Here is a 144,179-nt window from a genome sequence, read left to right as displayed (position 1 = left end):
TAATTTGGTCGCAGTGGTGACTGCCTCTCTCTAGCATAGCAAAGCTGGCACTGTAGAGCTGATACTGAAGATCTTTTGTTCCAGAAATTAAGTAGTGAGAACAGAACACAGTGTTAAAACACCCTAAAGGTAATTTTTTTTGTTCAGCAAGGCTTGAATAAATCCTGCCAAAGCAGCATCCTTTCAACTGTCCAGATTTTTGCAGAATGTCCATTTTTTTGCCTCATATTTTGGTCTATTTCCTCATAAAATTGCATTCTTCTGGCAAATCCCTGGCAAATCATTGAGGACTGAAGTTAGAAAATAATGGCAGACATTTGAGCTTTAGAGTTTATATCCTTCAGAAAGTTCATACTAATGCAAAACTTGCTGTTCTATCAACTTTCTAAGTTTATAAGAGCAATATTTAAAATGTGCCCCTAGTTTTGGGCATTTGCTCCCCCCCCCCATTATGACAGGCTTTGTCCAGACTTCTTGTGCTAAGAGGTTGAGAGGTATGGTGTGTGTGTGTGTGTGTGTGTGTGTGTGTGTGTGTGTGTGTGTGTGTGTGTGTGTGTGTGTGTGTGTGTAGGAGGGAGAAGGTGTGTGTGTGTGTGTGTGTGTGTGTGTGTGTGTGTGTGTGTGTGTGTGTGTGTGTGTGTGTGTGTGTGTGTGTGTGTGTGTGCGTGTGTGTGTGTGTGTGTGTGTAGGAGGGAGAAGGTGTGTGTGTGTGTGTGTGTGTGTGTGTGTGTGTGTGTGTGCGTGTGTGTGTGTGTGTGTGTGTGTGTGTGTGTGTGTGTGTGTGTGTGTGTGTGTGTGTGTAAGAGGAGAGAGGTAGGCATGTGTGTGTGTGTGTGTGTGTGTGTGTGTGTGTGTGTGTGTGTGTGTGTGTGTGTGTGAGTGTGTAAGAGGGAGAGTGGTAGGCATGTGTGTAAGTGTGTGCATGCGTGCATGCGTGTGTGTGTGTGTGTCTATGTGTGTAACAGGGAAGAAGGTGTGTGTGTGTGTGTGTGTGTGTGTGTGTGTGTGTGTGTGTGTGTGTGTGTGTGTGTGTGTGTGTGTGTGTAAGAGGGAAAAAGGTAGGCATGTGTGTGTGTGTGTGTGTGTAAGAGAAAGGGATGGAGGGAGGTAGGTGTGCATGTGTGTGTGTGCGTGTGCGTATGCGTGTGCAAGAGGTAGGTAGCATAACTCTCAACTGTCCAGGTTTTTGCAGAATGTCCAGATTTTTGCCTCATGTTTTTGTCTGTTCCTCACAAAATGGATTGAAGTTGCTAAATAGTGACAGACATTTGAGTTTTAGACATCATATCCTTAAAAAATGCATACTAACACAAATCCTGCTATTCTAGCAATTTTCTAAGTTCATAGAGCAATTTTTATAATCTGCCCCTATTTAGGCTTTGTCTAGATTTCTTGCACTAAGAGGTTGAGGTGTGTGAAAGTGGAATGCCCTAATTAGGGTTAATATGTGGTTAGTAATTTGCTTAGGCTGAAACCCTGTACCTTAGTTACACGAAACAAGAGCCTTAATTGTACCCCAACTTCCAAGTGGCATTTTTCAAGGAACTTACTTGCAAGTACATTTTCAAGGAATTGTGAGCTTTAAGGGAAGAGAAGTTTACTGCCATTCATGCTAAGTCTGTTTAAAATGTGCGACTGTTTTGTTTAGCAAATGAGATCACTGTTGTGGTATACAGTTTTAAAACAGTGCTAGTAGCACAACAGGTAGCCAGTTTGATGCAGAAGGCTGTGTGTTCTATTCCCACACCATGTAGATGGATTACTGATACTGTGTTGTAATTATATAATTCAAATGTTGCTTTATTTATATTCATAATTATCAGTCTAAAAACAAAATCCAAAATATAGGGATCTGCCAAAATATTTCCTTCATAAAAGCTTGCAAAGGTTGAGAACCGCTGCTCTAGAGCAACAAGAGCAGATTATATTGGTTCCTAGTAAGGGAAATGACAATGACCTGATGGAAAAGATAATAATAGGTGCAAAGCCAATGTCAGACAATGCTATAGTAAAAGTAAACATGAGGATAAACCCAGCATATGGCAATAAAAACAATGAAACATTTTGATCTTTATAATTTATATTTTTCAAAACAGTACAAACATCTCCACGTTCAATGGAAACTACTGCTAAACCTTTGTAAAGTAACCATGCACCATATTAAAGCATCAACACCATTTCTTTTATATCATTTTACAAAAGAATTTTTCTCCTTCTTTGGAATTCCATCACCACCTTTACAAGCTCCATTTCCCCTTACTGTACACTTTTATTACCTTCTCTGTTTCACTTTGCCAGCTACTAAAACTGTTTTTCTTATATATGTTTCTATCTCCTTAACCCATACCCTTTGCCATTAAGAGCTCACTTAGTTTACAGACATTACTGTTTTCCTTTCATCATTTTTCGACTGCAGAACCAAGCGTTCAAAACAACGAAACGTACCAAAGTATCAGCAAAGCTTCAAACGCCAAACATACGCTGTATACTCACAACCAAAAGTCCAACAATAAATAATGCCACGTGTATGAAGTAAAAAAATAGATTTAATCCTTAAAACAAGTTAAGCGCTTTCACCCACGGTCCGTGGGCTTCATCAGAACTAACAAATTAATGTTCAACCACATTTAAATATGCTGGTTTGGGGCCAATTTTACTTCAGCTTCTTAAAGCTATAATACATCATTTCATTATTTTGTCTGATCTAAAAACTTCCCTAAATGAAAATTCATTCCTTTAATCAGCGTCAAACAGATTACCATAAAATCTTTAAAAATATACAAAACATGTATACAATAATACACTAATAAGCAATAAACAATGTCACTTTCTTAAATCTAATATAGGTTTTACAGAAGTGTATTCATTTAACCCTGGTGGTGATGTGGCATTTGTTAATAACTGCCACCACAATTCCCTATATGCCAAGATGTTTTTAGTATTACCACCTCTTGGGTTAACTGATACAAATGGATATTCAACCTGTCAATGATCAATTTTTTCATATGCCACCCCCATAAAAAGAACATTTTCACCAAAATTTTCATCAAAATTTTCATCAGACACACAAAAAGGGGAATTTTCAGCAGGAGTACAGGACAGGAAACTACACCAAGTGGACAAAAGGAGAAAGATGGAAACAGAAGAAGTATCAGTGGTAGATGAAGTAGTAGAGCGCAATATTAATATTAATACAGTCACAACTAGTGACAGTAGGATTACACAGGAAGGCGTTATATATCAATTTAAGAACTTTAAAATTTTTAATTATAGTGAAATTGAATTAAATGTAGCACATTTTAGTCTACTTTCAAGAGGTATGAAATTTATACCCATTACTCGGTTTCACATGGTAGATTGTGTAAGTGAATTTAAACAATACATTAGGAAGTTAAATTTAGCTCTTATGTTCAAAGATAGACATGATAACCCAGCTCCATTGAAGAGCACACTTAAAAAGAAGAGCAGTTATATGCCTGCAATGAATCCTAATGTTCAGATGTATGATAAGATGGTTACAAGGGAAATTTATCAGTTTAATAAAAAGAACAATAGGAAAAAAGTTAAATCAAATTTAACAGCACAGAAAACTAAGGTTTTAGATGAATTAAGAGCCAACAAAAATATAAGAATAATGAAGCCCGATAAGGGCGGCGGGATTGTGATATATGATTCACTAGAATACAGCTCTCCTATACATGATTTATTACATAGAACAGGTAACTATTCTGTAACCTCTTTGAATGAAGCCCATATTGCGTACAGGAGAATAGATATGTTTTTAGAAGAATTTTTATTGGATTGTAGAATAACTGAGGAGTTATATAACTTTTTGAAGGTTGAATACCCATATATGGCAACTATAGTGGGTATACCTAAAGTCCACAAAAATGTTTCTGAACCTCCGTTTAGACCAATAATTTCAGGCAATAAATCAAAGACATTTCCCATCGGAGTGGCAATAGATTCTATGCTTAAACCAATATATGGTAAGATAAATCACTTAGTAAAAGATTATTGGGATTTTTTAAAGAATTTTCCTGTTAATGTGGACAACAATGAGTTGTTATTTATTTCAATTGATGTAATAGACCTTTTTACATGTATACCATCTTCCCATGGAATTGAAGCTTTCTCTAATAGCATCCAGAAATATAGCGATCTTGGATGGGATAGAACAAGTTTAATTATTGAAATGATGACAATTGTATTAGAAAATAATTTCATAGTTTATGAAGAGGAAATATTTAGACAAACTAAAGGAGTAGCTATGGGGGCAGCCTGTGCCCCCATATATGCAAATCTTGTCATGTTAAATTGGGAAGATGGTATTATATTTAACAGCGAGTATATGGAAAATATAAAGTATTATTCGCGTTTTTGGATGACATCTACATCTTATGGAAAGGAAGTCAGGAATTTTTTAACAAGTTTTTAGTATATCTCAATGGGAGTAGTGAATTTTTGAAATTCACGTCAGAAATCAACAACAAAGGAGTGGCCTATTTAGACACACGTATTACTACTGATGGAAAGAGCTTCAAGTCTAAAATACATAGGAAGGCAACTTTTTCAAATTCCTATTTGGATTACAATAGTAATCATCCCAGAAAACTAAAGTACAATATTTACAAAGGGCAATGCATCAGGGCCCTCAGAATGACCTCATGTTATGGGGATATGTTAGAAGAAATTAATTATATCTATAAGTTATTTAAAGAAAGAGGGTATAATACAGATATGATGCATGATGTAAATAAATATGTTATTAGTGAATGGGGGAAGAAATATATTCCTTTATTAGGTTTGAATACAAAATTATCTAATGAGTTAGTTGGGAATAGTATAAGTAATAGGAGAAAATGTAATAACACATGCAATAGAGCATGTATTATTGAATTTGGACCTTATAGTAAACAAGTGAAGGAGATATTAACTAGGAATTGGCACATTTTATTGACGGATCAAGAAAAGATTGATATATTAGGACCCAGTCCAACTTTTATATATAAAATGGGTAATAATTTGAAAAAATTATTAGAATTAGGTACGAAAACAATGATGAATAGGGACTTGGCACATACATCGAAATGTGGTGCCTGTAACCAATGTTTTGCTATTAATGAAAATAAGGGATTAGTTTTGGAAAATATTAATAGAACTAAACTTACATTCAAGTATGGTAATTGCAATACCAGTATGTTAGTATATTTGGCAAAATGCATGACATGTCCCTCTTACTATATAGGAAAGACTGAGAGGAAGTTTAAAAAAAGAATATATTCTCATCTTTACAGCATTAGAATGCAAGATACAAAAAATGCTTTGTATAAACATATAAATAGTAGGGGGGAAGATCACTATTTTAAATTTGCCATTTTAGAAAGTGTATCAGTTAATCCAAGAGGTGGTAATACTAAAAACATCTTGGCATATAGGGAATTGTGGTGGCAGTTATTAACAGATGCCACATCACCACCAGGGTTAAACGAATACACTTCTGTATATTAGATTTAAGAAAGTGACATTGTTTATTGCTTATTAGTGTATTATTGTATACATGTTTTAACATTTGTATATTTTTAAAGATTTTATGGTAATCTGTTTGACGCTGATTAAAGGAATGAATTTTCATTTAGGGAAGTTTTTAGATCAGACAAAATAATGAAATGATGTAATATAGCTTTAAGAAGCTGAAGTAAAATTGGCACCAAACCAGCATATTTAAATGTGGTTGAACATTAATTTGTTAGTTCTGATGAAGCCCACGGACCGTGGGTGAAAGCGCTTAACTTGTTTTAAGGATTAAATCTATTTTTTTACTTCATACACGTGGCATTATTTATTGCTGGACTTTTGGTTGTGAGTATACAGCGTATGTTTGGTGTTTGAAGCTTTGCTGATACTTTGGTACCTTTCATCATTTTTCACACTGTCTGTGTCTTCCGTTACTCTTTTTTATCTCTTCCTACAGATTTTGAATCTTCTTTACTTTCACTCCCCATTTCAAATTCCCATCTTACTCATGTATACCTTAGCTTCCTCCTTTGTATATTCCTCTACATACCCTTTTTTACACCCCTGTTATTTTTATCCTAAATCCCCCCTGCTAACTGTAACTTCAGTTGCCCTTCTTTTGGCCATTTCTTACTCATGGTTTTAACCTCAGGCAGACAGAACTGCCATGAACATGGAATCTCCTTCATAATTAGCCCCCCAATTTCTCCAACCTTTTACTAGAGCAGTATGATTTATTTACGTGACCACCACATATGTAACTCATCTGAATTTACCATATCACACCAACAGCAGCACATTGTCTGAACCCGACCCTTTTCTGAACAATTACAAGATTTTTTTTTGCTATCTACAAATTATCTTGCTTATACAGCTTTGAATCCTTGCTGGATTTCTATATCATCTCTGTACTAGTCTGGCATATACATTTAGAAACAAACCCATCATCTTTAATAGTTTCATCATCTCTAAAACTCCTTACCTCATATAGTCTTCTTCCCATTCCTGGGATTCTTTTATCCATGATTTTCAAAACCTCCACATCTCTGTCTGGACTGCTCTTTCCTCATACTATAGATCAACTGTCCTTCAGCTTTTTATTTCATACATACTTTGATCTTTGACCTTATGAGCTCCCCTCCTAACTTTATCAGCACATTTTTCTCACATTTTTGCAAGAAGACCACTACATAATAATGAATGCCTTTCCTATAATTCAGAGTGCCCCAGAAGGGGACCATCCCTTGCCTACCTTTGTTTTCATATGCTGATGCCTCTTTTCACGCATTTCCAGAGTTTTTTCTCTATTTCCTCTGGCTTTGCACTCAGAATGTGTCTAATCATATTTTCATCTTTGTACATTTTACAGGTTTTATTCCAAGTAAACTCTTCACTGTCCTGCGTATCCCTTGTTCAAATATTTGATATATTCTTACATACTTTTCTTTATAGGTTCATAGGTTCATACTAGGCTATCTGCCCGAGGGCATTTACAAGCCTAGCCCATAGTTTTGTGGCTTACGCCACCCCTTTAGTATGGGGACTATACCCATTATTTTGCTGTGCCTCTGTAGAGCAGTGACACTGAGGTAATCCCTGGGGTACTTGAACAAGGCCAGATTCCACAGCATAGGGAGTCTTTGGGTGATGAATCTATCCCTCCAGCACGCCCTATTATAATAGTGAGTCGAGGTTTAAGTCTCCGCGCCTTGTGGCTCTGACGGATCTAGATTTTTATTCATTAAATCTGGGTTTGACATGGACTGAATAGAGCTGTAGTCCTCCACCTAATTCTTTCCCTTTTTCTTGATTCCCATCCCCCTCAATTATTGAATTAGTTGTATTGCTGTAATGCACCATTTGAAATCCAAGTGCTCTATCCTCCTGCCCACTCATAACCTATCTTAATCTATTCTTCTTCTTCTCCCCCTCCAGATAAATTTGCTACACACTTGTTGGAACTCTTCTATCAATGTTTCTTGGGGTTAATTTGGAAGTGTCTCCCCACATTAGTTGTACATATTTCTCCTCCTGATCTGAAAAACTTTCAAGCCAGAATGTCCCTGCCCCCTTGTGTTTTTTTTCAGTTCCACTACCCTATCTTCCTTTTTTATTATTATTACTATTATTACTACTATTGACTTCTTGGAATGATATCCTAGCCCTGCATCCTACCCAAATGCTCTGAAAATATGTAAGATCTGTGGAAGTTTATTGTCTACATCCTCCAGTCATTTGCAAAAAACCTGCCATTGCTTCTATTGCCTCTTCACTCTTGTTCTTCCCACACCTCTTTAATACCTTGTACCAAGCATTCATTTTGCCAGAAAAATTATACTGGTGTTGACGGTGGACATCCCTGTCAAGTTCCCCTAACCACTTCTATCCTATCTAATGTTCTCCCATTTAGAATTAATTTCATACAAGTGGTCCTGCATAGAGCAGATAATATCTGGGTCCATCTTCCATTCCCCAGTACTTGCTCCATTACCATTTGCATAAATTTCTAGGACACATCAGATCTATTCCTGTCATTCCCTCACCATCCCTTTCAGCCCACCCAATGCAGTTTATTTGAACATGCCAGTAATCTGCCAAGGACAACTCCTTCACAAACCTTCCCTGCCCTTCTCTGATTAGCCCTAGTAATACCTGTTCTAGTCTGACTGTTATGATTCTTCCAAAAAGCTTTACATTTACATTACATTTTAATGTTGGTCTATAGTTTTATACATCCTCTGGGCTTCTTTTTTTCTTTTATAAAACCACATCATCAGTTCCTTCTGTCATTGCCATTACCTTCTGCCCTTCCTGTATCTCAATAAATATTTAGTATTTTTTATTTATTTATTTATTTTATATTTGTTGACCGGGCTAGTCTAACTGGATATATGTCCATTTTCAGTAGAGGCCCGGGGAGTACAAGCATGAACAATAACAAAGTTAACAATATATAACAATGACATGTATAATAACAGTACAGAGGTAGCATTGGTTAAAGAAAAAAATATAGTATTAAAAATATTGACTATAGACATTATGCTAAAAGTTAAACTAAATAAAAAAAAAAGTATACTAAACACAAGTTGGGTATGAGCAAACAGAGTCAAGTGCATATATTTTATCCTATTACTATGAGAAAAAAAAGAGAAGTAAGTAGATTTGGAGGCATAGGTTAGGGGAGAGGGGAAGGGGTATGAGCAGGAGGGGAAAAATGTTTCAGTCTGGGTTAGCACTAGGACAAATCCACTGAGTTTTAAGATGTTCTTTAATATGTTTTTTTGAATAGAGAAGTAGAAGCTAGGGTAGATAGTTCAGGAGGGAGCTGATTCCAGTTTTTACCTGTAGTGTTTGAGAAAAGTGAGTCACCAACTTTGTTGTTAGATTTAATCGAGGAGACCAGGAGTTTATTTGCAGAACGTAGTGTAGCTAGGTTTTTATATGGTGAAATCAGATTAGTGAGGATAGGAGTGTTATTGGGGTGGTATAGGATCTTTTGAGTGATAAGTAACTGTTGACAGAGTATATGGTTCTGCAATTCTAGCCATCCTAGTTGTTTGAGGTTAAGGCAATGGTGAGTTTGAAATGGAGAGCTTGTGATGAATCTAGCTATGCTATTATAACAGGTAGAAAGTTTTGAGATGTTGTTTTTAGATAGGTTAGTATATATAGCAGAGGCATAGAAAAGGGTAGAAATTAGGTGGGTCTAGGCAATAGTTTTCCTGGCTGAGGGGGTAAGGAAGGGTTTAATTCTATAGAGAGTTCCAAGTTTTTGGTTAACAGTCTTTATGGTGGAGTTAATAATCATAGTTAAGACGATTATCAATTGTAACACCTAGTAGGCAGGTTGTAGTATCTGGGGTTATGTTAGTAGCATTGTTAGAGGTTATAGAGAAGAATTGAGTGGGTGATTTATGAGTTGGAATAAAAAGCAGTAGTTTTGTTTTTTTGGGGGATTAAGGAGGAGGCAATGTTGCATAAACCAGTTTTCTACATTTTGGAAAACAGTTTGGGTGAGGGACTGGAGGGAGGCTATGTTCTTAGCAGTACAGATTAAGGTTGAGTCATCTGCATATTGAGTGCAGGTGGCTTGAGGTATGTTCATATGGAGGTCATTAATAAATAAGGAAAAAAGAAGGGGACCTAAGATAGAGCCTTGTGGGACTCCAATATTTACTGGAAGTAATGAAGACAGATTGTTATCCCAAAGTACTGCTTGCTGTCTGTTTTGAAGATAACACCTAAACCATTGTAATGCTAGTGGATCAAGAGAATGGTACTTTAGTTTGTCTAGAAGTAAGTTATGGTTAACCATATCAAAGGCTTTTGAAAGGTCTATAAATAGCGCAGAGGAAAAGGAGTTATTGTTACAGTTTTTATTTATAGAGTCAGTGAAGGATAGAAGGGCAGTTGTGCTGTGGAATGGTCTAAAGCCATGTTGGCAGTTGGCTAGTAGATTATTTTGTAGTAGGTGGTTGAGTAGTTGTTTGTGAATACATTTTCCCATTATCCTAGCTAATGGGGAGAGTAAGGCAATAGGTCGATAGTTAGAAAGCTCAATAGAAGATCCACCTTTATGTAGAGGGATGATGTGGGATGCTTTCCATATGGTAGGGATTTTACCTTCAGAGATAGTCCTGTTAATAAGGATAGATACAGGGTAGTCTATAGCTTTTGCAGCAATTTGTAGGTATTCAGATGGGAGACTGTCGGCAGATGGGGTGCAAGGTTTCAGTTTTTTAAGTAGCTTATAGAAAAGAGATGTAGGAACAGGGTGTATATGAAAGGTAGGAGATGAAGTCTTGGAGGTATTTGGTGGGGAAGCAGTAGTTGGAGGTAGAGAATTGGCTAGAGATTGAATGGCTTCTGTAAAGTAGTTATTAAAGGCATCAGGGATCAGGTTGGAATTATTATGGTTGAAGCCTAATGGGGCAGGAGTAGTAGAGTGTCCTGGCTGAAGAAGTTTGTTTATCCCTGACCAAAATTTTTGTGGAGTTTGTTGAGTGGATTGTTGGAGGTGAAGGTAGAAGTCTTTTTTGTCTCTAAGAGTGTCCTTCTTGGTGGCATTTCTTAACTGTTTAAAGAGGAGGTGATCAGATGGGCATTTGGTAGCTCTCCATTTAGCCCATATTTTGTTTCTAAGGAGCATTTTTTGCTTAGTTTGTTTAGTTAGCCATGGGACAGATTTGGTTCTTATTCTAGTGGAGCGGTAAGGTGCGTGGTAGTCTAGTATTTGAAGAAAGTTAGTGCTGAAGTAGGTCACAGCCTCATTAAGTCTGATAGGGAAGAAATTGGAAATGAGGAGAAGAACGGACGAAAGAGTGAGGAATAGAGAAACTGTGGCCTCAACCACTAAATATTTTTATGAAATCTCAGTCAGTTGTCATATGTTCATAGTTCATAGATTCATAGGTTGCCACTAGCCTAACAACCACTAGGGCCCTTACAAGCCTAACCAACCACACCAAACCAGTTATCCCACACTGCTATAAAAGTCAGTCAGGAAGCCATCTGTTCTATTTGGCCTTCCACTTCTGAGGAGTCTTGTAGCCTCCATTACTTCCCCTTTTCCTGTCCTTTTTAGATACTTCCCCGTTGATCCTCCTTTAATACTTTATTCTCCATACACTGATCCCCCATTCTCCTGGTGAACGGCACTAAATTTATGTATTTATTTTTATTTATGTATTTGATAATTGTTTACAAGAAAAGTCTGAGTGGGGTCAAAAGTGTACATTTTTAGCAGATGCCCTCTGATAACATCTAACCATGTTTTTACTGTATTCCTCATATCAAGACTTTCTTATTTTGGTCCTTAATCCTTCACATTAACAATGTTGTTTATGTTTCTTTTTTTTATCTACTACCTGACAGCCTTTCTTTTAATTTCTGCTTTGACTTTTGTCTTTTTTTCCAAGTTTTTCATTTTCATTTTTGCTCCATATCTAGCTGTTCTTTCCATTGTCTTTCTAATTCTATTTATTGCCTCCATACTGTTGTTCAAACAACAGTTTCTCTATTCCTCACTCTTTCTTCCATTCTTCTTCAAATTTCCAGTTTCTTCCCCATCAGGCTTCCTCTCTAGGTTGCTTTTATTTTATCACCACTTCCCTCTTCCTTCTGTTTGTTTGGGTCTGACATGTCTTTCACCTTCTGTTGCATCCATATTGCACATTATGGATTCTGCCATTTTTCCAGGGTTCTACCTCTACCCTCTTAAGGAGTGGGTAACCCCTTCCCAATCCATATTCACTATGGCATGGCCTGATATGCTCCTCTTTCCACATGGCACCCTATTATTTCTCCCATTATAGTCTTTCCATCCAAATAGTCAACCTTGATTACTCATCTGCCCTTTTACATTTCTCAGAAATTTAAAACTGCTTTCACATGGTTCTTGCTCCAGCCATGCACCCATATTTTCCAAGTTTTCCATGCCTTTTCTAATGTCCTTCTACTACTATTATGAAATTCTGTTTCCCCCAAAAAATGCCTATCTGTTTGTTAGTTGTGAACCACACTGACGTGACTTCCAATAATCAGCATTTCTTCTGACTTCTCACTTTCTCAATACCCAATAACCACTTTACAAATATTTCTGCCTCATATGTATTTTGGCCATAAAAGGCACTTAGTACAATCTCACACCCCTCTTTATACCATTTTGTTGTGGCTTATTTGTCTTTTTCCCTAATATCTGCCTTCTTCTACCATCCCACATCTTCTCAAAATGCAAATTCTTGTTTTTTTTTGTTTTCCTTTTGCACAACTGCACTTCATCTAGCTGTATCTTTTCTGCTCCATAATGTTAAGTTCTTGCCTGCTTAGCTGTAACTTGCTAATGGCAGCATATGTAATTCTGCTCTTTTAACACTATTTTCTTTGTATTAGTTGACTGATTCATCCTACATTCTATGTCCCCACAACCCCCCCCAATGTCTTTGTGTTTCTTGGCCACTCCACTACAGCTAGAACTTTACAGCACTTGGGTCAGCCCCATAGATGACCTATACTTTCTCCTGCCAGGTAGTAATGTTGGTCACATATAGCTGCTTCCACTGTGATAGCTGCTAGTGCCCCCTCCACTATGACTGTAGTCTAATGTCTTTATCAATCTCTCTGTCCTTTCATTCAAATATACCTTTTTTCCTTCCTTCTCTGAATTTCACCAACTGATTTCAAGATTTTTTTTACTTACTTTTCACCTAATTACTCCAGAGTAACAGCTATAACCTGCAGATTTTTCACCATGTGGTATAAAACTGTTATAGTAAAAGCACATACATAAAAACATTTCTATGTCATTCTTAGTCATTTTTAACTTTCTTCAGTTTCTATAACTTTTGGTGTATAATTCCATATCTTTGCTTTGGACATGAATTTCAGACTATCAATTTTGTTGTTAGATATTTGATGTATACATTTTTTACATTACTTGTCTTTATATTGCATAACTGTAGATGTGCTTCACTATTTTTCAGTCACACCAGTCCGTTATAATTATAGTGAACTCCCTGCTTTCTTGTCTGTTTAAATAGCATTCTTTGAACTTTGTTTATCTTGTCCTAACCCCAATCATTGTCATGTTGTTTTACTTCTTTTACTGTTCTTGCACCAAACATGTCTCTCAACAGGACATGTACACGTGAAGTATGCAAACGGTGCACATTTATTACAATGTATGTTGAGCAATATACTAACAGGGAAGAGTGATCAGTGTGTTCATAAAATACAGCACCAGTGTATAGTATGCAATTTCTTACCCATAATTACCCATTTAGACTGGGTGTTTTGCACATGTATTCTGTAAATGGAATACAGTGATTACACTAATACAGCATATGTGTTTTTGCCACATTTCATAACATTATTTGTGAATCATTAATGTTGCCAATACACAGGCATGCTGTGTACAAGCCCTGATCTACTGCTCACCATGATTATGAACAGGGTGCATTGGGTTTAAATAGGGAGCAATTCTTACCAACAATTCTGATGCTTTTTTGTTTTCCCTAATAGAATAGGAAAGTACTAAAGAGTTGGTGAGCATTTATTAGAGGTGCTATGCCTTTCCTTATTATTTATTTATTTATTTTTTCTGCCAGAATGTATTGTCATTGTAATCAAACTACACAAAACAATTAACTAAAATTGATCATGGGGGGGGGGCAGAGGTTGCTGTTACTATAACTTATTCATTTTCCATGTCATGTTTGTAGAAGTCTGATGTCAATCAAGTGCGATTTTAACTGCTATTGTTTTGTGTACTCAGCATCTACTATATATAACAGAACTTGAATGCTTACTTTAAATGCCACCCTAATGGGACTTAGTCAGATTTTTCTACTGTAAATATTGGTAGCCAACAACTGTTGCAGGGTAAGTCGTGGTTTAATGGTTAAGCACTCTGTCTGAGAAATGTGTTCTAGCCATGATTACCTGCGTCTGTCTGTTTGGAGTCTACATGTTCTGTCCATATCTGAGTACATTTTCTTTAGGTATTCTAATTTTCTCCTACTTCTCAAACATTTTTTGGCTGATTGGCTAATGCACAACGTTCTTATATGTTGTATTTACTATTGCACTTATGACCAGTTTTGTGGATGAAAAAGAATCATGTTTACTATTCACTTCATAAGTTAATGAATGAATAATTTAAATGAAGTTGAATGGACTGCAAACTGAATCAGAAAAAGTGTAATAACACACTTTATTGCCTATGGTATGAAGCATTTCTAAACTGTGTTTGCTTCTTTTCCTTAATAATAAACATTTAAGTTATTTATTCATTTGCAAGACATGAAACTGTGAATGACAATCAGCAAGCTCAGCCTTAAAAGTGGGGGATGACCAGCAGGAGATCACAGAGGTGTTTAATATATAAAAAGTTGTGATTTAATGCACATCGCAAAAAACATGGCAAAGTAAAAACTGAATATCTATGTGCTCCTATGCCCCTAATAAGTGACATCCTATTAAACTTAAGTTGGAATAATATATTATACTTAAAGGGGACTGCTTTATATTGTATCTATGTCTGTCTATACATTGTAATGATTTACTATTTAAGATGACAGGTTATAATGTTAAGAGATGTTCTTTATTTCTTATTTGAAAGTAATGAATATTCATGCAGCTTTTACTTGCAGTTGACAAGTCACCAGGACTAAATGAGGTTTGTTTGAAAATAAAGTGGTTAAACATTGTTTAGAGGCCAGCTACAATTAGTACAGAAGCTGCAGCTTACTTTTATTATAACTTTGCCAATTAAGTGTCTCCACACACTAAAGCTATTATTTGTGTGTACTAACCCTGTTGTTAGCCTTCCCTTAAACATAATGCTATACTACATTTTACATTTTTTAAATTTTTGGTACCCCATTTTGAATCACTTTTTCTTTTATTACAATTATTTCATTAGCGAGGTAACTAAAATCAAGTATTTTCATTAAAAATAAATAAATAAATAAATAATAAAAAAGTGAAACATAACCTGCCTGGGCAACATATGGGACACTGCTGTTTATTTTATTTATTTATTTATTTGTTTATTTATTTGACATTTGTTAACCAGGCTGGTCAGACTGAGCAACTGCCCTTTTTCAGTGGAGGCCCAGGGAGAAAAGATCCACAACACAAAATAAGAAAGTTATATGGAAACAGTACAATATGAAAAAATCAAGTAGTTATTAAGAATACAATATAAAATAATACACTTACATAAAGTAGTAATAGCATGAGTAGGTGATTACAAGGTTAGGGTATACCATTGTAACTGTAATCAGTGCAGAAAAAATAATATTCATTACATATTAATTAATATTAATGAGCTGAGTTTGGAGTAGATATAAAATATAGTGGCTTTATAGCCAATAGGATGGAGGTAGCTGGTTGCCTGAACAAACTATTGCAGTTAGCAGAAGAAAAGTAGCTGAATACCATGTGATGATAGAAGAAAAGAAAAGGAAAGAAAATGGGTAATTAGAAGATGGAAGGAAAAGGAGGGATAGGGACAAGTGAGGAAATGAATGGAGCAAAGAGGATAGGGATCAAATGGGAAAACAATAACATATCCTGGAGCTGAGTAAGACGTTTTTGAGAGCTTTCTTGAATACAAGGGTATGAGTATTGTTTCTAAGGGGCATGGTAGTTTGTTCCAAGATAGAGCAGGGGAATAGCTATAGCGTTTTTGCCCAAAGGATATTTTAGGTTTGTATATGTGTAAGAGACATTGGTCAGAGCTTCTAAGGGACCCAGGGGGAGTATAGTGAGAAATTATTGAGGAGATGTTAGGGCAGAAGTTGGTGTTGTTCAGGATAGAATGAATGATATGGAGTTGAGTTAATAGAAGTTTGTTGGGAAATTCAAGCCAGTTAAGAGTCCTAAGTACATTGCAGTGGTGAGATTTAGATGGTAAATTAGCAGCATAACATGCAACTTTGTTGTAGGTGGTTTCAAGTTTGCAAAGTAGAAAGGTATGCAAGTTGGTTAAGATTTGTGAGCCATAGAAAAGGTTTGGGAGATGATAAGCTTGGACAAATGAGTTTCTGGAGACAAGTGTGAGAAACATTTTATTTCTATACAGTAGACCAAGTTGTTGGTGAGTTTTTTGATACAGTACATGGTGGTCAAATTTAAGTTGGTCATCTATGATTACTCCATGGAGCTTAGTGTGGGTATCAGCAGAGACAGTGGTGGTTTTAAGGGAGGAGACAGAGAATGAGGATTTGAGGTGGTACAGAGTTTTGGGAAAAAGAGAAGAAGTTTAGTCTTTATAGGGTTTAGTATGAGTTGATGGTTGCTGATTCAAGTTTCGGTGAAGTTAAAAGATTTTTGTGTCATGTGCAGGAGGTCTGATGGGTTATCAGCAATGGCAGTTATTGTGGAGTCATCTGCATACTGTATGAGGGATGATGGAGGACAAGAGGATTGGAAATGATTAGTTACGATGTTCAAGAGGAAGGGACCAAGGATTGAGCCTTGAGGGACACCCATTTTGATGGGGAGAAAGGGAGAGAAAGCAGAAAGCCATTTAACAGATTGCTGTCTGCCTGTGAGGAAGCTTTTGAACCAAGAGATAGTAGATGAGGAGAGGTTGAGTTTAGTAAGTTTGGAGAGTAAGATGGGGTGGGAGACAGTATGAAAGGCTTTAGAGAGATCTAAGAAGAGACAGGACACTTAGCTTATTGTTGTCTCTGGCTAAGGAGATGGCATTGGTGAAGGGTATGAGTAAGTGAAGGATATGAAATGAGTGAAGGATTGGGTATTGATCTCTGATTAAAGAGGTTTCTAACAGGCTGGGAAAGGGTTGCAGGACCTTAATCAAACATACATGAGGAAGGGAGGACTCCACACAAAATATAAATAAATTGAGCCAAGGGAAAAATAAAAACATTTTACTCTGCTAAAGCCTATTTGATAAAACGTCATTTTTTTCCAATATGGTGGACAGAAATGATTATATTTTGGTAAAGTGCGTTGGCAGAAGGGAGAGTTTTGTGTGTACTATTTCAGCAAGGACAGTTTATCTCAGCAAAAGTGCTATGACCTCAGATTTGCAATACGCCCTTAATGTTGTTATGGGGAATCAGATGTTTGGAGGGTTCATTCCTCTACCTTTTGTGCTCGCGAGCGTGTGTGTGTGTGTGTGTGTGTGTGTGTGTGTGTGTGTGTGTGTGTGTGTGTGTGTATGTGTGCGTGTGTGTGTATGTGTGTATACGTGTGTGTGTGTTTGTGCTAGTACAAGTGTGTGTGTGTGTGTGTGTGTGTGTGTGTGTGTGTGTGTGTGTGTGTGTGTGTGTGTGTGTGTTTGAGTGTGTGTTTATGAATCTGTTCAGCAAGTTATGTGTTTAGGCTGCTCATTTTTTTGCTGTGATGTGATTTGGAATGATGCACTGTGGAGTAAAATAATTCATCCCACATAAAGAATTAAGTAAGCTGAAAGGCATAGGCATGAAGGTTAAAGGGCTTCCTACTGTAATTCCAAGGCCTGTAATTATGAAGAACCTTCCCAAAACAATTCAACACTAAAATTAAAAAAGAGCAAAGAATGTTAACAATGGCACCATGCACCACCTTACTGTTACCTCTGCCCCCGACTCTAGCCCTACACATTATGGTACTAAATAGCCTTCTCTAACGGTAACACAAAACAAACACAGACAACAGCACTGCACATATACATTTACATAAATAACATGTTAAAACTATTACCTTACCTACACCTCACTAACCTACAAATGCTTACACACACACACACACACACACACACACACACACACACACACACACACACACACACACACACACACACACACACACACACACACACACACACACACACACATTGAACCCCACTGCTGACACATTCATTGCAAACTTAAATTTCTGCATTTCTTCCCACTTTTACTTATTTTGCATTTCACGATCCTGCATTCTACTACTTCACTGTTCTACAAATGAAGCCATTTAACCAAATTTGCCACATAACATGTGTGTGTGTGTGTGTGTGTGTGTGTGTGTGTGTGTGTGTGTGTGTGTGTGTGTGTGTGTGTGTGTGTGTGCTTGATAGGGATAGGGGAAAAACTGAAAATACACACACACACACACACACACACACACACACACATATATGTTTGTGAGTGGGTGGAAGTATATATTCACTCCAAGGTCACAATACCTTGGAGAAAAGAGTACACTCTGAAACAGGATCTCAGATTTATTACGAATGACAAGTCATAATTTACAGACAGTCAGTCTTTCTTTTCCAGCATTCCAGTTTACACATCTTGGAATTTAAAACTATTGCTAAGAAAGGTTAAGCAGTGAACCAGAGTGTAAGTGTGCATGCATCTATGGAGATGTATTCATTATCCAAACAGAATCTAAATGTATATTCACTGTATTTCTTTACATATTAGAGCAATATGAACTTGTTTCAAAAGCAAAGCATGTATGAGTTATTTAAACACTTTCTAAAATACTTACTAGTGTTTACGTACAGTAAATTAAACCTCATTACCCCACATGTAAGGCAGTAATAGACTCATCCTAGTTATGATAAACAAATTACAATTTCACCTGGCTATTATAAGCACTTTAATTCTGGGTAGCTATTGTATGTGGGAGAGAGTCAGAGTATATAAATCAGCCATCACATTGTATATTGTTTAATATAGTTAATAATTGAGCCGACCAGGCCATTTCACATACAGGCTGAGAAACGTGACCCATGATAATTTATGGAGACTAGAATACTTTCATTTTTCACTGAATGAGAAGCAGCCCCTAGTCAAACAACTTTTTGTTCATGTTTTTTGTAAAGTGATGTATGTGACATAATTAGTGAAATGGCATTCCTCATATTAATATTCCTGTAATTGCCAAACTATAGCCTCTGAAATATGGCAGTATTTTAATAAGTGCTACTTGGTCTCTGAATATTGAAACAGTTCAATAAACCATAAGTGTAAATGACTTCATCTGCAGCATCAGGTAACTGGATAGCACTGCTGAGCCTCAGTGATGACATCATCAGAAATCATCTCAGAGTAGGGATTTGCAGCAGAAGTATGCCACAATGTTAGAGCATGCCTGTTAAGTTTTTTAAACAGTGAATCATGTTGTTTAACTTACCCCCTGTGTAGCACGCCCAGTGAGTCATATGAGCAACTATATGAACTTTGCACTAGATCAGTCATACTAAAATACTGATTCATTCACATGAAACTTAATATTAAATACCTTCAGTAAAGAATGTTTTATGTAAAGTTCAGGCTGAGGGCACCTGCACACTTGAATGCAAGAAATAATGGCTTATTAAATACATTTGTTTTAATTCAAAGGCAAATTGTAAGCAACCTCTACACTTGGGGGTGGTAACCCCATGGTGATAGTTACTTTTTCAAGTTTTGGTAAAACATTCTGTATACTTGGTGGATTTGAACAAAAGCCGTGTGTTTAAAATAATGAATTTTAAATTAAAAACAGTCTGTACTGACCTATATTTAAAACATATCCTTAACTGGGTCGAGATGGTGAAAACCTCAGAACTAGTACCTACAAATTATTTATATTCAAGTGTAACATAATACATACTTGCCTAACAGTTTCAAAACTGGTAAATGCTGTATTCAGAATTATATCTTATAAAATATTGGTTGTGCTTTATAAAAGTGTGATTAGACTTACAATTTATTATAATTCACAGTTCTGTTGCTATGCCAAAAGTGATATTTTGAAACTTGGATTTATTCAGTTGCAATTTACTAAACACTTACTCCCGGATTCACTAATCTTCCATGCAGGACTAGCGTAGTCCTACACGGAAGCGCCCGTGTAGGAGGAGGATGGCAGTGTGCCATGCATATTAATGAAGGCGCGCTGCCCGACCTCCCAGGCTTACACGGAGCATGTACGAGTGCAGGGGGTGTGACTGAGAGCAGAGCTCTCAGAATAAACATGCCCCTGCAATGTAGAACAGCAGAAAGTGGAAATAAATGAGCTAGACCGCTCATAGGTGTCCGCATATCCCCACCAACAGTCCCCCATGTATAGAACAGCAACAGTGCATATAAATAAACTGAAGAAACACCTTTATATTTATTAAAAATCCGAGTACAGCTAACCATAGGTGTGTGGGTGTGCCCATTGCTTAGCTATGGTTAAAGCAGCTTAAAAGGCTGAAGAGGATAACAAGGAAGATATATGCAAATGTAGCAGTGCAGCAATAGTGTAGTGGACAGAGCATTTGCCTAATGAGCAGGCATTCTTGGTTCGAGTCCCATGGCAGCACAATCTCTTTTGCATGGTATAACCAATATTTTTATTGCAAAATCCACTAAATAACATATATTTATGAAATGGAGTACTACCGGAAATGCACATGTGAAGAGTCAGTGTCATAATGAATAAGGCAGTAGTAAGGAGGTGTAAGCACAGATAAGCAGTAGTAAGCATATGTAAGCATTAGTAAGCATGTTTAAGTACATTTGCACTGGAGTAAGCATTGCCTACACAGATTAAGCAAAGTAGAAGCTGACTGAGTGTAAGAAACTATAACCTGAAATAAACAGTGCTTACTACCATGCAAACTCACTTACAACTGCTTTAAAGTGCCTTAATCACTCTGTATCCAATGGACCTTTGTCTGCTCAGCAACAAAATAAACAGCCATGCAGGTCTCAAAACCAGGACACTATATACCATAGTCCCAGTAGCTATCCACCAAGCCATCACAGAAGTATGGAGTAATGAGGTAGCAGTAAGTAAACATGTCCTCATCATAGTATAACCAAACTGAACCTGTGAAAGGCATCAGTATACAGTCATATGTGCCATAACCAACTACATAACATAAATATGTGAACTAGAGCACAGTAGTAAGCCCAGATGTGAGGTGTACTTGTAACAGAGTGTAGAAGTCCCCAATAAAACACAAGGACCCCAGAGAGTGTATGTACACATCAATCAAGGATACTAGGCATACATATAAGGTTTAATGAATAATAACACAATGCCAAAAAGGCATTATAATGAATGTCTACTGTAGGCAACACCAAGCATTGCACAGGCCAGCTTAGGAGGTGTGAGCAATGTGTAGACCAGCTAACTCTTTGTGCCCAGTGGTATAACCCTTTAAACACTGCCAACTTTAGGTAAGCAGGTTTGCTCATAGCTTAGCCTTTTCAAAACTGGCCAATCACGGAAAAGTGCAGAAAATCGCCCCTACTTAAACCCAAGAGGTGGGAATACAGCTTATAACTGGTTGTAGCTTCCCCTTGCAGGCACTATGGCACTAAGGCGAGAAGGAGTGCACTTCCGGGTGCAGCGCTGGTGCATCCGGGTGTCCAAGGTCATGGCTGGACTCCTAGTTGAAGATCATGCACAGAGACTGCTGCAGGGCCAGTACCAGGGCTCCCAATATAAGGCAGAGGCCTGGGCCAGTCTTGTCCACGATCTCACCAGTGCCACTGGTATACCCCAAACTGGTGAGCAGGTCAGGCACCACTATGCTGACCTGAAGTAGTGGAAAGGGGACCTCTTAGAGGAGTGGCTCCAAGAGGCTAGAGCATCAGGGGATGTCCCAGCCGTGTGTAAGTATCAGTCCACTACCTGTTTAATAATTGCCAGCTCAGGTATATCATGGATAGATATGGCTAAATATTCCTCTTATGTCCCTCACAGCTGCAATGGAGCGGGCCGCGAACCAGGAGGCCCACATCTGCCACCTGGCGCAGTTGCGATGCAAGGCAGATTAGTAATACTCATGCTTTTACTGTCATAGGAAATAAAAATAAAAGTAGTAGTAAAGTAGTTACTAATATAAAACTTGTATTGTTCAAGGCAAGTACTGCATACACTAGAGAATATGGCTGGAAGAGTCTCATATTGTTAGTATGGCAATAAAAGTGTAATACCCTGACTAAGCAGGTCTAACTGCTAGACTGTATGTGTATATTCTGGTATCATATGGTAATGTAGATTTGCAATCATGTAATAGTACTGTAGTATTAAGCACTGTTACCCACACCATGCACCATAATGTGAATGTGTAGGAATGCCTGTATATGACAGGTGTAATCCCCAGAGGCGATTTAGTACAACTGAAAGGCACACAGACAGTAAACGGGAAATGCAGACAAGAAAACCGAATAGCACATGCAACTGAGATGTGAACTTCTGTTTTATTAGCACACACAGCCACGGTTTGAATCCTGCCAGTGGTAGTAGTCTGCATACAGAATTATGCACCACAACTGTACAGATATGTCCAGACTGTCTATTAAAGTGGCCCATATCTAATGCCTATCAACCTGTCCCCCTGGGAAATCAGTGGAATGATCCCAGACGTATAGACAGCAAACAGGAAATACAACTGATTGACACACATCTATGACAACAAACCTGGCACACTAGCAACTCCCCAATACCTTATGTGACTAAGAAGCCACGTATGTCCCATTTACACCCCAACCTGTTAAGCTGTGGTCAGACTGAGTAGAGTAACAAAGTGAGATGTATGTTCATAATACTAATGTGTAATCTGGAACCTTGTGTGGCAACAGTCAGGTAGTGCTAACAAACATTGCTCCCACAGGTATATTGGATACAAACGCTGTGCTGTGAAATACAGACCAATATACCCTGTAATGGTACTGTACACCCTGGTATTGAAGGGGATTGTGAGTGTTGCAGTTTCTCTGAATAATAAAGTATCACAGGTCACTGACACCCACACTGTGCTACATAATATACCTGTGTAGGAAAGCATGTATATGTGTGTGTCAGGTCATTAAAGGTGGAAGAGGGCAATATTCCAGATATGTCCAGGCATACCAGCATATGGTCAACACATGGCCAGAGTCTGTGCAGAAAGAGTTGGATAGCATAGTGAAAAACATCAACCCAGAATCTGGCCGTATTTGTACAGTTAGTGTTAACAAACATTCCCTCCATAGGTATACCAGGTAAGAGGTATATACTGCAGGTAAAACCGGTTCATGTGTAATGATGTTGACAGCCATATCAGTGTCCAACATAGGTCTATAGGGTAGTGTAGTAAGACTTGTAAGCTACAGATAATAGCACTGACTAGGAAAGTAATGTGGAGTACAGGAATATACTACTTGTTACTTGACATCTTTCTCTCCCCCCACCTTATCTCCAACAATAATCAGCATACCTAACCCAACTGGTATGTACTGACTCTGATAATGGCAAATCATTTGATAAATATTCTAATGGTTCTCATGCATGTGCCATATTGAATTATTCCAACATTGTTGGCATGGTGCCATCAACGTACCTGAATGCTGTTCTTATTACCACTGTGGTTCCATATATGCATGTGTTCTGTTTGCTATGCAACTGTTTCATATCTGGTGTCTGGGTTAATAGGAATATCTATGTATGCTGTTATACCTAACCCTGAAATGTGTTCACTATTCCTAACCCATATATGATGTTGAAATCTAAACACTATAGCACACTTGGGAAGGCTGGTCTCAGCGGACCCACCTGTCCCACCTCAGCTGGCCAAGGCACCAGGGACCAGCATGTCTGAGGACCAACCCCACACCTCCCTGTCCGTATGTTCTGCACCACCTTCAGGTGGAACCACCACAGGGGATGGGGCTCGCCCCCCTGGGAGTTGGCGGACAGGCACCTGTCACCTGTCGCCAGGTCGTGGTGTGTAGAGCGATCAACGGCCAGGTCGGTGATCTTCTATGCCAGCTTGAGGGCTGCATGTCACAATTAGAGAGTCAGCCTGACTCTGTGGCTCAGCTCCCAGCACAGCCACCTTCGGGGCTGTGAATGTGCAGTGGTGACTGTCCATGGGTGGGGAACTCAGTCCCACTGTTACCATTATGGGGCTTGTGGGCTTCCGATATCCCAACACCCCTCCCCATCAAGGTGTTTATCTCCCACATGTGTCATATACTGCCCCTGTATGCATGTTGTGTGTCTTGTCTGTTAACCTACCAAACCTACCTCCCCAAATATACCTACTACCCCTCCCCAACATCCCACTTCCACCTGAAAAAAAGGGCAATCTATTCCCACAAAAAAAGTCGCCCCATACATAACTGTCCATTTCGCACACATGTCCACTTAACACATGTAATCTGATCTAATTAGCATCACAATGAATTGTTGTTGTCCTCATATATGCACAGCTGTTGCTGTAGAAGAAATGGACAGCTATAGACCTTCCCTATATCCTTCCTGTACATCCTTAGCTATTTTCCCTCTCTGTGCCCCTTTTTCACCACTTTCCTGTCAACCCTTTTTCTTTTAAAGAAATTAGCACCAGGTACGCGTGAGTAAGTCTGTTTGTGCAGGGTAAGCACTGCCCACACAGGTTAAGTAATGTAGAAGCCATCTGAGTATAAGAAACTGCATCCAGAAGTTAGCAGTGCTTAACTCTGCGCAAACCCACTTACAACTGCCTTAGTCACTCTGGAGTCAATGGCCCATGTCCTACCCAGCAAACAGCCTCTGTAAGGCTCAGACCCAGGACTCTGTAAATCATAGACAAAGTGATTTACCACTAAGCCATGACAGACATACATAAAGCTGATGTTATCACAAACATATCATCCAGCACAATCATTCAGCAGTACAGGAAATGTAGTAATATCATACCACACAACCCCTTAATGCAAGAATTCTGGACAAAGTGTGCCAAAATGTGGGTACAAATAGGGATATGTGCCAAATATTGTTCTCATACACTTAAAATGTTGCTAGTTAAACAGTTATATGCATTAAAACACATATTTTGAAGGAGTTGAAGTCTGAAAAGCAAAGGTGTTGTCAGTAGTTACTGACTTCAATCCTGAGATCATCCATGTCAATTACCAACAGAATGAGGTGCAGGCCAAAATTATGAGCCAAACATGCATGGGTATATGGACAAATATATATCTGTAAATGTAGACAGATAGACAGCTACATGTAAATATATGTATGACACAAATAATCATATAACATTAATTGTATATAGCTAGATAAATATGTTCATATCTATGTATATATATATATAATATATATATATATATATATAATATATATATATTATATATAATCTATATATCTATCTATTTATATATATATATATATATATATATATATATATATATATATATATATATATATATATATATATATATATACAAATATATATATATATATATATATATATATATATATATATATATCTATATACACACACACACACAAATATATATATGAGGGTTTACATATATAATTATGTAGATATACACACACACACATATATATATATATGTATATATATCTATATATATATATATATATATATATATATATATATATATATATATGTGTATATATACATATATATATATGAACTAGGAAAAGGATGCCTCCTGATTTTCTAGGTATTTATACCTCACAAAGATAGAATCTACTAAGCTTGGCATGAGTTCATTTTTGGTCAGCAAGAAGCAGTTTTTACACTGCTTTTGAGTTTGTTCCCTGTCCATGATATCCACTGTTGTTGAGTAATACAATCCTAATAGAGAATAAGGCGAGAATGATGGAGTATTAACACATTCAAAGAAAAGGTTGATGGGGGGAGTATCAAGGAGGGACTGAGGGAATGTTGCACACAACAGAAGGTTGAGGGAGGGACTAGTAGCATTTAATGGATACAAGAATTGAGGGGCAGAGTCTCTTGAACTATTTAGGGCAGCATAAAATTGTCTAGAGTGGCCAGCAACAGCTTAATTCAGATCAGTGTAAATGTGTTAGATCCTGAGCACAATTGTGTCTGGAACCTATGAAATGAAGGAATTTATTTTGGTGCTGACATGGGGGAAATTTAAATTTCGTACACTACCTCCTAATTTGGCTACACTTCACAGGGTGGTGTTTTCAATGCTGCTTGGCTTAGGGAATAGCAAGCAAGAAAACAAAAGAACCAATCAAAACAGCTCTATATTAGACCCAATAATGTTCACATACCTATAATTAACATAAATTAGTGTAGTCACTAGAATAACTACTATTCTCTCCAAGATGGCCCCTGCACCTGACCAAAATGGTTGTTTGCAGATTTGTTATAAACACACTGCAATTAGGTAAAATGCACAGAACAGTTTATAAAGTAGAATACTAGCAAGGTGGCTATAAGAGCAACACAGAATTGTACTTTCCTGAGTGCTTTGAACTGCAGTCAAATGTCCAAACACCTTTACAGATCTCACAACAAATGTGCATGGGTACAAGTCTATAAAGTCTTTGCAGCTTGAGTTAGACAGCCTCAATAAAGGGTGAGAAAACTAGTTGGGTACATACAGTTGATCTGTTATTTGATTTATCAGGTGACTGTTGTAATGCAGATACATATATAGACGGATAGCTATATTGGTGTTTTAAATGATTTATTCATTTTAATGAACTCCTGTATAATGGCAATTGTGAACAAATGCTTGAGAATGTAAACTCAATAAATTCAGTATTTAATTCTGTAGCTTCTCAATATATATGTTTAATATACAGTTTGCAATTTCAAATGTGATCACTAATAACTGGTGCATCATTCTAGCAAATAAGAAATTGGTTATAGTATTTAGAGATGCACTGTATTTTCTGAATAAGTATCTGAAAATTATTTTAAGTAACAACAATGGGTATTTGATTAATGTCTAATAAACCAAGTTGAATGCATAAATATGGAATGCGTAAATATTATAGGTATCTTTTTAAAGGGTTATATAGCAATGTAATTATTTCTGAAAAAAATTAGAAGTGACAGAATTTTTTAATGGTTCAAGTTCATTTCATTGCCCATTTCAGTTCTCCATACCATAGGAAAGATTCTGGAAAAATTACTTTATTTGCATCTCACTCAATAAATCAACCAACACCTTCTGTCTTAAAAGCAGTATGGCCTTTGGTCTGGAAGCAGTACATCCACAGCTATCTGGATGCTCAGCAATAACATTTTTCTTGGAATTTACAAAGGCCCAATTACTGGGAAAAGTTTTATTGACCTCACCAGACCCTTTAATCTTGTGATTCACTTAGATCCTAGAGCACATCACTGCTATTGGCATTAGTGATTACACACTGCCCGGATTCAAAAATGACCATTCTAACTAGGACTTCTCAGTTGATTTCAGTTCATCTACATCTACATCAGTCCTTCGGTAGAAAAGTGTCTCCGAGCATCTATTCTGGCACCACTTATTGTTTTTATTTAGATTAACAAAACTTTTTTTGACTTAACCCATCTTCCTTGGCTGCTCTGTGCTGATGATATTGTACTATTCCACTCCAACCAGTCTGTTTCTTCTCTTCAACTAGAACTTAAGGATGATTTTCATGCTCTTATTCAATGATTCAGTGATAAAAAGTACTTCTAAGCTAATCTAGGACAAAAACAATACTTTTTGGCAGAAGGCAAACGCTCACTTTTATCTCCAAGCCTCTAAAAACCCTTGATCATCTTAATAACACTATTGGAAATGTCACTTCATTGAAATACCTAGGCGTTTGGTTGGACCCTTCCTAAATTTTCAACTCCATCTTCACTACGCATATAAACAAATCAACTCTCTCCTATTCTGGGCTAATAGGCTCTTCCCATTTCTATTCAGACCCTATAGAAATGCCACAGGTAAAGATATCTTACTGGCTCATCTAGAGTATTGTCTCCTGCTACTTTCTGCAGCTTCTAAAAGAAATATATATACCATTCAGTCCATTTCAAATACCATTTGCAGATTCACTATCTCTCTCTCCAGGAAATGGACACCATTGCAAAACCATCAAAAAGGTTAACTGGCTACCTGTGAAACAGCATGCTGACATTCTACTTACCTCTCAACTATTTAAACTCTTCAAGAATTATACCTTCTCTCCAGTAGCTTACAGATTATTCCGAGATGTACCAATATACAACTTTACACACCTTAACCACTCTTGTCTTCTCCTCCAAATCCCTCCAAACTAGGCTTCACTTCACAGACCATGCTCTCTCAGTCCTTGGTCCCAAACTGTTGGAACCTCTCCTTTCTTTTCTTGAAGATTAATCCTCTTACCCCATTTTCCATTTACAAATAAAAGCAAATTTCAAACATTTAGGAAAATGCAACAGCTATCTCTTTGGTCATATAACTTAACATCTTAATATACTTCCCCTGTCTATATACATTGCTCTAATTCTAATTCTGTTTTTTATTGTGATTCTTTCAGCATGCCAACTTTGATGCCACTATATATAATGCATGTATATATTGTGTTTCTAAAGTCACTCTGTACGTAATGTCATTTATCTAATGGATTTAAACCTTCAAACCAATTATGATATTCATGTTGTATATAATATATGTGTATATTGCATTTTGTCATTCACTCTGTATATAATGCCATGTAACTATTGTGTTTCCATGATCTGAGGCTGAAATGGGTCCAGTGCTGTACCTCAGTTAACAAATTCAAAATAAAATAAATTAATACATTTGTTATTTATATATCTATTTGTATACAATGTTCCTGTTTTTATGTAGGAAATATAGACAGTTGAATAAATATATCTACAAACAATTCTATGACATGAAAAGCAAAAAGTGAGTGAATGCTGTATAAGCTATACTGGTTTCAAGATGATTGTGTTTTGTTTTTTAGATCCTGTACATTTAAATTTAGGAGGAAGTGACTCATAAGACATTACATGAAGAGAAATAACTATTTTGGCAGTTAAAATGCTAGAATACATCTAAAGTTGAATGACCATATAAGCATAAAAAGTGTATTAAAGTCATGACATTCAAGAAAAATATTTGTATTTCTTTACGTATGTGATGTTTACACATTTTTGTATTTGCATGTGCTATGTTTATAATAATATATTAATATATTTATATATAAATATTCTATTTTTTGCAATATGATTTGTCATGTGATTGAGCAGATGGCAGCTGTGACATAGATATGCATGTACTAGTGTTTTATTTGACAAAGTCCAATATAAATGTCTATTGTGAATAAAAGAGCTCAATACATTCAGTAGTTAGATTTTGTTTTGTATCCTCCCACATAGCTTCTATAACAGAATCCTAAATACTTGATCTTATCAGATCTCCATAAATATCAGTATAGCTGATCCTATTAATGTTAGTGAACACTGTTTACTGACATACTCTTTATTTTATCCTCATTTATTTTATAGCCTGAAAAAAAATGAAACTATCTCAAAATTTTCCACAATACTAAAATATCTTTTTCTGGATGTATCAAATACAAATTAATATCATCCACAGATAAGGATACTTTTCCTTGAGTACCATACCAGGTGCACCACTGAATCTGAGAGGACCTTATTTTCTTTGCCAATACCAATAAGTATAAGGCAGATTACAAAGGAGAATGTAGACACCCTGTTTATTTATCTACTTAAACCCAGCATGTCAGAGAGGAACCCTTCCATTTTGATTCTTGTTTCTATCTCTTCTTATATCTTCCTAATTAACCCAGTTGTTCTATCAAAAAGTGTGGGGTGGCCATGGTGGTGCAGCGGTTAGCATTGCTGCCTCACAGCAAGAGGTTCTCCGGTTCAATCCTCAGCTGGGATGCCTTCTGTGCAGAGTCTGCATGTCCTCCCTGTGGTCGCGTGGGTTTTCTCCGAGTGCTCCTGGTTCTTCCCACATACCAAAGACATGCTGTAGGTGGATTGGACACTCGAAATTGGCCCTAGGTGTGAGTGTGTGTGCCTTCTGTGGAAGGTTGGGCACCGGGCTGGCAACTTGACACCATAACACTCCACTGCCAATCATGAGCGGACAGGTGATCTGCCATGGCAACCCCTAACCAGGAAAAGCCGAAAGAAGAAGAAGAAGTTCTATCAAAAAGTGTAAATGCTACCATTGCCCTACTTATAAAATCCCAGCTAACTCTATCAAATGCCTTCTCTGTGTCAAAACCCACCAAAAATTATAGGGTATTCTTGCACTCTGCTTACTTTTGGATAATCTGTTAATGTTTTCAAATGTTTGTTTCCCTTCATTAAACAATATTGATCCATATCTATTATGTTCGAAAATAGTATAGACATGAATACTTTATAACCATGGCTCAAAATTGAAACTGGCCTGTATGAAGTTGGATTCAAAGGGTTTCTGCCCTCTTTGATTAGTACAGACAGCACAGCTTTATTCCAAGATGCTATCACTGTCCCTCATTTTAAAATATTATTAAACATAACTTACAGATTTTTATGATTTTTTTCCCTCCTTATTTCCAAATTTCCACAGGAATATCATCTGTTCCTGGAGCCTACCCTGTCACTTGATTATACATCACCATGTTTATCTTATTCTGTCCCACCTTAGCTATTAATTTTTGAGCCTCATCTTCATCTAACTATGCATATTAAATTTTCCATAAATGTTTCCATTTGCATTTTTTCTTGGTTCCCACATCATTCTGCTATATATGGATTTTCATAGCAGTTCTGAAATATCTCTCACCCCTCTATAGTATAGTACCTCTTGTCATTTTTCTAATCATGAGCAGCCTTAGACTGGCAGTATCCTTTTCTATTTACAGCTGCCAAAGGCATTATGTCAGTTGTTTCTGTGTTTTGGTGTTGTTCTCAAAAATACTAAGAGTGATCTTTCTAAACTCATGCATATTATCCAAATAAACTCTAATTTATCCTCTATCACTCAACAATCGCTCCTATTCTTGTTCTGTAATATTCTCCTTCATCTGCAGTACTTTAACCTTTAAATATTGATGATCCCTCTAAATAATTTCTATTACTTCTTTCCCATATCTCTTTATCTCTCATTTCTACAATATTTTTAAATTTAATTGTCATTTTAACCTACTCCTCAGCTCTCTCTAATGAAGGAATGACTGCATTTCCAAGCAACTCTTGAAACATTAATATAAAAAAGTAAGAAGTTGGAAGCTTTTAACAACTGATATTTATAGTTATAATCCCTTTAGTATTGTATATAGATCAGGCACATTTTATCAACAAAGGAGAAGCTATGGATCAGAATTAATAATGATTTGAAGAGATTTGGGAGGGCAAAAGTTAAGTGGGATAGGTTGTTTATTCCTACATAAAAAGGTGGTTTAGGATTAACAGATCTGAAGGGATACTTTAGAGAAAAACAGTTGATACTCATATACATGGACAAGTAAAGACTACACATCATTGTAGGAAGAAATTTTGTTGGGACAATGGGGGGGTCATAAAATAAGGTGAAAGAGTAGGATTTTCGATGCAATCATTTAAGGAGAACAGCAGAAACCACACAGAATATTATATGTACCAAGTTACAAAAAATGATTTCAGTACTATGCCAACACTGGGATGAAGAAAACTGTTTTTACCAGCAAGGATGAGTGCAAGTAGGACTCAGAAAACAGACAAAAGGAAGCTGAAATTTATTAGCAAAAATTACAAAAGCAACCAATGCATTAGGAGCAAATAACCAGGGAGGGAAACATCTCTGAGTGGGATGAGGCCAAGTAGACATTCAAACTGCAGATAAGAGATTGCCCCCTACCAGGGACTGATAGCATAGTATAGACAGAGAGAAAGGGATATAGGAGTATTATATGAAAGATCAGCTCTGTTTGAGTTATATTCAAGTCTAAAACAGAAACTGTAATAAAAAAGGGGGTACTTTGTAGGGCATATAGAATTAATTCAGTATTTGATTTTTGTATCTTCTCAGTGTTGGCATCCTGCCACCTATCATTCCATAAGCAGCATCTGTTCACTAAATATGTTGAATGAGGAACAAATGCCAGCCAGGTTGCTAGTAAGCACACTCATGGCTGACAGGCCTAAAAGCATATTATTTAGATAAGAGCAGACAATCAGTCGTGTGTATATTCTTATTTTATCTACTTCCACATTCATAAATATCTCAGTGCGAGAGGAGGTAGGTTTGAAGGGATCAAAATATGAATCACAGAATATGCAGATGACATTTTACAAAACCTTGAATACCCTTCATCTGTATTCTAGCCTAATAAATGCAAGGAAAGAATATTCCTCTAATATAAATTGCAATTAAATCTAGATAAATATATTTTCTGTTTGCTGGGTAACAGGTTCAATATCCTAAACCAGGCAGGCGTACGTAACATAGTAATACCCTTTGAAAATGTAAAATATCTGTGTATTATATGCATACATATATATATATAGAGAGAGAGAGAGTGAGAGAGAGAGAGAGAGGGAGAGGGAGAGAGAGAGAGATACAGGGTCACAAGTCAGTTGTAACATTTGACACTGACAGAATACTACAACAAATTAAAAGACTTAGGTAGTCAAGGTTATTTCTACCTGTGGCCTAGCATAGTGATCATCAGGGTGAATATCTTCCCAAGTCTCTTGTTCATAATTAATAATATGATCGTATGGATGCAACAACTCTCAGACAATCAAAGAATAAAATAGTACTTGACATCATCTGGAACTATAAAAGACACTGACAAAGTCAGGAAAAAACTAAAATTAAGCAAGAGCAAAAGTAGACTAAAACTCCCAGATTTTAAAATTTAATATGAAGTAATTACACTTGCAAAGTAATTAAAAGTATCAGAGTACGCTGACTACCTCAAGTATTAAAACTTCATGGATCCCTCTACTTCAAGATGAGGTAAATAACCTCAAGATAAATACCATGGCCATACCCCTTTTTTCAGCATGCCACTTGCTCTTCACCACTTCACCACAACTTCCATGCCATTTCAGCAACCTAATTGAAGATCTGCCTAAGTTATTATCAAAACTATAAATGGGCAGGAACATTTTTCTGGGCCAACCAATATGCAACAATCTCAACATCACAGTTAATTTGAATACACATGGTTCTCTAATGTCCACTAAGTCTAGAGACAAAATTCTTTTTTTTTTTCAAAACAGGTTTATTGTTTTAACATACAAGAGAAATAACATAACAATTTTATACAAGTAATTAAAAATAGATATGATTATAACATTCAACAAAACAACTAAAGTATTTACAAAGACATCCACTACAATCAGATCAATTAATTAAACTAAAATACCATGCTATTGAAATTAGGATTTTTTTAACAAATTTTGTAAATTATCCCATACAATATAATAAGATGTTTTTCTAGTTGTTCTTGACCTAATTGTGTTTATTTCCATATGGCACACTATATTCATAACATTTTTAAATTCATTGAACGAAGGAGGTGTATCTGAAATCCAATTTCTGGTTATTATTTTCCTAGCCACTGCTAGAATAGACCATAACAAGGGAAGCTTAACCTTTTTAACACTTTGAGGTGCAGGTGTGTTAAATAATATAAAAGATTTAGAAATAATGAAATTATCTGTAAAAAGAGCCTGCAAAAATTCATTAATTGACTTCCAGTATTCTTTCAATTTTATACAGTCATAAAACATATGAGCCCAGTCAGCATTAATTTCTACATTACATCTCTTACATAGATTATATTTATTATTTATTTTATTCATCATCAAAGGTGTATAAAAAGATCTATGTAAAATTTCCATGTATAAAGTCTCCAGACAATGGAAGACGTAGTTCTATAGGCAGATTCCAATATATATTGTTTATCTTGTTGATTTGGTGGGTCCCCATTAATAGAAGTGAAATAATTCCAGTATGTATCTACACTGTAAAACGTTTCTTGTCTGATCATTTTATGTATGTATGAAAGTTTACTTTTATCAGAAACTTTATGTTGTAAATTTAATATCAAGTAATCAATCAGTGTTGGAATAGATTCTTTAACTGTTATAGACATTAGATCTATTTTATTAATGAGATGTTGTCTAAAGGTCTGAACCTCTAACCAGTAAGTTTCTCTTAGATCAAATTCTTGTTTTAAGAAATCTAGATTTTTAACTTTATTATCAGATATCAACTGATACCAGTACTTTAGATCATCATCTATAGCTAAATGAGTTCCTTCAGAAGTAGATGACAAAAGCATACCCTGAGTATACATTATAGGGAATATAATAAAATTCCATTCCCTATACTTAGGGTGCATGAATATAAAGTTACTATAGCTAATAATAATATTTAATGGGTAACAAACCATATGTTTAGGTGTAATAGGTGAAGTACAAAATTCCTTTAGTAACCATAACATGGAGTTATTTACAATCATATTTTTATGTGTTAAGGAGATTTTCATGAAGTGCATACTAATTAGCTCCCAATAATCTTTCCATTTTGTGACATATGACTTATCTATTAATAAAGTAATAACTTTTACAATAGAAGAGATAGTATATAAATTAAAGTCTGGAAAAGAAATACCCCCTTGAGACCAGCTATTAGTATGTTTCTTTAATGCAATCCTAGGTCTATTAGGTGCCCATAGGAAATTTAACATTAGTGTATTCAGTTTCTTGATAATTATTTTGTAGGTGGAAGTATTATTGATTGTATTAAGTATAAAATCTTGGGGAATATTATCATTTTAACAATTGTAAGTCTCTCCTCCATAGTAAAAACATATTATTCCAGGTATTAAAAGATTTTGTATATTAAGAAAACAGGTATTATAATTATTATATATAATAGATTTAATATCTTTAGATAGTATTATACCTAAATAAGTTATCTGACCTGAATTGGGTACATATTTAGTAAAATCACTAATGAGAATATTTTTTCGGTATATATAGGTAGTATTTTAGTTTTTTTCTTCATTGAATATTAAACCAGAAATACTTTTAAAATTCATCATTTTATCAAATAGAGACTGCATAGAAGAATGAGATCCTGCTGATGTAATTAGAACATCATCTGCAAAAAGTTGAATTTTGGATGTTGTATTTTCATCTATTTCAAAACCCTCTATGTCAGTACTGTTTCTGTTCAAATTAGCCCAAGGCTCCATTACTAAAGTGAATAATAGTGGAGAAAGTGGACATCCTTGTTTTGTACCTTTAAAAATGGGTATTTTTTGTGAAACATATGTTCCTACCTTAATATAAGCCAATGTTCCTTTGTATAAATGCTCAATTAGATTTACAAATGCATCTGAGAAGTTTGTGCACATCAGTAAGGTAAACAGATAGTCCCAACTTACTGAATCAAATGCTGAACTTATATCAAGACTAATAAGTGTTAAATCTTTCTTTTTCCTATTTGCAAAATCAATTAATGTTAAAGTTCTTCTTATATTATCAAAAGTATTTCTATTTACAATGAAGCCTGTCTGATCTATATCTATAATGCCAGGGATGATTGTCTTCAATCTATCAGCAAAAATACTCATAAACATTTTATAATCAACATTAAGTAATGAGATGGGCCGATATGAAGTACATCTAGTTGGATCTTTATTAGGTTTTAAAATTGGTGAAATAAATGTATATTGCCAAGATGGGGGGTTATTAACTCAGTTTGGGCCAAAATAAAAACCTTATGTATTAATGAATATGTACTTTTAGAAAGGATTTTATATATCTCTGGTATAATACCATCATTACCCGGTGCTTTGTTTGATTTAAGCTTATTTATTTGTGTAATAACCTCTGTATATGAAATACGTTTGTCCAATAGTTTAATCTGCTGTTTATTAAGCTTTTTATTCATGTTTGTGGTTATAAACTCCTTTATTTTATCTTTAGGTTCCATGTTAATGTTATTATGGTTAATTTTGTGAAAGTGATTTCTAAATTCATCTAGTATTTCTGGTATACTAGAAACATTCTTCTTTTTCCTTAGAGAAAAGATTTCTTTGATATGGTTTTGTTTATTCAACCTTTTTGTTTTATTTTTAAGTCTATGTAAGTATTTGGGGCTTATTGAATAAGACAAAAACTTGTATTAATCTAAAGTTATTTTAACTTTATGAGTTAAAATTTCTTTGTATTTCTCATTTAGTTTGTTTATTTCTTCAATAACTTTCTTGTCCATAATATTTTCTTTATTATTATGTTTATAAGAGTCTAATTTACTTTGAATATCTAACAATTCCTTATCTCAAGATTTCATTTTATTATTATACCATCTGATACTTTGTCCATATAGATATGATTTTAAGGCATCCCAAACATAGACAATGGAGACTTCAGGAGTATTATTTATGTCTAAAAATGTTTTACTTCTGAAAGTATATATTCTTTATAGTCTTTTAGTTGAGTTAAGTATGCTGGTATCCTTTTGATCTGAACATTATGAGTATTTTTTATCATGAATTCAAAAACAATTGAATTATGATCAGATATAGGACATGAAATGATTTTGGAATTAATTAAATCTGTTACCATCTGGTTAGAAATAAAGACCCTATCTATTTTTGAATAAGTTTTGTATCTGTTAGAAAAAAAGGTGCATGGTAATGATTTTGAATCCATCTGATTATTAATATCATTCAAATGATAAGAATTAGCAAAATCATTTAAATGTTTTGCTTTAGATGTAATTCTTCTTTTTCCTATAGTGGTAGTATCACTTTCATGTAGTATACAATTAAAGTCACCAGCTAAAATAATATCTCCTATAGAGAATGATATGATCTTATCAAGATGATGTTTCACTGTATTAATACCAATTCCAGGTATCCAATATACATTAATTAAAGTGTAAGTCTTCCTATTAATTTGTATTGTAACCATACAAAACATTTCTTTGTCATCCTGATAAGACTTAATGGTTTTAGGAATGGGCATACTTTTATTCCATAAAATAGCCACTCCTCTTTTTTTCTGAGTGTGCTCTGAACTAACCAATACTGTATATTTGTTTGTGGCTAGTTTATCAATATCTTTTTTCAAGAGATGGGTTTCTTGCAGGAAGACTAAGTTGGCCTTATGTAAATTAATGTATTTTATTAGGCTTGCCCTTTCTAAACTCATGCATATTATCCAACTACTCTCTAATTTATCCTCTATCATTCAACAATTGCTCCTATTCTTGTTCTGTAATATTCTCCTTCATCTGCAATACTTTAACCTTTAAAAATTGATGATCCCTCTAAATAATTTCTATTACTTCTTTCCCATATCTCTTTATCTCTCATTTCTACAATATTTTTAAATTTAATTGTCATTTTAACCTACTCCTCAGCTCTCTCTAATGAAGAAATGACTGCATTTCCAAGCAACTCTTGAAACAATATAAAAAAGTAAGAAGTTGGAAGCTTTTGACAACTGATATTTATAGTTATAATCCCTTTAGTATTGTATATAGATCAGGCACATTTTATCAACAAAGGAGAATCTATGGATCAGAATTAATAATGATTTGAATAGATTTGGGAGGGCAAACGTTAAGTGGGATAAGTTGTTTATTCCTACATAAAAAGGTGGTTTGGGATTACTAGATCTGAAGGGATACTTTAGAGCAAAACAGTTGATACTCATATACATGGACAAGTAAAGACTACAAATCATTGTAGGAAGACATTTTGTTGAAACAATGGGGGGGTCATAAAATAAGGTGAAAGAGTAGGATTTTTGATGCAATCATTTAAGGAGAACAGCAGAAACCACATAGAATATTATATGTACCAAGTTACAAAAAATGATTTCAGTACTATGCCAACACTGGGATGAAGAAAACTGTTTTTACCAGCAAGGATGAGTGTAAGTAGGACTCAGAAAACAGACAAAAGGAAGCTGAAATTTATTAGCAAAAATTACAAAAGCAACCAATGATTAGGAGCAAATAACCAGGGAGGGAAACATCTCTGAGTGGGATGAGGCCAAGCAGACATTCAAACTGCAGATAAGAGATTGCCCCCTACCAGGGACTGATAGCATAGTATAGACAGAGAGAAAGGGATATAGGAGTATTATATGAAAGATCAGCTCTGTTTGAGTTATATTCAAGTCTAGAACAGAAACTGTAATAAAAAGGGGGTACTTTGTAGGGCATATAAAATTAATTCAGTATTTGATTTTGTATCTTCTCAGTGTTGGCATCCTGCCACCTATCATTCCATAAGCAGCATCTGTTCACTAAATATGTTGAATGAGGAACAAATGCCAGCCAGGTTGCTAGTAAGCACACTCATGGCTGACAGGCCTAAAAGCATATTATTTAGATAAGAGCAGACAATCAGTCGTGTGTATATTCTTATTTTATCTACTTCCACATTCATAAATATCTCAGTGCGAGAGGAGGTAGGTTTGAAGGGATCAAAATATGAATCACAGAATATGCAGATGACAAATAAATAAATATGCAGCCTAATAAATGCAAGAAAAGAATATTCCTCTAATATAAATTGCAATTAAATCTAGATAAATATATTTTCTGCTTGCTGGGTAACAGGTTCAATATCCTAAACCAGGCAGGCATACGTAACATAATAATACCCTTTGAAAATGTAAAATATCTGTGTATTATATGTATATATATATATATATATAGAGAGAGAGAGAGAGAGAGAGAGAGAAAGAGAGAGAGAGAGAGAGAGAAACAGGGTCACAAGTCAGTTGTAACATTTGACATTGACAGAATACTACAACAAATTAAAAGACTTAGGTAGTCAAGGTTATTTCTACCTGTGGACTAGCATAGTGATCATCAGGGTGAATATCTTCCCAAGTCTCTTGTTCATAATTAATAATATGATCGTATGGATACAACAACTCTCAGACAATCAAAGAATAAAACAGTACTTGACATCATCTGGAACTATAAAAGACACTGACAAAGTCAGGAAAAAACTAAAATTAAGCAAGAGCAAAGGTAGACTAAAACTCCCAGATTTTAAAATTTAATATGAAGAAATTAGACTTGCAAAGTAATGAAAAGGATCAGAGTACGCTGACTACCTCAAGTATTAAAACTTCGTGGATCCCTCTACTTCAAGATGAGGTAAATAACCTCAAGATAAATACCATGGCCATACCCCTTTTTTCAGCATGCCACTTGCTCTTCACCACAACTTCCATGCCATTTCAGCAACCTAATTGAAGATCTGCCTAAGTTATTATCAAAACTATAAATGGGCAGGAACATTTTTCTGGGTCAAACAATATGCAACAATCTCAACATCACAGTTAATTTGAATACACATGGTTCTCTAATGTCCACTAAGTCTAGAGACAAAATTCTGAGGGACATTCTTGATGAGACTAAATGAGGGAGCCATCTAATGCTAATAGACAATTAGGAGCTGAAGACCAATAAGCAGCTAATAGTCAGTGAAGAAATGTTATTTTAAACTCTATGATAGTAATGCATTTATTCATTTATTTACATACCTTGTTAACCATGTAAATGAACTGGTACTAAACACTGGACCTTATTCAGTCATAACCCAGACTAAATGGAAACAAGTGACATATAGCAGTACGTACATGGTCATAAACAAATGATATAAATACACACTAGTGAACTAGATACATGCATTTTATTTGATATTAACAAGTATAAATTTCCTACTAAAGAAGCAATGATTACAAGTGTCCACAATATGTGCCCTAATTAAACAAATGCTTACAGATATTTCAAAATGTTAACAACAGTACTGAAATAAATTCATGTCTATACAATGAATTTATTTAATTATTATTTATTTAATTTTGTATGTATTTATGTTTGTAGACTAGGAGAGTCCAACTGGGAAAGGAAAGACCCTTTTCAGCAGATGCTAAGGAAGAAAAGCTCCAAACAATGGGGATAAAAATGCAGAGAGTTCTAAGGAAAACATTACAATAAAAAGAGAGAGACAACATACAATACTTGTTTAATACATAGTGTTCTAATGAAACACTGCATTAAGAATACAAACAGCATGATGTATAGGTCTAATGTATAGAATTCTAAGTAAACATGGTGTTAATACAAGGATATTTGACAATGGCATTCACTTTATCCTATGTGTAACTTTATTTTACAGAATGGAAGAAAAGGAAGCAGAATATGGGACATAATCAGAAACATTGTGAAGGCAGTAGGAAGTGCTGGGCATTAGATGAGAAGGGAAAAACAGAACTTATGGAAACTGGAGGAAAAAATGGAGAAATTTGTGGAGAAATGCAGGTGAGATATTATAGCTGTGAAAGAGACTCATGATTTGCCTGTAAGGTGTCTAAATGCCAGGTGTCTTATAATCATAGTAGTCCTGGAGAGATGCTGGAGCACAATCAGGAGTCAGTCAGTTGTCATTTTAATTTGCAGTTGAAGTTCCTTAAGTTGTCTGTTTATTTTAGTGGAAGCAGTACCCTGTTCCAAAGTTTGTTAAAACAACTAGAATGCAAAAGATTGTCAATACTGCTGGAGGATGTTTTTTTATTTTTTTAGGGAAATTATGGCCTTTGACAACCTGGGAGTAGATGGAGTAGATTTGGTTTCTAACCACTGTTGTTATTCTAAGGTGAGACAATGCAGAGTCCTACATAAGAGTTTTTTAGACATTTTGCTACTTTGATATAGCATTCTTCTAACTTTGTTGGCCATGTGGTTTGCACGTTTTGTAAGTTTAGGTTCATAGGTAGCTATTTGGTAGGTACTAAGGTATCAATCTATGAGCCATTTTAAGCCTAACCTTACTCGCCTCAAATTTACCAAAATATTGCTGATATGTGTCAATACCCCAAGGAAGTTTATGGTTATGATATAGGTTTGAACACATCAAACGTTCACAGGTTGTCCCTGTCCATTAAGGCCATAAGTGCAAAACCAGAGGTAAATTTGTGATTTCCCATCTATTGATCCTAGTGAGTTTGCATTGGAGTAGGAATGAATGTTGTTTCAGATCAATATGAAGCCTGTTCCAGAGAAGGCCTAATCTTTGAGACACATACCTGTCCAGTCAACATGCCCTGTTTACTTTGCAGATGAGGTTTAAGTCTGTAAATCAGGTATTTCCAATGCTATTTATTTTGTGGATGTGCAACAGATCCATCAGTGTTGGATCAGAGAATGCCTTGAAGGCTAGGCACAGAGCACCATACAGTAGTTTGTAGGAGACTCTGTATAGGGGTAAGGCTTTCAAATGGTTCACATAAGACTTGTTGTTTACATAATAGCAATAACCCACTTCTGGGTGTGAGTAATGCTGGATTTACCCACGGTTGACTTTGTTTGGCCACTCAGGCATCGCTCTCGTGACCAAACCACACCAACCGTGGGTAAATCCAGCATTATCCACACCCAGGCGTGGGTTATTGCTATATTATCACATGTTGATACTGTGACATCATCCTTAGATAAGTTAAAATGCCGATTACTGCTAGAATCATTCATATTCCAAGAGCTCTATCTTCATATAGGTTTACAACCCCATAGACTTTGACAAAGTCATGTAGGTACTTGTAGTGCAATGATTTGAGTGCATGTGACATCTGTTGGATTCTGGCTCCTGACAGACAGCTGACCATAACTCTCTCCTGGCTCAGACTGGTAAGTGGGACATCTATGGGTAAAATACTGTGCTTTGTGGTAGTTTGCCTTATGGAATTAGATCCTGATACACCTTGTGATGGTGGTGTGTGTGTGTGTGTGTGTGTGTGTGTGTGTGTGTGTGTGTGTGTGTGTGTGTGTGTGTGTGTGTGTGTGTGTGTGTGTGTGTGTGTGTTGATTTAGCAGACTACTCTAGAGGTTGCTGATGATACTTGTTTTGTGTGTGATGTCTGTAAGGCCTTTGAGCTTTTGGAAGATTACATTTAAAAGCCTTAGCATATTTGGGTCTATATGTCTGATCCAGTGGGTGTACTTTAGCGTTGTTTCTGTCGGTACTTGACAGCCTTGCCTCCAGTGATATTATGGAGCTACATCTGTCACTTACTTTATAAGTTTGCTTTACATTTAAGCAGTTATCAGTAAGCATGGTCCAATTGCTACTTTGCCTCAGGATGCCCAAATCCTCCAAATTTGCCTTACAAATTTAATCCTTGACTGGATGCTAACTTATACACCTGATCAAATTAGTCAATCAGGCTATTTATCAGATAGCCTAAGCGATCACTCTCCAACCTTCCTAACCAGACATTGAACCAATGTACCCAAACCCACCATATACCGCAAAATTCGCAACAGAAACATTTTCAACTCCAGTAACTTTATAACAGCACTGAAAAGATGTAACTGGATCCCTTTGAAAACCTTAAACCTAGATGAGGCTGTTTCATATTTTAATTCCACCTTCCTTAAAATTCTAAACTATCATGCACCCCCCAGAGCCATCAGAATTAAAGCCAACTTTGCCCCTTGGTTAACTAAAGAGACTAAATCACAACTATGAAACAGAAACAAGGCCTGGTCAAACTGGCAAAAAAATAAATACCCCTGCTGCTAAACAAAAATACTTAGAACTTAGAAATTTGGCAAAAAAATAATCAAACAGGACAAAATAAACTACTATCATAATACTCAAATTAGACACCAAAACAATCCCAACAAGTTTTGGACACCCATCAACAAAGTATTACAACCAGGAAAAACTGGCACCCCCTCCCCTGTAACTACAAATAGCTCAACCAGTATAGCAACTGAATTCAACAAATATTTTACAGAATCCATCCTAGCCCTGGCTAACTCTCAAAGTGAGTCCACAAGCAATAAATCACCAAATAACAGCACAATGGAACAGCATTTCACACTGCAACCTGTTCCTATGCCCCAAAACCAAACAAAATAAATACCACAGATGAAGGAAAATAGTCAGCTCAATGATAGAATTCCAAAGCTGGTTTAATAGTCAATTAAAACACATAAACATAATTACACACACAGTGTTTTTGTCTAAGTTGCTAAGACTTCATCAGATGAAAAACAATAAATGAACCATCTCATTATATAATCCATTAGCTTAATTATTCTCAACAATCCTACCTTGGTTTGTGATTTACTGTGGAGTTGACTGATCACTCACATGCTTTATTGAGACAATGGACTATATTTTCATTGGTGGATTACATGAATAATTAAGCTAATGGATTATATAATAAGATGGCTCATTTATTGTTTGCATCTGATGAAGTTTAAGCAACATAGACGAAAATGCTGTGTGTGGAATTGTGTTTATGTGTTTGATTTGACTATTAAACCAACGTTGGAATTCTATCATTGAGCCAACTATTTTCCTTCATCTGTGGTACTTATTTTTTTGGTTTTGGAGTCGTTTGTGTTTAGGTAACTGTTCCAGTATTATTTCTGTTCCTACACCCACAATTAGAAAACTACTTAGTAAGCTAAAGCCAACAAACCCCTTCGTCGATAAACTACCTGCCGAATACTTAAAAATTGCTGCCGAGGCTATTGCATATCCAGTAGCAATTCTTATAACCTGCTCTATTACAGAAAACCTGTTAAATCCACAAAGCAGGACCTGAAGGAGCCAAAAGGAAATCCAACAAGCTACACCAAATGTAAAAAGTTTAATGTAGTACTTTGAAACGCTTTTCATCTGCACGATGAGCAGACTTCTTCAGAAACACAGTTAAAAGCTTTAATCATACTTTATAAAAAAGAATTCAAATATATTCAATTAACTAATTAGTAAAAGTAATCAATTTAACAAACAGTTAGATGTTTAAACCATAAGTATACGAGGATACGGCAACCATTAAACAAATTAACTCCACCTACTTCCTAAAGTGAAAGTAAGTTTCCAGTTTCAAATCCATGAATTTGTAAACTTGCAAAGTCTCACTTACAACCCCACAAAATAACATATTATTTTATAACTTACTTGATGTTAAGTGTAAAAGCAATAAAATTACTCACAAAGTGTAAAATTACACATTGTCCTAAAAACCGTACGTTACATATAAGAAACTAATACGTAAATAGTTCTACTAACAAGAAAGTACACAAATGGTAAATACATAATTGGTTAGTAAGTACTAATACTACACAGTACAATATAACTGTGTATTAAATTCTAATAGAAATTACATGACTACAGTCAGTACTAAGTGTAATACTGTAGTTTTACTATATTAAAAAAGTTTCTTAACTATGTTAAACTGTGTTGAACTATTAGACTCACAACAAGCTCATCTCTGCAAGCTTTTGAGTTTGAGAATACTGCTTATTGAACATGATTCATTCAAACCTGGAAATGTGTACGCATTTAACCTGATCTGCCATTTAAGTTCTAATTCTTCTAACAACAAGGGTAATAGAGCACCTCTCTTGCTTTCTTGTATTTGGTCAATAACTAAGAACTTAAAATTATGTTCCATGTAACTAGAAGCATGCTTGGCCAGTGCATTATCCTGTTTTTTCTTAGTAATGGCATACTGGTGCTCATAAATTCTTTCTCGTAATCTCCACTCTGTCTTACCCACGTAAAACATGGGGCATCTTTGGCACTTAGCCAAGTATACCACCATTTTTGAGTTGCAACTGGCTCTACATCTCAATTTATATTCCATACTTTGCACTACAAATCTGTTACTTTCCACTATGTGCTTACACTGATTACAATTTTGACATTTAAACATCCCAAGTATTCTCAAAAAGGTGACACAAGATTGTTCTAAAATCGCTTTTAGATTTTTACCTTTCCTAAAGGTTACTTCTGGACGCTCACCTACCTTAATATAAACCATATAGTGATTATTATTAATATAAACCATGGGGTTACTTTTAAATAAACTCCAATTTTTACAAATGATGTCATTACAGTGATAGCTATGCATGTTATACGTCATAATAAGCCTAGGTCCCAAGTTCTTTATATTGGTTGATGTACTAGGTAAACAAGTCAAGCCAGGCATATTTGTAGCATCCGTATTGACTCCACATTCTGGTAAGGCTGATTTAATATTCAGTATAGATTTGTATACACCATTCAACCTTTTGTTCTTTACTTCATTAATCAGGTTATCTATTAAAATTAACGGATAACCACTATGTAAAAACATACTCTTTAATAGTTCACACTCTTGGTGGAAATCCTCTTCCTGGCTCACTACTGAGCGTTTTTGATAATTAGGGTGACAACTAGTGAAATGTAAAAAAGAGTTAGAGTATGTGTTTTTCTGGTGAACACAAGCCACATAACTTTTAACCTCAGTGTTTTTAGCCAACCATATATCAAGGTAAGCTATACCTTCATTACTGTAAGTTGAAGTAAAACGTAAAAAATCAGTAGAAGCGTTAAACAAATCCAGTAACATTTTACCAACCATATCATCACCCTTAAGTAAAATAAAAATATCGTCTAAATAGCATGTGTAGAACGCAATATAAGACATCAGTGTATGGTTTGTAAAGACATACTCTCTCTCCCAGTGGGCCATAACCAAACTGGCTATACTGGCCCCACAAGGGGAACCCACGGCGACCCCAACCTTCTGTAAGTAAAAATTGTCGTCTAACATAAAGTGGTTGTTATATAATATTATTTCAAGGAGTTCAATCACAAGAGATATTTCTCTGACAGTAGCTCCATTTTTCTTTAACATAAGGCTCACCCATTCTATTTCTGTATCCTGGGGGATACATGTATACAAGTCTCTCACGTCTACCGTGAGAAAGTTGTAACTAGTATCAAAATCTAACTTGTCTATCCTCTCCAGGAATGACCATGAGTCTTTGCAAATTTGGTGTTCAAGTGACAAATATTTTTTTGCAGAATAGAGTCCACAATTTTGGCACAAGCATAAGTGGGAGAACCCCATCCATCCACTAGTGGTCGCATAGGGGGACTCACCAAATCCTTATGGATTTTGGGAATACCAAACAAGTACGGAAACCTAGGGTATGAAGTAGTCATAAAATTGTAGAATTCTTGGTGTATTCTACCCTCAATGAACATATCCTCTATACTGTTTCTAATAATAGTATATGCCCTACAGAAAACCTAGTCCCCCAGCTCTGGAAAATCTCATATATTACACCACTACATAAAGGGGGCAATTCCAAAGAACTTACCAATTACCGCCCAATAGCTATATTATCTCCCCTCTCCAAAATCCTTAAAAGGTGCATCCATACCCAAATCATGACCCATCTTAACTCTAATAATCTACTTACTACAACCCAACATGGTTTTATACCTTCCCACAATCATTTTACCGCTCTTATGTCTTCCACCCAGACAGTAAACAACCATAGAAACAATGGAAAATTCTTCTCAGTTATCTTTCTTGATCTTTCCAAAGCATTTGACATGGTCAATCATAATAAACTAATCAGCACTCTTTCAGAACTAAATCTTAGCTACTCCACTATCTCCTGATTCAGGAGCTACTTAACTGACAGACAGCAGGCTGTCAGATGGCATCTTCCCCTATCTACCAACAAACTTCATACAGCCACACTACAGGCCTCAGTCATCCAATATGCAGATGACTTCAAAGTTATCTGCGCCTCTTCCTCCGTCCATGAACTGCAACAACTAACACAAGCCTCCTTTCTCTGTGTAGAAAACTAGCTTACAGACTCTCAGCTAGTATTAAATCCCAACAAAACTAAGCTCCTTATCTTTCTACCCACACAGTACTAAACATATAGCCCAGCCTTTAACATCACCTCTAGTAACAATGCAGTCATATCTCCAGTCAACAACACCAAACTGCTGGGTGTAGAAATTGACAACAACATGAAATTTAACATTCCATTATCCCTAACCATTAAAAACGTACACAAAAAGCTAGGGCTCCTATATAGAAAAAATTTTAACAGATAGCACTAGAGCCACTATAGCTCATACTCGTCTCATCTCTACCCTGCTCTATGCCTCCCCAATCCTCACCAATATTAGAAGGTCAGACTTATCCAAGATGCAAGCTTGCTATACTAAAATAGCCAAATTCACAACTAATTCTCCTTTTAGAACACACCACTGCATTCCTCTCAAACAGGTTAACTGGCTTGAACTTCCCCATCTCCTACTATATAATCAACTCATACTAGCCCACACATTGCTTCACTACCCTGGCAAAACCCCTTCCCTTCAAAACATACTACACCCATGCACCAAATGAGAGTCCTGAGATCCAACCAGAACCCCCTACTACAAGTATCTAAAGCCAATAACTCTGCAGGTGCAGCCTTCTACAGCAATATTATTGCTAAACAATGGAACAGCCTTCCCCCAGTATCTTAACCATAGGTTCCTCTACCTCCTTCAAAACAGCCTTAAAATCACATCTACTGAATTCTCAACTCTAACTGCGATTACCCTGGATAACTTATTAAAACCCCTGCTATTATCTCTCTCTACCTTCTCTCCACCAACACTTACTATTCTGCTCTTGTCACCGCTCACTTCCTCAATAATCCTTCTAACTCATTCCCTCCTCCTCCCTTCTTTCTCCTCTTTACACTGCTTCTTCATGACTTTGTAATCAATCCAACTAATTTCATTTTTTCAACTTTTGATTTCTGATGAGTTGTACATAAATTCTAATTCTATGTATACTGTTTTATATTGAAATTACACCATGTAATATATGTATTACTCATTTTTAACATCACATAGCTCATGTTCAGCAACTTGACTACTGATAACTATTTTCAGTGATGCTCACCAACTTGTCTACCGCCAATGAATTTGTCAATGTTTGTAACAGATTTTGAATGAATATTGTTGTATGTGGAGCTTTTCTCCTCGAGCTTTGCTGAAAAAAGGACCTGCATCCAGTCAGACTTTCCCAGTAAACAAATGTAAATAAATAAATCAATAAATAAATGACTACAGAAAACATCAACCAAGAAAATTATTTCAGACATATATAATGTGATAATTCTAGACCTAACATGTATCTTCTACAGATATCTAAACATGGGGACAAGCACTTAATAGGAGGACATTGTTCATACATTCATAGATACTTGCTAGGCTATTGATCTGTGATGATCAATAGAAGCCTAGCCTTACAGTCCCATGATAGTTTTTTAGCCCTTATATTTTGTGTACGAATAATCCAGAGCAAGCAGACCAAGGATATGTTGGGACATTACTCGTTGCCAAAAAGAGGTAACGCATGTGTCCATTCATCTTAATATTACTTGTTGCCCCTTTCCATAAGAGGTGGGTGTTAAGATGTGAGTTTATGGTTTCCCATCCAGTCATCCAAATTTTATTCGACTAAAGTAAGAGAAGTACTTTATGTGGAGTGGAAGACTGTTCCATAGAAGTGGTATTATCTGTGATATACATCTATCCTTGCAACATGCCCTGTTTATGTTGCAAATGTGGCCGAGATCCATTCATTGTATGTTTACACCACCATTGTGTTGCAACTTTTAATAGGTCTGACATAATAGGGTCTTCTGAGGCACTATGCATGGCAAAGGTTATCTCTTAGTAGCCTGTATGATATCAAGAAGCGGGATACAGCTCCGGTTCATATGCTTACAGAGTTTATAGAGTCATTGGAGTTTACTAGGCTAAGAGCTCAAGAGCCCTTATAAGCCTAGCCAGTTTTACAAGGATTTTACCCATATTTCTATCCCTAGGGGAAACATAACATGGGTAAGCAAGTGGGGTTTTGACAATTTTTGCGGACTGCCCCTGTCCATAAGGGGTATGGGCACCACCCCAGTGAATTTGTGATTTCTCATCCACAGGTCCAGATTGCATTTGAAGATGGTCAGGGAAGGGCTGTTGAAGAGCAGGGAAAATCTCCGGGACACATATCTGTCTCTCCAGCAAAATCTATTCATGTCAAAGATCAGGTTTAGATCTTTGAAGTGGGTAACCCTTGTGCAGTTAGTTTTGGGAATATGCAACATTTCCAGCAAGGCTGGGTCAGAGACTGCCTTGTAGGCCAGGTACAGATGACCCCTCAGTAATAAGTAGGAAACTTAATACTGTGATAGGGCTTTTAATTGGTCCACATATGATATGTTGGTTACACCCTCTATTTTTTTTTGGTGAGAAACCTCTGAGAATACTCCAGCTGTTGCAAGTGCTTGGCGAGGTACATACCAAAGGGTACATTGTACTTGATTATTGGTCTGATAAGGGCCAAATACAATGGCACTATGGCATCCTTAGATCTGGCTGCCATGCCTTTACTTATAAGTTGAGCCACAAAGAAGGATTTCCTCATTACCGTAAACACATGCTGGTCAAAGTTCAGATTATTCTATATTTGCCTTGACATCTGAGAGGTATATCCCAAACAGGAGGGGGCCCAGCACTGAGGCCTGTGATACTCAACTGGTGACTGGCCTCTTGCTGGATGTGTATTCCTCCACTCTAAGAACATGTGTACTATCCATGAGCCATTTCGCTATCCATCTATTGACGTTGAGGTTTATGCCCAATTTTCTTTATCTATAATACACTAGTGGGGTATTGTGTCAAATACCTTGGACAGGTCAATGTAGGTAATATGCACTGTCTTTTCCTCATCCATGGCCTTGGTGACCTTCTCAAAGAAGTCCACCAGGCTGAGCAGGCAGGATCTGACCTTGATGAAACCGAACTGAGTTGGGTCGAAGTCTGGAGATATCCTATGTCATAGTTAATCAGGTTCATGATTATTCTTTCCATAGCCTTACATATGAGACTAGTCAGATTTATGGGTTGGTAGTTTCCTGGATCAGATGATGATCTCCCCTAATGCAGAGGGATGACTGTTGCTGTCCTCCACCCTACAGGGACAAAGCCGGTCTGCCGACTGTGGTTAAATAGAGATCTTAGGGGGTCTGCTAGGTCATGTTTCAAGCTATTTAATAGGTACCCTGTGACTCTGTCAGGGCCCAATGATGTTGTGTTTCTAGCTTTAGAGAGTGCAGTGACAATCTATTCTTTTGTGGTAATAGGCAAAGGAATGGTAGGGGGTGTTTCATGCGGAGTGACTGGAGGTGATGAGGGGGTGAAAAGTGGGCTGACCTTATCAGCCAGCAGGTTTGCTATTTCTTCCAGCTGAAAATAGGTAGTGCCGGCTACAGCCAGCTCAGCATATTGATGAGTGTTTCCCCTTAAGATTTTGGACATAACTAAAAAATGATTTGTGGTCAGCCTTTGCATGGGAGTATATTTTAGTCTCATAGTTAGCTTTCCCATCAAGAAATGGTCTGCACGGATATTATGATTTAGGCCCTTAAGTTTTTTACTGAGAAAGCATTGTCGTCATTCCAGTTGTGCCAAGTGTTTTAACAGGTACATACAGAAAGTGGCACTATATTCAATGATCAGCCTAATGAAAGCTGAGTGCAGTGGAAGGATTACATCCTTGTACATGAATGCCATACCTTTAAATATAAGCTGTGCAATGAAAAGGACTTCCTTACAATAGTGTATGTGTGATGACTGAAGGACAGTTCGTTGTCAACATAGTTTCCCAGTCTATGACTATGGGATCAACTTTCAGGGGTGTATTATCTATGTCATAGCAATAAAGAGCTGAATGATACTATGATATGTTTCTTGGCATTTAGTTATATTCCATGGCTTTGACATCAGCTATTTGTTTCAGAAATGCCCTCTTGGAAGATTTTGATATCCTCTGGAGAGTTCATGATGTATGTTTTTGGTCATTTGAAGAGTTAGTTATCATTAAACTCTTAACATTCACTTTCCCATCAAGATGTAAATGACAGAGAGGAATGATGATGACCCAAGGATTGAACTCTGGGGTACACCACTAGTGGCAGGTCTTTTGGAGAAGGTTCCCACCCTAATTTCCTGGGTTCTATGAGTGAGTCAGTTTGCTACTCAATGAGTTACATAGGTTCATAGGTTCATAGGTGTTTACTAGGCTAATGACCACAAGAGCCTCCTTAAGCCTAGCCATGCATCCCAAATCTCTGACAAGTTCTGATACCCTTGATAACTGTGTAAGCATGGGCCTGGGAGATGATCCATTTACAGGTTACCTGTGTCCATTAGTGACATAGGTGCAAACCAGGGATAAATTCCCAGTTTCCCATTCAATTGCCCAAGTTGCACTTGAATTGAGTTAGGAAGGAACTCTGCTTCACATGGATGGGGAGCCTGTTCCATAGATGGGGTAGTCTCTGGGATACATACCTATCTCTCCAGCAGGTCCTATTTATATCACAGGCAAGGTTTAATTCTTTAGAACAGGTAATTCTAGTGCTGTTTGTTTTGTGGATATGCAGGAGGCCCATCAGAGTGGGGTCTCACAATGCTATGTATGCCAGGCATAAATCTCTCCTCAAAAGCCTGTAGGAAACAGGATATAGGGATAGGGTATATAGAGCCTAAAGATGGTCTGCATAGGACATATTACTTATGCCTTGTGTTTTTTTAGTGAGGAACCTCTGTGGACATTCCAATTATTGGATATGCCTGGTTAGGTACATAACAAAGGGGGCATTGTACTCAATGATAGGTCTGATGAATGCCAGATACACTGGAGCAATGACTTCCTTGGACTTAGATGTCATACCTTTATTTTTAAGTTGTGCAACATAGAATGATTTCCTCACCACTATAGACACATGATGATCAAAGGCTAGATTACTATCTATGTGTGTCCCTAAGTCCCTGACTACTTGGCCAGCTCTAAGGGGTGTGTTTTCAGTATGATAGTTACCAGGGATGGATGACTCCCCAAAGGATACTATTATGCATTTCTTGGCATTTAGTTTTAGTCCATGCCTCTGACACCAGTTGTTTGCCTGTGTCAGCCCCTCCTGGAGAACATTTGTGTCAGTGTGAGATTCAATGACAGCTCCTAATTTGCAATCATCTGCAAATTTAATCAGCCAGAGACCACTAACATTGGCCTTCACTTCTGAGAAGTAAATGCCAAAAAGGAGCAGTCCAAGGACTGATCACTGAGGGACTCCACTTGTGACTGGCCTCTTTGGAGAGGTGGACTCTCCTATTCTAACTTCCTGGGTCCTGTCTGTGAGCCAGTTGGCTATCCACTGGGTGACATCTGGGTTTGTACCTAATCTCTTGAGTTTGTCAACAATGCCCGAGTGAGGTATTTTGTCAAATGCCTTAGCCAGGTCAAGGTATGCAGTGTGAACAATTTTGCCCTCATCCATTGTTTTGTTGACCTTCTCAAAGAAGTCCACCAGGTTGAGTAGACATTATCTGCCCTTGACAAAACTAAACTGGGTTGCTTCCAGTGTCTGGAGGTTTATTATATCTCTCTTTATTATCTCCATGATAATTCTTTCCATGGCTTTACCTATAAGACTAGTGAGACTTAAGGGTCTGTAGTTTCCAGGCCCTGTAGATGGCCCACCTTTGTGCAGAGGGATGACTGTTGCCTTTCTCCATTCATGAGGCATGAAGCCTGATTGGAGGCTACAGTTATATAGTAATTCTAGAGGCCCTGATAGGTCATGTTTCATGCTATTTAGAAGGCATCCTGGGATATTGTCTGGGCCCATTGATGCAATGTTCTTGGTCTTAGAGAGAGCATTAAGGACCTCTTCCCTAGTTTTAGTAGGGGCAGTTATATTTGATGATATTTCCTGAGGGAAGGTTGAGGGGGAGAGAGGAGAGAAAATTTGGAGCTGGATTTATCAGCCAGCAGGTTTGCTATATCTTCTGGCTCAGTATAGGTGGCTGCATTTACAATCAGCTCTGCACACAATTTTGAACAAAGCTAAAGAATGCTTTGTGGTTGTCCTTGGCCGGGGAGGCCAAACTTACCTCATATTTGGCTTTGATAGACTTTATTTGTCTTCTGAGTTGTTTGTTTAGTTTGATGAAAGTGGTTTTATCATGCTGGGTGCTGCACTTCCTAATTTTTGCCATGTTTTCTTCCTCCTGTTATATAGCCAATTGATTTTGTGATTCCAGCAAGGTGGCTTGTTTTTTGAATTAGTTCTGCACTTCATCCAGGTGGGTACAGCTGCCTCTTTGCAGCTATTAGCATGCTTGTACAGGGTTTCTGTGAACAGTTCTGCATAGGCAGAAGTGTTCTCAGGGTTTATGGGGGCTTGAAATTTTGCCAGGTTCTCACTTGATAGTAAGAGCTTAACCTTAAAATAGTTCCTCAATATTCCAGGTTTAGCTGGGGGTCCAGGTTTTATTTTTACTTCAAAGGAGACCATTTTGTGGCCTGACCTTACCAGGGAAGGCATTACAGTAGGGGGTGTGCAGCAGTCTCCCATATGTTACAACTACCTCATGTACACAGACAACCATCTCCTCCTACCACCAAACACTAATATATGCCAGAGATGCAATTATACAGCCAAATTGGAGGCAAAGCTCTCACAACCCAAGACTGGAACTGACAGTCAAGAGGAGAAGGAAAATACTTGCAAGAATACTTGCAAGACATCACCAGTCTCACATAGACCTACTAAACCAACACCGGCAAATAACACACATAAATACACGAAAACATACTCGAGGCTCTAAATAAAAATCTGCAAAAGCAACAGAGATCTCCAAAGCAGACACCCAAGTAACCTCCACACCCCATCATAAACCATGAAACACATACTTCACATAATCAGTGTGCCATGCAATCACAGCCCCTAAGGCAAAATAACATACCCAACACACTAGTAATAGGCGACTCTATAGTCAGGCACACTGATGCCCCACTGACTAGGCTGGACAAGAAGAAGGTTACAGTTAGCTGCCTGTCAGGTGCCAGAATCTGCCACATAACACAAGCACTCAGGTCACTCCAGAACAGGTACAAATACAACTCTGTCATTGTCTATGTTGGTGTGAATGATCTGAGATGTACCTCCCTGGACTACATGAAAAGAGACATAGAAGAGCTTTGTGATCATGTAGCCCAAGCCCGTATGACCCTGACCATAAGTAGCACCCTGCCCTCACCAAGAATGATGCCACAGTATAAAGGAAAAATGATCAATTTCAACACTTGGCTAAGTTTTTGGTGTCATTCAAAGGTGATCCAGTATCTGTCCACCTGGGATGACATGCTCGACAAGCCATGTTGCTTCGCAAGAGGTGGCTTGCACCTGTCACCCGCTTTTGAATACTGGCCAAGGCTTTTGCCGCACCCATAGTGCCTTTTTTAGGCAAGGCTCAAAAGACCACCACCATAAATAGCACAAGTAACCAAAAACTAAGGGTAATGCTACTCATTGCCAGCTGTCTAAATCTCAAAATGCATGCACTCGAGGCACTCTTCAGTATGGAGGACATCGATATCTGTGCAGTAACAGAAATCTGGTTTAAGGCTCCAGAGAGCACCCCAGTACTACCAGGCTATAACGCATACCATACTTTTCAGCCACAGAACCTGGACCAAAAACCAAAAGGCAGGGGTGTATCCATATTCATCAAGGATACCCACACCTCCAGGTTAGTGGTGCAGCACAGTGCCTCAGAGATCATCCATGTGCAACTAACAACAGGCTAAACTGTAATTCAAATGGTAGCTTGCTACAGATCACCCACCATGACCCAGGACCCCTAGTCCACATTTCTGGAGACACAGAAAAATATGAAGGTCCTACCAAATGCCCTAATATTGGGTGATTTCAACTACCCAAACATTAACTGGGAGAACTATCAAGTACTAACTTCCTTGCCCAACGCTTCCTAGAATTTATAAACTCAAACACCTTGGATCAACTGGTCAACACCCCCACCAGAGGTGACAACATATTGGACTTGGTCATCACCAACATGGGCGACCGGTGTTCTACACCGGAGGTCAACCCCTCGCTGGTTAGATCAGACCATAGACTAATCACTCTGGATAGCCACATTCTGCTGCCACCCCCAATCAAGGAATCCACCATGAAAAACTTTTCTAAAGAAAACTTCACATTACTTAAGACCAAGGTGGAAAGGTTCACAGCCCCCATGCTAAAGGACAATGCTGTCCAAGCTGCTGAATCCCTTACAAAGGCACTCTGTGAGCACCTGCAAGAATGCATGGATCATGCTATCCCAAGCAAAACCAATACTCACTCCTCCAAGAAAAGGAAACCAGTCTGGTGGACCCCCTGCCATAAACAAGTTATACAACTGAAGGAGGAAACTAGTACAGAAAAGAGTAAAATCCCAAGAAGGAAAGACATCCCTGATCAGTATCAGCAAGAAACTACGATCCCTCATAATATCATCCAAGGCTAGCTTTGAAAGAAAAATTTCCAAGGACTCCAAAGATAACCACAAAGCATTCTTTAGCTATGTCAAGAACCTAAGTGGAAACTCTCAGATCTGCTCTGAGTTAGTGCAGAATGGCACAAAATACACTGAACTGACTGACATTGCTAACATTCTGGCAGACAGGTTTAGTGCAAATTTCACCCCCCTCTCACCCCCTAAAGGGCCCATAACCATACCAGAAGAATGTAGAGACCCAGCAATCACTGACACACAGGTTAAAACAGCCCTATCTAAAGCCAAAAACACAGCTTCAATGGGACCGGCCAGTGTCCCAGGCTGTGTCTTACATGAACTCCAAAATGAACTAACCCCTCACCTAAATACACTGCTCAAACTCAGCCTCTCTACAGGCTATATACCCATAGAGTGGCACACAGCAACAGTTATCCTGCTCCACAAAGTTGGAGCCACAATGGACCCCGGGAACTATCATCCTATAAACCTGACTAGCCTGGTCTGCAAGGCTATGGACCGCATCATCATGGAACTCATTAACAGAGATATTGGGAACCTCCAAACATTGGACCTTACCCAGTTTGGCTTTGTTAAGGGCAGATCATGCCTCCTAAACCTGATGGACTTCTTTGAGATAGTTACCAATGCTTTAGACAATGAAAAGGAGGTACACACAGCCTACCTAGACCTCGCAAAGGCTTTCAACACCATTCCCCATTCTGGTATTATAGACAAGCACACCAGCCTAAACATAAACCCCTACATCACGAGATGGGTTGCCAATTGGCTCATGGATAGAACCCATACCGTGACAGTTGCAGGCTCTAGGTCTGACTCTAAACTGGTTACAAGTGGCGTCCCCCAGGGCTCAGTACTGGGACCCTTCCTGTTTGGTACATACTTCTCAGAGGTACAGGCAAGCACAGGAGGACTATGGCTGACCAAGTTTGCAGACGACTGCAAACTGGGGGTCATAATTGACTCTCCGGCTGATACAGACATCCTCCAGAAGAGTCTCACTGAAATGGATACCTGGTATCAAAATCATGGCCTCAAGCTAAATGCCAAAAACTGCATAGTCATCCCCTTTGGAAAAAACAAAGTACCCACGAACTACAACATACATGGTAGTCCCCTAAATACAGAAAATGAAATAAGGGATCTGGGGACCCAAGTAGATAATAATCTCTCCTTTGATAATCATATTGCCAAGGTGGTTAGAAAATCCTTCCATGTGGCCAACCTAATCACAAAAGGGTTCAAATCTAGAACAAAAGAGGTTATTGTGCCCCTCTACTCATCACTCATCAGACCCATCATAGAGTACAATGCCCCATTTGGGATGTACCTTACAAGACACCTGCAACAGCTGAAAAGACCACAGAGGTACCTCACCAAGAGGATTACTGGCCTCATACAGATGCCCTATGCAACCTGACTGAAGAAACTCCAGCTGTACTTGGTTGCATACCGCCTACTCAGAGGTGATCTCTGCCTGACATACAAGGCCATGTCCAATCCAGAATTGATGGACATGCTCCACCTAAAAAAAAAAAAAACAAATCCCTCAGAGCCACACGCTCTAGGGATCTAAACCTCACCATAACGATACATAGGACTTGCTGGAGGGATAGATTCCTGTCCCAGAGACTCCCCATATTTTGGAACAGGATTCCAATCTGCATTAGGCAGAGCCCCTCACTAACACTCTTCAAGAGAAACCTTGACAAGTGGATGGCAAACAGAAAATTTACCCCGGGGATCACTGCAGTGGCTCTGCTAGACAGAGGCACAGGGAACTAATGGCTCTGCTGGACAGAGGCACAGAGAACCAATCTAAGGGGGCAGCGAAAGCCAAAGCAGTCTGGCTAGGCTTACATATGCCCTTGGGCAGATAGCCTAGTACTTACCTATGAACCTATTAATGAGGTCCAGATCCAATATGGTTGCACCCCTGGTTGATGTATTGACTATCTGGCCCATGGAGTTTGTATTTACAAAATCCAGGGATCTCTGTGAATGTATGTTTTGCGTCATATAGGATTCCCAGTTAATAATGGGGTAATTAAAGTCACCCATGAATATGGTATTGGGTTGGCTACAGATTTACATTTAATTTGTAGAGTTTTACTGCAATACCTGAATGTGAGATGCTGTTGCCTTGGTAAGGTCTAGGTATGTGATCTGCACTGATTTACCCTCATCCATTGATTCAGTAACAGTCTTAATAACGTCAACCAGGTTAAGTAGGCAGGATCTCCCTTTGACAAATCTGAATGGATATGGTTCAAGAGTTTGTAGGTTGCCTATGCACTTACTCATAAATTCCATAATGTTGCTTACTAAAGCCTTACAGATATGACTAGTCAGGCTTATGGATCTATAATTACTGAGGTTACCTGATGTCAGACCCATGTGCAAAGAGATGACTATTGCTGTCCTCCATTCATCAGGCATGAGCCCTGTCTGGAGGGTGATATTGAATTTTCTCTGCAGGGAGTCTGACAAATCCTGTTTCATGTTGACCTGTAAGTAGCCTTGTATGTTATTCAAACCCATGGAAGTAGTGTTTTTGGCCTTGAATATTGCCTTGAGAGCTTGTTCTTGGGAGATGTCATGATGAGGGGAAGATATGAGTAAGTGATCTGAAAAAGTAGGAGGGGAGATGAGGGTGAAGTCTAAGTTAAATGTGTCCACTACCAGATTGGCTATAGCCTCTGTATCTGAGTATGTAATATAATTTACCATCAGTTCTTTACAGTGTTGTGCATTGTTTATGAGATTTCTAAAATAGTTAAAGAAAGCTTTGAGTTTATCCTTTGCCTGGGTGGCTATTTTTACCTCATATCAGGCTTTGATTGATTTGATCAGGGTTCAGAGTTCCATGTTAAGTTTAGCAAGAGTATTTTTAGCGTCTTATGAGTTACATTTATTATTGCATGCAATACATTTGTTATATTATTATTATTATTATTATTATTATTATTATTATTATTATTATTATTATTATTATTATTATTATCATGGAAACTATTTATATTTGGACCCATCAAAGAGCTTTCATTTGCATTATATTTAACTCAAATGCAGCAAATGCATCTATGCAACAGTTTACAAGTGCATAGAATATGGTGGTAAAGGATTCTGCTTTAACAGTGGGGTCATCATGTTGGATGGGAATTTTGAATTTAGTCAAGACATTACTTAGTTTTAGCAGATTAGCCTTTACGTTATCTTTGGATAGTGAGGTATTGGATGATTCTTCTCTCTTCAGTCTTACAGTAAATGTGACTGATGTGTGGTCTGATTTGACCAGCAAGGAATTTACAGTTGTTGGAGAGCAAAGTTTCACATATTGGTAAGAGCCAAGTCCAGGATTTCTGAAAATTGTGTAAAGGGATAAATCAAGCCTAATAATATGGCTATAACTCCAAAAATAGGGACATTGTGAGCATGAGTAAATCAGGCCTGAAAATTGGAATGTTCCTCCAAAATAGGTACAGTTGAAAGGCCTGCCCCTTCTTCAAATCCCACTGCACTCATTATAGTACTAAGCTAAGCTACTCTGACTCTTCGGTGAAATGAGCCTTATTTGGCTTAAATTAAAGGTAAGGTGACTAAAGGTACAGAAGATCTGGAAAAGACTGGTAAATTTACCAGAGAAAGCACAATGAATCAAGTTCTAAAATGATGAGTGTAACTACATAATGCTAGATATATAAATATGTTGACAACACATTTTATGTTAATAGCATTTCTCTTATTAATAAAGTATTATCTGGTGAAAGACATCAAAAAAGCTCTGAAAACATGTGATGATGCCAGCAAGCTGTGGAAAGTAAACCCTTCTAATACAAATAAAAAATGTATATCTTTACAACTTCAAATAACAGACACACATTACAACTAATGCAGCAAAAGCAGCTTACATAGGGCATAGACTCTTGGCATGACACTCTCGGAGGATCCTAAGATCAATGATAAATAGCCATGAACCCATAGCAAATAGATAGAGCATCCTTCCTACAGGATTACATAATAATATAACATCACATATATACACTGCCCTCATTCCTCACAAATGCCACTAAAGCAGACATAGTACTTTCCATTTGTGATCTCCCACTATTCTACTTCACGTCTGTATAATCTAAAAAGGCATTAAAGGAACTTGAAACTGCAGGCATAAATAAGTCAGTCAATACACACAACACTGCATGCACAGTTTATTCATGTAGAGGCAAACCATGTCTGCAAGATACTACAATGCATTATTAATCTCATACTTACAAAAGGAATAACTTCTTAGTCCTGGAAACATGCTATCATAGTCTCAGTGTCAGTTCTTTGTCATCTAAGTAAAATAATTGAAAACGTTTGTATATGCAACTAATGGAACAGAACTCCAATTCTGAACTCTTAACTAACAGGCAATGTGGCTTTAATGGTAACTATAGCACACAAATAACACTATTCACTGCAAATAACTTTATTTTTGAGGTTATGGAACAAGGCAAGTAATAAGTGTTCTTTTCAATTAACTAAATCATGCTTTTGAATCTGTCAAACACACCCTTCAATTAAACACTAGCCAGTTTTGGTATAAGTAATAGTGCATTATAATGGTTCCCTTCATACCTAACTAATGGAACTTTTTGTTGTCACACAGGGACTCAAAGTATCCAACAACAGAATATTCGGACATTTTTCAGTAGGAATACCCTGAGGCTCAATCTTGGGCACAGTACTCTTTCCCATATTCATTAAAAACATACATTTTGATATATCAATCTTTTATGCATACATTATGATATTACACTGTGATAAGTCACACCATAAAGTAGAATAAAAACTACAGCAAGACTTCAGCTTACTACGGAACTGGCTTTCTGATATGCAACTTGTATTAAACCATAAACAATTATATACTATATTGTTTGGAACACACAAAAAACTTAAATTGAATAGTATATTAAACATGGCCATCCCTAAAGGTACTAAGCAAAGGTACCTAGGTGTAACTTTTGACCAAAAACAAACGTTTGCTCTGCAAATATAAAACATCATAAAAGTAGCACCCAATCAACTTAGGTAGCAAAAAAATAATCTCATGTACCTCCCCAAATGAATTTAGGAAAGTCCTACCATTAATGATAATGCTCAGAATAAAATATTGTCTTTAATTGTTTCCTCTAAACCGATGCTCTCTGTGCCAAGAAAGTATCTCTGTGTCTCTCTAGAAAAATGCAGATAGCTAACAATAAGTTCTAGGATCACTCTCTTACTTGACTGTTTGGCATTTAAACTAATGCACTGTTCATACTGCCCACCTCTGGCACATATACTGCAACACAGATGGACAAACTACTTACAATGCTCCTCTACAGACAGTGCTATCTGTTTGTCAAGGCAACAGATGAAAGGGCTTTTCAAAACATTTCACTTGCAGCATGGAACATACTACCTCATGATAGCAGAAAACAACATGAATTAAGTATATCAACAATAATATACTTAGTTTTTTAGTCATTAGTGTATGCAATGTTTTGACAATGGCTAAATCAGCATAATGCAATTGACTGATATTTGTCTAGATAAACACTATTTTATTTCTAAACTGCATTAGTACAGCTTTTGATATATGTACTTAAATCCTGCTTTTTTATTCCTTCTGTAATCTCTTCTCAGTCTTTCTTCTATAAACATATATTCTCTCTTTAAACTGTAAAATTCTTCACAGTGTACCGTCACTGGTATTTAATTGTATCTTCCACATATCACTTTATTACTGCTCTGTAGGTGAACTGTCACACTCTTTGAATTGCACAATTAGCATATTCATACTGCGTCATCATCTGTAGTGATCTTCCCTTATGTTAGACTCTTTGAAATGTGCAAATACCACAGAATTGTAACAATCTTGCCAAAACTTGTGGTAGTCTGACTGATCAGGGACAGGACTACAAGTGATCTGCTGGTTAGCCCACCCAGCTGGTTAACAAATGTAATAAATAAATATCCTCCACGAGGTTTTTAATCAGCCTGAACACTCAAGGAGAATGTTGTACCACAAAGCATGCAGCTCTCTATAGGTAGTATTTAAAGCTATATGCCACATAAGAGACAACATGTACAGGTACACAACTGTGCATACATCTGTCTGAATATGGACTGTACACAACAAAATGAGTACAGTCTCTGGAGATACTTATTTTTGGGAATAGCCCTACAGCTTGATTAGATGTATACTGACACTGAACAAATAGTGTGAAATTCTTTCTCCCATAGCTCTCAACCTTCCATGTCCAAAATGAGGAACACTAGCCCTCATAATGTGGAACAAATGGGCAAAATGTGGAACACATACTAATAGCTTATTAACAACTTCAACTAGGAAGGTCATAGGATGGTTAAAATATGCTGGTTGTACATGTAAAGAAGATTTTTTAATGAATTAATATGATTCATTTCTATTTACAATGGATTTCACTTAAAAAATTCCTAACACTGAATGTGTGACAGACTCTTTCAATGTGGAACTTTCAGGAACTTCGAGGAACATGAACTTTTAAAGAACCCCAAAATGAGATACATTCCTTGGAATGAGGTACACTTGAGAGGTATGCTTTCTCCTGGTTTCAGGCCTTAAAGCCAGCTGATAGATAAATGCAAATCACAAGCTGAGAGAAAGAGGAACCAAAACAATAATAATTATTGTTAAACGTGATATTTTATTCAAATAAAGTTAATTATTATTGTTTCGGTTCCTCTTTCTCTCAGCTTGTGGATTTCACGTTTATCTGGTCTGGATCTTTATCAGTTTGGTGTTATAAATGCAAATCAGTTGTAGCACTGTGTTAGGGGGCAGCTGTGATATTCAAGAGTAGCTGACTCTGAATTGTATTATTTGGCTAATCATACACTCAGGCTAATCTCCTTACAATTTCTGTGTACCATATATAGAAAGTATGCATTGTAATATAGACTGAATGTGGACCTCATGTGTTATTATAAATAATGTTTAAGCTTTTTCTGTACAGTTCCTGGAGCAGTGGTTTTATGCACTAAGTAGCTTACATGTCAGTCCCAAGTCAAACATATTGAACTACTGAACCATTTCAATACCAAATGCCCATTTCATTTAGTAGGTCTTGCATATAAAATGCACTTTATAAAGCTTGGGCTGTGTAAACTGTATGCCAGGCAGCTAAATGTTGAGTCAGATGCTCCAGGGATGACTGAAATGCAGTATAAAATGCAATATGCAACACAGTAACATTTTGTAAATTGTTGTCAGGTAAACTAAAACTCCATGCAAAATACACAGAATTAAGAGAAGGAAGTTGTGTATAATGTAAATCAGGTGGTGTTATCCTGTTGAGCTACAGTGGATTTATAATGCCCTTCACGGAGTTATATTCCTACACATAAAGCACCAATGTTACAGTACAAAATATGCCCTTTGAGATGCTAACATATCTTTACTGAACTCACGAGCAAAACAAACATTGAATTGCATAATGCCTGAGATAACTATTGCAAATGAAACTTATTTTTTATTATTTTTTCATCAGCCATTAAATAAACAGAAGATGTAATGAAAGAAATTTCAGAATGATAAAATATGCATTGAAAAAGATGGAAATGAAAGCAAACATATAGAAATAACTGAAACAAGAGAAGTATCTTTGTAGCAGAGTGGCATTCTGATTATAAAGCAGTCAGAGAGATACCCACATTGTTTGTATAATTACTCTATAAATAACATAACTGAAACAGTATTTAACAGTCTCTCAAATAATAATGGTGTTTTCTCAACTAGGCTAATAACATTAACTGTCACTGAAGCATGAAAAATACTCAGCAACTATATTGCCCAGAAAAGTAATAGCCCATGCATCATTTGAGTCCTGGCTTGAACAAAATGCAATCGTGTTTCCATCAGCTGTTTAACAGCTCCGTGTAGGTCATTGAAGAACATTAACATTCATTCCCTTACAGATACTAAAAAACTACACAAGAACTCAAATACACTGGTTGACATATATATAATTTCCATAATCAAAAGCAAATCTTCTTGCATTAGTTATAGCAAAGACTGACTTGTTGCATTTTCTGAAATTGTTTGTCCTGACTTGGATAGCAATATCTTAGAACAAATAAATTAATTTCTATGTTTCAGAATTCTGAACTAATAAAAAAAGTATTTGTAGACATTATAGCTGCTGTTTTGTAGTTAGTACAAGGACCATAGTAGCTATTATAGGCAAATAAGATATGCTGAAGTCTTCAAAAATAAGTACACTGCATTGGTTAAAATAATATGTTACAATTTAACCACTTAGTATTGTATTAGAAATGTTTAATAACAATTTGAAAACAAATATCTGTACATACATTCCTGCACAGAATTTTTATTTGCAGCAGCAGTGAAATGTTATGTTGAGAATTAAAAAGTGTGATGGTATTACTCATACAGCTACAGTATCTTTAATGTTTATGCCCTTTGTGTGAACAGAATGGAGTCTCAGAGCCAGTTCAATATCTTTAGTATGGAATATGCCTTAAAACATTATAATAATGAAGATTTTGGCCTAAGGTTTTTAACTGGTCATTTGCAGTACATTATCTTATGTATTATACACAGTCATCATTTCCTTGTGAGATTCAAAAAATATTAATGACAACAAGATAATTTTCTTTAACATGGAGCCAGACAAGTGATATGAGATACAGAAATGTAGTTAAAGGGTAAGTGAATCATATGTAGGTGTATGAGAGTTACATGCTAAGAGAGTTATCTATGTTGCTTGTGCAATTTAAAAAAAAAATCTATATCATTATCTCTCCCTCTCTCTCTCTCTCTCTCTATATATATATATATATATATATATATATATATATATATATATGGTTCCCATTCAGAAGCCTGAAACATCATAAGCCTGAAAATCAAAATCCTGAAACCAAAAGCCTGAAAATTCAGAATCCTGAAAACTCAAAATCCTGAAAGCCCAAAATCCTGAAAGACCAAAATCCTGAAACTCAAAATCATGAAAACACAAATAATGCTAATATGTCACTATAAAGACACTAATATCTACCAACTGACCCTGACCCTAACCCTAACCCTAAGGTCCGTCACTATCGCACACTCACCTGAACCGCGCCCTAAACCTAACTCACTTAAACAGCCCCTAACCCCAATATTTGTCACTATTGCATACATGCCTAACCTGCGCCCTAACCCTAACTCACTTAAACCGCCCCTAACCCTAAAATAAAACCAACCGCACACTTACCTGACCCCAACGCATGACCTAACACCACAGGGCTAACAATAGCAAAGCCACAATGACATCAGTATGTCTATTTTGTATTTTCAGGATTTTGAGTTTCAGGATTTTGGTCTTTCAGGATTTTGGGCTTTCAGGATTTTGAGTTTTCAGGATTCTGAATTTTCAGGCTTTTGGTTTCAGGATTTTGATTTTCAGGCTTATGATGTTTCAGGCTTCTGAATGGGAACCATATATATATATATATATGTATGTGTGTGTGTGTGTGTGTGTGTGTGTGTGTGTGTGTGTGTGTGTGTGTGTGTGTGTATATATATATCTATATATATATATATATATATATATATATATATATATATCTATATCTATATATCTATATCTATATCTATATATCTATATCTATATATCTATATGTATACATATATATATATATATATATATATATATATATATAGATATATATACACACAGATATATATATATATATATATATATATATATATATATATATATATATATATATATACATACACACAAAACATGTCAGCCAGTTATCAAGATAGGCAAGAGTATGGTAAATATCTGATACTACCTGAGAGCTATCTCTGCAGCTTAAGAACTGAAAATGATCACTAAAAATGACAAAATATTATGTTGTTTAAGGTAGTCCTGAAAAGAGCAAGACAGTTGACCATCCATCATGGCATGGCATGGGCAAGACAGTGAAGATAATAAACCCATGACGGAGTTTTCCTCAAGGTCTTGGGAGAGCAGAATATCCTGCATAGGTGCAGGTTGAACAGCTGACAGTAGAGACAGTCTGCAGATTTTGTACATCGTGTATGGATTCTTGCAGCAATAATGAAATAGCCATTTCATTGGAGATTCAGCTGTCCAAAATACTTTTCATCTTGGACACAGGCATCTCCAAATGTCATCTGGTGGCACTGGAAATATCAAAAACATTATCATCCAGGATATTTAACACCTTCCTTATTGCCATGGTCATGTATGTCGATATGTATATCATCCTTCATGAAAAGCATCATGGGCAAAGTGTTAGCAGAGAGGCTTTTCATTGTGTGGCTAGTGACCTTGTAGTGCTTGGGCCATATATTCTACACTTCCATTGATTCAGGAGCCTAGCATTCCAGATAATACATTTTAGGCCACAATTACAAATCCCAATGCCCACTGTTTCTGCAAAGCTCATGAAGCATACATCAGATAGGCTAGCATCTGATGTGCTTTTATCACTGGACATATTCATAGTGAGCACTTGTCAGGAATTCCAGAAATATATATGATTATGAATATTACAGAGAAATGAGGATATTAATAAGATTACTTTTGATGTGATTGCACTTCACATGAAATGCCTGACACCATTAGCAGCCATGGATGAACACAGCTATAAGATAAATAGAAGAGAAAGAAAGAAGCATATGGCTTTGTCCATAAGAAATGTGGCATATTTTGAAGTGTATTTATGGGTAACTAAAGACATGATTCTGTTGTCTGATCTCCTCAGGTAGAACATCGCAGTGCAGTTCTAGGGACATTAGTTGCATTGTTGTGGTATGTAGTATGCTGTACAACATATTGTTGCATCAGTGACACAACTAAAACTATAGCCACACATACACTCATGTCAAGGACCATCATGCCAACCAAAGCAGGATGTTACATCATAATGGAGGATGACAGTACTTATATAGACACCAACCATAATGCTACCCATCTTGTATCATAGGTTCATAGGTTCATAGGTAGGTACTAGGCTATCTGCCCGAAGGCATTTATAAGCCTAGCCAGAATGTGTTGGCTTTCGCCACCCCTTAGATTAGTTCCCTGTGCCTCTGTCCAGCAGAGCCACTGAAGTGATCCCTGAGGTAAACTTTCTGTTTCCCATCCACTCGTTAAGATTTCGTTTGAAGAGTGTTGGCAAGGAGCTCTGCCTAGTGTAGATTGGGATCTTGTTCCAAAGCATGGGAAGTCTCTGGGACAGGAATCTATCCCTCCAGCATGTCCTATTTATTGTTGTGGTGAGGTTTAGATCCCTAGAGCATGTGGCTTGCGGGGATAAGGTTTTCTTTAGGTGGAGCATGTCCATCAATTCTGGGTTGGACATGGCCTTGTATGTCTGGCAGAGATCACCTCTGAGTAGGTGGTATGCAACCCAGTACAGCTGTAATTTCTTCAGTCGAGCTGCATAGGGCATCTGTTTCAGGCCAGTGATCCTCTTGGTGAGGTACTTCTGTGGTCTTTCCAGCTGTTGCAGATGTCTTGTAAGGTACATCCCAAATGGAGCGTTGTACTCTATGATGGGTCTGATGAGTGATGAGTCGAGGGGCACAATGACCTCTTTTGATCTGGATGCAAACCCTTTTGTGATTAGGTGGGCCACGTAGAAGGATTTTCTAACCACTTTGGCAATGTGATTATCAAAGGTGTGATTACTATCTACTTGGGTCCCCAGATCCCTTATTATGTCTTCCTTATTTAGGGGACTACCACCTATGTGGTAATTTGTGGATACTTTGTTTTTTCCAAAGGGGATGACTATGCACTTTTTGGCATTTAGCTTGAGGCCATCATTTTGACACCAGGTATCCGTCTCAGTGAGACCCTTTTGGAGGATGTCTGTGTCAGCCATAGAGTCAATTATAGCCCCTAGTTTGCAGTCATCTGCAAACTTGGTCAGCCATAGTCCACCTGTGCTTGCCTGTACCTCTGAGAAGTATATGCTGAACAGGAGGGGTCCTAGGACTGAGCCCTGGGGAACTCCACTTGTAACCAATTTAGATTCGGACCTAGCTCCCGCAACTCTCACCATGTGGGTTCTGTCTGTGAGCCAGTTGGCAACCCATCTTGTGACATAGGGGTTTATGTTCAGGCTGGTGAGCTTGTCTATAATACCAGAATGGGGAATGGTGTTGAAGGCCTTTGCGAGGTCTAGGTAGGCTGTGTGTACCACCTTTCCCTCATCTATACCCTTGGTAACTGTCTCAAAGAAGTCCACCAGGTTTAGGAGGCACGATCTGCCCTTAACAAAGCCGAACTGGGTAGGGTCCAGTGTTTGGAGGTTCCCAATGTCTCTGTTAATGAGTTCCATGATGATGCACTGCATAGCCTTGCAGACCAAGCTAGTCAGGCTTATAGGGCAATAGTTCCCAGGGTCTGTTGTGGCTCCACCTTTGTGGACTGGAATAACTGCTGCTGTGCACCACTCTATGGGTATGTAGCCTGTGGAGAGGCTGAGTTTGAACAGTGTGTTTAGGTGAGGGGTTAGTTCATCTTTGAGCTTGTGTAGGATGCAGCCTGGGACACCGTCCGGTCTCATTGATGCAGTGTTTTTGGTTTTGGAGAAGGCTGTTTTAACCTGAGTGTCTGTGATTTCAGGGACTCTATATTCTTCTGGCATGGTTATGGGCCCTCTTGGGGATGAGAGGGGGGTGAAGTTTGCGCTGAACCTGTCTGCCAGGATGTTGGCGATATCTGCCGGTTCAGTGTATTTTGTGCAATTGTGCACTAACTCTGAGCAAATCTGAGCATTGCCACTTAGATTCTTGACATAGCTAAAGAATGCCTTGTGATTATCTTTGGAGTCCTTGGCAATTTTTCTTTCAAAGCTCGCCTTGGATGATTTTATGAGGGATCATAGTTTTGTGCGGATACTGATCAGGGATGTCTTCCCTTCTTGGGATTTACTCTTTTTTGTACTAATTTCCTCCTTCTATTGTATAGCTTGTTTATGGCAGGAGTCCACCAGACTGGTTTCCTTTTCTTGGAGGAGTGAGTCTTGGTTTTGTTTGGGATGGCATGATCCATGCATTCTTATAGGTGCCTGTAGAATGCATTAGTAAAGAATTTTGCAGCTTGGACAGCGTTATCCTTCAACATGGGGGCTTTGAAACTTTCCACCTCAGTTTTAAGTAATGTGAAGTTTGCTTTTGAAATGTTTTTCATGGTGGTTTTCTTGTCCGGGGGTGGGGGCGGAATGTGGATATCCATAGTGATTTGTTTATGGTCAGATCTAACCAGCGAGGGGTTGACCTCCAGTGTGGAACACCGGTCACCCATATTGGTGATGACCAGGTCCAATATGTTGTCACCTCTGGTGGGAGTGTTGACCAGTTGAACCAGGGTGTTTGAGTTTATAAATTCTAGGAAATGTTGGGCAAGGGAGTTAGTACTTGAGTAGGACCTTTATGTTTCCCAGTGTTTCCAGGAACATGGAATGGGGTCCTGGGACATGGTGGGTGATCTGTAGCAAGCTACAATTTGAATTGCAGTTTTGCCCATTGTTAGTTGCACGTGGATGATCTCTAAAGCATCGTGCTGTGCCACTAACCTGGAGGTGTGAGTATCGTTGATGAATATGGATATGCCCCCACCTTTTGTATTTTGGTTTGGGTTCTGTGGCCAAAATGTATGGTATGAGTTGTAACCTGGTAGTGCTGGCGTGCTCTCTGGAGCCTTAAACCAGGTTTCTGTTATTGCACATATATCGATTTTCTCCATATGGAGGAGTGCCTCGAGTGCGTGCATTTTGAGGTTCAGACTTCTGGCATTGAGTAGCACTATCCTCAGTTTTTTGTTACTTGTGCTATTTACAGTGGTAGGTTTGTCTTTTGAGCCTTGCCTCTTGCTTAAAACCACTGTCCTCAAACTATAACCAGATGTGTGTAAAACCAATGTCCCCAATGCTCAGCCAGTGAAAATAAAATGATTTTGCAAAACTCAGGCCACAAAGCAAGTAGCTAACTCTGGTCAATGAATAGAGTATGGCAATATATGGCATCTGACATTACCCAGATATACAAATAGTACATGAAACATGTAATAGCACAAAGGTACAGGAGCCTTAGCATAGAACAGGTTGTGTGCTGGTACACCTCAAGTGCATATCATGAAGCAATCGAACAATTGTGTAGACATTTTTTTTGTGAAGGGGGGGTCTACAACACATGCAAAATTACAGAATTATGTGAGCAAACCAGCTACAGCACTAGCAAGTTGACACCAGATACACCTCGACTACTGTTTAGGCTAGGCCAACATATGACATGACACAAAACTCAAATATCATAATAAAACAGAACTCATAGATTGTTAACACCATTGAAAAGGATACATAACATGTATGACAAGTAGACTGCAAATGTGGTGTAACCTCTATGAAGTCAACACAGAAAATGAATTCTCTGGAACTTCTGCATAGCACAAAATATGCTAATCACAATAGCTAGCTCATTAGCATTTAATAGGATGTGTTCCTTTTCTAACATACTTTTTATTTTGATCAGTGTAAGGCAAGTTAACTTTAGCACTATACTATGCATGTCATGAGCAATGTATACCATTATTATTGTTTTAGTATATTCAAGAACATTAAAATGTTTTTAAGTCCTTTGAATCATATTAGATTCCAAATAATTCCTTTAGGCGTAGCTTCTTTAATGGTCTAGTTTATCTGGATAATTTAACAGGATCTTCTTTTCAGGTTACTTTTTGCTGCACTACAACTTCATTTGGAGACCCAGATTCAGTCAAATATCTGCCTCAGCAAATTTTAAATATTAAAGCTCTCTCAGCCTCAGTTTACACATGAAAGAACTTACTGGGACACTTCTCATTGTTTTTCTTCAACGAACTTCAGTTTTCACATCGACTTACTCGTCTAGTATATGTGTATATTATCTGTTCTGTCTGACTTACAGCTTTCTTCATGAACTAAATGAGATCATGTTCTTCTACTTTAGCAATTGATACAAACTCAGGTTTGGACTTCCCCGTAGTTTGGGATTTCACATTTCCTTCAGACTAGACATCTTGTAGCCTTCTGCAGATGCATGTCTGTCCCTGCAGATTTATGTTCAGCTTTCCTTTTACTTTATATTTTTTCTTGGACATCAGTAAAGCAGATGAAGTTGCTTCACTTCTGCCCACTAACAGCTCAGCTGGTGGGAGAGGTAGTCTCGAAAGTGCAGTATTCTTATAGTCCAAATTTGCAAGATGACAGACTTCATAGCTTTTGCTAGAGTTCTTCACATAATTCCCCTCCATTTGCCTATTAGACTGAGAAAAGCATGGACTGCACGTAATATGACTGCATTTCCCGTCATACAATAATCTTCCCTATGGCTGATACATATGCAGTGGAAAATTATCAGATATAAGAATAGCAGGTATCTCTTTTCTCACGAATATTATCTTTAAAGTACTTATCACATTTACATTTGTTGGGTTTATCAGTTTATTTCAAGAAACTTGGAAAAATAATCCATATATAGCACAAAATATGCTAATCACAATAGCTAGCTCATTAGCATTTAATAGGATGTGTTCCTTTTCTAACATACTTTTTATTTTGATCAGTGTAAGGCAAGTTAACTTTAGCACTATACTATGCATGTCATGAGCAATGTATACCATTATTATTGTTTTAGTATATTCAAGAACATTAAAATGTTTTTAAGTCCTTTGAATCATATTAGATTCCAAATAATTCCTTTAGGCGTAGCTTCTTTAATGGTCTAGTTTATCTGGATAATTTAACAGGATCTTCTTTTCAGGTTACTTTTGCTGCACTACAACTTCATTTGGAGACCCAGATTCAGTCAAATATCTGCCTCAGCAAATTTTAAATATTAAAGCTCTCTCAGCCTCAGTTTACACATGAAAGAACTTACTGGGACACTTCTCATTGTTTTTCTTCAACGAACTTCAGTTTTCACATCGACTTACTCGTCTAGTATATGTGTATATTATCTGTTCTGTCTGACTTACAGCTTTCTTCATGAACTAAATGAGATCATGTTCTTCTACTTTAGCAATTGGTACAAACTCAGGTTTGGACTTCCCCGTAGTTTGGGATTTCACATTTCCTTCAGACTAGACATCTTGTAGCCTTCTGCAGATGCATGTCTGTCCCTGCAGATTTATGTTCAGCTTTCCTTTTACTTTATATTTTTTCTTGGACATCAGTAAAGCAGATGAAGTTGCTTCACTTCTGCCCACTAACAGCTCAGCTGGTGGGAGAGGTAGTCTCGAAAGTGCAGTATTCTTATAGTCCAAATTTGCAAGATGACAGACTTCATAGCTTTTGCTAGAGTTCTTCACATAATTCCCCTCCATTTGCCTATTAGACTGAGAAAAGCATGGACTGCACGTAATATGACTGCATTTCCCGTCATACAATAATCTTCCCTATGGCTGATACATATGCAGTGGAAAATTATCAGATATAAGAATAGCAGGTATCTCTTTTCTCACGAATATTATCTTTAAAGTACTTATCACATTTACATTTGTTGGGTTTATCAGTTTATTTCAAGAAACTTGGAAAAATAATCCATATATAGCAGATACATGGCTTCTCTTAACTGGAACTCAGGTCCAATATATGCTGGAAACGTGTATAATAGTTTTTTTGTTTTTCAGAACTGTTTTTATTATATGCAATGATGATGGTATATCCCTGCACTACCAGTTTTACCTGAACTGACAGTGCAGGTCAAATATATATTTTTCTTTCTTTGCACTTTACTATTTGCCATAGTGTTTTATGTATCCTTTCAAGGATAAATCTTCTCAGTGCATTAAGGCTTGGACACAGTTTATTTCTCCCTTGAAAGAAAAATAAGACTGAAACTTTTTTCTTACCAATGACTTTTTCTTGGGACATCTTTTCATTATAAACTCATTCAGTAAATGCACCTCTATGTAAGTATCAATATACTGCTAAAATTAACTTTCTTTTTCTTCTTCTTCTTCTATTATTACCAAGCAATTTTTAGTGGGTTTTTTTGTAGTAGTTTTTCATGATTACCTGATATTCTGATACATTTGATCTACTAAACAAATTTTAGGAGTGCTAACAGCAGTTACTGATAAAGATGCAATTCAATTGGTAAAACAGCAGTTAGGCAATAAGACAAAACAAGTTACTGTGAGGGACTAAATATTCCATCAGTGGTTTCCTGTGGTTTTCCACATGGCTTTGTACCAAAGGCACTGCCTTTTAAATATTATTATGCTTGTAAGAAAAAGTTGCCTATGTGTAATTCAGTATGCTAATGACTGCAAAGTAGGTAACAAAACTACTGCAATAAACATGCTCACGTTCTTCAAGATGGTCTACAAAATTATATACCTGATGCAGCAGTAATAAACCCACCTTTTTTTCCTCAAATATTTTTTTTTTTTATTTTCAATTAAAATAACATTTACATAATATTTTTAAATATAATTTTAAACAACTATATACAATATTTACAATAGCCTGACTTTCAATTATATACACTGTATGTTATTAAATATAGAATTAACAGATCAGTTATCAGAGATACAATATTGATTATTGCAGAGTGTCCAACAAAGATATAACTTTCTTCCAAGGATTATTTACCACTGGCCTGGGATAGATTCATAGTTCTTTGATTTTTATTTCCATCAATGCAGTTGTCTTCAGTAAAGTGTAGAATTCTTCCAAGGTCGGGGGTGTATTTGAATTCCACCTTCTGGTTATGCATTTCCTAGATATAACAAGTATTGTCCATAACAAATACATATTTGTCTTATTCAGGTAGGGACCTTCATTTACATTTAGTGTTATCAATACTTTAGTTAAGGTAAAGGATTCATTAAATAAAGCTTGCAACAAATGATCGATTCCATTCTAATATGATTTAATTTTATTACATTCATAAAAAATATGAATCCAGTCTGCTTTATTTGACTTTTCACACCTCCAGCAAAAATCATTTTTAGTAGTACTGATCTTTTTAATTCTATCTGGTGTTAAAAATGCTCTATGTAAGTATTTCCAGTTAAATATTTTCCAGTACTGTGTGTTAGAGGTGTAATTAACTGATAGTAAGATGTTACTTTTAATTTCTTCTGTTAACTGCAATGACTGACCTTTTGTTAAGAACTTTCAGTATGATGGTTTGGGAATTGTTTTAAAATTTAGCATAAGTTCTTGTTTTCCTATGGTGGATTTATCTGTCACTTGTAGGTCTTTTTTCTTATTTAAAAATAGAAATTTTGATTTTGATCTATTAAAGTGTAGACCTGAAATCTTATAAAATTTCTCCATTACTTCTTCTAGCTTTCCTAATGACTCTCTGGAGTTTGATAGGGTTAATAAAATATCATCAGCAAAAAGCATTATTTTAGATATGTACTAGTGATAGACTTCTATTCCTTTTATTCTTGGATTATTCCATATTATTTCTACAAGTATTTATATAGCCAAAGCAAATAAAATAGGAGAAAGGGGGCATCCTTGTTTAGTACCTTTTATTATATGGATAGATTCTGAGATAAAATGACCTAATTTAATGTAGGCTAAATTATTAATATATATGTTTTTTGGTAATAAGATGAAGGGTGGAGGAAATTCAAATAATGCTAAAGTTTTAAATAGATATTCCCAGTTGAGGGAATCAAAGAATTTTCTATGTCTAATCTGATTACAAGTGTTTCTCTATCTTCTTTATTCACATAATCTATAAGAGTAAGTATCCTTTTAATATTATGTGTGTGCCGGTTATATAAAAATCCAGTTTGATCATTATTAATTGTCTTTGAAAGTGGGATTTTCATTCTGTTAGCTAGGATTGACATGAATATTTTGTAATCATTATTCAGTAATAATATAGGTCTGTATGAAGTGCAAAGGTCTGACAGTTTATTATCTTTTAGAATTGGTGTTAGAATATTTCCATTAGGGTGGTATTTTTGCTTCTGACTGGACTTCTAGCAAAGTTTTATGAAAAAGGGAGATTACTGTAGAAGGGAAGAGTTTGTAAATTTCTGTAATTATACCATCTGTCCCTGGAGCTTTGTTAGATTTACTTTCTTTTATCTTGTCAACAATTTCTTTGTAGGACATAGGTTTTTGTAGGTCTAGTTTTAGGTTTTCAGGAATTTTTTTATATTGATAAGGTTTGTATCTAAGTTTATTTGGTTGGTATCTAAATCTTCTTTTTTGAAGTGTTCCATATAATGGAACTGAAATGCTTCAAGGTTGTCTCCTATGTCTGATACTTTTACTCCTTTCTTTTCATGATATATACTCCTAATGTTATTTGCTTTAGATTGTATTTTCATTCTTGTAGATAACGTTCTGTAGATATCTGGGGGAGGTGGCTAATACGTTTATTTTTAATTTTTCCAAGGCTAGAAAAATTTTGTGTGTTAGAATTTCATTGTATTGTTTATTTAATTCCTCTATTTCTTTTTTGACTTCTGGACAATTCTGATTTTTTTTTAGATTTTGCTGTCAAGAGTCTGGTTTGCAAGTCTAATCATTCAGATTCCCACTCTCTAACATTGTTTTTGTACCAGCTAAGGGTCTTATCAAATAAATATGCTTTTAATGAGTCCCAAACCATGACTCTACTGATTTCTGCTGTATTATTAATTTCAAGAAATATTTGTAGTTCTGACAACATCCATGGTCTGAATTCTTTAATTTCAGTGATATCTGATGGAATTCTAGTTGAGAGGATTAAATGTTTAAACTCTATTTGGAGCTTCATTATCAGAGAGTCATGATCTGAGAAGGGGCATGGAACTATTGAGAAGCTGAGGATTTTTGTTTGTAAATCTTAAACTACAAATAATTTGTCTATTCTGGTTTGTGTATGGTCTTTATGGGAAAATAATAAGGATTTATCATCTTTTACTTTAAAAGTGTCTATTAAATGAAATGAATCAATCCATTTTTAAGTATTTTGAAACAGTTGTTGTTGTTGTCTTTCGGCTTTTTCCCGGTAAGGGGTCGCCACAGTGGAACTCCGGTCTGCTAATGTTTGGCAGCAGATTTTTATGAAACGCCGAGGTGCCAGCTCAATGCCCAACTTTCAACGAAGGCATGCCCATTTATGCATGCATGTCTTTCGAACGCTACCCAACCGTGGGAAGGACATGCAGATTCCACACAGAAGGCGCTCCCAAGCCAAGCCGAGAATCGAACGGGAGAACCTCTTACTGTGAGGTAACAATGCTACCGATGTACCACCACAGAATAAGGATTTTGAAACAGTTGCTATGCAAAAAGACTTCTTGGTGGTTTCAAAAGCTTCTAGGTACAATTAAAGTATCCTCCCAGTATAAGATTTCCTTTATAATTGTTGGAAATAAAATCTAGGTGTTTTTTAACCATTTCTTCTCCAATTCCAGGGAACCAATATAGATTAGCTAAGATCCATATTCTGTTATTAAATTTAATTATAACAAATGCTAGTAGACCTTCTTTGTCTTTATATTTATAAATATATTTTGGAGTGATTATGTTTTTCTTCCAGAGAATTAATACTCCTTTTGTCTTTGTTCTATAGGAGGATTGAGCTAAATAAAGCTATCATTAGTCTTAAAATGCATTTCCTTGAGAAATACTACTTGTGCCTTATTTAGATTTAAATAGATCTATTGGATTATCACTCATACCTTTAACCAACAATATCAACTGAGCTTCATATGTTAAATTATTATATGGAGAATTTTCTTAAAAGAGATATGAAATTCTATATTATTCTATTATTGTTCTATAGTATTTTATATATCAGGATGGAATGTTAGTAGTGTAAACAATTATTATGTTGACTTAGAAAATATCCAATATTTAGTTACCCTTAAGAGATCCCAAACATGTCCGATATGTCATTTTGGATAAATTAAATGCCACAGAGGAGCATACACTAAATAAGCTAACAACAAATAGATTATTACTAAAATAATTTGACTAAAAGGACTCTACAGGAGACAATGAGTGATTACCAATGAAATATGAATTTACTGTAGGTGTACTGTCTTCCTTTACTTTTCCACTCTTCAGCTCACCATCTTCAACTTACCCTTATGAAAAGACATGGCTTATCAGTGGTATCCTGACTCTGAGTAGAGGTGCCCTACATTCTAGTGTGCAGTGCTTTTACATATTTATAGATTTACAAAGCAGAGTCTAAGAATGAACTATGATCACCCTGACAATTCCCATCCTGCATAGGGCACCTCCTTCTTCCAGTATGGGTAATCACATCAGGTCTAGAATGAATGTGAAGGTACCTATATGGTAATCAAGACTTACCTTAGGTAAGTATTAATCAAGTCATATTTAGAGCATCTTAAAGAGTTTTTGGGGCAGTTAGAATACTCTTGAGCCTCTCCTCCCTTGACCAAAAACAGAGTTTTCCCTTCCCTTTCTTTCTCTTGTTTTAAATCAGTACTAATAAAAGAAATTCAGCAAACAGAGGTAAACAGAAATAATATTCAGTAGTCCGTCTTGTACATGACTCGCAATCCATTAAACAAGTCAGTGACTAACATCACTTTAGTAAACATTATAAAGACAAATTAGAAATAATTTCCGAGCTCTTTAAATTTTCTGATAAAGCAAAAAGTTACCAATAAGCTATTTTAACTAAAAGTATAAAGCATTTCAATTTTTCCTTGCATGTATACATTTCTACTTATATTGTAGTATCAATAGCTGTCTTTGAAATCTGTACAATACTTCACTTCTTCAAATCATTCCTTTTTCAGTTCAGGTTTTGTTTTGTCAAAATGGCAACAATATTTCAAGGGCACAATTAATATTTAGACTGATGTTTCAAATAAATAACTTGTCAGTTGCCAATTGAGTTTAGAATGTATGGTTAGTGCAAATATAGCATGTTGCAAAAATAATATGTATTTTTTGTGTGATCTAGAGACTGCCATATGCAAGTGACATATATAATGTAGCATATAAAGAGCAGATAGCTTATGCATTCATGTTGTTAAAGTAAATTATGCTTGTTAATCAGGCAGTTTCATTTAAATTCATAAGTAATTTGGGAACATTTCAGTTGAGTTTCCTAGAATGTGCAGTCCAATGTGGGTAATTGAGTCCACTTTTCCTCATAAACATATGTCACAATTCATTAAACTAAGCAGAGTCTATAATATGTCTAATAATCATTAGAAAGACAAAGAATAGTAATTTCCTAGTTCTTCAAACTTTCTGATATCACAAAATATTGACAGTAAGCTATTTTGACTGGAAGACTAAAACATTTCAATACTTCCTTTTGAATATAGATTTTTACTTTTACTGTAGTGTCAAGAACTGTCTTTGAAATCTATGCATTACTTCACTTCTTTCAAGTCATTCATTTTACAGTTCACATTATATTTTGTCAAAATATCAATAGCATTTCAAGGGCACATTTAATATTTAAACTGATATTTTAAATGAATTGCTATCAATTGCCAAGTGAGTTTGTAAAGAGTACTGCAAAAATAACATGTTGCAAAAAGTAACATGTATCTTTTCATGTGCTCTAGAGACTGTCAGTTTTGTGCAACATATAAAATGTAACTTTTACAGTGCAGACAGCTTGTTGAATCACCATGTTAAAATGAGTAATACTTTTTAATCAAGCAGCTACATTTCAGTGCACATGTAATTTGGGAACATTTCAGTTGTGTTTCCAGGAATATGTAATCCTATGAGGGTAAATCATAAAATATATACAAATAATCTTATTATGTATTTATTTTACCTTGTTTAGGCTGTTCATTTTAATAACTAAACAACATTACTTTTTTCTTATTATTTGTTATCTGTGAGGTTAACGCAAATAGAATGTGAAGAAAGCTTCACTTCTCTTAAACAACAGTACATTTTTCCTTCCTTTTTAATGTATTTGTTAATACTAAAAGGAAATAATTCAAAGGACATATGTACATAAATGGAACATTTCAGAGTTAATCACGAACATGTCCCCAATCCCAATAAGCATAACAGTGACTATCATTAATCTAATAAATATTGTAATAACAATTAAGTTCACTATTCCAATTAGTCTACCTTAAAACTAGATTATTTTAGACTATTATTTATCTATGTGTAGATAGTGAGTTATTAAATAATTACTATAGTAAATAGGAGAGAATTTAGAAAGGGAGACAAGATGCAGTTAAAATAAATAATGAGAACAGAGAGAAGAGAGAAAGAAAAGAGAAAATTAAGAGAAAATGCACATGTATAACCCTCCTTCTGGGAAATAAAAGTACACTGTTTTACATACCTGAGGTAATGTGAAAACTCTCATGTGTCATCTATTTTAAAAAATATAGATAAAGATTCCAGTAGTTAGTTACCTTTGTTTTAAAATTCCAAGCAGTAAAATCGGTCCTTTAAAGTAATGTTAAAACAATTCATATCATAGCAGATGCTCTGAGAGATTTGGCTGTAACAGTATCAGTCTTTTTCTTCTTCCTTTTGACATCTGTCCAGACATTTGTTTCTTTTGTTCTCTTGAGAGAAGGTGACATCCAATCCATATCTTCTGGTAAAGTAATAATATTATTAGTTTTAATAAATGAAGAGGCTTCCTCTAAGTCAATAAAGTCCTCATCTCATTGGCATACAGTATTCTTATCTTAGCTGGATATGCAAGTTGTGCCTTGATGTTATTTTGTTTCAAAAACTTTATCATTGGCCACACTTTTTTCTTTTGTTCCATTATTCTAGATGAATAGTCGTTATCAAATCTTATTAGGCTCTGTTTATATTTTAGAGGAGCCTTCTTCTAAGCAGATCTTAAAATCAGTTCCTTGTCCAAGTATGAAAGAAATTTGATAATTATTGACCTAGGAGGAGAGTTTGAGATAGTGGCAGGTTAACAAGAGCTCTGTGTGCCCTTTCAATGCCAAAGGACAGCCCTTCTCTTAAATTTAAAAAGTCAGGGATCCAGCTTGATAAAAAGGAAATAATATCCTCACCTTCTGTGTTTTCAGGTAATCCGAAAGTCCTGATGTTATTTCTCCTCTCCATCTTTTCCAAGTCATCTACTTTATTAACCAACCAAGTGTTTTGTTTAAGAAACAGTTCTTTCTGTGCTTCCTCTTCCTTAAGTCATTTAGAGAAACCTCTATTCCTGTTATCCTTGTCTGGTGTTGTAGCATTTCCTTGAGGGTGTCAGCCTGTTTTTGACTGCTTGTTTTAAGATTTTTCCAGCTTCTTTTTAAAATCATCCATCTTCAAAGACAACTCATGCAGGGTAGATGCCATCTGTTGTAGTTCCTTCTTTAAGGCAGCATCCTGGTGAGAATTCTTTGAGTTGCTCATTTTAACAAGTGAATATATCTCCAAGCTTTTTGACAGGAAATTATTTGTAAAACTTCACCAAAGTTTCTAATTATCTAAATTAGTATTTTATCTATAAGATTTTATACTATGAAGAAAAAAAATAATATTTTTCCTGTCTTATTTAACTAGTTATATAGCACTCTGAAATACTGCTGCTTTCAGTTAGCTATTCAGGCTCTGCCCCCAATAAACTCACCTTTGATGTCAGTAAATATAGCATTATGAGACTAGCCATTCATTATGATCACATAATTATGATTACAAAATCATACAAAATACCAATGTAGATGTAAATTATGATTATGATTACACAAATAAATGATTAAATTATAAAAGAGTATCATCATTAAAGATCCAAGAGTAAATAGTAGACGACAATTTAAACTTTGACATGTGTATGTCTACCAAACTCAGCAAAACATATCTTTTCGGCCATCTGATTCTAAAAGGTATGTCTAGTCACTCCAAGGACATCACTGTACTGGCTCCTTGTTGAAATGCTGGCACTTGAAATGCCAAGTGTCGAAAAACTGAAAAAAAAAAAAAAAAGACTGAGAACCCAGGGAAGAGTGAATCCTGAAAACTGTACTTCTCCTTAAAACTTTTGTGGGGGACAAGCCCTCCATACCCATCAAATTTATATATACCTACTCCAAGATTGCCCTACCTCACAGAAAAGGGAATATTCTGAGAAACTGCATCTCACTCTTGGTATATACAAATCTTATCTTTCAGCTGTTCATGCTCCACATTTCAGGACTCATTCTAATGGGTCCCAGCATTTCAAATGGTTACCACTGTATCACTTCATACATCACTCATTTGACCTATTATTGAATTAATACGCCATTTGGTAGTCTTTGATCAAGCAACTTGAAAGAATTAGAAAAATGACATTGATTCCTTACAAAAGAAATCAAAGGTTAGAAAACAAACTATTTAAAAAGGCTTCATGAATTGTCATTATATTCTGTTTCTTATAGGTTATTAATAGGTGGCATCTGTCTAGCCTATAAGACAATTTTTCATCTAGTTCTTCTTGAAAGTCTGTGCACATAATTCAAAGCTATAGAGAGGGTGAAATGAAGGGGTGGCTGACATTAATGAATGCTGTTGGGGGTGTGGTCAACACTGACAAACAGGTGATCACTGCAAGCAGTACTGTCAAGCATTTAATCAGCTCCAGTTGTGACTGTGGCAGGCTAAATGATATTCATTCAGTGAGTTTGAGTTAGGAATTGTAACAAGGAGCTAAGCTTTTGATAAAGTTTAACCAATACTACAATATATACATAGATATATTGTCTACCTTGAAAATCTTGATGACCAATGACAAAAGCCAGTCAGTCACTGAAACGTACTATAGCTCTTTGCTACAGGTTAGCAAAGGTATTTATACAATTATAATTTAATACTTGTTCACTTAGCCTGAAGAACTTTTTTCTTTCTGGAGGAACACCAAGTGGAGACATTGCCCTGACTGCCAACCAGACGTGGTACAGCTTCAGTGCAATGCAACACTGGGGAATTTAATACCCAACTGTGGAATTGAGGAACCAAGTACTACAACACAGATGACTCAGGTTTTACTTGATGCCCTGCCTCATGTTAAGGTAGCACAGATGGATTAAAGACAGCAGCCAGTGCTGTATTCTGCATACTAGAGGAGGATATTTTCAGATTCCTGCTCAGGTGAGACATCTAAAGGAATGGACAGAAGAGCAATGACTACACTTGGAAGTCCAGAGTGCTGGGCCTGCGGAAGAGTATATAGCAATCTAGCTGAGAATATTTGGTATCCGAATTTGTGCAACCACAATGGACATTGGAAGTATTGCATTATATTTTTCATCCAAATGAAATATTAAAGGTGCAAAAATCCTAACTACTGTGGACTGATGCTGGTTCTCCCCAGCTCCCACTCCTTCTTACAATATACTCAGATATTGGGACTAATTGGAATGAAGTGGCATATAGGTGATGGATGATGGATGGCCAAGAAGAGAAAGGAGACATAAAAATATTTTGACCATTCCCATTTGACCATGTATGCTATCCTAGCCTCCACAATGACCCATTTGTGTCCCTGTCCTGGCATGGTGTATCCTCTGCCAGTGGTGGCAACAACTGAGCAGTGGCAGGACATTATCCTATGTGAACTGTTTTTATCTAGTTGTACCCATCTACATCTTGTGCATCCCAGCAACCATTGCATGCTTTGGTGTGGAAGGAACCTTACTCCATTAAGAATCCCTAAATGATATTGAGATGGCATCCCTGTTAGGTCTCTGTTCAACAGTGAACATTATCTTAATGGAACATGTGTCCCCCAGAAGCATGTACCTTTTTCCTTCCCCTTATTCAAACCAATGATGATAACTCTTTCTACATCCCTTTGTCAATCCTACTAGTGCCCACACCACTCCAGTCACCTAATCATCCCTGGTCAACCATGTTTTGGATTCATGCATTAATGTCACAGAGCTGTTACAGGGAAAATAAGGTTTAAGGTAAAATTTAAGGTAATCCATTGTTTTTAATTCAGAAAAGTTTAATTAAAATGGAATAGCAGTAAATTATGTTACTGTATTGAGTTCTGGATTCATACATTTTAGACAAAAACATGTATTATGTTGTTTGATGTTATTTGATACTGTGTCTCAGAATTCTTTGGGACCAACCATGCCACAATAACTTTTGCTATATATTTCTAATTGGTTGATTACAGTTTCTAAATTAATGCTATTAGGTGGTCATTCAGATAAAAAGTCTAACAATGTAATAAAATGTATGCTGTCTATAACTGATAAAATGAGATAGTCTTGTACTTGAACAGATTTACTTAAGTGTTGCACCATTATTTGACTTAAATGCAGTGAATGCACTATGTTTCATACAGCACTATCAGTCTAATATTTTGATGGGCGTAGACTATAATGCTACAATGTTAACATTTCAGGGTCTTTTTTTTCAGGTTTGATGTTGTTAAGCCAACTGACAAAGAAATACCCCTAAAATGTGGCCAGTTTGTGTAGTGTTATGATGAAAGCTGAAAGGTGTTGCTCACATTGTTTCATTCACTATCCCCATGGTAAGGCACCTTTTGTAAATGTCTGCAGCAGGGTTCACACTACTACCTTTGGAACTGACTTCTAATGGTCCCTTTGGCTGACTGCATCAGGTGTAGCTGTAAGTCTAGGAAGTAGAGTGTTATAGAAGTGAAAATGAATAAGGCAAAGTCTGCATTGCAATACTGACTTCCACTGCTCAGCTTGTTCCTCCATATTCTGCAATGTAATTTGAAGTGCATTTGAAAGAAAACATTATTTTTAGAGAGTATGTTTTTTCACCCACTGCATCTGGGCACACAGCTGAAGGGTTGCATTATTAAAGTTTATTATATATTTACTGATTTAATCATAGTCTGTGGATTATTATTTTGTGCTGTGTGTTGTCAAGCTTTTTTCTGTACATGATAGCTATAAACCTGGCTGCAAATAGGTTTTTTTTTTTTTTTTTGCATTTCAAAAGCATAAGAAATGTACCTCTCAACTATCTGTACAGATTTTCACAGAATGTACAGATTTTTGCCTCATATTTTTGGTCTGTTTCTCATACAATTTGTTATTTTCTGACAAATAATTGAAGATTGAAGTAATTAAATAATATTAAATAATGACAGACATTTGAGTTTCAGACTGTATAGCGTTCAAAGAATACATAATAATGCAAAACCTGTTATTCTAGCAGCTACGATTATAGGAGCAACATTTAAATTCTGTCCTTATTTTTGAGCTTTTCTCCCCCTATTCTTTCTGAATTTCTCCAGATTTCTTGCACCGAGAGGTTGAGAAGTATAATAAGAAAGCAAACATATAGAAACTAGCAAACAATCAGATAATCTACATTTAATAAACATTCATTTAAGTCTAAAGAAACAATAAACCAAGACAGCAAGAAAATGTGCTCTATCCCTTGGAGTCACTAATCTGCCGTGCAGGACTAAACTAGTCCTGCACATAAGCAGCAGTTTAAGAGGAGGACGGCAACGCGCCATGCATAATAATGAAGGCACGCTGCCAGAGCTCCAAATCCTACACTGAGCATGGATAAGTGCAGGGGGCGTGTCTGAGAGCAGAGCTCTCAGAATAAACACGTGCCCCTGCAAAGTACAGCAGAGAAAAGTGTAAATAAATGAGCAAAACCGCTTATAGATGCCTGCATATCTGGACGAACAGTCCCCATGTGTTCAACAGCAACAGCAACAGTACATTGAAATAAAACAAAGAAACCCCCTTATATTAAATTATTTAATACCCCGAGTACAGCTAAATGTAGGTGCATGGGTTTGCCTTGCCTATGGTTAAAGCAGCTGAAAAGGCTGATGAGGATAACAAGGAATATATATGCAAATGAAGCAGCAGAGCAATCGTGGAGTGGTTAGAGCATCCGCCTAACGAACAGGCATTCCCAGTTCAAGTCCCACTGCAGCACAAATCATTTTCCATGGGCAATCTGTATATGAACATAATTTTACATCGTTTTGCCATATAACCTACATAATAACATTTAAATGTGAACTGGGGTACTGCATGAAATGCATATGTGAAGTGTTAGTGTCATAATGAATAAGGCACAAGTAAGCAGGTCTAAGCACAAATAAGCAGTGGTAAGTGTATCCAAGTACATTTGTGTGGGGGTAAGCATTGCCCACACAGATTAAACAAAGTAGAAGCTAACTGAGTGTGAGAAACTGTAGCCAGAGGTTAGCAGTGCTTACCATCACGCAAACCCGCTTACAACCACTTTAAAGTGCCTTAATCCCTCTGGATCCAACAGCCCATGTTCTGCCCAGCAACAAAATAAACTGCCTCTGCAAGGCTCAAACCCAGGACCCTGTACACTATAGTCACAATAGTTAACCACTAAGCCATCATAGCAATAGGTAAAAGAGATTAAGGTCATACATCCCATACATCCACATGGGTTTAGATATATATACAGCAAAATGTATGTGTATGTATATATATATATATATATATATATATATATATATATATATATATATATAGACATATAGACATATACACATATATATATATATATATATATATATATATATATATATATATATATATATGTGTGTGTGTGTGTGTGTGTGTGTGTAGATATACACAGATATATAGCTATGGTAGGAAACAGCACACAAGAATGACATATGTTCACAGGCTATGCCAATGGAAGTGAGGGGCCCATGTAAGAATCATGTAACACATTGCATGACCCCCCAGCCGGACAGAGGAAACATACACACAAACCCACAAACAATGTAAATAGTCCACTGCTCCCCAGACCACAGGCAGGATACAACTGGGGAGGGTAGAAAGTGGACCCGTGAAATCTAATCTTGGAACAGACAGGAGCGTCCCTTGCAGGGCGCCCTAAAAATTGACATATTATGGGAGGAAGCCAGTGCAACAACCTTTCTGAGCAGGGTGTGTACATACCCCGAATACAAGGGTGGGAAAGCCAAATGACCCATGGGTCGAGACAACGTACGACATGGGTCCCGTGAAGTGGAGAGTGGGCAGCGTGTAGTGGTGTGTTCAGACCCAACCTGCACCCAGAGTAAGGATGAGTGCTGTAGAGGAGGTGGGGGTGGGGGAACTATGGGTACCTAGTTATGGGTCTAAATGTGCAGGTGTTGGCTGAAGTGGGTCTATATGGACAGCCCCAGGGATGTAAGCAAAAGTGTTCATTGGGCAGAGGCGTCACCCAACGAGCAGCCACACCCGTTATGAGTCCTACTGCAGCAAAGACTAATCTACATGTCAAAGAATGGAATAACCAGATGTAGATGTATATATGTAGAGGTATATGTGTGTATAACTACCCATAGCTACATGGAGATATAGCTCTCCCTCTCTGTAGTACAAATGTATACATACAGAGACAGAATACATATAAATACCCACATATACCTATATACATATGCAGACACCCATACACCCATATGTCATTAGATATATATATATATGCAGCAATATATAAATATATACATGTATGCAGACATATACAGATATATCTGTATATAGTAATGTATATATATATATATATATATATATATATATATATATATATATATATATTTGTGTGTGTAAATATACACATGTATATAGCTAGGATATGATACAGCAGTTACAAATTACATATGTTCACAGGCCTTGCAAATGGGGGTGAGGGGTCCAATCAACAAATGTGTAACACGTAGCATCACTCCCCCCCAGGTAGACCGGTGAAACAAACAGACACTCAAAAAAAGTAAACACACCACTGCTTCCCGGACTACAGGCAGGATACTACCAGTGGGAGAGACCCGCCAAGTCTAATCTTGAAACAAAGACATGTATGTCCCTTGTGAGACACCCAAAAATTCAAACATTTTTGGGTTTCCTGCCATTACACCGATGTCGAATGTCAGGCCACTCATGTTACCAATGTACAAGGTAGGGGAAGCCTGATGATCCATGGGGCGAGACAACATACGTGATGGATCCCGAGAAGTGGGAATTGGGTGCAGTGTACAGGTGTGGCCAGATGACCTGCACCCGGAGTAAGGAAGAGTGCCAAAAAAGATGTGCGGATTGGGAACCATGGGTATGAAATTATGAGCCTAGCTGAGCAGGTGTTGACTGGAGTGGGTCTATGTGGACCGCCCCAGGGATGTAAGCAATAGTGTGCATTGGGCAGGGCCACCGCCCAATGGACAGCCACTCCCGCTACGAGTCCCATGGCAAAGAATGGAATAACCAGATGTAGATGTATATATGTAGAGGTATGTGTGTGTATATCTACCTATAGCTACATGAAGATATACCTCTCCCTCTCCGTAGTACAAATGTGTACATACAGAGACAGAATATAATGAAATATCCACATATAGATATATACATATGCAGACACCCATACATCCATATGTCGTTATATATACAGCAATATATATATATATATATATATATATATATATATATATATATATATATATATATATATATACACACACACATACAAATACAGATACATATATATATATATATATGTATATATATATATATATATATATATATATATATATATGTGTGTGTGTGTGTGTGTGTGTGTGTGTGTGTGTGTGTGTGTGTGTGTGTGTGTGTGTGTGTGTGTGTGTGTGTGTGTGTGTAGATATGTAGAAATACATATGCATATATGTGTGTAATCATACACATATATATAGCTAGGATATTAATTGAAATATGTATTTAAATCACATATGTTAACCGGATAAGTCTGGCTGAGCTTTTGGCTCATTTACAGTAGAGACCCTGGGGAGAACAGCTCCTCAGGACTAGAAAACAATTTGTTAAATAGTAGTATACAGCATATATATTTATATATATATATATATATATATATATATATATATATATATATATATATATATTGAAAATAAATAGGACCACTCTAAGGACAAACGCGCCTGATATGACAAAATTCAAGTAATAAATCAAGGCAAGTTTCATACAGGCACGAGACAGCTGACCATTACTTCCGATACACACTCTGCTTCTCCGTACTTGGGATATAACTGGTCTCTCAAATTCAAACGACAAACAAGTCCAATAAGTTGTAAAAACAGATTTATTTCCGGAACCAGTGAGCGCTTTCACCCGAAGGCTTTATCAAACTTCTACGTTCACTTACATTCATCACACATTTAAATATTAGTTAAAAACATCTGATAGGTTAACGTATCAGCGCGTGAACATTACACAGCACTTTCTAATTTAAAACCATCCCATATACGCTATTAGCTATAGTTCCCTTACTAAAATACATAAACTTGGGAACATCATAACTATATAAAGAACGCATTAATTCATAATCAACATACTTGGTGTGCTTATTGAAGTTTTACAAATCTTCAAATTATTTAAACTACCTAAGCTATTTAAAACTAGAATAAAACCTTATACTATAGGGCATATTAATACATCATAAATTATATACAGAGAACAAATATATGCTCATGCACATAACAACTGTGTGCTTTAAGCACTCTACTTAACCATAACTAACCTATATGTAAAATCTAGGCAGTAAACTAAAGTGCCTGTGTTTTTACTAGCTACAGGCTCAGGGTTTCTTTAACCTCCTTTTACGTAGGATAGGCTGCAAATGTACCTTATCGTTCAGGCCAGGGGATCGATCTGATCTCAGCCTGATGATCCATCTGAGCTCACACTCTTGTAGGTAGTTATCTATATCACCTCCTCTAATTGTAGGTGTGACTATCTGTACAACTCGAAAACCAAAGTAATGGTCAGCGCCCATAGCCATAACATGTTTGGCTAATGCATAACTTGTTGAGCCCAAACGTATATGATATACATGATCGCGTATGCGTTCCCTTAATGACCTAGATGTCTTGCCTATATAGAACGCATCGCACGCTGTACACCTAGCCATATAAACAACATACCCACTCTGGCAACATGTCCTAGTTTTAAATTCAAACCTAGCCTGGGTAACAGGGTGAATAAAATCTGTACCAATATCTATAAACTTACATTGGTTACAATGGCCACATGGACGTGTATTAAAACTATCCTGTATGGGATCTATTCTCTGTACTAGAGATCTAAAACATAGCCTCCTTTTCAAATTGGGTTTATTCTTATAAACAAAACTAGGACACTGTCCCACTATTTCATGGATCTCCTCATCTAAGGTCAACACATTCCAATGTCTTCCTATAATGCTTTCTATATCTTTCACGTCCCTCGTATAAAACAGAGATAATCTCAATTCATCTTCCTTCTTTACATTACTAACCTCATCTACTGGATGCCTTTCTGAATAATATGGTGTCGCTCTACCATTCCTCAATTTATCGACTATCTCTATATTGTGGTCTATATCAATCTCTGAATAGCCTCTATTCAAAAATTTCCTTTTTAAGTCAAGGACTTCTTGAGTATATCCTAAAACTGTAGGGTTTAGTCTGGACGCTCTCATTAATTGTCCCTTAAGGACATTATTAAAAATGAACCTGGGGTGCATACTATGTCTGTGTAACATAGTATTGCGGTAACACGGTTTCCTAAAGATGCACGTGTTCAAAAGTCCATTTCCCAGTCTACTCAGACTCACATCCAAAAATGCTATATTACTGTTGGAATAATTCAAAGTAAATCTAAGAAAACTGGTCATTTCATTCATACTATTTACAAATTCCTGCAATAACGATTCACTGCCCCTCCAAACCATAAAGAGGTCGTCGACAAACCTACGGTAAAAACCGACATATGTACAGAACATTTCATTGGCCAATAGCATTTCCTGCTCCCAATCAGCCATTACCAGGTTGGCGTAGCTATTGGCACAAGAAGTGCCCATAGCTACGCCATCCTTCTGCACATATAGTTCTTTGCCAAAGACAAAAATATTATTCTGGAGTATAATCTCCAGAAATAATGCAATCAGGTCCACAAGTTTATCATCCATTTCAGTTTGTGTCCTCAAATACCTCTGCACCCTAAATACCCCTTCATCGTTAGGTATAACTGTGAAGAGGCTCACTACATCAAGTGTAACTAAGATGTAGTGTTCATTTTCACTCAGGGTCATAATGTACTCATACAGACTTACTAAAAACTGCTTACTATCTCTCAATATAAACTGATTACTGTCCACCATTGGCCTTAAATAATGCTCTATAAATATAGACAAAGGCTCCGTCACCCATCCTTGCCCTGCTACAATGGGTCGCATGGGCGGATTTTCAAGTGATTTGTGGACCTTAGGAAGGCCTTGTATACTCGGAATGAGTGGATTAATGACCTTCAAATATTTGAAGAGTGTTCCTGAAATAATTCCACTCTTAAGTAAGTCATCTAATACCTCATAAATCTGGAGTACCTTGGTCTCAATATCATCCATTTTCACTTTACCATAGAAGCTACTATTACCAAGCATTTCATCCATTCTCGAGACATAATCTATGCTGTTCATTATTACTAGTGGACCACCCTTATCTGAGGGTCTAATGGCTATTGACTGGTCATCACAAAGTGCCCGAAGAGCTCTCCTCTGTAAAAAAGTGAGATTATTGCTAGATCTCGACTTATTCCAAATACTCTTATTATTACTGAATTGATGTAATTCATTTTCTACTAACTTAGAAAATGTATCCAAAAGTGGGTGAAGTATAGGATTGTAAATACTGTTAGGGCGAAACAACTCTCTCTCGCTAGCATTCGATGAATTAGTATTGTCACCATACTCCAACCTTAACTGTACCTTCCTTACAAACAGCCTAACATCTATGACTGAATCGGTGATATCACTTCCACATGTTGGAATAAAACTTAATCCCTTATTCAACACTTCTTCCTCATATTTATTAAGATTTCTATCAGAGAGATTAATTATTGGAAAATCGCTAATAATTAATCTCTCTGATAGAAATCTTAATAAATATGAGGAAGAAGTGTTGAATAAGAGATATTTTATTCAACATGTGAAGTGATATCACTGATTCAGTCATGAATTAGGCTGTTTGAAGGTGAATCTACTAAGCCCAATATAATTACATAATCTCTTCACCCACTGAATACATTTTCTAAGTTAATGAAAATGACATCAATTCGGTAATAGTAGCTTCTATGGTAAAGTGAAAATGGATGATATTGAGACCAAGGTACTCCAGATTTATGAGGTATTAGATGACTTACTTAAGAGTGGAATTATTTCAGGAACACTCTTCAAATATTTGAAGGTCATTAATCCACTCATTCCGAGTATACAAGGCCTTCCTAAGGTCCACAAATCACTTGAAAATCCGCCCATGCGACCCATTGTAGCAGGGCAAGGATGGGTGACGGAGCCTTTGTCTATATTTATAGAGCATTATTTAAGGCCAATGGTGGACAGTAATCAGTTTATATTGAGAGATAGTAAGCAGTTTTTAGTAGATCTGTATGAGTACATTATGACCCTGAGTGAAAATGAACACTACATCTTAGTTACACTTGATGTAGTGAGCCTCTTCACAGTTATACCTAACGATGAAGGGGTATTTAGGGTGCAGAGGTATTTGAGGACACAAACTGAAATGGATGATAAACTTGTGGACCTGATTGCATTATTTCTGGAGATTATACTCCAGAATAATATTTTTGTCTTTGGCAAAGAACTATATGTGCAGAAGGATGGCGTAGCTATGGGCACTTCTTGTGCCAATAGCTACGCCAACCTGGTAATGGCTGATTGGGAGCAGGAAATGTTATTGGCCAATGAAATGTTCTGTACATATGTCGGTTTTTACCGTAGGTTTGTCGACGACCTCTTTATGGTTTGGAGGGGCAGTGAATCGTTATTGCAGGAATTTGTAAATAGTATGAATGAAATGACCACTTTTCTTAGGTTTACCTTGAACTATTCCCACAGTAATATAGCATTTTTGGACGTGAGTCTAAGTAGACTAGAAAATGGACTTTTGAATACCTGTATTTTCAGGAAACCGTGTTATTGCAATACTATGTTACACAGACATAGTATGCACCCCAGGTTCATTTTTAATAATGTCCTTAAGGGACAATTAATGAGAGCGTCCAGACAAAACCCTACAGTTTTAGGATATAGTCAAGAATTCCTTGACTTAAAAAGGAAATGTTTGAATAGAGGCTATTCAGAGATTGATATAGACCACAATATAGAGATAGTCGATAAATTGAGGAATGGTAGAGCGACACCATATTATTCAGAAAGGCATCCAGTAGATGAGGTTAGTAATGTAAAGAAGGAAGATGAATTGAGATTATCTCTGTTTTATACTAGGGACGTGAAAGATATAGAAAGTATTATAGGAAGACATTGGAATGTGTTGACCTTAGATGAGGAGATCCATGAAATAGTGGGACAGTGTCCTAGTTTTGTTTATAAGAATAAACCCAATTTGAAAAGGAGGCTATGTTTTAGATCTCTAGTACAGAGAATAGATCCCATACAGGATAGTTTTAATACACGTCCATGTGGCCATTGTAACCAATGTAAGTTTATAGATATTGGTACAGATTTTATTCACCCTGTTACCCAGGCTAGGTTTGAATTTAAAACTAGGACATGTTGCCAGAGTGGGTATGTTGTTTATATGGCTAGGTGTACAGCGTGCGATGCGTTCTATATAGGCAAGACATCTAGGTCATTAAGGAGCACGCGATCATGTATATCATGCGTTTAGGCTCAACAAGTTATGCATTAGCCAAACATGTTATGGCTATGGGCTGACCATTACTTTGGTTTTCGAGTTGTACAGATAGTCACACCTACAATTAGAGGAGGTGATATAGATAACTACCTACAAGAGTGTGAGCTCAGATGGATCATCAGGCTGAGATCAGATCGATCCCCTGGCCTGAACGATAAGGTACATTTGCAGCCTATCCTACGTAAAAGGAGGTTAAAGAAACCCTGAGCCTGTAGCTAGTAAAAACACAGGCACTTTAGTTTACTGCCTAGATTTTACATATAGGTTAGTTATGGTTAAGTAGAGTGCTTAAAGCACACAGTTGTTATGTGCATGAGCATATATTTGTTCTCTGTATATAATTTATGATGTATTAATATGCCCTATAGTATAAGGTTTTATTCTAGTTTTAAATAGCTTAGGTAGTTTAAATAATTTGAAGATTTGTAAAACTTCAATAAGCACACCAAGTATGTTGATTATGAATTAATGCGTTCTTTATATAGTTATGATGTTCCCAAGTTTATGTATTTTAGTAAGGGAACTATAGCTAATAGCGTATATGGGATGGTTTTAAATTAGAAAGTGCTGTGTAATGTTCACGCGCTGATACGTTAACCTATCAGATGTTTTTAACTAATATTTAAATGTGTAATGAATGTAAGTGAACGTAGAAGTTTGATAAAGCCTTCGGGTGAAAGCGCTCACTGGTTCCGGAAATAAATCTGTTTTTACAACTTATTGGACTTGTTTGTCATTTGAATTTGAGAGACCAGTTATATCCCAAGTACGGAGAAGCAGAGTGTGTATCGGAAGTAATGGTCAGCTGTCTCGTGCCTGTATGAAACTTGCCTTGATTTATATATGTGTATATATATATATATAGCTATATATCTGTATATGTAGCTATATTTATATATATATATATATATATATATATATATATATATATATATATATATATATATATATATATAGATATATATATATATATATATATATATATATATGTATATAGATATATATAGATATGATACAGCAGTTAAGGATTACATATGTTCACAGGCCGTGCCAATGGGGGTGAGGGTTCCAATCAACAAATGTGTAACATGTCGCATCAACCTCCCCCACCTAGACAGGTGAAACATACAAACACACGATACAAGTAAACACACCACTGCTTCCCAGACCACAGGCAGGATACTACCAGTGAGAGAGACCTACCAAGTCTAATCCTGAAACAAAGACATCAATGTCCCTTGTGGGACACCCCAAAAATTAATGATCATCGGAGTCAGTCCCTGTAACGATTTATCCAACCAGGCTATATAAGTACACGGACAAGTAGGTTGTGCCAGCATGATAACCCATGGGTCGAAACAACGTACGACATGGGTCCCGACACATGGAGAGTGGGCAGTGTGTAGTGGTGTGGTTTGACCCCACCTACACCCACAGTAAGGATGAGTGCTGTAGAGGTCGGGCAGGTGGGGGAACTATGGGTATGCAATTATGGGCCTAGGCGTGCAGGTGTTGGCTGGCGCAGTTGTATTCGGACCACCCAGGGGATGTAAGTAATATTACAAATTGGGCAGAGCTTACGCCCATACCTCTGAACCTCTAAGAGCAAAACCACTGGAGAGAACCTAAACCATTGGGGGGACAAATAGGGACAGAAAGCACATATTCCACTTACAACCTTAGAAAGCTGATAGAATAATAGGTTATGCATTAGCATGACTCATCTGAAGGATGTGGAGTCTTAAACACAATTACTTGTCTGTATTTAATGGCATCAGTTCCCAGGTATTTGCCAGACAGGTGCAGATTGTAAGAGGAATACACCAATATTATGAAGCAAATTCTGGACAGGCCGCAGAGTCTGTACAGTCAACAGGCATGCTTATGCCTAATGAGCAGCCATTCCTGATATGGGTCCCACCACAGCACAGTCCAGTTTACATGGCAAAGTATGGTATAACCATATGTGTTATTGCATAACCCACTACACAACACCTACGAACACATGGTTGCAACACCCCACTGTAGGCATGTAAGCTGATGTAATAGACATCACAAGGTATTATTGTAGTCCTCACCCCCACCCAGGGGTGTGAGTGTCCAACACAAACACCAAATGCAGTGCATATGCACAGCTGTTGTTGTAGACAACATGGCCAGCTGTGGACCTTCCCTGCAGCCATCCTGCACATCCCTGGATAATCCCCCTACTAACACCCCCCTTTGTGCCCCATATACACCACATGCCTATCAGCCCCTGTTCCATTTCTATTAATGTCTACGGGTACATGTAGGTGACACCCTCTTCCCCCACTATATTACCAGTATCTGGAACCCCAACCCACATGTAGTATCACAGCTGTCCCACAGGACACATGTAACTAACACATAAAGGAACACCACAAGCACACCTGGAGCAGCACAGACTCACCACCTTGTGAAACCCTCCCCCCACCTCACACTCTATACCACTACATCAACTAGTGGTACTGATACCGCTTGTCCTGCCTCGCATAAAAAATCCCAACATCCGACATACCTTCCCATTTGCTCCCCATCCAGTTATACCTACGGGCTGCTATACAGTTACAATGTCACCCCCACTACCTACCTACCTACTTCTTAGCTATTTGCCTCTACTTTATCACACAGGTATGGAATAACTACACCTACCCTGAATATCTGCATGTAACCTATCAAAACCTGTAAAACAGGAATCCCACCTCACCTTAAACTGACCTTTGTCAACAGTCATACCTGACATGTAAACCTGACCTAAGCATGGATAATACTGACAGTTTAATGTAAACTAAGCATGATTAATGGGGGACATAGCTATGTTATGTCTGTTACCCTCTATGAATGTGAACACCCCAGTATTAATTGGGATACGTAGCTGGGGGTCAATGTGGAGCTCTACACCCTGGGCCACTGTTGACAATGGACAAGCATACACTGCGAGTGTCCCGGTTGACAGATGTGAAAAAAATGCATGACGTTGTGTGTGTGTATGCGGGAGCAAGCGGGTGTAAGCCTGTTTGGCCTCTGGTATGCTAGTACCACACTGGTGAAGCAATGTAGACGCTAACTGAGTGCAATATGCCACAACCAGAGGTCAGTAATACTGTGCTTTACGCAAACAAGCGCATACCCACCTACAAATGTTCTACAGTGCCTTAGACACTCAGTAGCCAACAGCTGTTGTTGTGGCCATTAACATAATAATCTGCACTGCCGGGTTGTAAACCTGTGACCCTGCACACTATAGTAGATGTGAGTTCCACTAAGCCATGCCGGATACACATTCAGCTGCTGTGATCACATACACATCATCCAGCACAGGCATCCAACAGTACAGGAAATGTATATAAGTGTGTAGATTAATACCAGAACACATGTGTCCATTGCTCAACCACAGTATTATGAGCAGTCTATGTGCAGCACAATTCAGTGCCTGTCCAATCCTACTGTGAGAACAGTAGTCCTGCATAATACCGAAGGGTATAATGATATACGGTGCACACCGTTGGGGCCTGTAAGCATGTGTCATGCACAGTATGTCACACCTGGGGCATTGGTTCCGTGGAACTGGGAGATGAGGCTGGCCAGGTGTGTGAGCAAACCACTGCTACACAATACCCTGGCAGAATGCTACCAGTGGGAGAAACACTGTAGACCAGCTAGGTCTACTCTTGATACAGCAACAGGTCCATCCCTGGTGGGATGAACCAGCAGTTGTGGGTCACATCGATGTCACCACCAGTATCAGAGGAGGATCAGGGGAAGGCTGGTATGTACTTGGACTAAATGGATGAAGAGCCTGCAGTGGCTTGGGTGGGGACAGTATACTGGAGGTGTACCGAGATGTGCAGAGAGGGAAATGTGTGGAGGTGTGGTATGGCAGGGCTAGCAACCAGGGAATGGATGGATGCTGTGTACGTGGAGCTCAGGGGCCGGGGGAAGGGAACATAGGTATGTCATTATGGTAGACATATGCAAATGAAGCAAAACAGCAATAGTGTAGTGGTCAGAGCATCTGCCTAACGCACACACATTCCCGGGACGAGTCCCACTGCAGCAAATCCTATTGTCCATGTGATATCAGTATGTTAACTTTGTTGTGCTGTATAACCTACTAAGTAACATGTATATTTGCACAGGAGTACTGCCTTAAATGTGCATGTGAAGTGTCATAATGACTAAGGCACTAGTAAGCATGTGTACGTGCATAACAGCAGTAGTACGCATGGATAAGCAGTTGTAAGTGTGTGTACGTGTATTTGCATGGGGTAAGCATTGCCTACATAGATTGAGCTAAGTAGATGCTAGCTGAGTGTAAGGAAATGTAACCTGAGCTTAGCATTATTTAGCTCTGCGCAAACCACACACACCCACGTACGACCGTTCAAATGTCCCTAACTCACTATGTATCCGATAACTGGTGTTCTGCCCTGAAACACAATATACAGCCTCTGGAAGGCCCACACCCGGGATGCTGCACATCATACACTACTTGATTTATCATTAAACCATGACAGATGTACATAACCACTCATTCCACATACATATCAAACAGCACAGTCAACAGCACAGGGAATGTGGTAATAACGCACCATGCAACCTCTTAATACATGAGTCCTTGACATAGTGCACTATAATGTGGGTACATATAGGGATATCTGTCCTATCCTGCTCTAATACACTTTAAACATTGCAAGTTACACAGTTATATGTGGTAGAACACATATATTGCTGGAGATGATATGTCTGAAACACGTAGGTGTCAGCACGAATGACTGACCACTGTCCTAAGGTCATCCATGTCACTTGCCAAGAGAATGAGGTACAGGCCACACACATATAGGCCGAACATGCATGGACATATAAACAGCTATACATCTGTAAATATAGAGAGATAGACAGCTATAGGTATATGTGTATATATATATATATATATATATATATATATATATATATATATATATATATTTGTATATGTATGACTCACAAATAACCATATAACAGCAATCGTACATAGATAGATTAATATGTTCAGTGTATATATCCATATATATATATATATATATATATATATATATATATATATATATATATATATATATATATATATATATATATATATATATATATATATATATCTACATACATACACATATATGTATGGATACGTATACATAGCTAGAGCTATAACAATGTCCAGTTCTATCCCTCTATATATGGGGGTGTAACATATATATTTATGCAGACATACATAAATATATATATGCCTCAGAGCGTCTTCTGTGTGTAGACATGCGTGAATGGGCGTACCTTCGTTGAAGGTTGTGCATCAGTGCCGGCAATTGGGCACGTAAAAATCGACTGCCATTCATTAGTGATATATGGGATATATGGGTACATATACATATACACAGACAAAGGGTATTAGTAGCCATACATGTGTAGCAGTAGTGTGGACGTACTGGGTGCAATGTATATCCCCAGCCACAAGCCCTGTAACCGGTACCTGTGACATGTGTGGTGTGGCAACCAGCCCCACAAAGGGGAAACTTATATTGCACATATACCCACTCACAATTCAAAGGACATGACACGACATACAGGTATGTATACACAGACAACCTTTATTTGTGTACCATACAATAATGTAGGACATTATTGACAGCACATGGATGTTGATGTATATAACCAGTGATGGATGCAAGGCCCACACAAAACAGTAGATGCAGACAGTGTGGATATATAACATACTATGGTGTCCAGACTAAGCCCTTCAATTCATACAACAGTTGACAATGGATTTGCCTGTACGATACGTAACAGTCAACAATATCAGATGTAGTTCAGCAGCCTCCAATTACACCCTATAGTGAAGCCCTAGGGGGACATTCATTACTTGTGGTAATGTCACTGTATTTGTCACATGTATGGTCCTTGGCCAACAATGTTGTGGGTGTCCACGCCATGACTGGGATGATAGTAGGAATGCTAGCAGTAGTTTATGATAGGCCATTACCTAACAACCCCTACCCGTATCACAGCAGGACAAAGGCTGCCATATATATGGAGGACAAAGGCAGGAATGCAGGGCCATACCTGCAATATTGCAGTTACACACGCTGGAACATTCTGGTGTTACAGGATGTGTTGCAACATACCCTAATGCAGGAATATGACATCAGATAAACAAATGGATATAGCCATGTACTGCTAGAATGCAATACACACACTGCCAGTGTAATATCTGACACAGGACCTGTGTGGTGGACAGACAACACATGATAGGCACACCTCTGTCCAGCTGGAGGATAGGCCCACAGATCTGAACTATGCAGACAGACTGCAGTCCAAGGTAAACTAGTATGTACACACCCACACACACACACACACACACACACACACACACACACACACACACACACACACACACACACACACACATACACACACAGCCTGTAACACCACATCTTTGCAAAGCATTACACCACTCTACTCACAGTCTGTCTGTATGTCCCGATCCTCCTACATATATGTTGCTGCCCTGAATGTGCAGGTTCTCCTGTAAGAGGTATTGCTACCTGCTGTCTGTAACATTGATGCCCACACACAGGAAGGATGTCCGTTACACAGGGAATGTACAGGGAATATGCCCACATGATGTAGGGATTCATAGAGGGTGGTTGCCATGACAGTGGTAATTGGAAGTACTACACATGTGTACTCAGATATATATATATATATATATATATATATATATATATATATATGTATATATATATGGCTATCTGGATAAGTGCATGTCCATATCGTCCCACCATATGTCCTGGACATGGAGCGTAGCCCTACTCCAGCCACTATAGTCCCAATGTAGTAGTGCAAGGGGATGTCTGGTATGTATAGCTGGTATAGTAATAGACACTTGTTACTGTCATTGGGATTTTTGTCACAGACACGGTGTGTGTGGAAGGTGACATTTGTTCATAACATGTGTGTGGCTACTGACAGACATCCTAAGGTTATCATGGTACAGTACCTGCATATATAGCAGGCTCGACAGCCATGTAACAGCACAGGGTAGGATACACTTGTGTGACAGTGCATAACCACAATTAATGTGAACGCAGCCACAACCACATATGGTACGCTAGCATAATAGCACAGTATATGGACTATCTGTCCTACACCATCCTCATATGTGCCACTCACAGGATGACCCTACATATACTGGGCTACTACACAGTCTGGTCTGATGACTGTCTGTGATATGAGACATGTGTGTGTATGACTTTACACACATGTAAGGTAAAACTGTACCATACAGTGGGGCAGCATGTAACAACAGATAGAAGGGTAGGTAGAACAATGGCATCTACCACGGTCTGTACACAGGCCATAGTACATATTAACAATACACACACTGACGACATTCACCATCACTACACAGACATCAGTAATGTACAAACATCCACAGGATTTCCAGGGTATGGCATTAAGTGTAACCCCTACTGTACATGACATGTGTAGCACTCTGACATATCACTGGAGTGTTATCAGATATGATGACACTATTTACGGTGTACAGCACATGTGCACCACTTCATGCACGACATATGTACACAGGTTGACAGAGGTGGGGCTGACAGTACATACACAGGGCCAGTATAGACATGTTGCTGTGATACCCTCATTAATCTACCATTGTAACGGGGTTTGTTGCAACACATGTACAATGAGGGATATGTAGTCAGCACCTGTCATGGCCTTCACCATCAACAGGCTGCAAACCTCACACTTCCTTCTGCATTCCACATATAGATGCATCGTGGCTAATACATAACACCAAAGGCACAACACTGCCAAGTCTGCAGATGAGCCTGCAGATGGGGATTCCTGATATACATAGAACAGACATGGCAGGTATTGCGACATGTACAACAGGCATATCCAAACACTGTCAAAACAACACTACTCCATGTGCAGTATAGCAGCACTTACAGTTCATAGTCAGGGCAGGCACATCCTCCTCCTGTTTGTTGCCCTCCTCCCACAGTGTATGTTGTTAGAAGTAAATCCCCAACCCATCTGAAATGTTGTTTGCCAAATGACAGTTCTAGCTCCTGCTCACAGTGACAGACAAGGGCCAACAAGGACTAGGTTGGGAGGGTGGCCTAATGGTTAAGGTGTTTGCATTACAAACACAAGGTGCAGGGTTCGAGTCTCACAAGGGATAATTGGCTAGGCTTAAAATGGCTCACAAGGGCAGTTAGCTTAGTACTAACCTATGAACCTATGAACCACCAGGATGTTCCCAGGTATTGGAGTGTGTTTTCATGCAATTGGCTATGGGAATGTTACCACAACTGTTCCATATGCAATCAGCTAGGGAAAGGGCTGCAATTCATGCAGAAGCCATCAGCTGATCATGAGCATCACATTAAATACACATGCTGCTGCCTAAACAATGCAGGTGTGGCCCTCCACATCCACCAGAGAGGGAGTGGGGGAGGCAGACAGAGTCAAATATATGTCAGGGAGGGGTGAGAGGGTAAAACCTATGCATATTTTTGTCACACACCTACCAGCATAGGGTATCAAATACCTGACAGCTATGTAGTGCTATCACAGTTCAATGCTGTTATTGGATGCGCCACATGGGTTATCTGGTGGGGAGCACTCAGAACATATATGTGATGGTGAGTGACATCTGCAACAGGGATATGGTAGCTATACAGTAGGTGACATACACATGCCTGTCTGCATGAACAGGTGCCAGCGTCAGCATAGGCACACTCACACAGGGACGCACATACATTAACACAGTTGGCAGGGCCAGGAGTGCAACCCATCACTAGTGGGATTGCCACAACACATTAATGTGCAGGGAACACATGCACCACACCGGTGATACAGAGGTTGTATGGGCAGTGAGTATGAGGGGGTGTCAGACATAAGGCTGCATGTTTCACTGTGCCCTGGGGAAATAGTGCATGTGGAAGTGGACATACGCACCATACAATGCACACACGAACACACAGGGTCCAGTTCGGACATGCATGGGTGCATGTCTGCACAGGGGTGTGGTGGCCAACAGTGCCAGCAGGCTGTACAAGGGTAGGCAATGGGTATACCATGGCATCAGCCCACATGACAATGGTCTGCATTGTGGCACAGGCCTGTAGCTTCTGCAATTGCCCGCACAGGTGGGTATTGCATCCATCTTCCAGTCACCTGGGTGACTATTGTGTGTGGCCAATGCTGTGCATCACTTTCCATGTCTGTGTTCACTAGTCCATGACTTGGATGGTTGTGCACACCTCCCACATGCATGTACCGTGACATGTGGAAATGTACCTGGGGTGTCTGGCCCATCCTGTGAACACAGCTTATCATCAGATGTGCCAGTCTTGCCCACGTGTAGCAGAGAGTGGTACTGGTCAGCAGATTTACCCTGCACCTACATTGATAGCATGCTAACAGCATTTCCTGATGTCAGTGTCATCTGTCCATACAGGCCACGTTGTCATGCATGGTATGTCCGTTGTGAGTCACATGTGACGTCACAGTGGGGTTGCTAACTGTGATTGGCAAGTTTAAAGTTGTTTTTGCACCTGTACTTTTAAAGTTTGTCCTGTTTGTTGCATTTACCTGTCTAGGCTGCACACTCAAGTGTGGTAGCCTGTGTTACATATTTATTGCATTTTCCTGCTGTTTGCTGCAAAAAAGAAAAAAAAATTGTCCTTGTTTCCCGTCTTTCCTGACCTAGAGTAGTCCAAATACAGGCTTTGCTGTATTCTGGACTTTTGGAAAGTTCCTGTGTTGCCCATTTCCTTTCTTGGATAAAGGGAGGCTTCTTTGTTCACCAGTGGCAATGGGGAGCTTAGAGCAGCCTATCTTTCCCTGGAGGAGTGTTCCCAGCACAAGAATCTGGTAGTCTATTGGCCGTTTTGGGCCAATTTCTAGCTCTTTCAAGTCCCCATGTATAAAACTTGCTTTGGCGCGTTTTTTGCGCTTGTTACTACTCAGCCAAGCTCCTTGTGGTCCTGCAGAGTGGTGCTAGCAGCAGAGAGGCTAAAAGAGTGACTGCTAACCTGATAAAAGTGGGTTTTTTTGATGCTACTAATTGGGCAACTGTCCGATCTAGCTAAACTGCAAGTATTTCTGCTTCTTGAACTGTTTTAAACTGTTTAAAGTTGTTTTTGCACCTGCACTTTTAAAGTTTGCCCTGTTTGTTGCATTTACCTGTTGAGGCTAAGTGCACTAGCCTGTGTTACATATTTATTGCATTTTCCTGCTGCTTGTTGCAAAAAAAAAAAAAAAAAATGATCCTTGTTTCCCATCTTTCCTGACCTAGAGTAGTCCAAATACAGGCTTTGCTGTATTCTGGACTTTTGGAAAATTCCTGTGATGCCCATTTCCTTTCTTGGATAAAGGGAGGCTTCTTTGTTCACCAGTGGCAGTGGGTAGCTTAGAGCAGCCAATCTATCCCTGGAGGAGTGTTCCCAGCACAAGAATCTGGTAGCCTATTGGCCGTTTTGGGCCAATTTCTCGCTCTTTCAAGTCCCCCCTGTATAAAACCCGCTTTAGAGTGGCTTTGTGCGATTTTGCGCATAGCGCAGCATCGGGCAATGCCGCTTAATTGGGTTTAAACCATTCTTGGCTCCACAAAGTCTGCTCTTCACTTTTTCCCTTAGAACTGATCTAGTTCTCATAATAAACACCCTATTCCTACTCAAAAGTCTGGCACTTACTCACTAAAGCAATTATATAAGTCAGCACTAAAAAATTAAAACCACTACACCCTCACAAACTCCCCTTGAGTATCTTGTTCCCCATTGGCCCTTTTTTCAATTATAAAGGAATTCCCAGTACTATTCTAGCATGTCCAAAGGTCAGTTGTCAATCTCCTCTCTGGTCCAGCTGGTCAATCTGGGAAACTTGAGGCAATGTTACAACTGCCTCATGTACACAGACAACCCTCTCTTCCTCCCAACAAATTCCAACAAATGTGAGAGATGCAACCATATAGCCAAACTGGAGGCTAAGCTCTCTCAAGTCAGTACTGGCGTAACCAGTCAGGTGGAGAAGGAAACCACACTCACTACAATTCCAGTCTCACATAGACCTACCACAACAGCAAACCAAACACATAAACACACAAAAACATACTCGGAGGCTCTAAATAAAAATCTGCCTCCAAAGCAGACACCCAAGCAACCGCTACCCAAAACAAAACACGTGCAACACATAGCTCACAAAGCCAGTGTGCCGAACAGTCACAGCCCTTAAGGCTAAACAACACACCTGATACACTTGTAATAGGTTACTCTATCGTCAGGCACACTGACATCCCTCTCACCAGGCTGAACAAGGAGAAGGTCATGGTGAGCTGCCTGTCGGGCGCTAGGATCCACCACATAACACACTCACTTAGGCCACTCCAAGGCAAGTACAAATATGACTCAGTCATTGTCCATGCTGGTGTGAATGACCTGAGATGTACCTCCCTGGACTACATGAAAAGAGACATAGAGGAGCTCTCTGAGCATGTAGCCCAGGCCGGTATGACCCTGACCTTGAGTAGCATCTTACCCTCACCAAGAATAATGCCACAATATGAAGACAAGATGATCGATTTCAACAATTGGCTTAAGTATTGGTGTCATTCAAAGGGGATCCAATGCCTGTCAGCCTGGGATGACATGCTTGACAAGCCACAATGCTTCGCTAGAGACGGCTTGCACCTGTCACCCCTGGGTTTTCAGATATTGGCAAAGGCTCTTGCCACCCCCATAGTACCTTATTTAGGCAAGGCTCAAAAGACAAATCCACCTCCATAGGTATCACAAGGCATAAGAAACTAAGAGTAATGCTACTCAATGCCAGAAGTCTAAACCTCAAGATGCACACACTCGAAACCCTCCTTAGCATGGAGAACATTGGTATCTGTGCAGTAACAGAAACCTGGTTCAAGGCTCCTGAGAGCACCCCAGCACTACCAGGTTATACCTCATACCATGTTTTTCGGCCCCAAAACTTGGACCGAACCACAAAAGGAAGGGGAGTATCAATATTCGTCAAAGATACCCACACCTCCAGGTTGGTGGCACAGCACGAAGCATCAGAGACTATCCATGTGCAACTAACAGTGGGTAAAACTGCCTTCCAGTTTATAGCCTGCTACAGTCCACCCTCCCTAACCCAGGAACCCCACTCGGCCTTCCTGAGAACACTGGAAAATATGAAGGTCTCACCAAATACCATTATATTGGGCATCTTCAACTACCCAAACATAGACTGGGAGCATTAATCTAGCTCCAACACCCTAGCCAAAAGGTTCCTAGAATTTATAAACTCAAATGCTATGGAACAGCTTGTTACCACTCCCACAAGAGGGGAAAACATACTGGACCTGATCATCACCAACATGAGGACTCTATGCTCCAGACCAGAAGTGTATCCCTCACTGGTAAGATCAGACCATAAACTAATCTCACTAGATATTCACATCCCGACCCCAGCCCCTGCCCAGAAAACCACAGTGAAAAACTTCTCTAAAGCAAATTTCACACTCCTCAAAACTGAGGTGGAATCCTTCAAAGCCCCCGGGCCTGTGGAAAATATGGTCCAGACCACAGAATCCTTTATAAACACATTCTATGAACACCTTCAGGAATGCATGGATCATGCAATCCCAAACAAAACCAAGACTCAATCCTCCAAAGGCAGGCATCCTGTCTGGTGGACCCCAGCCATAAACAAACTATACAATAGAAGGAGGAAGCTACTACATGATAGAGCAAAATCCCAAAAAGGGAAGGCATCTCTGATCAGTATTAGCAAAAAACTACTGGCACTCATAAAATCATCTAAGGCCAGCTTCGAGAGAAAAATTGCACAGGACACTAAGGATAATCACAAGGCTTTCTTTAGTTATGTTAGAAACCTGGGTGGGAATTCCCAGATATGCTCAGAATTAGTCCAAAATGACAAAAAATACACCAAACCCACAGACATTGCCAACATCCTAGCTGACAGGTTCAGCGCAAACTTCTCCCCCCCTTCCCCACCAAAAGGGCAAATATCTATCCCAGCAGAGTGCTGCCCCCTGACATCTCAGATGCTCAGGTAAGAGCCGCCCTTTCCAAAGCAAAAAACACAGCATCAATGGGACCAGACGGTGTCCCGGCTGTCCTACATGAACTCCAAGAAGAACTAAACCCAAACATAAAACTACTGTTCAATCTCAGTCTTACTACAGGATATGTACCCAAAGAGTGATGTACAGCAACAGTGGTTCCTCTCCACAAAGGTGGTGCCTCAACGGATCCTGGAAACTATCGCCCCATAAGCCTGACTAGCTTGGTCTGCAAAGCTATGGAAAGGATCATCATGGACCTCATAAATAAAGATATTGGGGACTTACAGACACTGGATCCTACCCAGTTCGGCTCTGTTAAGGGCAGATCCTGCCTCTTAAACCTGGTCAATTTCTTTGAAACAGTCACCAAGGCCATTGACGAGGGGAAGGTAGTCCACACAGCCTACCTGAACCTCGCAAAAGGCTTCGATACAATACCCTACTCGGGCATTATAGATAAGCTCACCAGCTTAAACATAAACCCCTATGTCACTAGATGGGTTGCAAACTGGCTCAAGGACAGAACCCACATGGTTAGAATTGCTGGAGCCATGTCAGACTCCAAACCAGTTACAAGTGGCATCCCACAAGGCTCAGTCCTGGGACCTCTCTTGTTCGGTATATATTTCTTGGAGGTACAGGCTAACACGGAAGGACTGTGGCTGACCAAGTTCGCAGATGACTGCAAACTGGGCGCCATAATCGACTCAGCAGCTGACACAAGCATCCTACAAAAGGGTCTCATAGAAACAGGCAACTGGTGCCAGAGCCATGACCTCAAGCTAAACGCCAAAAAGTGTATAGTCATCCCCTTTGGCAAAAACAAAGTGCCCACAAATTACCACATAGATGGTAATCCATTAAGTATGGAAGACGTAATTAGGGACCCAAGTTGATAGCAATCTCTCATTTGACAACCACGTGGCCAAAGTGCTTAGAAAATCATTTTATATAGCCCACCTAATCATGAAGGGATTCACATCTAGATCAGGGGAGGTCATCATGCCTCTTTACTCATCCCTCATCAGGCCCATAATTGAGCACAATGCCCCTTTTGGGATGTACCTCACCAGACACCTGCAGCAACTGGAAAGACCCCAAACGTACCTCACCAAAAGGATCAAAGGGCTCAGACAGATGCCATATACTGCCCGGTTAAAGAAACTCCAGCTCTACTCAGTGGCATACCGCCTGCTCAGAGGCGATCTGTGCCTGACGTATAAAGCCATGTCTAACCCGGAATTAATGGACATGCTGCACCTCAGAAAATCCAAATCCCATCGAGCTACACTCTTGAGAGACTTGAACCTCAGCACTGAAATAAATAGGACATGCTGGAGGGACAGATTCATAACCCAGAGGCTCCCTTCACTCTGGAATAAAATCCCAGTCCAGGTTAGGCAGAGTCCCTCATTGACTCTCTTCAAGAGGAATCTTGATGAGTGGATGGGAGATAATAGATTTACTCCGGGTAACACTTCTGTGTCGCTGTTAGATAGATGCACAGTATACTAACCTCGAGAAAGGGCATAGCAAAATTAATTTTAAAATGGGTGGTGAAAGCCAAACACACTCTGGCTAGGCTTGTAAATGCCCTAGGGCAGGTAGCCTAGTTTGAACCTATGAACCTATGTATGGGTATGGCTTTGCACCCCAGCCTCTAGCCATTTACATCTGTTATACTTGTATGGTTGACATTGTGATATAGTGTACAGCCACCATAAATGAAATTAGCAAAACCCCTCCACATTGCCCACAACCACCTCTACCTCTACACATGATATGAGTTACACACACACACACACACACACACACACACACACACACACACACACACCTGTCATGTCTGGGAGTAGATCCCCTACCTAACTAGTTTACTACACTACAGCACTACAGTTATATCACGCACCATGGACATTATTGAAGTACATCTTCCTCAAAGGTGTATTTCACAATTAATGACATCAGCAGGACTACCACAATAGGTCATTTGTAAAATTTACTGTGAGTGTGTAGCCTATAATGCATTGCTCTATACACAGACACTGAGACACACACATCACATCTGGAACTGGCATGGATGGAGATGGAACACTACCACCGTTCTAAATCACACTACAGCAGTACGCAGTTACAGGATGTGCCACGGCAATTACTGGGCTGTCATATTCCCAGAGGTGCACTTCTAGGTGAGTGACATCAGCAGCCTTGCCAAAGTTGACTATATGTATTGCACGGAGTGTGAGTAGCCTAACAAGCATTAAACTCTACACAGTCAGAGGCAGACAGGCATACACACAAACACACACTCACACAATTGACAGGTCTGGGGTTAGTACTACTACCTCACTATTCTGTCACTACAGCAGTACACAGTTATGGGACGCACCATGCATATTACTGAGCTATAGCTTTCCCAAAGGTGTAATTCACATTGGATGACTTCAGCAGGCTTGTCATACTACTGCTATGGGGAGGGCAGTGTGTGCATGGGCCATACCCCATTCATGTAGGGGTTGACATGCCACATGCGGGCACACACGAGGTCATATGTTACAGGTGCATGTGTGCAGCTACTTGTTGCACAGCTGGCACGTACACCACATAGTCTGTCATGCTGACAGGTACTGGTGGCTAGTATCCACAGTGGGTTACATCTGCAATGTGTTGGGAGTCCTTTGGCTGTGTGCCAGTTGGGACAGGCCTGCATGGCTCCTTGTCATGGTCACCCTCTTCCACACATCTATGCCCATGTACCTGTGGCTTATTATAGTGTGTTGTCCTTACATATTTGTCTGTATTCTTATCCACTTTGTGTGCAAGGCAGGAGTGGTGCATACTGACATGTGTCCACACTGAGAACTGCAACTTCCAGATATGTGTGGTCCACTGGTGTTTGCAGACATGCCCTTCATGTGTTTAAGTGTGTGAGCATGCCCAGTATGACCTCTCAGTATGTTGTTGACTGACATTGCCTTCATTCCTCTAAGTGTGTGAGCATGCCCAGTATGGCCATCTGTGTTGCATGTGTGGATCACGTCCAGGTTGTTTGTACTGCGGTACTGACCTTTTGTTGTACACCGACAGGTAGCATGCTGTGTCTGCAGGGTATCCATCCATCATTTGCCATGGACTGTTGCTACATTTCTGCATAGCGGGGGGGGGCACCTGACTGTTTCAAGTGTTCTACACAGGGGTGGGGGCATACCTGACTGTTATTCTATGTGTATGTTGGATGGGGGAGCACACCTGACACTTGTACACATTTGCTAAGATTGTACTGGTATGTCAGGTACTCCATTTCATGCTGTAGTCTTACCTATCCTGCTGGCTTGGGCTTAGCAGTGTACTACAGATCCTAGCTTTGTTTACCTACTTATTAGTGTCTGACTTCCTAGCCTTCACAACTTACATCTGACTGCCTTGTCTGCTGCGGTCTGTCTGTGTAGGCCTGTGGGGGGGGTTACCCATAAGGCACATTTGGAGGCCATAGTACAGCATTTGCTTGTGTTTGTCTTCATCTGTCCTGCTGGCTGAGACTGTTGCTGGGTATGTAATCCTTCCTGACTGGTATGTGTGGCTCTTATGGACACCCTTGTCACTCAAGCCACTTTGTGCAGTGAGTTTTGTCACCCTGTGTAGTACTGGCTACTATGGTGACTCCAGTATGTGCTACAGATTCCATGCTGCCACTATGGGTGTCTACTCTCTGCTGCCTTGACATCTGGCCACCCAATTCCCTTGCATGTTCACATCCATACCATAGCTACAGGTAAAAATACATTCTACTCCATTTGGCAATTGATAGGTTGATTGACTTACCTTGATTGTGTGCCAGACTTGAGGATGGTGCTGGAGGGCTGCCTATGTTGGATGCACATAGTACACTCCCTATACATGGCTGGGCACATGTAGTGTCATGCTTGGCATCCCTTTTACTATCTGCGCATGTCAGAGAGAGGCGTCATTCCCTGAGGACCTACTGTGTCAGTGCATATGCTATGTGTTGCCTCTTTGCCAAGACAAGGGCATACTGGAAACGCCCCCATCTGCCTACCGGGGGAGGCTCAGTTTGTTCCTCCTCCGAGTCACTCTGTACCTGTACAGGCCTTGGCATTGATGGGGGGGCTGTGTGGCCCTGCCCCATGCTGTTCCTGCTGCAGCTGTTTCCACAGGATTATATTGTGTAGCATAGCACATACCATTACTATTTGGGTACATGTAGCTGGTGAATACTGCAGGGCTCCACCAGATGTGTCCAGACATTGGAACCATGACCCGAGCATCCCAAACACATGCTCTATTATATGTTTGGCCTGTGCGTGTGCATCATTATGGCATTGTTGTTCAGGTGTGTGTGCATTTCTGATGGGTGTCATCAGTCACGGCTCCAGTGGGTACCCAGTATCCCCCACTAGGTGACCGTAGGGGATGTCTACATCGGCAAATCTGTGCTACCGCTGCATCAGTTGCCATATGTGTGAATCATCATAGCTTCCAGGGCAGCCAGCACACACATTCAGTATAATGCCCTGGGCATCACATATGACCTTGCAGTTGATGGAGGCGATGACCCTGCGGTTGATATAGACCCTGCCCTGCTCACCGGATGGTGCTTTGATGTGTAAGTGCATGCAGTCTATAGCATCCACTACCCCAGGGTAGTTAGCTATTTGGTGGAAGAGACACATATTGCGGGTCAACACCTCACCTGTGTTGAGGAAATATACATCCTCACTGGCATGTGCTGACATGGCATCCAGGAACTGGTGGAATACACTGGATGCTGATGCCTGTGAGATGCCCATGTTATCCCCAGTTGTAGTTTGTGAGGTACCTGTGGCTAGTATACCTTGGCCTACACATACCTTGGTATCCACCGGGACGGGTTCCCTTTGGCCAGTGTGGTGTGTCAGGTGTGGCCTGCACAGCTCAACGATTTGCTGTAGGAGGTCTCTGTACACCCTATAGTGCTCCACTATCGCCAGCTCATGTAGCCCCTGATAGGTTACCCTGGGTCTGTTCACTCTTGTCTGTCTCCTCACTGTGGGTTGTTTGGCAGCATTGACATCCTCACCACTCTCAGCCTCTTGCACATGTTGTTATATGTTGCCTGCTGCAGCCCTTCTCATTTTGTAGGTTTGGTTTTAAAATTTCCCCGCTTGTATACACCGGTGGTGTTAAGTGTGGAAAAACCAGGGGAGTAGGTGTTTGTTTGGTTTATAGCAGTGTTCTGGGTGGGCTGGTCTGCTTCCTGTGTGATTAGCCGATTCTGATACATTTTACCTGGCAGCTCAGCTAGTTCTCCTTGATTACCTTCCTACTGCTCTTTTCCCTTCCCATTGCCTCCCTGTTTAGGCCCGTGTGAGCGCCGCACAAATGGAGTGCTCAAATGTGCACAGAGCTGCTTTTTCCTGGCTTGACTTCTTTTTTCTTCCTGTAAAACCCAGTGCACGGCGCACACACCCACTTACACTTTGTAAAGAGTGCCAGGCAGGTTTAGACACAGTCCTAGCTTAGCTGTGCTAAGCTAGGAGCAATCCCAAGCCACAAGTCTGCAATCCACATACAGTATGCCTGACACACACCCCCATGATGTCACGTATATCCTAGTCTTGCACCCAGCCATTTATACTCTTGCACTCTTGGGACCTGCCTCACACCCTGGGAAATTCTGGGATTCACTAACCCTTCCCTCATTTGCATAGGATTGCCTGCTAATGCATAGTTACATGTCCCACGCTGAGCCTTCCCCCTTAGAAACCATTACTCACTGGCCAGGTTGTCTTCTGACTGCCATTGACTTGTATGGCAGAATACTGATTTCAGTTAGAATGCTTATTTTAGGTTTATTTTATTATTTCCCCCCAATCTCGTTTGTGCGTCGCTGCCCTATGCTTAACAAGGCGAGATCAGTGAAAAGAAAATAAAATGTTATTTATTTTTTTTTAACAGTTTGCAATGCCAATGGTCTTCTACTTGGACAATGGCATGCTTCCTCAATGATATTCAGTCTTTATTTGGTGCTGTCATAGCTCCGTTTTGTAGATTGCAGAACTGTACTCGGTTACTAACCGAGTACATTTCGGCACACTGCACTCGTCCTGCATGGACAGCTGCCAGCATCCTGGATCACATATTACCCTCATTTTCATGATTTTCACCTGCAAATGAGGGTGATTTGCATACAGGAGCTCGGTCCATGCAGGATTAGCCTAAGAGCTCACGTGCACTTCCAGGGAACTCGTTCCTGGATTGCACATCGGCCATATTGCCGAAAATAGCTCTTAACCTAATCCTGCATGCTATAAAGGGCTTTGTAAATCCTGGGGTATGTCTAAACATACTGAAACATACCAAAAGCACAGCTGTAAACATTGCAGAGAACGAGGTTTATTCAGAATAAGGTGACTACAGCAAATCCAAAAGGCATGCTGAATTATTTTATAGACAAATTAAATAGCTACTGTCAATCAAAGAAGTATGAGCAACTACAGACATAAACATTCGGAAGTGATGTGCCATAAGAGAATAAATGCAAATATCAAAATACTATTGTTTTTTCAGTTGACTTGTAAATTGGATGGCTGTTTTTGATGATTTTTGGGTCACCAGTAACCTTAGTAGGTGGGTTTAGGAATTTTTTTCACATATATGAAAAGTTGCACAGCCGGAGAAGCAAACCAGAAACTCTGCATGAGCCCAGCAACCAGGTAAACAACAAAGAACTCTGCACATTAAGAAAAAAAGAAACTGAAATAAGATGATGCAAATCCTTTATTATTCCACTCATTAATACAGGAACAAGGTAATTAAATTAGTTTTGATACTGACTGCATCTTCATCAGTGACATAATAAGAATTTTTTTTTTTCTTTTTGTCCATGTGAAGATTTTTTGCATTCGAACAAATGCAATTGACCATCAAATATAGCTGAATTTGCTTATAGCTGACATCTCTTTAGTCAACACAATTTGGATAGTTAAGCAGAACTTTTTTTTTTTTTGCATGCACTAAGATATGTTGTCAGTGCATGCACATTGAAATTTGTGCTCTTGGCATTTTTTTGTCTATGTTAGGGACATCAACATTTGGGTCTATTCATCTTATTTATTAGATAGATAGATAGATAGATAGATAGATAGATAGATAGATAGATAGATAGATAGATAGACAGACAGACAGACAGACAGACAGATAGATAGATAGATAGATAGATAGATAGATAGATAGATAGATAGATAGATAGATAGATAGATAGATAGATAGATAGGGGTTACTGTTCTTTCATCAAATGCTTATTTTATTCAAAGAATGGCATGTAGTTGTAAATGTTTGACTGTATATTTACTTGAATGTGTGTTTGATTGAGCGGTGAGAGTAACGGAATTATGATGATGGATCTGAGATGGTGAATGTGAGCACGTGTGTATGTCAGTTAGCAGGTTAGGGTTAGAATAAGTGTTAGGTAAGAGAATAGATTGTAGGAATGTATGTTTGTGTGCGTGTGAGTGTGTATGTCTTTGGGGTTTAGGGTTAGAGTAACCCCTGGATTTACAAAGCCCTTAATAGCGTGCAGGATTAGTTTAAGAGCTATTTTCGGCAATATGGCCAACGTGCGATCCAGGAACAAGCTCCCAGGAAGTACACGTGAGCTCTTAGGCTAATCCTGCAAGGACCAAGCTCCTGTATGCAAATCACCCTCATTTGCAGGTGAAAACCATGCAAATGAGGGTAATATGCGATCCAGGAAGCCGGCAGCTGTCAGTGCAGGACGAGTGCAGTCTGCAGAAATGTACTCAGTTAGTAACCGAGTACATTTCTGCAAACCACAAAATCGAGCTATGACAGCTCCAAATAAAGGTTGCATATTACTGAGGAAGCATGCCAATGGCCAAGTAGAAGGCCATTGGCATTGCAAACTGTTTTAAAAAAAAAAAACTTTAATTTTTTTTTGCCAATCTTGCCTCTTTAAGCATAGGGCAGCAACATGCAAATGGGATCAAGGAAAATAAGAAAATAAACCTAAAATAAGCATTCTAACTAAAATTAGTATTCTGCCATGCAAGTCAATGGCAGGCAGAAGAAAACCTGGCCAGTGAGTAATGGTTGCTAAGGGGGGAGGCTCAGTGTGGGACATGTAACTATGCATTAGCAGGCAATCCTATGCAAATGAGGGAAAGGTTAGTGAATCCCAGATTTCCCCAGGGTGTGAGGCAGATTGCAAGAGTGTAAGAGTATAAATAGCTGGGTGCAAGACTAGGATAGAGGTGACATCATGGGGGGGGGTGTCAGGCATACTGCAAGTGGATTGGAGACCTGTGGCTTGGGATTGCTCCTAGCTTAGCACAGCTAAGCTAGGGGTGTGTCTAAACCTGCCTAGCACTCTTTACAAAGTGTAAGCAGGTGTGCGCTCCATGCACCGGGTTCTACAGGAAGAAAAAAGAAGTTAAACCAGGAAAAAGCAGCTCTGTGCAAATTTGAGCACTCTGTTTGCTCGGTGCGCACACGGGCTTAAACAGGGAGGCAATGGGAAGGGAAACCAGTACTAGGAAGGTAATCAAGGAGAACTAGCTTCGCTGATGGGTGAAATGTATCAGAATTAGCCAGTTACACAGGCAACAGACCAGCCCAGCCCAGCACACCACTATAAACTATGCAAACACCTTTTCCCCTTGTTTTTCCCCAAAAACTCTGCACCACTGACCTAGACAGATGGGGAAATTTTACAAAACGAAAGCAAGAGAAAAAATGTTAGGGGCTGCTTTTGCTATCATAAACCAGCATGTGCAAGAGGCTGAGGTTGGTGAGGATGTGAATGCTGCTGAGCAACCCACAGTGAGGAGACGGAGAAGGGTGTACACACCCAGGGTAACCTACCAAGGGCTACATGAGCTGGAGATAGTGGAGCACTATAGGGTGGACAGGGACCTCCTACAGCAAATTGTTGAGCTGTGCGGGCCATGCCTGATGCACCAAACTAACAGAGGGGAACCAATCCCAGTGGATACCAAGGTATGTGTAGGCCTAAGAATACTAGCTACAGGTACCTTCCAAAGGCCAACTGGGGATATAATGGAGATTTCACAGGCATCAGCATCCAGGGTACTCCACCAGTTCCTGGATGCCATGTCAGCACGTTGGTGAGCACGTATATTTCCCCATCACCCATGGGGCATTGGCCAGCAATATGCATCTCTTCCACCAAATAGCAGAAGACCTTGAGGTAGTGAGTGCAATAGACTGCATGCACATAAGCATTAAAGCACCACAAGGTGAGCGGGGTAGGGTCTACATCAACTGCAAGGGCTTCCCCTCCATCAACTGCCAGGTCATGTGCGATGCCCAGGGCATAATAATGAATGTGTGTACTGGCTGCCCTGGAAGCTACCACGATTCCCACATCTGGCATCTGACACAGCTGTACCAGACATTTGCCAAAGGGGGCATCCCACATGGTCACCTACTGGATACGCACTGGAGCCATGGCTGATGACACCCATCAGAAATGCACACACATCCGAACAAGAATTCTATAATGAGGCACACGCACAAACATGAATCATAATAGAGCATGTGTTTGGGATGCTTAAGTCATGGTTCTGGTGCCTGGACACATCCGGTGGAGCTTTGCAATACTCACCAACTACATGTTCCAAAATTGTCCTTGTATGTGCCATGCTACACAATATGATCCTGCGGAAACAGCTGCAGCAGGAACAGCATGGGGCAGGGCCACACAGCCCCCCACTAGTGCCAAGGCCTGCACAGGTGCAGAGTGACTCAGAGGAGGAACAAACTGAGCCTGCCCCAGTAGGCAGAAGGAGGCATGCCCAGTATACCATGGCACAGAGGCAACGCATAGCACATGCACTGACACAGTAGGGACCCAGGGAATGATACCTCTCTCCGACTCGCACATACAGTAAAAGGGATACCAAACATGACACTACCTGTGTTCAACCATGTATAGGGAGTGTACTATGTGCATCTGACATAAGCAGCCCTGCAGCACCACCCTCAATACTGGGACACCCACAAGGTAAGTGACTCACACATGCCAGTTGGGGGAGGCACATACCCAACAACAGTCACAACCAGCAGGATAGGTGTAGACAAACACAAACAAATGCTGTACTATGACCTCTGAATGAGCCCTATGGGTAACTCCTACCCCAGACCTACAGAGACAGACTACAGCAGGCCAGCCAGTTGGATGTAAGTTGTGAAGGCTAGGAAGTCAGAAACTAATATGTAGGTAGTTAAAGCTAGGATCTGTAGAACACTGGTATGCCCCTAGCTAGCAGGATAGGTAGGAATACAGACTGAAATGGTGGACCTGACATACCATTACAGTCCTAGCAAATGTGTAAAAGTGTAAGGTGTGCCCCACCATCCTATGTACACTTATAGTAACAGTCAGGTGTGCCCCCTCCACCCCTGTGTAGAAATGTAGAAACAGTCAGGTGCCCCCCCCCCCCGCTATGCAGAAGTGTAGCAACAGTCAATGCCAAATGACTGATGTATACCCTGCAGACACAGCATGCTGCCTGTCGGTGGAAAACACAAAGGTCATCACCGCAGTACAAACCACCTGGACTTGATCCACACATGCAATTTAGAAGGCCATACACACAGAGGAATGAAGGCAATGTCAGTCAACAACATACTGAAAGGTCATACTGGGCATGCTCACACACTTAAACACATGAAGGCCATGTCAGCAAACACCAGTGGACAACACATATCTGGCAGTTGCAGTTCTTAGTGCAGAAACATCAGTATGCACTACTCCTGAATTGCACACACAGTGCATAGGAATACAGACATATATGTAAGGATAACACACTATAATAAGCCAAAGGTAGCTGGACATAGCTGTGCGGAAGAGGGTGACCATGACAAAGGAGCCATCTGGGCCTGTCCCACCCAGCTCACAGCCAAAGGGACCCAAACACATGAGGTGCAGGTTTCACTCACTGCAGATATTAGCCACCAGTATCTGTCAGCATGACAGTGTGTTGAACGTGCCAGCTGTGCAACATGGCTGTACAAGGAAGTAGTCACCAAGTAGCTGTATACATGTACCTGTGGCATATGACCCCATGTGTGCCTGCATGCGGCATGTCAACCCCTACATGAATGGGTTACGGCCCATGCACACACCGTACTCCTGAGAGCAGTATCAGGACAAGCCTGCTGAGGTCATCCAATGTGAAATACTCCTTTATGAGAGCTGTAGCACAGTAATCCCCATGGCGTGTCTCACAACTGCGTACTGCTGTAGTGATAAACTAGGTAGGTAGTAGTTCTAACGCCAGACTTGGCAACTGTGTGAGTGTGTGTTTGTGTGCATGTCTCTCTGTCTCTGACTGTGCAGAGAGAAATGCTTTTTAGGCTACTCACACTCTGTACAGTTCATATACACATCTTTGGCAAGGCTGCTGATGTCACTCACCTAGAAATACACCTCTGGGGAAATCACAACCCAGTAATCTCCGTAGCATGTCCTGCAACTGCGTACTACTGTCATGTGATAAAGTAGCTAGATAGGTGTTCTAACCACAGACCTGACAACTGTGTGTGAATCTGTGTGTGTTTGACTGAGTAGAGAACAATGCTTTTTAGGCCACTCACACCCCGGACAATACATATACTCAACTATGGCAAGGCTGCTGATGTCACTCACCTAGAAATACACCTCTGGGGAAATCATCACCCAGTAATCTCCTTAGTGCATCCTGTAACTGTGTACTGCTGTAGTGTGATAAAGTAGTTAGGTAGGTATTCTAACCCCAGACCTGGCAAGTGTGTGTGAATCTGTGTGTGTCTGACTGAGTAGAAAACAATACTTTTTAGACCACTCACACCCCATACAATACATATACTCAACTGTGGCAAGGCTGCTGATGTCACTCACCTAGAAATACACCTTTGGGGAAATCATAGCCCAGTAATCTCTGTAGTGTGCCCTGTAACTGTGTAGTCTGTTAAAGTAGTTAGGTAGGTATTCTAACCACAGACCTGGCAACTGTGAATCTGTGTGTGTGCCTGACTGAGTAAAGAGTAATGCTTTTTAGGCCACTCACACCCTTTACAATACATATACTCAACTTTGGCAAGGCTGCTGATGTCACTCACCTAAAAATACATCTCTGGGGAAATCATAACCCAGTAATCTCTGCAGTGTGTCCTGTAACTGCGTACCTGTGTAGTGTGATAAAGTAGTTAGGTAGGTGTTCTAACCCCATATCTGACAACTGTGTGTCTGACTGAGTAGAGAGCAATGCTTTTTAGGCCACTGACACCCCGTACAATGCATATACTCAACTTTGGCAAGGCTGCTAATGTCACTCACCTAGAAATACACCTCTGAGGAAATCATAACCCAGTAATCTCCGTAGCGTGTCCTATGACAGTATATTGCTGTAATGTGCTAAAGAAATTAGGTGTTCTAACCCCAGACTTGGCAACTGTGTGTGTCTGAATCTTTGTGTCTCTGACTGAGTGACAAACGATGCTTTTTAGGTCATACACACTCCTTAGAATGCATATACCCAATGTTGGCAAGGCTGCTAATGTCACTCACCTAGAAATACATCTCTGGGAAAATCATACCCAGTAATGTCTGTAGTGCGTCCTATAATTGTGTACTGCTGTAGTGTGATTTAGAAATGTGGTAGGGTTCCATCACCACCCATGGCAGTTCTGCATGTTTTGCGTGTGTTTCAATGTCTGTGTATGGAGCAATGCATCATAGGCTACTCACTCACAGTACATTTCAAATGCCCTACTTTGCCAATCCTGCTGATGTCATTCATTGTGAAATACAACTGTGGGGAGAAAGCATCCTGTAATCCCTGTGGTGCTCCTATAACTGCTCCATGTTGTAGTGTGGTATAGGCCTTGGTCAGGGGTTCTATACACATACATGACAGCTGTAGATGTGCTGTGTGTCACACTGCCTGTGTAGGCAGCAATGCATTTTAGGCTTGTCACTCGCAGTACAGGTGAAATGCCCTACTTTGGTAAACCTGCTGATGTCACTGAGTGTGAAATACACCTTTGGGGAAGGATGTCACTAGTAATCCCTGTGGTGTGTCCTATAACAGCTCCATGATGTAATGTAATATAGGCCTTGGTCAGGGGTTCTATGCCCACACAAGACAGTTATCGATGTTTTGTGTGTGTCTCACTGTGTCTGTAGGAAGCAATGCATTTTAGGCTAGTCACTTGCAGCACAGTTGAAATGCCCTACTTTGGTAATCCTGCTGATATCAGTCACTGTGAAATACACCTTTGGGGAAGAAGCACTCCAGTAATGTACATGGCACGCGCTATAACTGCTTAGTGCTGTAATGTAATGAACTAATTAGGTAGGGTTCAACTCCCAAACATGACAAGTGTGTATGTGTAATTTGTATTGTGTGTAGAGGTGAGTGTGTGGCACCTGTGGAGGAGGTTTTGCTTATTACTTTTATGGTGGCCCAACTATATATCACAATGTCAACCATACAGAGAAATTAGCTGGGAGGCTGGAGTCCAAAGCCATACCCATACATGTGACATTAAGGCCAGCTAATCCAAATTAGCAACCCCGCTATTACCCAAAGCACACACTCAACCCATGTGTCATACGCACACACATGCATAGGCAACAGCCAATATGTGGGTAGTACACTGCATAATGGCCACTGATAGTACCTATACAGTGATAGCAGTGGGCTACAGAGGGCATGTCACCCTGCCCATCTGTCCAATATGCACATACATGCAGACAATGCACCTCCGCCATGTTCCCCAATGGACACCTGCACCACCTGTGGTGCCTTCACATGTGACTCACAACAGACATACCATGCCTGACAACATGCCCTGTATGGACAGTTGACACTGACATCAGGGAATGCTGTTGGCATGCTATCAATGTAGGTGAAGAGTAAACCTGCTACCCATTACCAGTTCCTGCCACAGATGGGCAAGACTGGCACATCTGATGATAATCTGTGTTCACAACATGGGCCAGACACCCCAGGTACAGTTCCACATGTCACTGTACATGCATGTGGGTGGTGTGCACATCCCAGACACCATCCATGTTATGGACTAAGGAACATATACATGGCATGTGGTGTACAGCAATGGCCACACACAATAGTCACCCAGCTGACTGGATGTGGGTTGCAATACCCACCTGTGTGGGCAAATGCAGTAACTACAGGCCTGAGCCAAAAGGCAGCCCATTGTCATGTGGCCTGATGCCAAGGTATACCCATTGCCTACCCTTGTACAGCCTGCTGGCACAGTTGATCACCACACCCCCATGTAGACATGCACCCATGCATGTCAGAACTGGCACCCTGTGTGTTTGTATGTGTGTGTGTGTGTGTGTGTGTGTGTGTGTGTGTGTGTGTGTGTGTGTGTGTGTTGTATGGTGCGTATGTCCATATCCACACTCACTACAACCCCCCAGGGCTAACTAAAGCATGCTGTCTGATGTCTGACATCTCATCTTACTCTTTGGCCATACAGCCTCTGTATGACCCATGTGGTGCATGTGATACCTGCACATTGATGCGTTGTGGCAATCCCACTACTGATGAGTTGCACTCCTGGCCCTGCCAAGTGTGTCAATGTGTGTGCGTCCCTGTGTGAGTGTGCGTGTGTTGACGCTGGCACCTGTTCATGCAGACAGGCAAGTGTACAACACCTACCGTATAACTACCATATCCCTGTTGCAGATGTCACTCACCCTCACATATATGTTCTGAATGCTCCAAATCAGGTAACACATGTGGTGCATCCAATAACTGCATCGAACTGTGATAGCACTACATAGTTGTCGGGGGTTTGATATCCTGTGCTGGTAGGTGTGTGACACAAACATGTTTCAGTTTTACCCTCCCACCCCTCCCTGGCATGTATCTGCCTCTGTCTGCCTCCCCCACTCCCTCTCTGGTGGATGTGGAGACCCACAGCTGCCTTGCTTAGGCAGCAGCATTTGTATTTTACGTGATGCTCATGATCAGCTGATGGTCTCTGCATGAATTGCAGCCCTCCCCTAGCTGACTGCATGTGGAACAGCTGTGGTAACAATCCCATAGCCAATTGCATGGAAACACACTCCAATACCTAGGAACATCATGGTGGTGTTGGGCCTTTGCAGTCACTGTGAGCAGGAACTAAATCTGATGTTTGGCAAACAGCATCCCAGATATATTGGGGATTTACCTCTAACAACATACACTGTGGAAAGAGGGCAAGCAACAGGAGGGGGGTATGCCTGACCTGACTACAGACTATAAGTGCTGCTATACTGCATTTGGAGTAATGTTGGTTTAATAGTGTTTGTCTGGATATGCCTGTCATACATGTCGCAATATCTCCCATGTCAGTACCATGTATATGAGGAATCCCCATCTGCAGGGTCATCTGCAGACTGGGCAGTGTTGTGCCTATGGTTTCATGTATTAGCCACAGTGCATCAATCTGTGGAATGCAGAAGGTAGTGTGAGGATTGCAGTCTGTAGATGGTGAAGGCCATGACAGTTATTGACTTCATATCCTTCATAGGACATATGCTGCAACAAACTCTGTTACAATGGAAAATATATGAGGTTATCACAGCAACATGTCTCTACTGGCCCTGTGTATGTGCTGTCAGCCACATCTCTGTCAACCTTTGTACATATGGCGTGCATGAAGTGGTGCATATGTGCTGTACACCATAAATAATGTCATCATATCTAACAAGCCAGTGATATATCAGATTGCTACACATGTCATGTACAATAGTGGTTATATTTCATGACATAAGCTGGACATTTTGTGGATGTTTGTACAGTACTGAGGTCTGTGTAATGGTGGTAAATGTTGGCAGTGTGTGCATTGTTAATATGTACTTCAGCCTGTGTACAGACTGTGGTAGATGTCATTGTTCTAGCAGCAGTCATTATGTGTCACCTATGGTGTCAAATATCTACCAGTCATTATGTGTTATACCCATCTACATGGCTGTCTACATCTATATTGTTAGGCCTGATACACATGTGTTGCACTAAAGGATTATGTGTATATTTCTGGACTGTACAGGGTTTGTCCAAAGTTACACATATAGTGACCAATATCTCTGCTGCACTCCACAGGGGCATTACATGCTAGCAGCGGTACCTTACAATGATTTCCTTAGGATGTCTGTCAGTAGTCAATGGCACACATGGTATAAGCAGATGTCAGCATCTACACACATCATGTCTGTGAAAACAATTCCAATGACAGTAGCAACAGTCTAGTAATATACCTGCTATACATACCTGTCATCCCCTTGCACTACGACTTTGGGATTGTAGGGGCTGGTGTATGGCTACAGTCCATGTCCAGGACATATGGTGGAAATATATGTACATATACTTATCCAGATAGCCCTATATATATAATTACACATGTGTACTACTTCCAATTACCACTGTCATGGCAACCACCCACTATAAATCCATACAGCATGTGGGCGTGTTCCCTTTACATTTCCTGTGTGATGGACATCCTTCCTGTGTGTGACCATCAGTGATACAGGCAGCAGGTAGCAATACCTCTTACAGGAGAACCTGTACACTCAGAGCAGCCACATATTTGTAGGAGGATCAGGAACTACAGACAGACTGTGGGTAGAGTTGTGTAATGCTTTGCATAGTACTGGTGTTACAGGGTGTGTGTGTGTGTGTGTGTGTGTGTGTGTGTGTGTGTGTGTGTGTGTGTGTGTGTGTGTGTGTGTGTGTGTGTACATACTAGTGTACCTTGGAATGCAGTCTGTCTGCATAGCTCACTACTGTGGGCCTAACCTCTTGCTGGACAGAGGTATGCCTATCATGTGTTGTTCGTCCACCACATAGGTCCTGTGTCAGATATTACACTGGCAGTGTGTGTGTTGCATGCTATCAGTACATGGCTACATCCATTTCTGTTCCTAACCTCAATTCCCTGACTAAGGGTATGTTGCAGACTATTCTGTAACACCAGCACCTTGCTTAGTGTATGGCAACAGTATTCCACATATGTGCCTGTGTTCCAGCCTCTGTCCCCCCATCTACATACCAAGCTTTGCACATATGTCATGCTGTTGGGGGTTGTTCTGTAGTAGGTTGTGAGCATATCACACTGCTATTGCTGCCATTAGTCCACTGCTGTTATATCCATCACACATACAGTGAAGCTGGAGCCATATATGTGTGGGCGTCACCTACACAACACAAGTGCACCCGTATGCACTGCAGAGGCCAGTGCATGTAACAGTGGTATATGGGCTTGTACTACGTGGGGAGCAGCATAAATGACCTAGGCCATTACAAAATGTGGGGGTATCAGGGGTGAGCTGCCACAATGTATATGGATGTACAGTACCGTATACTCCACCTATATTGACATTACTTACATGACTTGGGGTACTGCAAGCCTACTGCCTCCTGCCATACAGACTGTTCTGTGTGTTATGCCTTGTTATGTACCGGGTACAACCCATTTGATCACAAAACATCTTTAATTCCTACGGAGTGTGTACAGAGTGTAGATAGAGGCTACTAAACTGCACACCTGCAGTACATACTGTTGATTGTATGGTACCCTGTAGCCCAGTCTGTCTGCACTATTGTACATTCTGAAGGGCTTGGCCTGGACAACAACAGTTGTGAACCTTTCCAGACTACTGTATTAGTGTAACTGTTTCACAGTTGCAGTACTCCATTTATATGGTTGTCAGTATTTGAACAGCTATATGATATGGCATATAGAACTGTTATAGTACACAATTAAAGGATTCCTATTTCTTCAAACCTGTGTGTAGTGTCTTTCCCTATGACCTTTCTATGGGTATATGTTGCAGGCAACGATTGACATTAGTATGTGTTGTCCATACAGTGTCCACTTGTTCAGGTGTGAACTGTAGGCATAGTGGCTATTCCATATTGTGTGCACCTCCTACATATGAATCTTACTGTACATATATCTGAGTGTGTATGTGTAGTCACATGTATATATATATATATATATATATATATATATATATATATATATACATACACACACACACACACACACACACACACACACACACACACACACACACACACATATATATATATATATATATATATATATGTATATCTGTATCTGCATATATGTGTCTGTGTATCTGTATCCTGGGGACGTTGATGGCTTCCACATATTACATGTCCTAAGCGAGGCAGACTGTACTTGGTAGTGTATTGCAGGGCTCATGTGTTTGGCTGTGAAGGATGCCTATTCGTACAAGACGTATAGTGTGTGGGGCCTCTCAACCCCATTAATGGTGCATGTGGACATAGGTGTATTTGTTAATTTGCAGTTGCTATCTACAGATGTATGGCCATATATACCTATACAGATATATTTATCTGCTAACAGATATATAAGTATATGTGCATAGATAGTGATATATATGTATATAGAGTTAGTAAAACAACATATATATTTATATATATGTATATCTACACATATTTGAATATGTTGTATCTTTTAAGGTTGCAATATAGTTACACACGCAGACATCTAGATGTTGGTATACATTCTCTGTACTGTTGCATGACAGGACTGGCTGATATGTTTCTGAAACATTGAATATCTGTGTATCTGTCATGGCTTAGTGGTACATCACTTTGTATAGGGTATGCAGGGTCTTTAGTTTGAGCCTTGCAAGAGCTGTTTATTTTGTTGCTGGGCAGAGCACGGCCTGTTGGATACAGAGTGATTAAAGCACCTTAAAGCAGTTGTAAGCAGGTTTGCACTGGTTTGCACAGAGCTAAGCACTGCCTGCACAGGTTAAGCAATTTAGAAGCTGAGTATATGAAAACGTAACCAGAGGTTAGCAGTGCTTACTATCGTGTAAACTCGCGCAAAGCCACTTACAACTGCTCTAAAGTGCCTTAATCGTTCTGTATCCAAACGAGGGTGCTCTGCCCAGCAACAAAATAATCAGCTCCTGCAAGGCTCGAAACCAGGACTCCGCACACCATACACAAAGTGATTTACCACTAAGCCATGGCAAATATGCAAAATTGTAATGTTTTCGCATACATATCATCAAACCCAGGTATACAACACTACAGGGAATGTATTCTGCCATGTAGATGTATTTGTGTGTATATGTATTCCTCTTTAAATGGAGCTAACATATATATATATATATATATATATATATATATATAGATAGATATATAGATAGATATATCTAGATATAGGTATAGAAATATATATATATATATATATATATATATATATATATATATATACACACACACACACACACACACACACACACACACACACACACACATATATATATATATATATACATACATACATACACACACTATATATATATATATATATATATATATATATATATATATATATATATATATATATACACACACACACACACACACACACACACACACATATATATATATATATATATATATATATATATATATATACACACACACACACACACACACACACACACACACACACACACACACACATATATATATATATATATATATATATATGTCAATAAATACATATATATACATAGATACGCATACATCCATAGATATATATGTATACATCCACATTTGTCCACACATATACAGCACTAGGAATGCATATATGTCAGCATATATATGGCTCACCTTGCAAAGGGAAAAATTCATGTGTCCGAAAAGCTGGAAGGCCAAAAGTATGTTCCCAACATTGCACAATCTTGCAATACATGCATCAAATGTGGAATGAGAGAATTTCACTATACATTCGCTCATTGCAGATTAGGCAATTTGGTTGCAAATGGCACTATAGAGGGAATGGGGAATATTTGCCTATCCCCACTGTAGTGCAAACTAGGAGTTAGTATATCACAGTAGCGGGGTTGTGGGATGCCCAGCCCCCTCCCAGATGGGGGGTGCAGGGGGGCATGCCCCCCGGAATTACGATATGTATTCCAACTTGCAGTTCGAGAGTCAGCAAAGGTGCCTTTAGAACTGCTGTGTTTTGAACTGTGGTGCAGTAAGAAATGACGGGTTTGTCCTTTCAGTTTGTAGAAAGGGCCATTCGAAGAAATGATTCTCTCCCTGTCAAAGATGAACACATATATATCAATATAGATATATATGGACATACATCTGTAGATGGAACTGGGAAAGTAACCACAACATATATGTCCACATGCACCATTGATGGGTTTGAGAGACCCAATCAACATACATCTGGCATGGATAGGTATTCCCCCCCAGCCAAACACATCTGGCCTGCAATACAATACCAACCTTAGCAGGTCCCATAAGCAGGACCCTACATGACAAGGGCAGTACATGTTAACAGTACTCCATCCAACCTGTAGGATGTCAGGTTGGCATTGCTAACATATCATGAAGTACAGTCAAGTGACATGTCATGATTGGGGGAACCCCCTGGGCAGGTGCAGTAATTAGCTGGGATCCCTCATACGATCTAGTAGGCCTACACCTGACAATGGATTCACAAATGTGGGCAAGGACGACCACAAATCCACCTTGTCAGCTGGGGACTATCACCCAGTAGCCTGATGACCCTTTTCTGCAGGGACAGGGAACATATCAACAATGAGCCCATGGCCAATGTCACTGGTAATCTTAACACATGGGACCCCACCAATGTTGGACTTGTCAAAGGCAGAGAATACAACCTGAACCTGGTATAGCTCCTTTACCCAATCATGACAGGTGTAGATGAGGATTAGGAGGTGCACAATGCCTATGTAGATCATAGCAGGCTTTTGTACACCATCCTACATGTAGGAATGTGTGTAGTCGTTAATGGATCTACCTATGTTACTTAGGTGAGGATTGCAGTAGAGTGGGGAGAGGGATATACACCCTGCTGTTAGCATGTTCAATGTCATCCACATTGCAGACTGCATATATAGCACTGTGTAGTTATGCCTAGCCTGTCTTGGTGGGAATACATGTGCAACAGATGTGTTACCTGCATGGGGACATGCCGCCATGTGTACAGTCTTGTACCTGTACTGCATCCAAACCAAAGGCTCTGTGTGTTGTACCCAGCCATGGCATGTGTACCACCCACCACACTTACTGGTGTCTATTGTAGAAGGCCTGCTGACACCACTACACCCATCAGCCATGTGGCACATTGGACAAACACAACACAATCAGAATAGATACTGGTGACAACAATACAAAATTGTTAATTACAGCTATGATTCATCATGGCTGCACAGGTACACCTTCCAAGGTATTAGCATTTCACTTTACTGCTGACAACATGCTACACATCATTCCATTGCTACACTGTTGTACAGTCACCCTGTGCATCAGCACCATGTTAGCCTGTCCCTGCATCAATGTTACGGATGTCAGGGAGTGGCACAGGTATCATCATATGCACAGGGTGTGTTGTTGGTTTGCCAGAGGCCTAGGTTGAGCCATACAATTGATAACATGTGTGTGTGTGTGTTTGTGAGGGGGCTGAGTACAGTTATGGGCCACTGGTGATGTGTGTGCAGGTATGTGGTTGCCCTTGGTTTGTTGTTTATGTGTCTGTGTCTGCATACACACAATTCCTCCATGTGGCTACCCTATACAGGGAATTGTGAGACAGCTGCAGACTGTACCTGGTAGGGTTTGCAGTTTACCATCCCCAGCCATGGACACATGACCTGTGCCTGGCAGGGGTGCTAAAGGCAGTATCAGGTACAAAGCCACATTGAGTACTATCCCCTGAGCTTGACAGATGTCCACTGGATCCAGGTCATTCCTGGGACTGACCAGGGCCACATGCAGGTGGTCTGCTATGACGGTCTGTGGACAGAACCCCCTATAGTGCTGGGGCTGGTACTGCCACTACGGGAGCGGCTGTGACTGGTTGGATGTCCACGGTGACCTCCAGCTGCTGGTGTTGCTGGCATACATCCACGTGGCCATCACAACCATCCTGCCCTGTCCTGATGCATGGACATGACATTGTGGATGAGATCCAATGTCTCACCCCAACGTCTATCCATGACCACAGTGTAATTATGGATGGCACCTGCTGGGTCATGGATGCTGTCAGTTACAGAGATGTGATGAGCCTTAGACCATGCCTGGTGTACCGTTCCGTTCATGCCTGTGCCTCCATTACAGTCTGGAACATGCGTGTGGTTGAAATAGATGTGGCATGTCTGCCAGGGGCATGATGACCAGCAGTGCTCCGATGAGCACCACTGAACATCTGCCTGTGTGATACCCTGCCAGACATCTGGCTATGGCTGCTGTGTCCTGACACACGTGCCATAGATACCACACAGTCCTGGCCAATGCCAGTCATAGACTTTCCCTCAGCTAAGGCCAATGGTGATGAGGTATGTAGAGGCAGTGTGACTGTGTGTGTGAATGGGGTGGATACGTGTGGGTTGTCAATTGGTGGCAGCCCCTGATGACCCTTCCTGTGCCTCAACACACCTGTTCTCCTGGTCACTGTCTGTATCAGTGACACCAAATTCCCTGCAGGGGGGACCCACCCCCACCTCGCCACCTGTGAGGGGAAAACAGGGAACAGACTATAAGACCTGTACATCACCACTAAACAGTACACACACACACACACACACACACACACACACACACACACACACACACACACACACACGTGTGTGTGCAGACATGGCCACACACACAGACATACACACATACAGTCGGCATACATGGCATCCCTTACACTCCACCAGACAGCACCTACAGACAGCTCCTACACCCCCATTACACAGACAATAGCAGGCGATGGTGCAGTACAGTATCACACACAAACCTTTAATTACACACATGTCAGCATGCAGGACATGTGCCGCTCAACAGCATGCAGTGCAACTGTAGTCAATCCCTGTTACCAACATTATACATGGCTGTGATGCATGGCTTCTGTTAGGAGGTGATGGCCCTCCCCCTGGAACTCACTGCACCCATGTCCACAGCATTGCTGTACATCTCGTTAACACCCTGGCATGTACTGTGCACCATACCTCACAGGTGTACACACCATTGCAGAATGTGTATCTGTGTGTCAGTTGTGTTTCCACTGCTGCTCACAGCCTCTGTGCATTTCTGGATCACATGTGGACACATGTTTAGTGAATGCTTGATGTGTATTCACAGATGTCATCATCAGTGGTGCATGTATGAGTGATAGACTACCATTAGACAGACCACAGACACAATGTACTGTACCTATGGTGAGTGTAGAGACCATTATTGATCAGGATTGAGCCCTGGCTGATGTTGTCTGTGGTACACATAGGGTCATAGGTGAGTACTGGTCTATTGGTCCTGGGGCCTACATAAGCCTAGCCACAGGGGTTCCCAGCCATGCACCACCCACTAATGTTATTCCCCTGTGCCTCTGTCAGGCTGTGGCACAGACATCCTACCCAGGGTGAATTCCCCATTTCCCATCCAATTGTCAAGTGTTTCTGTAAAGAGGGCCAATGAGTAGCACTGCCTAACATGTATGGGAAGTCCGTTCCAGAGTGTGGGGACTCCCCAGGATAGGGCCGTATCCCTCCAGTATGTTCTATGTAATGTGTTGATGAGATTTAGGACCCTGGAGCATGTGTTTGCAGAGGGAGTGGGATGTCTTTATATGTAGCATGTTTAACTGCTCTTTGTATGACATAGCTGTGTATATTGTGCAAATGTCAGCTGTGCCTGGGCAATGTGCACTGGAGTGTAGCCAAAGTTGTCTGAGATGGACTGTGTATTGCATGTGTTTGAGGCTGGTAATTCTATTAATGAGGGGGCGTGCTCTGTCAGTGCACATGTAGAGCATGCATTATGGGTAGGTGTGTTAGATGTGTACATGACCTACACCTTAGCTATGACATGCACAGTAAATTGCCAAGCATAACCTTAAACCATACTCACCGACATCCGGCCACTGCCTTGCTGTTATCCCAGAAGTACCTTCATTGAGATGGGATAGAGTTGATGTCAGTGGCCGCAGCTGTGGCATTGCTACAGGGTGGCTGCAATATTACAGTACAACAACAGCTGAAGTCCACAGTACTACAAATTATGCATTACTGCTTATCAGTACTACACAGCAACAGACCCCCACATTTCACATATGCATGATCTACCTGTACAGATGCGTATACTAGAGTAGTCTACTGATATGCCCTGGATCCTTACCTGCATGGTCCATGTCTGGTGTGTGTGTAGCACCCACCTCCATGACTGTATAAGTCTGTGGCTTTTGTGGGCGGGCAGATGCTACCAGGCTCATGAGCAGCTCCTCCACTCTGGTGAGGGTTGATGGATGTTATGGCCCCCCTAATTGCAAGGTGATCACCCCACACAGCAGCAGCACAGCAATGTACTTGGCAAAGCAGGTCACTACAATGGTGGTGGACCTGCTCATATGCATGTCTGTGCATCCCCATCTCATTCACCCAGCGGACCACATCATTCCACATGGCTGTTCTCTCCTGCTGGTCCAGGCTTGTCCATGAGAACAACAGTTGTTAGTTGTGGATGATGCTGGTGATTATAATTCCTCCTCAGCAGCACTGTATGTGGGATTCCTCAGGTGTGCCATACTCCTTGAAAGACATAATGATGAAAATATGTCTGAGCAACTCATATGTCAGGTTTACTATAATACAATACACATATCAGTCTCCCGCAACCATATCAGCTCCAACATAATGTTCACACAACGCTAATGGTATGTGTTCTGTATATGTACCATTGGGTCATATATTGTATTTTACAACAATTTCTGCTATGCTATAGACATGCTCCCTGTGGGGACACTAGAGTTGCTGGGCTGTTACAGGGTATTTCACCTGCATGCCATTTTCACTGCCACTATGTTTCCACATGTTTCCACATATGCATGTGGTAGGCCTATGTGATTGCTACACATCTGCCATTCTGTGATATTGGGGATATTGGGGATATCTATGCATGCTGTTGGACATGTTCTGGGATTGTGTGAACTATTACAGCCTACATATGTTCCATGACAGTTACACACCAGTATGTGCAGGGGTTATTTGCCAGCAGGAACACCACTCCAACCTAATGTGCACATATTACCAGTCCATCCGTGACCCACCATGGAACCTCATTATCTGCTGTTCCATCACTACCTTCATGTGGAACCACCTCAGGGGATGGTGCCACCCCCCATGGAGCACACACAGACATATGTCTGTCACCCAGTTAGGCTGAGGGTCTTGTGCATAGGGAGCTCCACAGAGGCATGGGGTATGTGCTACATCACCTGGAGGCATACAGTACACATACACAAGGTTTGACATGCATGTCCTTCCTGCCCAGTGCACAGCCCAGGCACCTTTATGTTCATGTAGATGCTGCTGTGACTGTCCATGGGTGGGCAGCATGTTCCCTTTGTTCCCATGTGGGGGTTCAATGGCCTCCACATTTCAAATGTAACTACCCGTCCACAGTGTTTAACCACCACATGTGTCATATACCGGCCCTGTATACTGTCTTGTTTGTCACCCAACCAGACCTACATACCAATATGTGCTAATACCCTTCACCAACATATATATCCCGTCTTCTCATACAAATTCGATGTGTTCCCAACATGGGTTACACATCACACTCCACACTCCATCTTGCAGCCATGTACTGGTGTGTAGGTATGCTGTGTATTGATGTGTGATGTTCTCTCACACATTTCATGGCAGAGGACATGTATTGACATATGTGTGTGTGTGTGTGTGTGTGTGTGTGTGTGTGTGTGTGTATATATATATATATATATATATATATATATATATATATACATATATATATATATATATATATATATATATATATATATATATATATATATATACACACACACACACACACACACACACACACACACACACACACACACACACACACACACATATATATATATATATGTCTGTATACACACACACACACACATATATATATATATATATATGTATGTATATATATATATATATATATATATATATTATATATATATGTATGAATATATACATATGTGCATATATGTGTGGATATCATTTTGTGTTGTTTATATACCTATATAAATGCATAACTGTCTGAGGTTCTGTAAACATACAAAGATGTGAATATGTATCACACATATATGTATCTGTATGTGGGGTGCAAACGAATATCTGGGCCACACTCATGTACCCTCTTTACTTCACAGCTGAACTGTTCTGCCTTGCTGCAACACAGACAGGTGTCACATGTGAACACAGACTAACATTGGGGGGTATATATGGTGACATACTTTAGATAAGCATATTATACTGCTATGGCAGTTGGGCATGCTATGCTACACTTTAACATGACTGTCCTGCAGGTGGTGTGGTCTCTCACCCATGTATCTATCATGCCATTATTAATACCCCCACCAACCGTTGGCCACAGTAATTTATAGAACACAGATATGGGTCACATATTTGCCATTCACTGCTGGTCTGCACATTTGACAGGTATGTCTCACTGCCCACAGGGACTGACACTGCTGTCCACTGCAGTTGCTGAGCAGAGCATCATTACAGGAACAAGTACTGATGGCACATATACATCCTTTCACAGTATACATCCTATTATTGTATGCCATATACTACATGCCAGTAAATGCATATCTGTTTCACATACCTGCTATCTTTTTTCCGCTGTAACACACTCTCTCTCTCTCTCTCTCTCTCTCCCTCACATTCTATCTCCCTCCCTCTCTCTCTCTCTCTCTCTCCCTCTCTCTCTCTCTCTCTCCCTGTACTATAAATTGCTGCCTTCTGTGGGCGTTGTCCCTTCACCTTTACAGTATGGATGACATCCTTCCTGTCTGTGGACATCTGTGTTACAGACAGCAGGTAGCAATACCTCTTACAGCAGAACCTGCAGACAGAGGCCAAATCCAAATTTGGATAAGGTTCCAGACCTACAGACAGAGTGAGTAGTGTTGTTGTGTGCAATGTATCTTGCTGTTCTTACAGGGTTTCTGTATACATGGTACTTTTTCATGGAATGTTGTCTGTCTGCATAGCTCTCAACTGTGGGCCTATCCATATGATACCAGGGGGATTGGCTGTTAGGTTTTGTCTGTGCACCACATAGGTATTGTCCCAGATATATTTGCGGCATTCTGTCTGTTGAGTGCTATCAGTACATGGCTACATCCATTTGTATTTCAATGTCGCATTCCTGCATAAGAGTATGCTGCAATGAATCCTGTAACACCAGCAATTTCCAGGGGGTGTAACAGCAATAATGCAAATGCAGCCCTATGTTCCTGCCTCTGTCCTCCACATATATGCCAGTCTTTGTCCTGCTGTGATACAGGAAGGGTTGTTAGGTAATGGCCTATCATTATTTACTGCTAGCATTACTGCTATCATCCCAGTCATGTCATGGACTCCCACATCAACTGTTGGGCCAAGTCGATATATATGGGGGCAACAGCTGGAGAACACATATGTGCCCTTGTACATTCCAGAGGTAAGTGTGTGGTACACAGTGTTCCTTGCCCTTGTACAGCCTTTTATGGGAGGTTCTATGCCATTAACCTAGTCTATGGCACCCTTTCAAGGATATAACTGTTAAGACGAGGGTCATTCAGTGTGATAGTGAGATGTTAGGTTAAGCAATGTTATGTACAAGATACTGTGCCATTAACACAAGTGCTACTTTTCCCCCTAGGGCTTCACTACAGGGTGTAATTGGAGGCTGCTGAACTACATCTGTAATTGTTGATTGTTACATATCCTGAAGGCAAATCCTGTTTCTACTGTTGTACTAATTGAAGTCCTTGGCCTGGACAGCATAGTATGGTATATATATATATATATATATATATATATATAGATATATATATATATATATATATATATATATATATATATATATATATATATATATATATATATATATATATATATATATATATATATATATATATATATATATATATATATGTATATATATATACACACACACATTGCTTGCATCTACTGTTTTGTATGGGCCTTGCATTCTGACTGATTACATATTTCAAACCTTATGTGGTGTCAGTACTGGCATACATTATTGTATAGTACACAAATAAAGGTTATCTGTGTATGCATACTTGTGTGTCGTGTCATGTCCTTTGAATTGTGGGTGGGTATATGTTTAATGTTAGTATTTTCATTTGTGGGAATGGTTGCCACACTATACATTTCACAGCTGCCAGTTGAAGGGCTTGTGACTGAGGGATATACTTTGCACCCAGTACTTCCACACTACGTATGCATATGTATGGCTACTGATACCTTTTGTGTGTGTGTATATGTGTATGTACCTATATATATATATATATATATATATATATATATATATATATATATATATATCATATGGCTATATCTATATATATATGGATATATACATCTGTATATATATATATATATATATATATATATATACATATGAACATATGCATGTATCTATATACAGCTGATGTTATATGATTAATTGTGTGTCATACATTAATATATATATCGACATATAGCTGTCTGTCTACATTTATAGATATATATCTGTCCCTATGTCCATGCATGTCCAGCTCATATTTTGGCCTGTTCCTTATTCACTTGGCAATTTTCATGAATGATTGCAGCACTGAAGTCAGTAACTAGTGGCAACACTTTTGTGTTTCAGACTTCATCTCCTTCTACATATGTGTTCTAATACATATAACTGTAATTGGAAACATTTTAAGTGTATCAGAGCATTAGTTGACATATATTCCTATTTGTACCCACAGTGTGGCATACTTTGTCCAGACTTCTTGCATTAACAGGTTGTGTAGTATGATATTAATACATTTCCTGTAGTGTTGACTGATTGTGTTGCATGATATGTTTGTGAAAAGTTCAGGTCATGTGTATCTGCCATGGCTTAGTGGTAAATCACTTTGTGTATGGAGTGCAGAGTTCTGGGTTTGAACCTTGGAGAAGCAGTTTATTCTGTTGCTGGGCAGAACAAGGGATGTTGACTACAGAGTGATTAAGGCACTTTTAAGCACTTGTAAGTGGGTTTGCGTGGGTTTGCGTGACAGTAAGCACTGCCAACCTCCGCTTATGTTTTCTTACAGTCAGCTAGCTTCACATTTCTTAACCTGTGTAGGCATAGCTTACCCCCAGGCAAACCCACTTACCTCTGCTTAGCAGTGCTTACAGCTGCTTACCCCCGTGCTAATTCCTTTAAAAGAAAAGAAAAAGGGGTTGATGGGAATGTGGTGAAAAATGGGGCACAAAGAGGGAAAGACAGTAGGGAAAATAGCTAGGCATGTGCAGAAAGGGTATAGGAAAGGTCCATAGCTTCCCATTTCTTCTACAGCAACAGCTGTGCATATACACTATATTTGCAGGTACATTTGAACACTCACACCCCTGGGAGAGGGGTGAGGACAACATATATTCATTGTGATGCCAATTAGACCGGATTACATGTGTCAAGTGGACATGTGTGTGAAATAGACAACTATGTATGGGGCGAGATTTTTTTGTGGGAACAGATTGCCTTTTTTATTTCAGGTGAGAGTGAGATGTTGGGGAGGGATAGTAGGTATATTTGGGGAAGTAGGTTAGGTAGGTTAAAAGACAAGACACACAAAACACATATAGGGCCAGTATATGACACATGTGGGGGGTAAACACCTTGAACGGGGAGGGGTGTTTGGAATTCGCAAGCCCATGAGCCCCCAACTGGAAATAGTGGGACTGAGGTCCCCACCCATGGGCAGTCACCACTGCACCTTCACGTCCCCGAAGGTGGCTGTGCTAGGGGCTGTGTGGGAGGGGCAGGCTCACCCTCTAATAGTGCCACTCAGCCCTCAAGCTGGCATAGCTGCTCTCGATACTCCTGATTGAGCTCTTTATGCACCACGGCCTGGACCTTTTGACGGGTGACAGGTTCCCCCCCGTGCCCACTCCAAGGGGGGATGGGCCACATCCCCTGCAGCAGTTCCACCCGAAGGTGGCACAAGGCCCATGGAGGAGGAGGTCCCAGGATGGGCCCCAGATGTGCTGGTGCCCAGTGCCATGGCCAGCTGATGTGGGACAGGTGGGTCAGCTGGGACCAGCCTTCCCATACGAGCTGTGTTTTCACAGGTTTATGACAGATATGGGTTAGTAACAGTCAACAGCATTCATGATTAGTTATAACAGCATGCATAGGTATTCCCATTAACCCAACACACCAGATTTAACACAGTTGCAGAGCAAGCAGAACACATGCATATATGGAACAACAGTGGCCATTACAGGAGCATGCAGATTTCATTGATTTCAACAGGCCACCAATATGGGTGTATTTTCACATGGCACATGCATAGAAACAAATGTGAATATTTATAAGCCATTAGGACATATGTCCCAACAAAAGTTTGGAGTGTACACATACCAGTTGAGGAGTGTCATTGGGTTGTTATGCACATATGGTAGGGGTGAGAGAGAGAGAGTTCAATTAACAACTAATATATCCTTGTAGTTTTCACAACATTCTTAGTCACTGCAGTGGTCTTTCCCTTACATGTATTATTACACTTCACAATTGCCTTATATTGTACACTGGTATGTTTATAAATTATTATATATGTGACCTGTGTCTTACATACAGGCGTGACAGGTTGCAGGTGTTAATGCAACTTATGTTGAGAATTGCTGTCATACACTTTGGGTGAGGTGGTAGAATAACAGGTTTGTTTCCATATACATTCTCTGACTATGTACACGTTTGACTATCAGTTATATGTTATTGACAGCTTCCCACATGTCTTGGATCATCACAGTGGACTTTTAGGGGAGCAGGGTACCAAGCTGGTGATATGGGCCATTTATCTGGACGTACTGGACAGATTGGAACAGTTGTGGAGTATGAATATGCATACAACTTACAATTAGAACATTCTAGCAAATTATGTACTGTTGGTTGTAATTATGCATACAGCTTTCTATCTGAACATTGTATTAACATCTGTACAGTTGTGGGGTATGATTATACATACAAGTTAGTAGCTCTCCCAGGATTCAAACCCCTGCTGTGTGTGACAAAATATTATAGATGACATTACAGTACACTGTGCTATCAGGGAATTGATGTAAAGTTTTCAACTGTTTTCTATCTAAGTCTCCCTAACTTGTACAATATGACTGACCTCTTGGCACTTCCAACATTGCTATGCAGAACTTCATGCCCATTTTATCTGCATACCACGGTGTGGGTGACACTGCTTAAGATACAACAGTACAATTTATAGTATTGGACAGATCGCCAACATATGACAGAAGAGTAACCAAAAGCACCCCAGGGGTTATACCTTTATTCACAGACTATTACACATTTATTTCTACTGGTACAACACTTTCTAAGGCTCTTATATTTATTTGTTATGACAGTACATGCAGACTGATTACTAACCTGCCTCGTGATGCAGCCTTTGCAGCCTAGCATCATGGGCTTGTTGGTTCGCAGCCCGCTCATCAGCAGCTTTCAGAGAAATGCAGTGATATTTAGCCATACTTATCCATAGTATATACAAGCTAGGCAATTATTTACTACTTAGTAGAATCAGTACTTACTCAGTCCTGGGGCATTGGGCATCTGCCGAGACTCCTGGATCCACTGTTCCAGTACATCCCTCCTCTGCCACTTCAGGTCAGCATGGTGGTGGCTGACCTGCTCACCAGTCCAGTGGATACCTGTGGCACAGGTGAGGTCACGGGCGAGGCTGTCCCAGGCCTCCATTTTATACTGTGAGCCCTGCTCCTGTACCTGCAGTAGTCTCTGATCATGGTGTTTTACCAGGAGCCATACCATGTTTTTTGACTCCTGGATGCCCCAGCACTGCGCTCTAAATTAAGTGCCTTCACCCACACCAGCCATTCTGCTGCAGTAAGAAGCTACAACCAGTTATGGGAAGTATTCCCACCTGTGGGGTTTAAATACAGCCATTTTCCTGCACTTCCCTGTGATTGGCCAGTTTTGGATGGGAGATCGTAGGTTTACCCCGGGTATCACTTCTGTGTCACTGTTAGACAGAGGCACAGTATACTAACCTCGAAAAAGGGCATAGCAAAATTAATTTAAAATGGGTGGCGAAAGCCAAACACACTCTGGCTAGGCTTATAAATGCCCTAGGGTAGATAGCCTAGTATGAACCTATGAACCTATGAACCTATGAAAAGGCTAAGCTATGGGCAGACCTGCCTACATGAGGTTGGCACTGCCTAAAGAGGTATACCACTAGGCAGATTGAATTGGCTCCCCTACACATTGCTTACACCTACTAACATGAGCTGTGCTGTGGTTAGCATTGCTTCATAGTTCATTAGCACTATATTTGCCATTTGGCAATGATTTATTCTTCATTACAAGTTATATATGTGTCTGGAATCCGTGATTCATGTGTACATAAACTGTATGGAGACTTGGGGACTTCTACACTTTATTACAATAACACCTCAAATCTATGCTTACTGCAGTACTCCAGTTCACATATTTATGTTCTGTGGCAGGTTATACAACATCACATTGTACATAGATTCAGTTGACATGTTTGGTTTGATTTTCCTGTGGTGAGGATTAGTTTGCTGATACCTCATTCATATCGACTGCTATGATGGCTTAGTGGTCAACTACTGTGACTATAGTGGACAGAGTCATGGGTGCGAGCCTTGCAGAGGCAGTTTATTTTGTTGCTGGGCAGAACATGGGCCATTGGATCCAGAGTGATTACGGCACTTTAAAGCGGTTGTAAGCGGGTTTGTGCAGATTTTGCATGATGGTGAGCACTGCTAACCTCCAGTTAAAGTTTCTTACACTCAGTTAGTTTATACTTTGCTAAATCTGTGTGGGCAATGCTTACCCCCACGCAAACACACTTAGACACGCTTACTACCACTTATTTGTGCTTAAACCTGCTTACTAGTGCCTTATCCATTATGACACTGACACTTCACATGTGCATTTCATGCAGTACTCCAGTTCACATTTAAATATTATTATGTACGTTATAGGGCAAAAAGATGCAAACATATGTTCATATACAGGTTTCACATGGAAAATGATATGTGCTGCAGTGGGACTTAAACCGGGAATGCTTGTTCGTTAGGTGTATGCTCTAACCACTACACTACTGCTGTGTTGTTTCATTTACATATATATTCCTTGTTATCCTCTTCAGCCTTTTCAGCTGCTTTAACCGTAACTAAGCGATGGGCAAACCCATGCACCTATGGTTAGCTGTACTCGGGGTTTTAAAAAAAATAAATACAAGGGTTTCTTCCTTTTATTTAAATGTACTGTTGCTGTCAAACACATGGGGACTGTTGGTGGGGATATGCGGACACCCATGAGCGGTTTTGCTCATTTATTTACACTTTCTTCTGTTCTACTTTGCAGGGGCATGTTTATTCTGAGAGGTCTGCTCTCAGACATGCCCCGTGCACTCGTCCACGCTCACTGTAGGATTTGGAGCTCAGGCAGCGTGCCTTCATTAATATGCATGGCACACTGCCATCCTCTTAAACTGCCACTTACTTGCAGGACTAGTTTAGTCCTGCATGGCAGATTAGTAAATCTGGGGGAGAGTCACCTTTAGTATAACTAAGAGAGATGGAAAGGATAGGAATAATTTCATTTACATGTTTTACAACAGGCTTCACTGCTGCAATAACGGTCTCTTTTCCTTAATATCTGATTAGTAAACATACAGACCTTAAGTTCTCATTAATTTAGAGTAACTGTTGTTTTCTTAGAAAAACAAGAACTCTTTCCCTCTATTGTTATGCATCCTAAAATGCTGAAGTGTAGGAAGTAGAGGGTTCTGAGGGTATAGCCCCACATTATAACTATGTTATTGTAGATAGTTACTTTTGTATTACCATTATAAAGTAATGTCTAGTTCACCTCAGTGATGACATTGATGTCTTTTCAGTATGAATTCATGACTGTTTTTTCACTTGAGTACAAATTTGTCATATTATGTGCAAAATTATGTTTCTCATTTATTAACTTCTTTTTTTTTTTCATTGCCCATCATTTAGTCATATCAAATACTTTTGCCTATCTGTGGGCTAGAAAACCATGAATATGAATTTTGTCCATTTTTAGCAGTAAAAGATAATGCCTTGCTTTCAGAAAGACATTCACCCAGATTCTCATAAGCTTGCACGGAGTGCAAGATGAGTGCAGGAGGTCATGCAGGCAATATGTCTGCCGTGCGATCCAGGAACAGCCAGCAGGGGCGTGCATGAGAGCTCCAGCACTAATCCTGCACGGACTAAGCCCTGGTATGCAAATCACCTCATTTGCAGGAGAAATCCATGCAAATGAGGTGATTTTGCAATCCAGGAAGCTTGCAATAGTCCGTGCAAGACTAGTGCAATCAGTTAGTAACCGAGTACATTTCTGCAAATTCCAAAACGGAGCTATGACAGCTCCAAATAAAGGCTGCATATCATTAAGGAAGCATGCCAATGACCAAGTATAAGGCTATTGGTATTACAAACTGTTTAAAAAATAAAAAAATCAACTTTTTTTTTTTTGCCGATCTCGGCTATTTAAACATAGGGCAGCGGCACGCAAATGGAATCGGGGGAAATAAGAAAATAAACTTAAAATGGGCATTCTAACTAAAATCAGTATTCTGCCATGCAAGTCAATGGCAGGCAGAAGACAACCTGGCCAGTGAGTAGTGGTTGCTAAGAGGGAGGCTCAGTGTGAGACATGTAACTATGCATTAACAGGCAATCCTATGCAAATGAGGGGAAGGATAGTGAATCCCAGTTTCCCCAGCATGTGAGACAGGTTCCATCAGTGTAAAAGTATTAATAGCTGGGTGCAAGACTAGGATATAGGTGACATCATGGGGGGTGTGTCAGGCATACTGTAAGCAGATTGGAGTCCTGTGGCTCGGGAATGCTCCTAGCTTAGTACAGCTAAGCTAGGGGTGTGTCTAAACCTGCCTAGCACTCTTTACAAAGTGTAAGCAGGTGTGCACGCCACACACCGGGTTTTACAGGAAGAAAAAATAAGTTAAACCAGGAAATAGCAGCTCTGTGCACATTTGAGCACTCCGTTTGCACGGCGCACACACAGGCTTAAACAGGAAGGCAATGGGAGGGGAAAACAGCAGTAGGAAGGTAAACAAGGAGAACTAGCTTAGCTGACAGGTGAAATGTATCAGAATCAGCAAATCACACAGGCAGCAGTCCAGCCCAGCCCAGCATACCACTATAAACTATGCAAACACCTTTCTTCCTTGTTTTTCCCAAAAACTCTGCACCACCGGTGTATACAAATGGGGAAATTTTACAAAACAAAAAGCAAGAGAAAAAATGTTAGAGGCTGCTTTTGCTATCATAAACAAGCATGTGCAAGAGGCTGAGGGTGGTGAGGATGTGAATGCTGCTGAGCAACGCACAGTGTGGAGATGGAGAAGAGTGTACAGACCCAGGGTAACCTACCAAGGGCTACATGAGCTGGAGATAGTGGAGCGCTATAGGGTGGACAGAGACCTCCTACAGCAAATTGTTGAGCTGTGTCGGCCACACCTCACACACAGAACTAACATAGGGGAACCCATCTCAGTGGATACCAAGGTATGTGTAGACCTACAAATACTAGCTACATGTACCTTTCAAAGGCCAACTGGGGATATAATCGGGATCTCACAGGCATCAGCATCCAGGGAACTCTACCAGTTCCTGGATGCCATGTCAGCACGTGTCAGTGAGCATGTATATTTCCCCATCAACCGTGAGGCATTGGTCAGCAATATGCGTCTCTTCCACCAAATAGTAGAATACCCTGAGGTAGTGGGTGCAATAGACTGAGTGCAGTAGGGGGTAGGGTCTGCATCAACCACAAGGGCTTCCCCTCCATCAACTGCCAGGTTGTGTGTGATGCCCAGGGCATAGTAATGGATGTGTGTGCTGGCTGACCTGGAAGCTACCATGATTCCTACATCTGGCATCTGACGCAGCTGTACCAGAGATTTGCCAATGGGGACATCCCACATAGTCACCTAGTGGGGGATGCTGGATATGCACTGGAGCCATGGGTGATGACACCCATCAGAAATGCACACACACCTGAACAGGAACTCCATAATGAGGCACACGCACAAACATGAATCCTAATAGAGCATGTGTTTGGGATGCTCAAGTCACAGTTCTGGTGTCTGGACACATCTGGTGGAGCCTTGCAGTACTTACCAACTACATGTACCCAAATTGTCCTTGTATGTGCCATGCTACACAATATGATCCTGAGTAAGCAGCTGCAGCAGGAACAGCATGGGGCAGGGCCACACAGCCCCCTACCATTGCCAAGGCCTGCACAGGCACAGAGTGACTCGGGGGAGGAACATCCTGAGCCTGCCCCAGTAGGCAGAAGGAGGCATGCCCAGTATGCCCTGACCTTGGCAAAGAGGCAGCACATAGAACATGCACTGACACAGTAGGGACCCAGGGAATCACACCTCGCTCTGACTCGCACATACAGTAAAAGGGATGCCAAACATGATACTACCTGTGCTCAACCATGTATAGGGAGTGTACTATGTGCATCCGACATAGACAGCCCTGCAGCACCACCCTCAATTCTGGGACACCCACAAGGTAAGTGGCTCACACATGCCAGTTGGGGGGTCACATAACCCAACAACAGTTACAGCCAGCAGGATAGGTGTAGACAAACACTAACAAATGCTGTACTATGGCCTCTGAATGAGCTCTATGTGTAACACCCCCCCCCCCCCCAGGCCTACACAGACCGACTACAGCAGACCAGGCATTTGGATGTAAGATGTGAAGGCTAGGAAGTCAGAAACTAATATGTAGATAGTTAAAGCTAAGATCCGTAGTACACTGGTATGCCTCTAGCCAGCATGATAGGTAAGACTACAGACTGAATTGGAGTACCAGATATACCAGTACAGTCCTAGCAAATGTGTAAAAGTGTCAGGTGTGCCCCCCATCCTACGTACACTTATAGTAACAGTCAGGTGTGCCCCCCCACTCCTGTGTAGAAATGTAAAAACTGTCAGCTGCCTCCGCCCCCCCCCCGCTATGCAGAAATGTAGCAACAGTCAATGCTAAATGACCGATGGATACACTGCAGACACAGCATGCTACCTGTTGGTGTACAACACAAAGGTCAGCACCGCAGGACAAACTACCTGGACTTGATCCACACATGCAATCCAGATGGCCATACTGGGCATGGTCACACACTTTAACACATAAAGGCCATGTCTGCAAACATTAGTGGACCAGACATTTCTGGTAGTTGCAGTTCTTAGTGCATACACATCTCAGTATGCACCAGTCCTGCCTTGCACACACAGTGGATAGGAATACAGAGATATATGTAAGGACAACACACTATAAATATCCAAAGATAGATGGACATAGATGTGTAGAAGAGGGTGACCATGACAAGGAGCCATCCAGGCCTGTCCCACCCAGCACACAGCCAAAGGGCCCCAAACACATGAGGTGCAGATGTCACTCACTGCAGATACCAGCCACCAGTATCTGTCAGCATGCAAGACTATGTGGTGCTCGTGCCAGCTTTGCAACATGACTGTACAAGGAAGTAGTCATCTAGTAGCTGTATACACATATGACATATAACCCCATGTGTGCCCACATGTGGCATGTTATGAATGGATTATGGCCCATGCACAAACCGCCCTCCCCATAGTAGTATTATGACAAGCCTGCTGAGGTCATCCAATGTGAAATACACCTTTGTGAGAGCTGTAGCTCATTAATCTCCATGGTGCTTCCCATAACTGCTTACTGCTGTAGCGATAAACTAGTTAGGTAGTAGTTCTAACCACAGACTTGTTGAGGGTGTGTTTGTGTGCATGTCTGTCTGTCTATGACTGTGTAGAGAGCAATGCTTTTTAGGCTACTCACACTCTGTACAATTTATATACTCAACTTTGGCAAGGCTGCTGATGTCACTCACCAAGAAATACACTTCTGGGAAAGTCATTGCACAATTTTCTCTGTTGCGTATTCTGTAACTGCGTACTGCTGTAGTGTAATAAAATAGGTAAGCAGGTGTTCTAACCTCAGACCTGGCAACTGTTTGTGTGTGTCTGAGTAGAGAGCAATGCTTTTTAGGCTACTCACACTCCGTATAATTCATATACTCAACTTTGGCAAGGCTGCTGATGTCACTCACCTAGAAATACACCTCTGGAAAAATCATAGCCCAGTAATCTCCATAGTGCATCTTGTAACTGCGTACTGCTGTAATGTGATAAAGTAGTTAGGTAGGTATTCTAACCCCAGACCTGGCAAGTGTGTGTGAATCTGTGTGTGTCTGACTGAGTAGAAAACAATGCTTTTTAGACCACTCACACCCCATACAATACATATACTCAACTTTGGCAAGGCTGCTGATATCACTCACCTAGAAATAGACCTCTGGGAAAATCAAAGCCCAGTAATCTCTAGTATTTTCTGTGACTGTGTACTGCTGTAGTGTGATAAAATAGTTAGGTAGGTGTTCTAACCCCAGACCTCACATCTGTGTGTGTGTGTGTGTGTGTGTGTGTGTGTGTGTGTGTGTGTGTGTGTGTGTGTGTGTGTGTGTGTGTGTGTGTGTGTGTGTCTGACTGAGTAGAGAGCAATGCTTTTTAGTCTACTCACACTCTGTACAAGTCATATACTCAACTTTGCAAAGGCTGCTGATGTCAATCTCCTAGAAATACACCTCTAGGAAAGTCATAGCTTAGTAATCTCTGTAGTGCATCCTGTAACTGCATGCTGCTGTAGTGTGATAAAGTAGTTAGGTAGGTGTTGTAACTCCAGACCTGGCAACTGTGTGTGAATCTGTATGTGTGTGTCTGACTGAATAGAGAACAATGCTTTTCAGGCTATTCACAATCCGTAGATTTCATATACTCAACTTTGGCAAGGCTGCTGGTGTGACTCCCCTAGAAATACACCTCTGGGAAAAACATAACCCAGTAGTCTCTGTAGCGTGTCCTGTGACTGCGTACTGCTTTAGTGTGATAAAGTAGTTAGATAGGCGTTCTAACCCCAGACTTTGCAACTGACTGAGTAGAGAGCAATGATTTTTAGGCTACTCACACTCCATACAATTCATATAGTCAACTTTGGCAAGGCTGCTGATGTCACTCACCTAGACATATACC

The sequence above is a fragment of the Protopterus annectens genome, chromosome 4.part1 (genome assembly GCF_019279795.1).
Source record: "Protopterus annectens isolate FY-2018-M chromosome 4.part1, PAN1.0, whole genome shotgun sequence".
NCBI classification, from domain to species: domain Eukaryota; kingdom Metazoa; phylum Chordata; order Ceratodontiformes; family Protopteridae; genus Protopterus; species Protopterus annectens.
The sequence above is the reverse complement of the archived record's forward strand: the minus strand, read 5'-3'. Positions refer to the sequence as shown.